The sequence below is a fragment of the Cetorhinus maximus genome, chromosome 1 (assembly GCF_964194155.1).
Source record: "Cetorhinus maximus chromosome 1, sCetMax3.hap1.1, whole genome shotgun sequence".
In the NCBI taxonomy this organism is placed as follows: Eukaryota; Metazoa; Chordata; class Chondrichthyes; order Lamniformes; family Cetorhinidae; genus Cetorhinus; species Cetorhinus maximus.
The window spans coordinates 53331190-53475368 of NC_135879.1; the positions used below are offsets into that span (position 1 = coordinate 53331190).

The 144179-nt window shown below is 44.4% G+C and overlaps 1 protein-coding gene across 1 annotated transcript; it reads left to right on the top strand.

Moving 5' to 3' along the window:
* The first annotated feature begins 57719 nt into the window (after positions 1-57719).
* tma16 (translation machinery associated 16 homolog) lies at positions 57720-106583 on the top strand. Its single transcript, XM_078540765.1, has 7 exons — positions 57720-58175; positions 64901-65010; positions 70403-70440; positions 73781-73865; positions 87788-87936; positions 103776-103818; positions 104844-106583. The coding sequence occupies exons 1-7, from the start codon at positions 58173-58175 to the stop codon at positions 104992-104994; spliced, it is 579 nt and encodes a 192-aa protein (XP_078396891.1). The 5' UTR covers positions 57720-58172; the 3' UTR covers positions 104995-106583.
* The last annotated feature ends 37596 nt before the right edge of the window (positions 106584-144179 follow it).

Genomic DNA, 144179 nt, shown 5'->3' on the forward strand with positions numbered 1-144179 from the left:
AGGACAAAGCAGCCCACTTGACTGGCACCCCCTCCAAAAATATTCATTCCCTCCACCGCTGACGCACAGTAGCAGCAGTGTGTACCATCTACAAGATGCACTGCAGCGACTCACCAAGCCTCCTTAGCCAGTACCTTTAAAACCCAGGAGCATTAGTATCTAGAAGGACAAGGGTAGTAGACAGATGGGAACACCACTGCCTGGAAGTTCCCCTCCAAGCTACTCACCACCCTGACTTGGAAATATATTGCTGTTCCTTCACCGTCACTGGGTCAAAATTCTGGAGCTCCCTTCCTAACAGCACTGTGGGTGTACCTAGACCACATGGGCTGCAGCAGTTCAAGAAGGCAGCTCACCACCACCTTCCCAAGAGAAATTAGGGATTGGCAATAAATGAACATATGACTATACGAATTAGGAGCAGGAGTAGACCACTTGGCCCCTCGAGCCTGCTTTGCCATTCAATAAAATCATGGCTGGTCTGAATGTAACCTCAACCCCACATTCCTGCCTATCCTCAATAACCTTTCACCCCCTTGTTAATCAAGAATCTATCTAGCTCTGCCTTAAAAATATTCAAAGACTCTCCTTACACCACCTTTTGAGGAAGACAATTTCTCCTCGTCTCCCTCATAAATGAGCGACCCCTTATTTTTAAACAGTGACCCCTGGTTCTAGGTGCTCCCACAACAGGAAACATAATCTCCACATCCACCCTGTCAACACCCCTCAAGATCTTAAAGGTTTCAATTAAGTCGCTTCTTACTCTTCTAAATTTAAATGGATACAAGCCTAACCTCTCCAGCCTTTCCTCATAAGACAGCCTGTCCACTCCTGGTTTTTTCATTCATGGGATGTGGGCTGCAATAGCCAGTGAAGCCCAACATCCCATGAACGAATTTTTAAAAAGGGGTCAAAGGTTATTGGAGGTAGGCCGGAATGTGGAGTTCAGATTACAATCAGGTTAGCACGATCTTATTCAATGGTGCCATAGGCTCCGAGGGCTGAGTAACCTACTCCTGCTCCTAATTCGTATGTTTGTATGACCCAACCTGACCGAACCCTCCCCCAAAGGCATGACCGGACCTGACTTGCCCCAATCCCCCACCCCACCAAAGGCCTGACCTGACCCGACCTGAGGCGACCAGACTCCTACCCCAACAAATGTCACACCAGACTCAACAGGACACACCCCAAAGGGGGGACATGACCCGACCCAACCAGACACCCCCACACCCACAAGACCTGACCTGACCTGACCACCCCCCACTCCAAATCCTACCCCCTTACCTTATACACATACTTTAAATCTGGCTGGGCCTTTAAACTTACCTGGTTTATGGCAGCTAGTGCTGTAAAAATGCAGGGGCTTACTTATCATCGACTCTACAGCCCTCGACGCTAGGCCTTGAGGAGTGGCTTGGAGGGGAACTTCCAGGCAGTGGTGTTCCCATGTGTCTGCTGCCCTTGTCCTCCTAGATAGTAGTGCTCATGGGTTTGGAAGGTACTGTCTAAGGAGGCTTGGTGAGTTGCTGCAGTGCATCTTGTAGATGGTACACACTGCTGCCACTGTGCATCGGTAGTGGAGGGAATGAATGTTTGTGGATGGTGTGCCAATCAAGCAGACTTCCCAGATCTCACCTGGCCTGAGCCGGAGCATCAGGTGAGATAGGATTGGCTGGATTTTCAGCTAAGTACTTTCGAGCAGAGTGGCAATCCACTCACTTGCCACTGCATTGGAAGTTACGGCCCATTAAGTCAAATGACCAAAAGCTTAGTCAAAGAGGTAGGCTGAAAGATATGTCTTAAAAGAGGAAAGTGAGGTAGAGAGGCAGAGAGGCTTAGGGAAAGTATTTCAGAACTTCGGGCACAGGCACCTGAAGGCATGGCCGCCAATGGTGGAGCAATTAAAATTGGGAATGCACACGAGGCCAGAATTAAAGGAGTGCAGATATCTTGGAGGGTTGTGGGGCTGGAGGAGATTACAGAGAGGCAAGGCCATAGAGAGATTTGAAAATGAGGATGAGAATTTGAAAATCCAGATGTTGCCTGAGTTCTATCCACTGGAGCTTAGAAGAGCAAGAGATGACTCGATCAAAACCTTTAAAATCCTGAGGGGTCTTGACAGAGTGGATGTGGAGAGGATGTTTCCTCTTGTGGGAATATCCAGAACTAGGGGTCACAGTTTAAAAATAAGGGGTCGCTCATTTACAATAGAGATGAAGAGAAACTTTTCCTTAAAGAGTGAGGTTTTGGAACTCTCTTCCTCAAAAGGCAGTGGAAGCAAGGTCTTGGAATAATTTTAAGGCAGAGCTAGATAGATTATTGATTAACAAGGAGGTGAAAGGTTATCGGGGTAGGTAACAATCAGTTCAGCCACAATCTTATTGAATGGCGGAGCAGGCTTGAGGGGCCAAGTGGCTTACTCCTGCTCCATACTCATATGTTCATATGTTCGCATGTAGAATAGGATGGGCAATTGGGACTGTTGCTCATCATAAACCAGTGCTGAGTGCCTTTGGAGGATGCCAAAAAGGCACAGGGGGAAGCTGTAGGCTTATCTAACAGGGAGTCAAGCCTGGAATGGTGGCAACAGAGCATGAAGGTCAAGCATTGCTGAGGGGTTGGAGTAGAGAATTGGGAGGGCAAAGTACCTGAGCGAGAATTAAAAGGAGGCATGACTATAGAAGAGAGCCTAGGAGGGGTAAAGAGAAAAATTAAAATAAAGAGCATAAGTGGAAATAAATTGATAGGCTTGGGTCCGCAGCGTCAGTCAAATTACACATGCAAATGGACATAGGGAGAGCGCAAGTTACATAGGTCTAGTTACATAGGAATTAGGATACCTAAAAAATGGTAGTAAATAGGCAATAGGAGATAGATGGTGATAATGGGAAGGAGTCCAGAGTTAAAGTTGGAGGTCCTGTGGTGGAATAATGATGACTTGGGGTGGAATCAGCCCAAAGCATCTACGAGCTGTCGTCCGAGTTTGGAGACAGGGGAGGTGAGTGAAGTCCAGGGAGAGTATCGTAGGAGTAGCACTTTTGACTGAACTGTTTGCTTTCGACTTTAATAGTCACATTCGGTAAACCTGACTCAAATGTGTCATTAACCTTTTCTTTATTAAAAGCTCAGTGAGTGAAGTGTGACGTTGTATATTTCAGCAGAAAATTAGCCAGCTGCTGAAATGTGAACACCTGTGCAGCACCTGTTTTTGAGTACTTCTTTAACTATCCTAACAGCTGCTCCATTTGGTGCCGGATGATATGGAGGCCGATGTTTGATACTGTTGTGCTTCACGAAATTTTACAATAGAGTACAACAAAATTGAGGGCCATTATCTGAGACAAGCTCCTTAGGTAATCCATGGTAAGTAAAAATGGACCATATCTTGTCTATTGCTCATTCAGCATTGGTGTTTTGACCCATGTGCTTTACTTTGATCCACTTTGAGTAGCTTATCGATGAGCACTAAGAAATTGTCATTTTCCTTTTCACAAAAGTCAACATGAAATTGATCAGGACCTTGGTTGCAAAGGAGTTTTTTTGTGGCTTATTTCTACAGTTTTGGCAGAAAGTACATTTGCATACCATTGGTTCTAGATCACTGTTTAGACAAGTATCTGCCAGAATCCTATCTCTCAGAGAATTACCACTACTCTGCGACCCCAATTGATGCATCCTGGTTCACATGGCAACTCAATGATGATTGTGGAACGGTTTCAGCTTCTTTTCTATACATTGGTCAAATTCTGTCCAGCCATTCAATATCAGATCATAGACTTTTTCCAACACAGGGTTCTTCTGAGTTCCAGTCGTAATTTCAATTGTTATGATCAGAAAGTCATCATCTGCTGCACCTACCATGAAGGTTGCACCTTCACAACCAACATCCGAGGCCTGATGCGACAAATGCAACAGTGCATCAGTGATAGCATTTTATTTCGAACTGCAGTATTTGACGTTGTGGTCATACTGCGAGAGAAGTACAGCCATTGCTGTATATTTGACACTAATGTCATCAGTATTGCAGACTTTGGTCCCAGAATAGCTACTAAAGGTTTATGATCTGTTATTAGCATGAAGATTCTACATAACAAAAGCTGGTAAAATCTTTTGATCAGAAAATAATTCCAAGTACTTCTTTTTGACCTGTGTGTAATTGCATTCATTCTTTCAGGGTATGTGATATGAATACTATGAGCTTCTCTTAACTATCATCCATTTTTAAAAATTCATTCACGGGATGTGGGCTTCGCTGGCTGGGACAGCATTTTATTGTGCATCCCTAGTCGCCCTTCAATTGGTGCAGTGATCAGTTATCCATGACATAGAACCATAGAAAAGTTACAGCACAGGAGGAGGCCATTTGGTCCATCTTGTCCATGCCAGCCCGAGGACACCCAGGTGCCCTTTCTAATCCCACCTTTCTGCACCCGGCCCATAGCCCTGCAGCTTACAGCACTTAAGGTGCAGATCCAGGTACTTTTTAAAAGAGCTTAGAGTGTCTGCCTCTACCACCGACTTGGGCAGCGAATTCCAGACACCCACTACCTTCTGCGTAAAAAAGTTCTTCCTCATGTCCCCCCTACACCTTCTGCCACTTATCTTGAATCTATGTCTCTTGGTTCTAGAATTCTCCACCAAGGGAAACAATTTTATCCTGTCCACTCTATCTATTCCCCTCATAATTTTGTACACATCAATCAAGTCACCTCTCAGCCTTCTTTCTTCCAGGGAAAATAACCCCAACCTATCCAATCTCTCCTCGTAGCTACACTTTTCTAACCCTGGCAACATTCTTGTAAACCTCCTCTGTACTCTCTCCAGAGCTATTACGTCCTTCCTGTAATGTGGTGACCAGAACTGCACACAATACTCCAGTTGTGGCCTCACCAGTGCTTTATACAATTCCAACATTATATCCTTACTTTTCTATTCTATACCTCTGCCAGTGAAGGAGAGCATTCCATATGCCTTCTTTATAACCTTGTCTACTTGAACTGCTACCTTCAGGAACCTGTGTACTTGTACACCAAGATCTCTCACTTCATCTACCCCTCTTAGTATATTCCCATTTATTGTGTAATCCCTGTAACTGTTTGACCTCCCTAAATGTATGACCTCACATTCTGTATGTTAAAATCCATCTGCCACTTTACCGCCCACTCCACCAACCCATCTATACCGTTTTGGAGATTATGGCTATCCTCTACACTATCCACTACTCGGCCAATCTTTGTTTCATCTGCAAATTTCCCAATTGTGCCCCCCACGTTCACGTCCAAATCGTTAATATATAACACAAACAGCAAGGGTCCCAACACCGAGCCCTGTGGAACACCACTTGAGACAATTTTCCATTCGGAAGGGCATCCATCGACCATTACCCTTTGTTTCCTGTTACAAAGCCAACCTTTTATCCAGTTTGCCACATTACCCTGAATCCCATGGGCTCTTACTTTCCTGACCAATCTGCCTTGTGGGACCTTGTCAAATGCCTTGCTAAAATCCATGCACACAACATCCACTGCACTACCTTCATTAACCCTTCTTGTCACTTCCTCAAAGAATTCAATCAAAGTTGTGAGGCAAGACCTTCCTTTAACAAATCCATGCTGACCATCCCTGACTAGTCCATGCCTTTCCACATGACAGTTAATCCTATCTCTCAGGATTGATTCTACTAATTTGCTCATCACCGATGTAAGACTAACTGGCCTATAATTGTTTGGCATTTCCTTTGATCCCTTCTTAAACAATGGAACTACATTTGCATTTCTCCAGTCCTCCGGTACTTTCCCTGTATCTAGTGAAGATTGGAAAATGGACATGACTGATCACTGCCCCAACTTCATAGTTTGAAGCATCATATGCTCGCATCAGGTGGTGATTCATGTTGTAATGAATGAGCAGCGCATCACTGGTCAAGCTTCTCTTACATGCATTTTGTTGTGCTTTACATCATTCCCATTTCACATCTTTTTTCAACAACTCATGTTGTGAAGCCAAGACAGTTGCAAGCTCAGGCAGAAATTGCAAGTAGTGTTGGATGATGCTTAAAAAATATCTAAGCTCAGACACATCTTTTGGCTTTGGGTCATAGACTATAGACACCATCCTCTCTTTCACTGGCTCTAGCCGCTTTTCATTTATTTTCAGGCAAAGATACACTACCTAGGATTATACAAAAGCACACTTGCTTCTTTTCAACCTCACATTGTGATCATTGAGCATTTTTAATACTTCATCCAACGCTTGAAGATTTTCCTCCTCTTTTCCAGTCAGGATTAACACATCCTTCTAATTGCACAAACAATGAGGTACTCCTTGCAAAATAGTATCCATTGTTGCTTGAAAGATTTTTGGAGAAGACATTGCAAAATAGGGCAGCTTTGTGCACGAGTATGCTCCAGGTGTGTGTGTGTTTGTTGTGAAATACTATTGACTCTCTCAATCCACATTGAGCTGTTGTATAAGTGTGAGGCAAATCCAATTTTGCGAATATCTTCACAAAATAACAACGCACTAACACCGCACACACATCTTGCAAGGCCAGTAATGGCTACTGCTCATCATCCACTGCCAGGTTAATTGTGACTTTGTACTTACCGCATAGACTCATGGTTTTGTCTGACTTGGAACTACTTCAAATAGCTGTAGTCGGTTTTTACTTGCACAACGTTTCTCTATAGATTCTTTAGTTCCTTTTCAATCTGAGTTTGAGAGCATAAGGAACCAGCCTAACCTTGCAACATACTAGTCTTGGATCAAGTTTGATTCAAATGCGCACTTCCACAACAATTATGCCTTCATAAATGTCCTCAAAAATGTTGCTGTATCTATCCCATAGCTGATCAAGCTTCTTGCTCATCTCAACTTAAAAAACAGACTTCTAGTCTAGCTTTTTCATGCAAAGTCAATTCTTACCATTAATGTTGGTTTGTTGACATACCTCATTACAACAACTGGGAACTTGAGGAACTTGCCCTTATACTGGATATTGCACTTCATTTGTCCACATGTTTCTAACACCTCACCTGAGTCAGTTTTCAATTAAACTGTGGTCTCAGTTAGAGGTACGGCACTGAATTTGCTCTTGTACATGTCTACTCATGAAGGAACAATCTGCATGTTGATTCCCCAAAACCTTTGTACAAAAGTCTCTGTCATTTGAGTGGTTGTTGGTAGCATGAATATAGCACAGCCCTTAGCTCCTGTTCGCTGAAGCAACCTGAATTCACTTCAAGATTATGAGCTCCATCCTTGTGACATCACTGTTTTCCATTACCCTCAGAATAAGTTCTAGTTCCTTTTGGCCTTTGCTTGGCAGGCAGTTACTATTTGGCCTATCTTTCGGCAATTAAAACATTTGACATTTCTGTATGAACTTACTTGTGTCATGTGGTTGCCTTCATAGTGATAACAAGTCATTAAATTGCTATCACCAGCATTCTTCTAATCAGGAATCCTCACTTTCGGCTTGGCGGAAGCTGTACGAGTCACTTGCACGGGACAAAATTTCTGAACATTCTTCGATGCCATCTCCATACCATATGGTAAAAGCAATCTTGCACTGTAAGCATAAAGATTTTGTGTATTTAGTAACTTTGATTGGATTCTTTCACTAACCATTGCATATACAAAGATAAAAACAAAAAACTACTGAGGATGCTGGAAATCCAAAACAAAAATCGAATTACCTGGAAAAACTCAGCAGGTCTGGCAGCATCGGTGGAGAAGAAAAGAGTCGACGTTTCGGGTCCACATGACCGTTCAACAGTTCTGTTGAAGGGTCGTGTGGACCCGAAACGTCGACTCTTTTCTTCTCCACCGATGCTGCCAGACCTGCTGAGTTTTTCCAGGTAATTCGATTTTTGTATTGCATATACAAATCTGTTTTGTAGTGTATAGTCTAAGAATGTGCCAAAGTTGCAATGTTACGATAAATTCTTCAGTGCCACAATATACTCACCAACTGTTTCGCCACTTTTCTGGTTTCTGATTCCAAATTTGTAGTTCTCCACTATCTCCAGTGGCTTTTGGTTGAAATGTTCCTCAAACTTGGTGATGATTCTTTTGAATGGCACGTCCTTTCCCTTGATGGGAGCAAGAAATTTGTTAGCTTGCCATACGCTTCAGGGCGCTCTCCATTAGCAAAATTGCTTTCTTGTGCTCAAGAACTCCCTCATTCCGAGTCTAGGCCTTTTCAATTTTACCTTTGGGTTCACAAATATTATCAGCTTTAAAAAAATGCCCATTCTTTGAATATTTGAACTGAATGGTTCTCAAGCTTTTTCAAGCTTGGCCTTCCAATGGATCCCATGGATGCAGCCGTATCATCCCATTTCAAAAGTAACAGTGACAGTAACACAGTAACCCTTCACTCTGGCTGTCTGTAATAGTGATACAGAGTCTAAGTCAGCCTAGGCATAACAAATTCACCCAGAGCCAGTCTACTTGGTAGTTGAATCAGATGGACACTAGGATACTGCAGCAGCCCATTTGACCGAGTGTGGTCACACAATGTCAGGGACAGTGAGGCTCAGCACAATCCAATTAAAATCTTCGCCATTTGTGCAGGTAGGTCACGGGTAGCCAACTGATCTTGTTCAGCATGGTCCCCACTGCTATTTGCTGCCAATAATTTTGTACTTACATTCCATCTTGACACCAAAACCTGTTACATACTGGGAAGCAGTTGCAAAGAAAACAGACACCAAGATGACTAGTTCACATGTTGTGCACTGCACATGCTCATAACATTTGAATGTATTACAATGACTTGGAGTTTGTTTGTTTGTAAGGTTAAGTTTATTGAAATAAAATGCGTGAAGAAGGAAAAAAAGTTTTAAAAAATTGATTGTGACATTATAAACATTCCCTTTGAAAGCCTTTGGATTATGTGGCAACGAGCAATACTTACAGACCCTCTATTCATCAAAGGATTGTAGTTTTATATCTGATGTGAAGCTGCCATAGTACAACAAACTAGAGAAGTAATTCAGTTTAAAACTGTTTAGAGGTCATTTTTAAATATTGTTTTTTTCTGCAAATAATATTGCTGAATACAATTTGGAAACAATTTAGGAGAATCAAGATATATTAACCACTCATCCTATTCAACTGGGAACAGGCTGACTGACCACATTGACTTGCCATCAAACATGAATTCTGCAAAGGCCAGAACAGCATTTATATTGATTTAAGTTAAAATGGACGGGCAGTACAATGTGATGAGACATCTGTTTCAAAATTCTCATAATGCCAGTCAATAGTTTCTGAGATACAGGTCTAAAACATGAAAGTCAAGGTTGACTCATTATGTACATGTCAATATTTGCCCAGCCTTTAGCCATTACAGCATTTTTCCCCAGTGGGTGCTTGAAAAAAATATTTTAAGCCTGTTTTATGAAATAATTATCCTTTCCATTTCAACATAATGAGGCTTTTACGATGTACTTAAAGTTTATCTGGATCTGTTTTTGTCAATGAGTACCTTAAAAATTATTTTCTTGTGGTTTCACATGAACTCATTGAAAATTTAAGGTCATTGTAATTACTAGAGAAGAAAAAATATCTTTAGTAAATAATGGCCCATAATGGAATGAGGCAAAAAAAAAAGCAGCATATTGCTTGGAGGAAGTGAATATCAATGATTTGGGCTGTTAAGAAAAATTTGAATCATTGAATCATAGAATGGTTACAGCATAGGAGGCCATTTAGCCTGTTGTGTTTGTGCTGACCCTCTAAAGGAGCAATTCATCTAGTGCCACTACCCTGCCTTCCCTGCAGTCCTGCAAATTTTTCCTTTTCAGATAATGATCCAATTCCCTTTTGAATGCCTCAATTGACTCTGCCTCCACCACACTCTCAGGTAGTGCTTTCCAGATCCTAACCACTCGCTGTGTGAAAATGTTTTTCCTCATGTCACCATTGCTTCTTTTGCCAATTACCTTATATCTGTGCCCTCCGGGTCTCAAACTTTCCACCAATGGGAACAGTTTCTCCCTATCTACTCTGTGCAGACTCCTCATGATCTTGAATACCTCTATCAAATCTCCTCTCAAACTTCGCTTCTCCAAGGAGAACAGTCACAACTTCTCCAATCTTTCCGCGTAATTGAAGTTCCACATTCTTGAAACCATATTGTATCTTTCCTGCGTCCTCAGAATGAATGATACCTTCACATCTGAAAGTCTGTTGCCAGAACTGGACACAATACTCCAGTTGAGGTCGAACCACTGTTTTATACAAGTTTACCATAAGTTCCTTGCTTTTGTATACTATGCCCCTAGTGATAAAGCTTAGGATGCCATATGCTTTATTAACGGTTCTCTCCCTCGGAACAGAGGGAATATATACATCCAGTTCACTCTGTTCCAAGGGAAAAAAGTGCTTCCCTACTGACATATGATGAACTTGGCCCACAGCACATATACACCCAGTTCCCTCTGAGCCTGCACCCCCTTTAGAATTATACCCTTTATTTTGTATTGCTTCTCTGTGTTTCTCCTAAATTAATTCCAAAATAGATCACTTCACACTTATCTGAATTAAATTTCATCTGCCACTTGTCTGCCCATTCCATCAACCTCTCAATGTCCTTTTGAAGTTCTACACTATCCTCCTCATTGTTCACAATACTTCCAAGTTTCATGTCATCCACAAATTTTGAAATTGTACTCTGTACACCAAGGCATAGGTCATTAATACATATCAGCAAAAACAGGAGTCCTAACACTGACCCCTGGGAAGCTCCACTATTAATCTTCCTCCAGTCTGAAAAACCACTATTCACCACGACTCTCTGTTTCCTATTACTCAGCCAATTATGTATCCATGCTCCTACTGTCCCATTTATCCCTTTAATTTTACTCACAAGTGTATTGTGTGGCACTTTATCAAATGCATTTTGGAAGTTCATGTACACCACATCAACAACATTGCACTCATCAACCCTCTCTGTTACTTCGTCAAAAAACTCAAGCAAGTTAGTTAAACATGATTTGCCCTTAATATATCCATGCTGGCTTTCCTTAACGAACCCACAGTTGCCCAAGTGACCATTAATTTTGTCCTGAATTATCACTTCTAAAAGCTCCCCCACCACTGAGATTAAACTGGCCTGTAGTTGCCAAGCTTATCTTTACCCCCTTTTTTGAACAAGTATGTGACATTTGTCATTATTGGTGTTTGTTGCAATTTTTCTGTTTTCCTGACTTACTGTGCTTGTATTGCTCAGAGAGGTTCCTTTTCATCCTTCTCTTAGAATACAATAGCTTGCTTTTCTTTTGATCTGAAAGAAGGTGATGTAGATGTATCATTCATATAAACATAAGAAGGATTCATCTTTGATCACTTATGATCACAAAGATGCCAATTAAACAATAATATTTTGAATTTTACAGCAAAGAAGAGGCTATTTGGCCCATTGCATCCATGGTAGGGGCATGCGGCGTTGAGCAGCGTGAGAGGTTGGTGTTGTGGTGGGTAGGAGATGTCTTGTGAAGATGCATTTATTGTTATTGACCATCCATGTAAGATCTCCTAGCACCACTGCCAGGTCCTCACAGCTAGAGTCATGAAGTTGATTTTCATGGCCACAAGCCACAGTTCCTTCTGAGGGTGCTTTTGAGGGTCTTCTATGCTCCCAATAGCAACCCCCAACCCACCATGGACCCATGATGTCTTTTCTCCTGCACATTTGCAGCATTATTTCACACTGTCTGCCTTGATATTCATTTTGCAACAATTTATATTGCAGCAATATTTTAATGAAGCTTTCCTTTAAGATAACAGTTGTCTTTAAGAGCATGTGGTCTGTGAGCAATGCTGCTGAGTCCTACTGCTATGACACAAGGCATTCGAGGAGAGCTACTTCGGGCAATACCATAATCTTTCAGATAAGGTGGATAAATGAAGTTTGCGTGTTGCCCACCTCAATCTGAACATGTGTAAGCAGGTCACGAACCATGACCCCTGCACCTAAAAAGCAGGGCTAACCAATTTCTAGCCCTAGGACTCAAGAGACATATTAAACTTTCGAGATTTATTAAACCCATACATGGTTACAAACAAGCAGGTAGTTACAAGTAGGATATCTATACAAGTAGGATATCTATCAGGCATCAAAAGCATCATCAGTCCAGGCAAATTCTTGATCAGAAATACCGCTGAAGATGTCAAAAGCAAAAAACTGCAGATGCTGAAAATTTGAACAACAAACAGAAAATGTTGAAAATACTCAGCAGGTCAGACAGCATCTGTGAAAGAAACAGAGCGGGGCTGAAACAGGCAGCGAGCCATTCAAATATCCATTGGCTTCATCAGGACTGAAAGATCTAGCTGGTGGGAGGGGCCGAAAAATTCTGGCCAATTTTTCAGGTTGATGATGGCCCTTCATCAGAACTGAGAAAATATAGAAATGTAATGAGCTTTGAGCAAGTGAAAACAGGCAGGGGAGTAGGAAGAACAAAAGGGAAGGAATGGAGAACGAAATTAGAAAAATCAAACCAACAAGAAACATGAAAGAAGATAGAGGCTGAGGTTATGACCTAATACTGTTAAACTCAATGTTGAGTCCAGAAGGCTGTAGAATGCCACGATGAAAGATGAGGTGCTGTTCCATGATCTTGTGTTAAGATTCACTGGAACACTGTAGCAGGTCAAGGGCAGATAGGTCAGAGTGAAAGCAAGGTGGAGAATTAAATCAACATGTGACAGGAAGCTGAGGGTCATGCTTGCAGATTGAATGGAGGTGCTCCACAAAGCAGTCACCCAGCCTGTGTTTGAGTCCTAGGTTGAGGGAAAAGGGAAAAGGAAGTCATATTGTAAGTGCTAACATAGAAGTTTGCATCTTCTGAACAGATGCGACGGAGGTAGAGAAACTGGGAAAATGCAATGGAGTTCTTACAGGAAGCGGGATGTGAGGAAATATCTTCAAGGTAATTGTCCTCCTGACACTCTCCTGCCATGTCCTAGTTCTGAGTGGAGCAGTTGCTTTGGGAGTCTGGTGTCAGGCATACAAATGACTTGTCCTGCCCAGCGGAGCTACCTTTGTGTGATTAATGCCTCGATATTGGGCATGTTGGCTTGGGAGAGGATGCTGCTGTTAGACCATCTTTAATTCCAAGCAATTTGGAAGATCTTGCAAAGGCACAATTCGTGGTAATTCTCCATTACTCTGAGGTGCCTGCTGTGGGTTGTCCAGGTCTCTGAAGCATATAGGAGTGCAGGGATCACTGCTGGCTGGTAAACCATGGCCTTAGCCTTGGGTTTCAGATCTTGATCCTCAAATCCTCTTTTCTTTAGTCGGCTGAAGGATGAGCTGGCACTTTGGAGGCAATGATGAATTTTGTTATCTATGTCTTCCTTCATCGAAAGGTATGTAAAATGGCCCACATTTTCCATGATCTCCCTTGCTGATCTGGATCGATGGGGGAATGTGTTGTGCTGTGGCAGCTGATTAGAAGAGGACCTTAGTTTTCCAGGTATTTAGTGAAAGGTAATTTTCTTATATGCTTTGGATAAGGGGTTAACAATGAATGGAGTTCAGTTTCTGACTGAGGGCACACACAAGAATCCTCTGCATACTGGAGGTCAAATCCCTCAAAGTTCCAGTGCAAAGATCCACTCTACAAGTGTTACCAATTCCCATTCATACAAGCAATCACTCCCATCATGTTCTTCCTCAGCCATACCTTCCTTAGGGTTTTTCTAACTACACAAATGAGGAAAATCAGTATAAGCAACAGGATTCCCTGCCCCATGATTAACAACATTGGCATAATAGGGATGAGTCTGTTGTATACGACTTCCCACTATTTATGATTTTCCTACATTCATACTTTTCTCTGCCCTGTCATTTTATTGCTGTATGTGTACCAAGTCTTTATAAAATGCACAGGACCTGTGCAAAATAGGCCCTAAATGTTAAGAGCAGGGTAGGAGTAGATGTCTAAACCTCATTGCTGATCAGAACATGGGAAGAAATATATGAATTATCCAAGAACTCTAGAGAGAGAAGAGGAATTCTGGAAATCTACAGATATCTCTTGTTGTTCCAGAAAAGGTGGAGCCTGGCTATTCCACTGTGATATGTTGCAAAACATATCTCAACATTCTGAGTGGGGGAGGGTCAACAGCCAGCAGTTGCGATCCATATAGATGCCAATGACATAGATAGAAAAGGGCTGAGATCCTGCTGGCAGATTTTAGGGATAGGAAAGAAATGAAAAAGTAGAACCTCAAAAGTAGTATAGCCTGGTACCACAAGCTCATGAGCACAGAAACAGGAGGACAATGCAGATGAATGATTAGCTGAGGAGACAGTGCAGGAGGGAGAGCTTTAGATTCTTGGGACATTGGACAAATTTTGAAGGAGGTGGGATGTCAAGCCAGGTGGCTTGCACCTCAAGGGCGTTTTTAAAAAATTATTTCATGGGATGTGAGCGTTGCTGGCAAATTCTGCATTTGTTGCCCATCCCTAATTGCCTTTGAACTGAGTGGCTTGTTAGGCCACTTCAGAGGACAGTTAAGAGTCAACAATGTTGCTGTGGGTCTGGAGTCATTTGTAGGCCAGACCAGGTAAGGATGGCAGATTTCCTTCTATATGGACATTTGCAAACTAGATGAGGTTTTACAACAATCGATGATAGCTTCATGGTAATCAATGACACTAATTTTCACTTCCCAGATTCTTTTTTATTAATTGGAATTTAAATTCCACCAACTGCCGTGGTGCAATTTTGAACCCATTTCCCCAAGGAAATTTTCTAGGCCTCTGGATTACTAGTCCAGTGAAATGACCGTTATGCCACCATCTACCACAATATCACTTGGACCAATATCATTGGTGGGGAAGTGCGTTCATGCTGTTAGAGAGGTGAAACCAGCTTGGTAGGGGGTTGGGAACCCGAATGTAGTTTCAGAAGGAAGTGAACCAAAGCTGGAAATCGACTGCAGAAAGTTAGCAAGTATGGATGAGAGGGGAAACAAAGACTAGAAATAGATAACAAAGAAGTTTTGTGGTGCTTAATGATATGTTCTTCAATGCAAAGAGTCTAGCGAATGATGCTGAACAGACTTCCAAGGGTATCCACTTGTAAGTTATTACTGAAAGATGACTTTAAGAAGGGCTCAATGTTCCTGGATGCAGGGATTTCAGATAAGGCGAAGAGCAAGATAAAAATCATAATATTGATTAAAGAAACAATTGCCGCTGTGAGGAGAGATGATATGCTAGGAGGATTATTAAACAAGTGATGTCATATAGATTGAAAAGAGAGAAAAAAAAGGGGTTAAAGGCTCCCAACAGGCAAAGGGAGTTATAAGAACAAATATGTCAGCAAATTGCTGAGATGTACAAACTAATAGGGCAGTAATAGGGGATTTTAGCTACCCTATTATTAACAAGATCAAATTAGTGTAAACGATACAGAGGCTGCAAAATTCTTTAAAAAGCATTCAGGAGAACGTTTATAGCTGATACATAGCAAGCCAACAAACAAAGGAATGATTCTGGACTTAGTTTTAGGAAATGATGCAGAGCTGCTAGAAGAGCTATCTGTGCAAGAGCATTTGGATGATAATGATCACAATTGAGTTAGATTTAACATTGCATTGAAAAAGGACAAAGATAAAAATAAAAAGATAACAGTTTTAAACTGGAGAAAGGCCAATTTAACTCAGCTGAAATGTGATTTAGCAAAGGAGAGTTTAGAACAAATACATTCCCACAAAGAAAAAGCAGGGAACCTACGGCAAGTAACTCACCTCTTGACTCTGCAAAGCCTGTCCACCTTTAAGGCACAAGTCAGGAGTGTGATGGAATGCTCTCCACTTGCCTGGATGAGCGCAGCTCCAACAATGATCAAGGAATTCAACAGCATTCAGGACAAAGAAGCCTGCTTGATCAGCACCCCATCGATCAGGTTAAACATTCATTTCCTTCACTACTGGTACACAGTGGTGGCAGTGCATGGCATATGCCCAATGCAATGCAGCAACTCACCAAGGCTCCATCGACAGCACCTTTCAAACCTGCAACCTTTACCGCCTAGAAAAACAAGGGTAGTAGGTGCATGGGAACACCATGACCTGCAAGTTCCCCTCCAAGCCACATACCATCCTGGCTTGGGACTATATCACCGCTCCTTCACCATTGCTGGGTCAAAATCCTGGAACTCCCTTCCTAACAGCACCTACACTACATGGTCTGTGACGGTTCAAGAGGGCGGCTCGCCACCACCTTCTCAAGGGCAATTAGTGATGGGCAATAAATGCTGGGCAAGCCAGCGATGTTCACTTTCCAGGAATGAATAAAAAAGGTCTCTGCCTTTTTTTAGTTTCGATTAAGTTAGATTCACCAGTCGATCATTTGGATTAGTTAAATTGGCAATTAGGGAATTCTTCATCCAGGGTGAAACCACAAGCTGGCAATATGTTTTGCAACACATCACAGTGGGGTAGCCAGGCTCCACCTTTTCTAGGTCAGCCAGAGATACCTGTGGCTTTCGAAGCTTCCTTTACTCCTCTTCTGAGTTCTTGCACAACTCATATGTTCAATATGTTCGATTGGTAACCAGACTCAATCACTTCCAGAGACTCAACATTGAAAACTTCCGTAGATCTAGGTTCCTCTAACCACAGTTTGGCCATCACAAACAGTATTACCACTCCACATCCCACCATCCTCCATGTATTTCAGGATTGGTTTCATGATTTACTGGTGCTTATTTTATACCAATCCTGAATATGACTGTCCTGATGCCAACTGACTGAATAGATTTTTTTTATACCAAATTTAGGTAAACTATTGCTTTCTAAATCACTTAACCCTTTTTTGATCTGATTCATAACACTCTTTATTGATGCGCATGTAATTGTCTTCGACATCTTCTGGTCCGGATACTCCGCACTAGTCAAATTGATAATATCATTGACTTTATTCTTTGGCTGGGACATAGCATTGATTAATTCCCTCACTGATGACACTGTTCTTAGTCCTTCACATAAGGTCACCAGTTTGAGTGTTCAGTCCCTGTGGCAGCCCTTTCTGCACGTTCCGCACTGCCTCATCAAGTTCCTATAATGATTCAATCTCTGCTAGGTTTCATGCTGCAGTTCATGCTACAGCTTCCATATCTCACTGCTTATCCTAATCTCTGTGGTTTTGCATTCAAAATCAGAGGTCATGAGTCAGCTAAATGGCTACCTGCGCTTCTCTGATTAAAATATGCACAATTTCCTGGATCATAACAAAATAACAGTGTTCATATACTGGGTTCCATAGGCCTCGGGCATAGATTTTAATCTATCAACTGTAACTATCAGTGCAATCTCCTAACAAGCATCATATACAAAGCTTGATGCGTTCTGATAACCGTCTTCTGCAGACAATTGGAGTGCTAGCATGGAGGATACAGCCAGAGGTAGTTCCATGGCACCACAAGTACCTCCAAGGTATAGAGAGGGAGAAGAGGAAAGCCAGATATGCAACAGGAAATTCAATAGTTATGGGCAACAGGCAGGTTTTTCACTAGCTGCAGACCTATTTCCAGGATAGGATGTTGCCTTCCTGGTGCCACAGTCAAGGATGTCACTGAGCAGCTGCAGTGTACTCTGAGGGGAAAGGGTGAACAGCCAGAGGTTTGATCCACACTGTTACCAATGACGTGTGGAAAAAGTGATGTGGTCCTACAGGCAGATTTTAGTGAGCTAAGAAATAAAAAGTAAGACCTCAAAGGTGGCATCCTTCCAGTTATGAGAGATAATGGGAATGCAGCCTCAGAACTCCAATGAGGTCATATATTGCACTTCTTTTGATGGCTGAACAAGTTGATTCTGGAAAGGCAAAGTCTGTCACAAGTGCCACAGATGAAGTTTTCCCTTGATGGTGGTGCAGGGTGATCTCTCCTGATCCCTGGTTTGCGGGGCTGGCATCTGCTTTGGAGCTTCTGAAACCACATGTTGCCCATGTGGCGAATTCCTGCCCACAATTTGCATCAATTGTCAGTTACAGCTTCCTACTTGTTGTGGTTGATGTTGAGGGCCTTTCACATCTCTTTTGACAGCATCCTTAAATCAGAGCTTTATGCACCTGCTGGTCTCTTGGCATGGGTTACTCCCCATATAGCATACCCTTGGGAATGTGGCCATCTTCTATCTTGTGCACATGCCCAAGCCAGCAAAGCCTTCTTTGCTTGATTAGCGTTAACATGCTTGGCATGTTTGTCCTAGAAGGAGTGCTTCATTGGTGACTTACTCTTTCCATCTGATGCCAAAGATGTTTCATAGATACCAGAGATGGAAGCTATTGAACCTTTTTTCTTGATGGGGTAAATTGCCCAGGCTTTGTTGTTGTACAGCAATGTACTGAGGATACAGGCCTTGTAGATAAAAGCATCTTGGTTCTGTGGATCAGTTTGTTGTTCTTCCATGCCCGTCTTGTTAGTTGGCCAAAGTTGTTAGCTACCTTTCCAATGTGTGTGTTGAGCCCTTCATCAACAGGCAGGTTGTCTGTCACCGTAGATCCAAGGTAGCAGAATTTTCTGACTGCTTCCAGTGGTGTGTTGTTGAGTCTGATCACAGGCAGAGACACTAAACCCTGTCCCATGCCTACAGTTTTCTTGACACCGATGATGAATGAGAACATGACACAGGCATGGGACAAATGATCCATGAGCCTTTAGAGCTGGCCTTCTGTCTGGGCAACTAACACAGCATCATCAGCATATAGGAATCCTCCGATCAGGGCATGCTGCACTTTTGTCTTGGCTTCAGCCTTAATAGATTGTTGAGCAGTTTCCTGTCTGACTGTGTGTGGACATACACTCCTTCCATGTTTGCTGGGAAGCATGGGTTTGGAGGATAGAGAAAAATGTACTAAAAAGAGTGGGGGCCAAGACACAGTGGTATTTCACCCCATTCTTGATCTCAAAACTAAAAGAGGTGGAGTTGTCGAACTGAATGGTGCTGTGCATGTTATCATGGAAGGATCGTATGAGACTGCAAAACTTGGGAAGACAGCCGATTTTCTCTGGAATCCGGTAAAGGCCTGTCCTGGTCCATGAGCTACAAAAGTTCAGCATTGATAGTGCTGCTTACCAAGAACCTAGATTTGCTGATACTGGATCAATACATGAGACCAATTATATCTTCTACTAGCACGGCAAAAGTGCAGATGACCACTATGAACATGGAGTAAGCTTCACTGTCAACAAAAGATTGGCACAGATAATTGAGATGCCTGTTGCGACAGCTGAACACTTCATATCTCTTTGTCTCCCGTCAGATAAAGGTTTTGTCACCATTATCTAAGCTTATGCACTAACCTTGCATGCCAATGCTGAAAAAAAAATCACTTCTGGAGCATTTGCCACATGGAGAAAAATTTCATAGCAAACGTGCCTCAATCATCATGGAGTTGGCAAGAGGAGTGAAAATGGACAGCTGCTACTAGAACTTTGTGCACAGCTTGGACTTTGCATTACCAACACCTTCTTCCAGGCCATACATCGGTGCAAGGTGAAATGTCATCATCTGGGAACTAGCATTGGCACCAACTTGACCGGTTAATCACCAGATCTGTCCACGGTATCACAGCATCTTTTCAGTGCAGAAGGAGGCCATTCGGCCCGTTGAGTCTGCACTGGCTCTCTGAAAGAGTATTCCACCTAGTCCTACTCCCCTGCCTTATCCCCATAACCTTGCACATTCTCTCTTTTCAAGTAGCAATCCAATTCCCTTTTGAATACCTCGATCCAGTGTTCTTCACATCAGCACCTATCAAAATGCAGATTGCAAAACTTATCACTTGCTTGGCAGTAGCAGGGTGAAGGTGCAATCACAGAAAATACACAAGTCTAAATACAATGGCATGTGCACATCAGCATTCCATGTACAAGGGATGAAGACAAATATCAGAAGCTCTCGGGAAATCCCTTCCAGCTGAGGGCTTACCAGATAACATTGATGAAGCACAGAAGACTCTGCACTCAATCATCCACAAAGCTGCAGTAATCACGTTTGGCAGAGGAAGAAACAGGAACAGAGATTGGTTTGAGATCCATCATGCAGAAATGACTCCTGTCTTTGAAGTGAAGAGCACAGCTCACCTGGCTTACAATCTGCCTACTAACCCTAAAGCACATGACAATCTCATGCTAGCCAAGGCAGTTGTGCAGAAGACAGCAAGGTACTGTGCAAACAAGCGTTGGATCAATATATATGAAGAAATGCAGGTCTAAATCTTCCGATATCCAGAGCAGCAAAATCTGGATTTAAATCTGCGTTGCTGTCAGGACCCTGCGAAAATTCAGGCATGCGCACTTGCACTGTAATCGCCTGGGGAGTTTAAACATACAATGGGCTGACTGAGCAACCCAGGACTCTCCGTGAATGTATCTGACACTCAGCTCAGGTTTGGCGACTTGGACCAGATGTGCATGACTTACCTGGATACTTACTGTGGAAACATAATGCTGGTTAATACCTGGTCTAACTCAGCGATTAGCCTGTGTAATTGAACTCAGCACCACAACCGACTTGTCCCCCACCCCCCACCCCCCCGCAATCACTCCCCCCTGATCTGACACAACTCTCTTTCCCACCACCACCCAGACCTAACTGCACATCCCGCTAATCTGACATAGCACCCCCACCAACCCGAACCAACCTGAATACACACCCAGACCCCACTACCCACCTGATCAGACTGCACCCCCCGACCTGATCCAATTAGCCACATGACCCGACCACTCCCTGGCCCATATACTCACCCCATCCGACCACCCCAACCCGACCTGACTGCCCATCCAACCCAACCACCCCAAGACACGACAGCCCACTCACCCACTCAACTTAGCCACTCACTCATCCATTCACTAGCCCATACCGATTCACTAAAAGACTTGAGACCTTTATAAACTTATCTGAATACAGCAGCTAGTGCTGTAAAGAAGGGGCGTATCTTCTCTTTCCCTCGACTCTCCAGCACTCGCTGGACTTACCTTGGAGGGGCTGTGTTGGCCCATTTATGATTCAGCCAGGTTTGGAAGTCCCAGCTGAAAATGGGCAGTTCCGTTGGGGCACAGAAAACTTCATGGGCAGCAGCAATGCACTCAGGTTGTTACTGACTGGAAGATCTTGGCCACAAACTGCTCATGACAATGATAACCTCTCTGCTATGTATGACAGTATCAAATGAACACTTGGGCCTACCATCACCAAATCTGCTCCTTTGAAATCCGCAGATGGGGAAGTACTCACTGAGGGGAACAAGCAAATAGCCCGCTGGATAGAGCACTACTCCGAATTATACTCACGTGAGGTGAACGTCTCTTTGCCTGTGCTTGACGATCTTCTACAGCTAGCTGTCATGTATGAGTTTAGTGCAGAACCCTCATTGCTTGAGTTTGAGAAGGTCATTGACTCCCAAGGAAAACACCTGGAAGAGACAAAATATCAGCTGAGCTACTCAAGTATGGAAAGCCATACCTGCTGCCATACCTCCACAATCTCATCCTCCTCTGCTTCACATTATACAAGAACAAAGGTGGCCAAGTGGATTGCCACAAATAGGAAGATGTGCTTGTGCTGTTGGAGAGGGCTTAAACTGGTTTGGAAGGGGGATGGGAACCTGAATATATATTCAGAAGGGAGAGAAGCAATGCTGGAAATCAAAGGCAGAAAATTAGTGAGTGAGGGTGACAGAGGAAACAAAGACTAGAAATAGACAACAAAGGATCTTGGCAGTGCTTCTTGGTAAATTCTTCAATGCAAGGAATTTAGTGAAAAAGGCAAACAAGCTGATTTCCAAGGGTAGTCACTGAAGGGTAGTCATTACTGAAACATGGCTGAAAGGGTAGCAATGGTAGCTCAACCTTTCTGGATGCAGGGTTTTCCGAAGGGATGGAGAGGGTGATAAAAAGGAATGGTGGTTGCAATATTGGTTAAAGAAACAATTGCAGCTGTGAGGAGGGAGGTGATATGCTTGAAGGATCACTAAATGAAGCTATGTGTGTTGAAATGAAGAGTAGACTGTAGAGTCAGAGAGAGATGGAAAAGCAAATATGTAGGCAAATTGCTGAAGGCAATAATAACAGGGGATTGAAACTACCATAATATTAACTGGAAAATTAATGTAAAGCGCATAGAGACTGAAACATTCTCAAAATGCACTCAATGCAATATTTTTAGCCAGTACATAACAAGCCCAAATAGAGAAGAAGCAGTTTGGGTCTTAGTTTTAGGGAATGACGCTGGGCCACTGGAAGGGCTATCTTTGGGGAATTAATTTGATGGTTTTGATCACAAATCAATTAGATTTAGTGTCATCATGGAAAGGGGCAAAGATAACCAAGAGTAAAAATTTTAAACTGGAGAAAAGCCAATTTTACTAAGCTGAAATGTGATTCAGCAAAAGTGGGCTGGAAAAAGCTACATGAGGTCAATCAGGAGACATCTGAGGAAGAGATAGTGATAGTTTAAAACAAATATGTTCCCACGAAGAAAAAGGGTAGGGCTCTGCGGCAAGTAACTCACCTCCTGACTTCCCAAAGTCGGTCCACCATCTATAAGGCACAAGTCAGGTTTGTGATGGAATACATTCAACTTGCCTGGATGAGAGCAACTCCAGAGACACTCAAGAAGCTTGACACCATTCAAGACAAAGCTGCCCACTTGATTCATGCCCCTTCTATCAAATTAAACATTTACCCCCTCCTCCATTGGTGCACAGTGACAGCAGTGTGTACCATCTACAAGTTGTACTGCAGCAACTCACCAAGGCTCCTTCGTCAGCACCTTTCAATGCTGTGACCTCTACTACCTAGGAAGACAAGGGCAGCAGGAGCATGGAAACAGTAGTACTTTGCTTTTATCTTAGTGAGAAAGTCTTCATCCAGGGTGAAACCACAAGCTAGTAATGTGTTTTGCAACACATCACAGTGGGATAGCCAGGCTCCACCTTTTCTAGGTCAGCCAGAGTTACCTGTGGCTTTCCAAACTTCCTTTACTCCTTTTCTGAGTTCTTGGATAACTCACATATTCCTTCAATATGTTGGATTGGTAACCGGACTCAATCACTTTCAGAGACTCAACATTGAAAACTTCCGTAGATCTAGGTTCCTCTAACCACAGTTTGGCCATCACAAACAGTATTACCACTCCACATCCCACCATCCTCCATGTATTTCAGGATTGGTTTCATGGTTTACTGGTGCTTATTTTATACCAATCCTGAATATGACTGTCCTGATGCCAACTGATTGAATGGCTTTCTTTCACAAAACTAGGCATCCTATTGCTTTGTAACTCACTTAACCCTTTATTGATCTGATTCATGACAGTCTCTATTGATGCGCACGTAATTGTCTTCGACATCTTCTGGTCCGGATACTCCGCACTAGTCAAATTGATAATATCATTGATTTTATTCTTTAGCTGGGACATAGCATTGATTAATTCCCTCACTGATGACATTGTTCTTAGTCCTTCACATAAGGTCACCAGTTTGAGTGTTCAGTCCCTGTGGCAGCCCTTTCTGCACGTTCCGCACTGCCTCATCAAGTTCCCATAATGATTCAATCTCTGCTCGGTTTCATGCTGCAGTTCCTGCTACAGCTTCCATATCTCACCGCTTATCCTAATCTCTGTGGTTTTGCATTCAAAATCAGAGGATGCGATTCAACTAAATGATTACTTGCACTTCTCTGATTAAAATATGCACAAATTTATGGATCATGACAGAATAACAATGTTTGTTGAATTCCATTGGCCTCGGGCAGTTACAACTGATGGGTTAAAATCTATCAGCGCAATCTCCCAATAAATGTCATTATACAAAGCTTGATGAATACTGATAACTGTCTTCTGCAGGAAATTGGTGTGCTAGCATGGCGAGTACAGCCAGAGCCAGGTCTATGGCACCATTGCTGCCTCCAATGTACAGAGCAGTAGAGGAGGAAGGTCAGATAAATAAGAGCGATAGAAGGTTCAACAATCTGGGGCTTCAGAGTGAATCCATAATGGTATGTTGCCTCCTTGGTGCCATGGTAAAGGATGTCACTAAATGACTGTCCATTTATATCCTTGGGGGGAAAGGGCAAATAGCCAGAGGTTGTGATTCATATCAATACCAGTGATATAGATAGAAAGAGAGAAGAAGTCCTGCGGGCAGATTTTACGGAGCTAGGAAAGAAAATAAAAATCAGGCCCTCAAAAGATTTCAGGATTACACTTAGTGCCATGCACAAGTGCAAGTACAGAAATAGGAGGATAGTGCAACTGAATGCATGGCTGGAGAGCTCGTTCATGAGAAAGGACTCTAGATTCCTGGTGCATTTGACAAGTTCTGGGGGAGGTGGGACATGAAGCTTTGCATCTCAACAAGTTTGTGATCCATATCATGGAGGTGGAGTGTGCTCATAAATTATGGAGGGTTTAAACCAAAATGGTAGGGGGATGGGAAACATAATGTAGATTCGAAGGGAGAGAAACAAAGCTAAAAACAGAAAGCAGAGAATTAGTAGGCAAAAGGTAGAGGAAACAAAGACTTAAAAATTAGACAACAATGATGGTTGGCAGTTCTTAATCATGTATTCTTCAATGCAAGGAGTCTAGTGACTAAGGCAGATGAGTTGACTTCCATGGGTAGTCACTTGGAAGCATGACATCATAATTGCTGAAACATGGCTTAAAGAAGGGCAGCAATGACAGCTCAATGTTCCTGGGCAGTAATTGCAGAGGATTTCAACTACCCTATTATTAATGGGGGTGGGGGGAGCTGTTGTAGTGCAGTGGGCAACATCCCTGTCTCTGAGTCAGAGCTCCGGGTTCGAGTCCCAATTCAGGACATAATGGCCATGGAAAGTACATTCGTAACGTAGCCGAGCAGGTTGATTATCAACCTGTAAATCCTTCCAATACGCTTATGGCAGGCGGTAAGAGGGTGAGAGTCTCCTGGTCAACCATGCTTGATGGGGAGTGGTGCGCCTCCATCTATACCCTCTGGTAACAGGCTGGCAACTTGTTCCAGGAAACACTAGCTACAGAAACACACATAAGCATGTGCTTCATCTGTCTCTCTAGGCGCAGGAAGAAAATCAGGAAGAAAACTATTAACTGGGGTAAAATCAGAGTAAATGATTTAGAGGACATAACATTCTTAAATAGCATGAACTTTTTTTTGCTAATACAGCAAGCCCAACAAATGAAAGGGCAGTTCTCCAGTCTGGCAGTTTAAGAATTGCTGCCAGACAAGTATCTGTGAGAGAGCATTTTGATGGTACAGTGCTGATCACAATTCAGTTAGATTTAACATTGTCATGGAAAAGGACGAAGGTAGTCTCAGAGTAAAAGTTCCAAACAAGAGAGAGGTTAATTTTACTAAACTGAGATACAATTTAGCAAGTGTGGACTGGAAAAAAAGCTACTTGAAGGCCAATCAGTATCAGAGCAGTGGGAGGCATTCAAGGAGGAGGATCATGAGAGTTTTGAACAAATATGTTCCTACAAAGAAGAAGGGTGGGACTTGCAAATTGCCAGCCCCTTGGGTATCACTGAACACACAGGGTAAAATAAGTAAAAAGAAAGGAAAGTTAATATTAGATATCGAGAGGCCAATATTGCAGAAAGTCTCAAGGAGTATAGAAAGTGCAGGAGTAAAATTTAAAAGGAAACATGGTAAACAAAGAGCTAGCATGAAAAAGATTTGGAAAATAAAAGCAAGGAATACCCAAAGATGTTTTATAAATATATTAAGGGCAAGAGGATAACTAAGGAAAGAGTAAGATCTATTAGAGACCAAAAAGATAACCTTTCTGGAGGCAGAAGGCATATGTATGGTTCTTAATGAACATTTTGTGCCTGTCTTCACAAAAGGAGTGGTACGATGCAGACTTTGCAACTAAACAGGAAGAGTGTGAAATATTGGATGGGATAAACATAGTGAGAGAGGAAATATTAAGGGATTTATCACCTTTCAAAGTCGATTAATTGCCAGGCCTGGATGAGATGTATGCTGGCTCTCTAAGAGAAACAGGAAGGGAAGAGTAGAGGCTCATTTTCCAATCCCCTCTGGCCACAGCTGGGTCAAGGAGAGAAATCATGTACCCTGGTGCTTCTCCTGTTTCCTGGCCCCTTATCCCGCTCTGCACCCCTACTGCCTTAACCCTCCTCCTCAATCATGCATGATATTTTTTCCCCTTTCAAGGTTCACCAATCAATTCACCAAAAAATCACAGAAAGATCTTAGTAAAATGATAATGCCCATTGTTGGCATCTGATTACAAATATTGTCCAATATTTATATATGACATAGGTCATTAATGTTAAGAGCAGCAAACAAATTAATGCAGTGTTAGTTTGCGTGCATCCTATAGGTGATCCCACTGCGACTATTAAATAAACCAGACAGTACAAATTTTACTTTTAACAACATCTTGAAATATAGTTAACTTGACAGGAAAATATCCCATTAGTTATTTATGCACACGATAATATTGATTTGGTGACTGCCTCAGCCCTCATTAATATGTTCTGCACATCACACCATATGGACACAGTGACAATAAATTCATATCTGGGGAAAGATTCAATTCTTGCAACCCAGATAAACTGCAAAAGATCTTTTCCATTCTGTAGAAGAATTAGCAGACTTTCTCCTGCCTGGGTACATGATATTATTCAATATAATTATTTCATACGAGGGTGTAATTGGATTCTATTTTATCAGTAATCTTACAGGGTAGAAAGATCAAATGACGGCTGAGCAACAAAGTGGAATGATTGGAAAACATAGGTATTCATGGTCAGTGAGAAGTATTGGAGCCCTCAAGTGTCTCTGTGTGATACAACTTTAAAGAGGTCAGAGGACAAAGACTGAATGGTTCACAATTGCCTCCGTTTTCTTGATCAGCAAGTCTGAAGATTCTGCTGATTGCTGCTTCTCATTACAATATAGTTTCAATATTTACTATGCAGCACAACTTTATCATGATATTTCATTCCTCAAAAACTCATTAAAGCACCAAGATAGAGTAGGATAATAGGTAAGTAGACAAAAGGACAAGATTGAAGTCAATGGGAAAGACTCCTGAGAATTGTGTGCAATGTCAAAAAGGTTACTGATTCACTATGACACTATCACACACTCCTCTCCTGGCAATTTCACCCCACAAAGCCTGCTCACAGTAAACTTCCATGAGCAACAAAATAAACAGAACTCCAGCCATGATTCCAGCCTCTGTTCATAAGATAATTATGGATGACAAAGGCCATCTAGCCCAGGTCATCTCACCCATTCAGAATGACATACAAGCATATGTATTAGGAGCAAGAATAAGCCATTCGGCCCCTCAAGCCTGCTCTTCCATTTGATAACTTTGCCTACATTATACCAGTGACTACAACTCAAACGTATTTAATTAGTTGTAGAGCAATTTGAGACATCGTGAAATGTGCTGTACGAATGTAGGTTTTGTCTTTCTTTCATTACACCTGCATGCAGTAGGTAGAGTGACTGTAGCAAAGGTGAATCTGGAGGGCTAATGCTGATTCTCTAAGGACAATTAATCACAGGGCAATCAACTGATGTTAGGAAAGTGGCTCAAAGAAATCACTACATTTACAAAACAACACAACCTTACCTTTCTGACTTCTTTGGCGCCGACCCATAATATAACATAAATGGTACCTGTCCCTTTTACGTTAATGACATTATCCCCCGGATTTATCAATCAGACATCTACCAGCAACTCAGGGAAAATGTAGATTGAATCGTTGATCCAAATTTTTCAGAGAAGAATGATACATGGTACAAAAATTCAGTACGGCCTTAACTCAAGAATTAGATTGTTTCCCCTTCCTCCAGAAGCTGTCATATAAATTGTGTTGTACACTGAATTTATAACCTATAAATTGAATTTATAACAGGTTCCCTATGATGTTGCATTATATTTGTACTAAATAAATATGCAAAAAGTGTTATCTTAAATTCTAATTGTTGTTTTTGGTATGAGAGAAACAGACAAATTAATTGAAAAAATGTAATTGATAAATAAGAACTCCAACAGCAAAAAAAGTGTCAGCAAAATCCCGAGAGAAATCATTTCAAGGAGCACTTAAGTCATAGGGTTAAGTTTCTATAAAAGCCCTTTAAGGTAAAAGCCCATTATGCTGTTTCTCGGGAATTTCAATGGGCTTTTTTGCCAAAATTACAAAGGGTGATTGGGAATCCTACCCCCAGAAAAATTGTATTCTCACAATGTGACCGCCCTCTGCTAGATTCTAAACAGGATGTTGCAGGGTGGTGTGAACCTAAGAGTCAAGATTTGTGAAACCTTTCTTTGAGCAACCTTTTAGTGACAAATAGGGATTTCATTCCCAGACTTTGCAAGAATAGTAAAATGGGTGATAGTGAGTCAAGACCCTGTTTTGCATCACTCTGGGTTTTTAGTTCCTTACATTTATTTTGATGAGGCGCAAGATTCTCAAGCTTCTGGTACATTGACAGAGAATGTCATTAGAATTGTGTCTAGGGCATAATGAAAATTTAGACTGCTATTTATATGCTGGTTTAAATTCAAAACAGAATTTTGAGAAGTGTACAGTATTTAATTCTGTGGAATTAAACCTAAAAAGTGACATCCCCACCACACCCTCCCCCCCCACCTAATGCCACAACCCCCTCACCACCCCAACCTCCCCCACCAATCCCCAAACTCCCTCAACAAGACCCCAAAAACCCCCCACCCCCAACCTCCCACCAGCCTTGCCCCACCCCACCCCCAAACTCCCCTGTATCCCCAACCTCCCCCTGACCCCACCCCCAACCTCGTCACCCCTACTCCAGCCCCAACCCCAACCCCCCCACCATGCCAACCTGATAGTGAGGAAGAAAGCTGTACACTGCAGGAAGATATCAAGAGATTGGCCAGATAACCATAAAAGTGTAAATGTAATTCAATCTGGAGAAGTGTGACGTAATGCATTTGAGGAGGGCAAACAAGGCAAGGGCATACACAATAAATGTTAGGGTACAGAGAAGTGTAGAAGAGCAGAGGGACCTTGGGGTTTGTGTGTACAGATCCCTGAAGGTAATAGGACAGGTAGGTAAGATGTTTAAAAAGGGATAGGGGATATCTTCTTTAATTAGCCGAGGCATAGTATATAGCAGCAAGGAACTTATGCAAAAGCTGTGCAACTAGTAGCAACACTAGTTGGGCCAAGCTAGGTTGCTGCATACAGTTCTGGTTACCACATTACAAGGAGGATGTGATCTGAAAAAGATAGGTACAAAGGAGATTTTCGAGTATGTTGTCAGAAATGAAGAATTTTAGCTAGGAGGAAAGTTTGGATAAGCTGGGATTGTTTTCTTTGGGACAGAGGAAGCTGAGGGGATATTTAATTGAAGTTTATAAAATTATGGGGAGGGGATGCCTCGTGGATAGGAAGGACCTACTTCCTTTAGCAGGAGAGATCAATGTCGAGGGGATAGATTTAAAGTAATTGATAGAAGGATTAGAGGCGAGTTATGGAGAAATCTTATCACCCTGAGGGTGTTGGGATTCTGGAACTCACTGTCTAAAAGGATGTTAGAGGCAGAAACCCTCATTGTATTTAAAAAAGTACTTGGACATGCACTTGAAGTGATGCAACTGCTAAGGTTATAAATGAAGAGCTCGAAAGTGGGATTAGGCTAGGTGGCTCTTTTTCGACCAGCACAGATAACAATGGACTGAATGGCTTCCTTCTGTGTTGTAAATTTCTATGATTCTATGGAAGAGGTTATTAACAGAACAAAAGCACAGGACTGGGGATAATTCGATAGCACACTTCTGCAATCATTTGGGAGATTAGACAGAGTAGGTATAAAGGCGATGCATTCTGGTTGGCAGAATGTGGCACGATGTTTCTCAGGGTTCTATACTGGCAGATAATATACATAATATATATATAATGTATCCAAAATAGTTGACCTCACACTTCTCCATATTCAAATCTGTCTGCCATGGTTTTGCCCGCTCAATTAATCTGCTAATATCTCTTTCTAACTTTCTGCTCCCATCCATTCAAATTCCAACTATTGTGTCTCCTAACTTAGTACGACCGGCAAACTTTGACAACTCTCTATTCTTTATCCAAGTCATTGATATGTATGGTGAAAAGCTGAGGGCCAGTACAGAGCCCTGGGACACATCTGCCTCCTTTTATTTAAACTGTCTCTCCATATTCTTCCTGCCAAAATGAATCACCTCACACTTCTCCGCATTGAATTCCATCTGCCGCCTGTCTGCCCAAACCATCAACATATCTATGTCCTTTTGAAGTTCAAGACTATCCTCATCACAGTTGACAACATTTCCAATCTTCCTATCATGTGCAATTTTGAAATCATGCCCAAAACACCACAGTCTAAGTCATTAATATGTATCAGGAAGAGCAAGGGTCCCAACACTGGTCCCTGAGGAGCTCTACTACAAACCTTCCTCCAATCTGAAAAAAACAACCATTTATTACTACTCTCTGTTTCCTGTCAAGCAGCTAATTTCTTATCTAAGTGCTTGCTTTCCCTATTATTCCATGAACTAGAATTTTGCTCACAAGTCTGTTGTGTGGCACTATATCAAATGCCTTTTAAAAATCCATATACACCACATCAACAATGTTGCCCTTATCAACCTTCTCTGTTACCTCCTCAAAAAAACTCCAAAAAGTTAGTTAAACATGATTTTCCCTTAATGAATCCATGCTGGCTTTCCTCAATTATCCCGCAATTGTCTGAGTGACTATTGATTTTGTCCCAAACTCTTGTTTGCAGAAGTTTCCCTAACACTGAAGACAAACTGACTGGTCTTTGGTTGCCCGCATTATCCTTGCATCCATTTTTGAACAAGGATGTAACATTCACAATTCTCCAGTCCTCTGGAACCTCCCCTGTGTCTAAGGAAGACTGAAATATTATCATGAGTGCCTTTGCAATTTCCACTCTCACTTCCCTCAGTGCCCTTAGATGCATCTTATCTGGTCCTGGTACCTTATCTATTTTAAGTAAAGATAGCTTTTCTAACACTTCCTCCTTCTCAATTGTTAATTATTTGAGTGTACAGTTACCTCCTCTCTCATGTCAGCCTCAGTAGCATCTTCTTCCTTTGTAAAGACAGATGCAAAGTACTTGTTTAATACCTCTGCTATTTCTCCTGCCTCCATGTGAAAGTCCCCTGTTTTTGTCCCTAATCGGCCCTACTCTTTCTTTTACCACCTTTTTATTATTTACATGCTTGTAGAAGACCTTGGAATTCCCTTTTAAGTTAGCTGCCAGCCTCTTTTCATGCTCTCGTCCTGCATTTCTTATTAGTTTTTCATTTCCCTTCTGGTCCTTCTATATTCAGCCTGATTCTCAATAGTATTTTCTACCTGACATCTGTCTTACCTGAACTTCTTCCTTTTCATCTTCACCTCTATCGCTCTTGTCACCCAGGGCACTCTGGATTTATTTGTCCTGCCTTTCCCCTTCAAGGGAATATACCTTGACACTGCCTGCAATACCTTTTCTTTGAAGGTGGCCCATTGTTCAGCCACCATCTTTTCTGCCAACATTTGACTCAGATGCGTTCTCATCCCCTTGAAATTGGCTTCCCGCCATTTAATTATCCCTGCTCTGGATTGTTCCTTGTCCTTTTCCATTGCCAACCTAAACCTTATGATGCAATGGTCACTGTCCCCTAAATGCTCTCCCACTGTTATTTGATCCACTTGGACCAACTCATTTCCCAGAACCAGGTCCAACTTTGCCTGCCTTCTCATTGGACCAGAAACATTGCTGCAAAAATTGATCTTGAACACATTCCAGGGACTCTCGCCCCTCTTGTCCCTTTGCATTATTCCTATCCCAGCCTATATTTCGATAATTGAAATCCCCCATTATAATTACGCTATGATTTTTGCACCTCTCTGTAATTTCTTTGCAAATTGTTTTTCTACATCCCTTCCACTGGGTGTTGGTCTATATACAACACCGATCAATGTTATTGCACCTTTTTCATTGCTTACCTCTAGCCAGAGAGATTCCGTCCTTGCACCCTCTGAAACATTCTCTCTCTCCAGTACTGTAATGCCATCTTTAATCAATATTGCCGCTCCACACCTCCATCCTCCCCCCACCCACACACTTTTCTTCCTTTCCGGTCTCTCCTAAACATCTTGTACCCAGGAATATTTAACACCCAGTCCTGCCCTTCTTTGAGCCAGGTCTATGTTAAAGCATTAATACCATAGTTCCATATGTCAACCAGTGCCTATAGTTCACTAATCCTATTACCTACATTCCGTGCATTCACATACATGCACATTAGCCCTGATTTAGGCTTTATTTACTTTTACCCTTACTCTGACCCCATCTACTACTGCCTACTCTAATTCTATCAAACTCTCCAAGTATTCTATCTACCTTGATGCTACTCTCTGATATATCCTTGTTATCAGATGATACTTCTCTACTTCCCACTGCCAGTTTTTCTCCTCTGCACTCTGAATTTCCCCTCAGATTCCCATCCCCCTGCCAATCTAGTTTAAATCCTCCCCAACAGCACAAGCAAACATTGCCGCAAGGACACCAGTCCCAGTCCTGTTAAGGTGTATTGGGTTCTTCTTATACAGGGCCCACTTGCCGTAGGACCAGTCCCAATGCCTCAGAAATCTGAAGCCCTCCCTCCTACTCCATTTCTCCAGGCATGTGTTGAACTGCTCAATCTTCCTATTCTTATGCTCACTAGCACGTGGCACTGGGAATAATCTTGACATTAGCGCTCTTGAGGTCCTGCTTTTTAATTATCTTCCTAACTCCCTAAAATCTGCTTCCAGGACCTCATCCCTTTTCCTACTTATGTCATTGGTCCCAATGTAGGCCACGACCTCTGGCTCATCCTCCCCCTGCCCACCCAAAGAATGTCCTGCAGCCACTCTGTGACATCCTTGACCCTGGCACCAGGGAGGCAACATGCCATCCTGGGGTCATGTCTATGGCCGCAGAAATGCCTGTCTGCTCCCTTAACTATGGAATCCCCTACCACTGTAGCACTTCCACTCTTCCACCTCCCTTCCTGTGCAGCTGAGCCACCTGTGGTGCCACAAACTTGGATCTTGCTACAGCCATCTGATGAACCATCTTGCTCACCAGTATCCAAAATGGAAAAGCGGTTAGAAAGCCTTGGGGGGATTTCTGCACTACCTGCCTGTTTCTCTTAGATACTTTGGTGGTCACCCATTCCCTGTCTGCCTGTGTACTTCTTTTCTGTGGTGTGACCACCTCTCTAGATGTGCTATTCACATAATCCTTAGCCTCGTGGATGCATCACAGTGATTCCAGCCATCACTTGAGCTCCATAACCCGGAACTCAAGTTTCTGCAGCTGGTGACACTTCCTGCAGATGTAGTCATCGAGGGCACGTGGTGCCTTCACAACTTCTCACATTGTGCAGGATGCACATTCCACATTGCTGAGCTGCACTGACATACCTTAAATTTTATATAAAATGTTTACTACAGTATGATATAATTTCATAACTGACCTGTCACTCACCAATAATCTCTTCTGTGCCGAGTCCAGAAAGCCCTATACTTACCAAGCAATCAACTTTCAGGACTCCTGTGATGTCACTTTTAGATTTTATCTGTAAACTCCTTTCTCTCTCTCTCTTTGCTGCTTTATGGGCTTTCTCTCTTCAAACTCCCACTGCTTCATAGACTTCTGCTGTAGCAAAGTAAAAGCCAGCTACTGGAGGCTGAAGGAAGTTGGAAATGAAAAGATCACCTCCTTCCCTCTTCACTGAACTCCCTCACTCACCAGCTCCAACTTAAGCACTCTAATGCACACAAAGCAGCACTCCAGTGCAGACCAAGATAATTAGCTATAGTCCACAAAGGACCATAGGCATCTCTCTCCATTAGAAAGAGGCGATTGGTTTTATATATAGCCTTAAGGGATGCCATGCTGCGATCATGTAGTAGGCCTTCATGAGCTACCATAGCCAGAGTGGGGATTGAATCCCCGCCATTGGCGTCATTCTGCATCACACACTAGCCAACTGAGCTAACCAAGCCCGATGTTGTGGAGGTAAAAGAAGGCTATTTTTAATTCATATCATATGATATTTATTGCAATAATAAATTCTTGGCACTGAAAATCCTAGTCTCTTGCTTTGATGGTGGGAGTGCTACGAGCTGGTGCTTCCGCCCACCAGTGCAGATAGACAATGACTCCATCTAAAATCACTGGGTCAGCTCATTTATTTTGTGTGGAAAATAAGCAAGATTTTCAGCAGGAGTATGGAAATTCTTTAGCCTAGCAGGGTGGAGATTCTGGAAGATGGAAAGAAGAGCAATGCAAGCAGTAGCTTAGTCTTCACTGAAGGTGTCATGAATAAGTCTCAATCACAGTCCCTGTGCTGCTGCAGGAATATAGAACATTTTGAAACATGAGCAGGTCTGTTCCTCTGTTCAATTAACTCGTGGTTGATCTATTCCATTTACCCACTTTTGAGCCATATCACTTGATACCCTGCCCTAACAAAAATCTATGAATCTCAGTCTCAATGAGCATATGGAAAATCACATTACAATTTGGCAGAGTCAACATGGTTTTATGGAAGGGACATCATATTTGACAAATCTATTATAGTTATTTGAGGGTGTAATGAGCAGGGTAGATGAGGGGACTGAGGGATGTAGTATATTTGGGTTTTCAGAAGCCCTTCAATAAGGTGCCACACAAAAGGTTGTTGAACAAGAGTAGCACTCATGAGATTGGGAGTAATTTGTTCACATGGATTGACTGTTGGTTAATGGGGGGAAGAGGAAGATTAAACAGGTAATTTTCAGGATGACAGGTTGTAACTTGTGGAGTGCTGCTGTTGGAAATTAATCACACCAAGGCATCACTTAGTACTTAGAAACCCCATTTATTACTTGTGCACAAGGGAGACAATACAACGAGAGCTACTGTACCATCTCGTAGCAGAATACATGCAGACCTGTTAAAAGCATTTTTACAGCCAATCAGTAAATTTTGCACAAACCTATCCGCTTATTTGCATAAGTTAACTGACCAATCCATATTTCAGTAAATTTTCATTCCCAGCACAACAAATGCTGTGCTTACGCAAATGCTTATCACAATCCTGATTACATTCAGCCTGAGAAAGAACAAAATGGAATGTCTCAGGGCTCATCCTACAACTGTGGTCAGACAAGATGGTATTGTTTCTCAAGGTTGCAGTATTTTTCTCTTAGGCCTAGGCATATAATCCAACTTCCCCATTAACCCTTTTAGCACTAAATGGGTTCCCTGTAGTTGGCTGGGCCACCACACTGCAAGGATCAGTGCTTGGGCCTCAGCTATTTAAAATCAACTATAACATATCCAAGTTTGTTGACAATACAAAGCAAGGTGGGAAAGTAACTGTTAGGAGGATGCAAGTAAACTGCAGAGGGATATTGATTGGTTCTGTGACTGAACAATTAGGTGGCAGATGGAGTATAATATGGAGAAGTGTGAAATTATCCACTTTGGTAGGAAGACTAGAAAGCAGAATATTTTTGAAAGATGAGAGCTAGTAAATATAGGTATGGAGAGGGAATTGGGAGTCATTTTACATAAATTACAGAAAGCTAAAATTGTTGTACAGAAGGAAATTAAGATGGCAAATGGCACATTAGCCTTTATTGTAAGAGGATTAGAGTATAAGAGTAAGGAAGTCTTGGTGCAGTTATCTGGACTTTGGTTAGACCATATCTGAAGTACAGAACAAAAACAGAATGACCTGGAAAAACTCAGCAGGTCTGGCAGCATCAGTGGAGAAGAAAACAGTTGACGTTTCGAGTCCTCATGACTCTTCGGCAGAACTGAAGTATAGTTAGGAGAGAGGTGAAATATAAGCTGGTCTAAGGTGGGGGGGGCGGGGGGAGAGAGAAGTTGAGGGTGGGGTGGTTGTAGGGATAAGCAAGCAGTGATAGGAGCAGATAATCAAAAGATGTCACAGACAAAAGGATCAAAGAGGTGTTGAAGGTGGTGATATTTTCTAAGAAAAGTGCTAATTAAGAATGGATGGCAGGATACTCAAGGTACAGCTCTAGTGGGGGGGGGGGGGGTGGAAAGACTAACAAAGTATTAGTTGTAGATTTAAAAATAGTGGAAATAGGTGGGAAAAGAAGAATCTATATAAATTATTGAAAAAAAAGGGAGGGGGAAGAAACGGGGTGGGGATGGGGGGAGGGGGAGTTTAAGATCTAAAGTTGTTGAATTCAATATTCAGCCCAGAAGGCTGTAAAGTGCCTAGTCGGAAGATGAGGTGCTGTTCCTCCAGTTTGCGTTGGGCTTCACTGGAACAATGCAGCAAGCCAAGGACAGACATGTGGGCAAGAGAACAGGGTGGAGTGTTAAAATGGCAAGCGACAGGGAGGTTTGGGTCTTTCTTGCAGACAGACCGCAGGTGTTCTGCAAAGCGGTCGCCCAGTTTGCGTTTGGTCTCTCCAATGTAGAGGAGACCGCATTGGGAGCAATGAATGCAGTAGATTAAGTTAGGGGAAATGCAAGTGAAATGCTGCTTCACTTGAAAGCAGTGTTTGGGCCCTTGGGACGGTGAGGAAAGAGGAAGTGAAGGGGCAGGTGTTGCATTTTCTGCGTGGGCATGGGGAGGTGCCATAGGTGGGGGTTGAGGAGTAGGGGGTGATGGAGGGGTGGACCAGGGTGTCCCAGAGGGAACGATCTCAACGGAATGCCACCAGGGTGGGTGAAGGGAAGATGTGTTTGGTGGTGGCATCATGCTGGAGTTGGCGGAAATGGCGGAGGATGATCCTTTGAATGCGGAGGCTGGTGGGGTGATAAGTGAGGTCAAGGGGGACCCTATCATGTTTCTGGGAGGGAGGAGAAGGCGTGAGGGCGGATGCGCGGGATATGGGCCGGACACGGTTGAGGGCCCTGTCAACGACCGTGGGTGGAAAACCTCGGTTAAGGAAGAAGGAGGACATGTCAGAGGAACTATTTTTGAAGGTAGCATCATCAGAACAGATGCGACGGCGGCGAAGGAACTGAGAGAATGGGATGGAGTCCTTACAGGAAGCGGGTTGTGAGGAGCTGTAGTCGAGGTAGCTGTGGGAGTCGGTAGGCTTGTAATGGATATTGGTGGACAGTCTATCATCAGAAATTGAGACAGAGAGGTCAAGGAAGGGAAGAGAAGTGTCAGAGATGGACCATGTGAAGATGATGGAGGGGTGGAGATTGGAAGCAAAATTAATAAATTTTTCCAGATCCCGACGAGAGCATGAAGCAGCACCGAAGTAATCATCGATGTACCGGAGAAAGAGTTGTGGGAGGGGGCCGGAGTAGGACTGGAACAAGGAATGTTCCACATACCCCATAAAGAGACAGGCATAGCTGGGGCCCATGCAGGTACCCATAGCCACACCCTTTATTTGGAGGAAGTGAGAGGAGTTAAAGGAGAAATTGTTCAGTGTGAGAACAAGTTCAGCCAGACGGAGGAGAGTAGTGGTGGATGGGGATTGTTCGGGCCTCTGTTCAAGGAAGAAGCTAAGGGCCCTCAGACCATCCTGGTGGGGGATGGAGGTGTAGAGGGATTGGACATCCATGGTGAAGAGGAAGCAGTTGGGGCCAGGGAACTGGAAATTGTTGATGTGACATAAGGTGTCAGAGGAATCACGGATGTAGGTGGGAAGGGACTGGACAAGGGGAGAGAGAAGGGAGTCAAGATAACGAGAAATGAGTTCCGTGGGGCAGGAACAGGCTGACACGATCGGTCTGCCAGGACAGTTCTGTTTGTGGATTTTGGGTAGGAGGTAGAAGCGGGCCGTCCAAGGTTGGGCGACTATCAGGTTGGAAGCTGTGGGAGGAAGATCTCCAGAGGAGATGAGGTCAGTGACAGTCCTGGAAACAATGGCTTGATGTTCTGTGGTGGGGTCATGGTCCAGGGAGAGGTAGGAGGAAGTGTCTACGAGTTGACGCTCAGCCTCCGCGAGGTAGAGGTCAGTGCGCCAGACAACAACAGCAACCCCCTTGTCAGCGGGTTTGATGACAATGTTGGGGTTGGACCTGAGAGAACGGAGTGCAGTAAGTTCAGAGAGAGACAGATTAGAATGGGTGAGAGGAGCAGAGAAATTGAGACAGCTAATGTCACGCCAACAGTTCTCAATGAAAAGATCAAGAGAAGGTAAGAATCCAGAGGGAGGGGTCCAGGTGGAGGGAGAATATTGAAGGTGGGTAAAAGGATCCGTTGAACGGGGAGAGGACTCCTGCCCAAAGAAGTGAGCACGGAGACGAAGACGGCGGAAGAAGAGTTCAGCATCATGCCGAGCCCGAAATTCATTGAGATGAGGGCGTAAGGGTATGAAACTAAGTACAGTTCAGTTCTGAACTTCAGTGAAGTACAGTTCTGGTTCTTTAACTAAGGAAGGAAATATTTGCCTTGGATGGATTGCAACAAAGGTTCACTGGAATCATTCCTGTGATGAGAGGTTGTCCTGAGGAGAATTGAGTAGAATTGGCCTATAGTCTCTGGAGTTGAAAAGATTGAGAAGTAATTTCATTGAAAAAGAGAGAAAGAACTGCATTAATTAAGTGACTTTCATGACCACCTTACACCTCAAAATACTTGAAATGTTTAAAAATCTTAGAGGGCTTGACAGGGTAGATGCTGAGAGCCTGTTTCTATTAGATGGAGAGTTTAAGAAAGGGGTCTCAGGATAAGGGGTCAGGAAAAAAGACTGAGGTGAGGACAGCTTTCTTCACTCAGATAGACAGAGACATAGAAAATAGGAGCAGGAGTAGGTCATTTGGCCCTTCATGCCTGCTTTACCATTCAATACGATCATGGCTGATCCTGTATCTCAACACCATACTCCCGCTCTCTCCCCTAACCCTTAATGCCTTTAGAGTCTAGAAATCTATCTATTTCCTTTCTAAATATATTCAGTGACTTGGCCTCCACAGCTTGCTGTGGTAGGGAATCCACAGGTTCACCACCCTCCTCATCTCAGTCCTAAATGTCTGCCCCATGTCCTGAGACTGTGACCCCCCAGCCAGACCCTCCCTACATTCGGTCTGTCCAGCCCTGTCAGAATTTTATATGTTTCAATGAGATCCCTTCTCATTCTTCTAAACTCCAGTGAATACAGGCCTTGTTGACCCAATCTCTCCTCATACGACATTACTGCCATCCCAGGAATCAGTCTGATGAACCTTCACTGCACTCCCTCTATGGCAAGTATATCCTTTCTTAGGTAAGGAGACCAAAACTGCACACAATACTTCAGGTGTGGTCTCACCAAAGCCCTGTACTGCTGCAGTAAGACATCCTTGCTCCTGTACTCGAGTCCTCTCGCAATGAAGGCCAACATACCATTTACCTTCTTAACTGCTTGCTACACCTACATGCTTGCTTTCAGTGATTGGTATACAAGGACACCCAGGTCCCTTTGTACATCAACATTTCCCAATCTATCAACATTTAAATAATACTCTTCCATTTTGTTTATCCTATCAAAGTGGATAACTTCACACTTATCCACATTACACTGCATCTGCCCACTCACTCACCCTGTCTAAATTACCTTGAAACCGCTTAACATCCTCCTCACCACTCGCATTTCCACCAAGGTTTATGTTGTCAACAAACTTGGAAATATTACATTTGGTTCCCTCATCCAAATCATTAATATATATTCTGAATAGCTGGGGCCCAAACATTGATCCCTGTGGTACCCCACTAGTCACCGCCTGCCACTCCGAAAAATACCCAATTATTCCTGACCTCTGTTTCCCGTCTGTTAACCAATTCTCAATCCATGCCAATATATTATCCCCAATCCCATGTGCTTTAATTTTGCACACTAACTTCTTATGTAGGACTTTATCAATAGCTTTCTGAAAATCCAAATACACCACATGCACTGGTTCTCCCTTATCTATTCTGCTAGTTACGTCCTCAGAAAACTCCAAACATAAGTTTGTCAAACATGATTTCCCTTTCATAAATCCATGTTCTCTTTGTCAAATCCTGTTGTTATTTTCTAAGTGTCCTGTTATCATGTCCATTATAATTGACTCTAGCATTTTCCCTGCTACTGATGTTAGGCTAACCAATCCGTAATTCCCTGTTTTCTCCCTACCTCCTCTTTTAAATAGTGGGGTTACATTTTCCACCCTTCAATCTGCCAGGACTGTTCCAGAATCTGGAGAATTTTGGAAGATGACAACCAACACATCCACTATTTCCATGGCCGCCACCTTTAGTACCCTGGGTTGTCAGGCCCTGGGGATTTATTGGCTTTCAGTCCCATTAATTTCTCCAGCAGCTTGTGAATATTTGGAATTCTCTACCACAGAGGTCTGTGGATGTTCAACTGTTGAGTATCTTCAAGGCTAAGACTAATATATTTTTGGGCTCAAAGGGAATCCAAAGGATATCAGGATAGGGTAGGAAAGTGGGTTTGACTAAGGAGATCAGCTATACTAGACGGGATTTTCCAATCCCGTCTGCCACGGGAATCATTGCGGGCAGGATGGGAAATTTGATGAACCAGCAAAAGATTCATTGACTTCGGGTAGGAATTTCCAGTCCTGTGGCGAGTGTGACTGGAAAATCCCACTCACTTTTACTGAATGGCGCAGCAAGCTCTCTACTGCGCTGCTATTTATGTTATTACATTATTAAACTGGGAGACAGTGGATGGATAACTAGAAAACTCAGATTTAAGATCATTAGTGAAACAATCGAGATGGTGTTTTGATGGTTAGATGGGGAGAACTTTTTTTTAACTCAGCAAGTGATTATGATCTGGGATGCATTGCCTGTAAGGATGGCAGATGTAGATACAATGATAACATTAGAATATATACTTAAAAAGGAGAAATTTGGCAAGTTATGGGGAAACAGCTGGTGTGTGTGACTAATTGGATAGCTCTTTCAGAGAGCAGGCACAGGCTCAATGGGTGAAATGTACGATTTTTGAAAATATCAACTGACCCAGTATTCACAGGTTTTAGAGGAAAAGTGTCTAATGCCCTTGTGTGAAAAGTGCTTCCTGATTTCACTCTGGAAAGTCTATTTCCTGTACCATTACAGGCCATGTTCACCCATTATCCCTGTGCTCGCTGACCTACATTGGCTCCTGATCTAACAACAACTTCTTGTTGTTGAAAGAAATCTCATCCTTCTTTTCAAATCCATGCATAGTTTCACCCCTCCCTATCACTGTAACCTCCTTTAGTCCAACTAGTCCTAAAAAAGCAGGTCAGAGACTGGGAATTCTGCAGCAAGTAACTCACCTCCTGACTCCCCAAAGCCTGTCCACCATCTACAAGGCACAAGTCAGGTGTGTGATGGAATACTCCCCACTTGCCTGGATGAGTGCAGCTCCAGCAGCACTCAAGAAGCTTGACACCATCCAGGGAAAAACAGCCCTCTTTATCAGCACCCCCTCCGCCACCTTAAACATTCACTCCCTCCAACATTGATGCATAGTGGCAGCAGTGTATACAATCTACAAGATGCACCGGAGGAACTCACCAAGGCTCCTTTACCAGCACCTTCCAAACCAGCGGCTTCCATTGCCCAGAAGGATAAAGGCAGCAGATGCATTGGAATACCTGCAAGTTTCCCTACAAGTCACACACCATCCTGACTTGGAAATATGTTGCTGTTGTTTCACTGTTACTGGGTCAAAATCCTAGAACTCCCTTCCTAACAGCACTGTGTGTGTACCTACACCACATGGACTGCAGTGGTTAAAGAAGGCGGCTCACCACCACCTTCCCAAGGGCAATTAGGGATGAGCAATAAATGTTGGCTTGGCCAGTAGTGTCCACATCCTGTGAAAGAATTTTTAAAAACTCTCTAAGATCTCTGCATTCTCCAATTCTGGTGTCTTGAGCATCCCAAATTTTAATTGCTGTACCACAGGTGATTGTGCTACTCAGCTACCTTGATACCAAGCTCTGGAATTCGCTCCTTAAATCTTCCCCATTTTTCTCTACTTCCCTCTCCTGCTTTAAGATGCTCCTTAAAACCTAGCTCCAAGTTTTTGAGCACCTGCCTTAATATCTCAATTGGCTTGGTGTCAAATTTTTTTGATAATGAATCGACGTGGGATGTTTTGATACTATATAAATGCCAGTTGCTTTTGTTTATTGTGCTCACCTTACTTATGCGGTTAAAGAAGGATATGCTACGCGTGTAACACCGAAGAAAATGAGTAAGTAAACAAAGCCCTGTTCACTAACTTTATCCTGGGGAACATTGGCTTGGAATACTTATGGTGGCAGCTGCAATGTGATTCCCGCTTCCCCCTGGTGGCCTACCTAGTTTGGCTAAGAATTGGATTTGGACAATAGTGATGAGGTCAGGGAAGTATAATGACTTAGGCCTCATATCGGTGAGTCAGATCAAGCCTCCTCCTTGTCCCCACACTGAACTCTCACCTTGAGTTACAATCAAGCTGAAGGGATGACTTACTTTTGATTTTTAGAAATATTTTCTGTTTAATAACTTAGGGCAGTCACATCCAGACCAAATAAAAAAGGATTAAGTTCAGTTAGACTAGATAAGATGGATAGAGATAGCATTAAATTGGATAGTGACTGATGGACATACATAGAGAGGAATTACTGTGATCGATATAAGAGCCCATGAAGAGCCAGAAAGCTTTAATCCGTTCTATCAATCACTCTTTCTCAGGAGAGCAATGTCTAATGGAATTAGTGTTTTGCACCTTACACTGTTAAATAATGCAGTCTCTCTCTTGGTGTACAAATGTAGTTTGGCAACTAACTGTTCAGAGCTTTACTTTAATAGGACAGTTGATTTTAGATAGTAAATCACTAATTCCTTCAACTAAATTATTGTAGCCAAAATAGAAGGAGGCACAAGTTGATTAACATCAAAATTAATTATACAAGTCGGACTTATCACCAGCTACTCTGGAAAGTATAATTGGTGGGGCTTTTCCTCACAATTAATTTCACCTTCCAGCAAGTTGCATGCGCAATTCAATACTTCATCTTAGAATGCCCTTACAGTGAGGCAACTCAAGCTCAGAGCTTAGCAGTTTGAAGAGAGTGGTGATAAATCTAAAGTATGAATTAATATCTCACTACACTATGGCGCAATATGCTGGTGTTAAGCAATATTGCTTCTCTTCTATTTACTTTTTCGAGGATATTTTCTTTTCAGGCTTCATGGAGTGTTCTGTCAATATTCATCAAACAAGTATGTTTTTTATTTATTCTTGGGATGTGGGTGTCGCTGACTAGGCCAGCATTTATTGCACTTGAAAAGGTGGTAGTGAGCTGCTTTCTTGAACTGTTTCAGTCCATGTGGTGTGGGTACACCCACAGTGCTGTTAGGGAGGGAGTTCCAGAATTTTGACTCAGCGACAGTGAGGAAACAGCAATACAGTTCTAAGTCAGGATGGTGAATGATTTAGATAGGAACTTGCAGGTGGTGGTTTTCCCTTTGCATCTATTAGCCTTGTCACTCTAGGTGATAGGAGTCACTGGGCTGGAAGGCGCTGGTAAAGGAGCCTTGACAAGTTGCTGTAGTGAATCTTGTAGATTATACATATTGCTCCTACAGCGCACCATTGGTGGAGGGAATGTGTAAGGTTATGGATGTGGATCAAGTGGCTGCTTTGTCCTGGACGATGTTAAGTTTCTTGAGCACTGTTGGAGCTGTACTCATCCAGGCAAGTGGAAAGTATTCCACCAGACTCCTCACATGTGCTTTGTAGATGGTGGGCAGTCCTCAGTGAGTGAAAAGGTAGGTTACTCACTGCAGAATTCCCTGCTTCTGACCTGCTTTTGTAGCCAGTCATTTATATGTTACATCCAGTCAAGTTTCTGGTCAATGGTGATCTCCAGAATGTTGATACTGGGGGATTCAGCGATGGTAATACCATTGAATGTCAAGGGGCAATGGTTATTGCCTGGTGCTTGTATAGCGCAAATATTACTTGGCACTTATTAGCTCAAGTCTGAATACTGTCTAGGTCCTGCTGCATGCAGGCAGGGGCTGCTTCAGTATATGAGGAATTGTGAATGGTACTGAACACTGTGCAATCATCAACGAACATCCCCTCTTCTGACCTTTGCATCTACTGTCCTTCATTGATGAAGCAACTGAAGATGGTTGGGCCTAGGACACCACACTGAGGAGCTCCTGCAGTGATATTCTGTGGCGGAGCTGATTCACTTCCAAAAAAATACAACCACTTTCCTTTGAGCAAGGTATGACTCCAACCAGTTGAGAGTTTTCCCTGATTCCCATTGACTTCAATTTTGCAAGAAGTCTCTGATGTCACACTCAGTCAAATACTTCGTTGATGTTAAGGGAAATCATTCACCTCTGGAATTCAGCTCTTTTGTCCATGTTTGGACCAAGGCTGTATAAGGAGCTGAGTGGGGCTAGTGGAACCCAAACTAAGCATCGGTGGGTGAGCAGGTCATTGCTGTGTAAGCGCCACTTGGTAGCACTATCAACAACACCTGCCATCACTTTACTGATCACTGAGAACAGACTAATGGGGCAACAACTGGCTGGGTTGGATTTGTCATGCTTTTTGTGGACAGAGCATATCTGGACAATTTTCCACATTGTTGTAGCTGTACTGGAACAGCTTGCCTGGGGGCACAACTAGTTTTGGAGCGCAAGTTTTCAGTACGACAGCCGGGATGTTGTTAGGGCCCATAGCCTTTGATGTATCCAGTGCCTTAAACTGTTTCTTGATATCATGTGCGGTGAATCGAATTGTCTGAAGGCTGTCATGATGGTGGGGACCTCAGGAGGGGGCCAAGATGGATTACCCACTTAGCACTTCTGACTGAAGATGGTTTCAAATGCTTCAATCTTGTCTTTTGTACTGACATGCTGGATTCCCCATCACTGAGGATCGGCATGTTTTTGGAGCTTGATCCTCTGGTTGTTTAATTGTCCACCACTGTTCACAACTGGATGTAGCAGGACTGCAGAACTTAGATTTGATCCATTGATTGTAAGATTGTACAGGTGTTTCCTAACTGCATTCCTGAAATGTCTGCCTTTTAGATTTCGCCCACTCGTTCTATGCTCCCCAACCAGTGGAAATAGTTTCTCTCTACCTACCTTATCTATTTCCCTTAGCTCTTGAAAACTTTGATCAACTCTTCTAAATTCCCCAGAATACAACCCTAGTTTATTTAATTTCTCATTATAATTTAACCCTTGGAATCCAGGTATCATTCTGGTAAACCTACACTGCACTCCCCCACAAGGCCAATATATCTTTCCTAAGGTATGGTGCCCAGAACTGCTCACAGTACTCTACATGTGGTCCAAGCAATACTTTGTATAGCTGAAGCATAACTTCTACTCCCTTGTATTTTAGATATAAAACCAGCATTTAATTAATCTTTTTGATTTTTTTGCACCAATCCATGATTTTTTAATGATCCATGTACGCGGATTCCAAATCTCTTTGGAACTTCACAGTTTCTAGCATTAGACCATTGAGAAAGTACCCTGTTCCATCTGTCTTGGGTCCAAAATGGATGACCTCACATTTGCCTGCCTTGAAATCCATTTGCTGCAGTTTGGCCCATTCACTTAATCCATCACTATCTCTTTGTAATTTTACACTGTTTACAATGCCACCTATCTTTGTGACATTGACAAATTTGGATATGTTGTTAGGAAATAGAGACAGTTTAAGTAAGCTATATTTGAATTTGTGGGCATGAGGAATGAGTTTTAGCTTTAAAGTTTAAGTTTGATTTGTATTTCTGTATTTGTGTGCTAAGAAAAGGTCAAGTTGAATTTTAGTTTCACTTTAAAAGGTACCTGCATTTCTAATGAGTTTTTTTTACAGCTCTAAGAAAGTAAACACAAGAGTTGAAAAAAACTTTGCTGTTGCCAAGCAACAGGGGTCCAAAGAGGTAGGCCCCACCCACTCACACAGGAAAAGCTAAAAGAAACAGGTTTGAGTTCAGTTTGAAGACAGCTGCCAGGAGAGGCTGGACACTGGGAGAGGGAACTACAGAGAGAGTGGATTTCCTAAAAGAACCAAAAGGTCCCAAGGCCAAAGGAGTCAGACAGAAACAGGAGAAAGTCCCAAGCAGACTTTCTTGTCAAAGGACAGACAGGAACCTGGGGAAAGGTCCTGTTAAGTGAAGTTCAGAGTGAGAGGAAGGCTCCAAGCTTCAAGTTAAAGAGACAAAAGCTGCAGGAAGCAGATTCGAAGTGATATAAATGCTGGTGAGAAGTCAGAAGGTCCAAAGAGATAACTGAAGGTCTGTAATTCTTTGCTATGGGCATGTGAAGCAGTGGTGTACTGTTGACGGCTGAGTTGGTGAGGGATATTGTGTGGAAGACAGCTTGAATGCATGTGGTGACCCAGGGAAGAGGAACATTGGAAGGAGAATTTGAAACCCTGGAAGTGAACTTTTACGGAAGGTGCCTGGGAGAAAGTGTCAGTTTGGGAGAAGATTCCAAAGTGAGTTTTTGGAGAGTGGAGATTGGAAACCCTCATGTGAAAGACGGAGTTCAGTGAGACCGGTGTGACAAGCATCTGGGGGGAGTTGAGGAGAGATCCATAACATCTGGTTGAGGTGGCATCGATCACTTGGTTTCAGAGTGTGCTGTGTCTGACCACAGGTCACCTATTGCTTTACATGGACTGTACTTACTGTGAACATTAGAGTATGAGACAGCTTTTGTAACTTGTGTTATCCTCTCTGTATATATCTGTAAAGGTGTAGTTATGAAGGATAATGTAATATAATTCATCTTATCTTGTTTAATAAAAGTTCATCAGCTGACTCCTGTGACTCTGTTCAGTAGCTACTCTCCACATATCTAAACAAACAAATAAAAGTTAGGATCTATCAAGCTGGGTTCCACCTTGGGATCAGGCTTGTCCAGTTGTACATCAGCTGGGATCATAACAATATGACTTTTTCTCCCATTATCTAAGCCATTAGCAAATGCAGTGAATGTTTGAGGCCTATCACAGATCTTTCTGGAATAACATTAACCATATCCTGCCAATTACAGGGCCCACCCATTTTGAATCTCTCTCTACTATCACTCAGCCAATTTCATGGTGAGGTCAATAATTTCTCTTCAATTCTGTGGGTTTCGACTATAGTTACCAATCTCTTATCAAGCGCGTTCTGGAAGTTCATATTAACCAAATTCATAGATATTCACCTGTCCACTACTTGTAACACCTCTGTAAAAAATTCAATCAGGTTCATCCGGCAGCATCTATATTTTAATAATCCATGCTGGCTCTCTCCAATCAGTTTCCACACAGCTCTTATCAAAATCACCAATGACAACTTGTGTGACTGTGACAAAGGTAAACTGTCCCTCCTCATCCTTCTCGACCAGTTTGCAGCCTTTGACATGGTTGACCACATCAACTTTCTCCAATGCCTTTCTACTGTTGAACTGCTCTCATCTGGTTCTATTCTTATCTATCCAGTTGTAGCCAGAGAATCACTTGCAATGGGTTCTTTTCCTGCTCCAGCACTGTTACCTCTGGACTCCCCCAAGGATTTATCCTTGGCCCCCTCGATAGATCTGCATCCTATCCCTTGGCAACACCATCCAAACCATCCTTTTATTCCATGAGCTATAACTTTTCTCACAAGTCTGTTGTATGGCAATGTATCAAATGCCTTTTGAAAGTCCACGTACACCACATCAGCAGCATTACCCTCATCAACCCTCTCTGTTACATCTTTAAAATTCTCCAGCAAGTTAGCTGAACATGATTCCCCCTTTAGAAATCCATGCTGGCTCTTCTTAATCAACCCACATTTTTCCATGGCTGGTCTCCCATATTGTACTCTCTGCAAACTTGAGGTCATCTGAAACTCTGCTTCCTGTGTCTTACCTCGCAGCAAGTCCTGTTTCCCTATTGCCCTTGTGCTCACTGATCTACATTGGCTTCTGTCAAGCAACGTCTTCATTTTAAACTTCTCATCCTTGTTTTTGAATCCCCCCCCTCCAAGGCTTTGCCCCTCCCTATCTCTGAAAACTCCTCCAGCACCTTAACGCTCTGAGACAGCTGTTCTCGTCTGATTCTGGCCTTTTATGTATCCACAGTTTTAATTGCTGCATCACTGTTGGCTGTGTCTTCAGTTGCCTAGGGCTCCAAGCTCTGGAATTCCATCCCTACACCTCTCCGTCTCTCTACCTCACTTTCTTCCTTCAAGACACTCCTTAAAACCAACTTAAAGCCTTCTTTAACCAAGCGTTTGGCTACCTGACCAAATATCTCCTTATGGTGTCATAATGCTTTTGTGAAACGCCTTAAGGATGTTTCATTTCTTTAAAGGTGCTATATAAATATGTTATTGTTGTTGTTGGAAATGGTAGTTTTCCAAAGCTGGAGTTCCCTGAATGATTAAAGCTATAGAGGTTAATATAAACAAAAAAAGGGGACTTACTAGAAATCTCAGGTTCATAATACAGTAGAGAGCCCAGCTAATTACAGAGAGTGCAGAGAACTGATAAAGAAAGAGAGAGGGACAAAAAGAGTGTATAAGAATATTAGTGGGCAACATAAAAAGAAATACTAAACTTTTTCATAAACATTTAAATAATAAAAGAATGGTCAAGTAAAGGGTGGGCAGATTTCAGACCAAAAAGGCAATCCTCTTTGGAAGCAGAGGGCCGAACTGAGGTACTAAATGATCATTTTGTATCTGTCTTCACAGAAGACAATGCTGCTAATGTCACGGTAAAGGAGGAAGTAGTAGAGAAATTGGATAAAATAAAAATAAAGAGGATATCCTTAAAATGCAGGGAACGTTCAAATTAAAAATGTCACTTGGACTAGTTGGGATGCATCCTATGTTGCTGAGGGAAGTAATAGTGGAAGTAGCACAAGGCCTCGGCTTCTAATCTGATGCATACAAATGTTATACCAAGAAGGGAGAGGGAGAAACCAGCTAACTACAGGACAGTCAGGCCCAGAATTTTGTGGGGACAAACAGGTCTCCAACTTAGACAAAGTGGCATAGCATTCCCGAATCTATGAGTCCAGCCACCAAACCTGGCAACCACCATTTTCACCAAGGACAGGGGAATGGAGGGGTGAGGGGGAAGGGGAAGGGGATGGGGGATATATTTTGCTCATCTGTGGTTCATGCAAGCAGCTGCACGTGTAAAAGTGCAGCTGCCTTCAAACAGATCCAATTTTTGTTAGTGGGATGTCCAAAACTGGAATAATGGGAATCGGGGGTAAAACTCTCCACTGGTTGGAGTCATACCTAGCACAAAGGAAGATTGGTTGTTAAAGGTCAGTCATCTCAGTCCCAGGGCATCACTGCAGGAGATCCTCAGGATAGTGTCCTTGGCCCACCCATCTTCAATTACTTCATCAATGACCTTCCTTCCATCATAACATTGGAAGCGGGGATGTTCGCTAATGGTTGCACAATGTTCAGCACCATTCATGACTCCTCAGATACTGAAGCAGCTCATGTCTAAATGCAACAAGACATGGACAATATTCAGGCTTGGGCTGATAAGTGGCAAGTAACATTTGCACAGCACAAGTGTCAGGTAATGACCATCTCCAATAAGAGAGAATCCAACCATCTCCCCTTGACATTCAAAGGTATTACCATCGCTGAATCACCCACTATCAACATCCTGGGGATTACCATTGGCCAGAAACTGAACTGGACTAGCCATATAAATACTGTGGCTACAAGAGCAGATTGAAGGCTGGGAATTCTGCAGGGAGTAACTCACCTCCTGAATCCCCAAAGCCTGTCCACCATCTACAAGGCACAAGTCGGGATTGTGATGGAATACGCCCCACTTGCCTGGATGAGTGCAGCTCCAACAACACTGAAGAAGCTTGACACTGTCCAGGACAAAGCAGCCCACTTGACTGGCACCACATCCGCAAACATTCACTCTCACCACCACCGACACACAGTTGCAGCAGTGTGTACCATCTACAAGATGCATTGCAGCAATTCACCAAAGCTCCTTCAACAGCACCTTCAAAACCCACAGCCTCTAGCACCTTGAAGGACAAGGGCAGCAAATGCATGAAACATCATCTGCAAGATCCCCTCCATGCCACACACCATCCTGACTTGGTACTATATTGCCATTATTCACTGTCACTGGATCAAGATCCTGAAACTCCCTCCCTAACAGCACTGTGGGTGTACCTAAACCACATGGACTGGAGTAGTTCAAGAAGGTGGCTCACCACCACCATCTCAAGTGCAATTAGGGATAGGCAATAAAAATGCTGGCCTAGCCAGCAGCGCCCATGTCCTGTGAAATTTTTTTTTTAAATCACTTCTTGTTTGCTTTTAGACATCTGAGCAATCATTTTAAAGCTGCCAGAGTTATCTGGAGAGATAGGGTACCCTTTTGGAGAGGTCCAGGAAGCCCTTTGGGAGAGAGAAAGTGCAATTTAAGAGGTGTCAGGTGCCCTTAGACATGAATGTGCATAAAAATGGGTTCAGTGGAACTGTCAAGGCATTTATATATCCAATTTCTTTAAGTTTCTGAAAAGAAAATCACATGCACTTTGACTAGCTATCTGTAGACATAAGGCTGAAGGTTATCATTATAGGATTAGTACTACATGACTGATTCCACAACCTTTAGTATCACAATGGTCGGGCGAGGAGGGGGGGTGGGGGGGTGGTGGGGGGCGGGTTGCTGTAAGGTTACATTTTCATTGACAGCTCCAAGTCTTTGATGTGGGGCTATGAAGACAAATGCATGTTTTCAAACAGGATTAGGTGCTTGAATAAAATGTTTGTTTTCATAAGGGAGTAAGTATTTAAAGGAGTTTACATGCTTTGAATGGATTTTTTATCAATGAGAGTGCCTTTTTAAAAATAAAGTCTGCAATCAACTCTTAGAACTTTATTTTATTTCATCTCAGAATGAGTCCTGAGATCTACCCATGATGGATACTAGGTGAGTTAGCATGGAGGGTGTAAGAACAAAGGGTGGTAGGTTGGAGGTGGAATGCATTGGCACAAAGTTGGTATCGGGGCTATAAAGGGCCAGGAGGATGAGTTTGATGTCATGGGTTGGCATGAATTGGCACTAAGTTGCCATAGGGGTTATAAAGGGCCTTGGGGGCATATAGTGGCATGGAGCATATGGGGGGCCATGGGGATGGGTGGGGTGGCATGAGTTGGCATGGATGGTTCATGGGGGCCTGTGGGCTGTGAGGGGTTGTGTGTGGTGAGGACTAGAGGGCAGTTTTTGGTTTTATTGTTTTTCTTTATAGAGCACCAAGGCTGGGCTTTTAACCAGTCTGCCTCGGCACCTGGCAGCCCTTCTGGCTGCCTCTGTACTCTTTTCGGTGGGCTCAGCAACTGTTAACACCACCACCCCCACCCCACCCCTCCCTCACTCCCACCCCAGGATGAAAATCCGAATGTTCAGGGCACTTTCCTGAGTCGGGTTTGCGAATTCGGGCGTTTTCCTGATCCAGTGCTCCTGACACAGGAGTGAAAATTCTGCCCAGTGTCTATATTGGTGGTGGGGAAACTTTTAAAAACAACAATCTGGGGGAAAACTAATTGGCATTTCAATAATTATAATAGATGAGTGCTTAATGATTAAAACAGAAAGTTTGGGAAAATAAGAAATGGAACAAACTTCACATCCCTTTTCCAAATCCTTTATAAAGGTACTTTATCACTCGATTCAAGAATAGAATATTATTAATCTTTCTGACTGGATCGGGTCACGGACAGATATAAAAAGCCACAACCTTGACTATCGTATCCTGTTGTAATAAAAGTAAAATACTGCAGAAGCTGGAAATCTGAAATAAAAACAGTGGGTGCTGGAAATACTGAGCAGGTCTGACCACACCTGTGGAGAGAGAAACAGAGTTAATGGCCTGAATTTTCCCGTCGGCGATTTGGGGGCGGGGCCTGCTCACCGACGGGAAAATGACGCGGGATGACATCGGGAGGAACCTCCAACGTCATCCCGGTCCCTTTAAATTTTTAGGAAGGCGGGCGGACAGCGAAATCAGCTATCCGCTCGCTGACCTGTCAATGGCCAATTGAGGCCATTGACAGAGTAATTAAGATAACTAAAGACCTGCCCGTCCAATCTTAAGGCTGGCGGGCAGGCCAGGAGCCCCAGCGGGCTTCTGATTATTCATGAAATTTCATCCACTGGCGGGATGAGGTTTCATGTCCGTTTTTAAAAAGTTTAATACATTTTATGTGATATTTATTAACATGTCCCATCTTGTGTGACATTGTCACATGAAGGGGACATGTTAATAAATTTTTAATTTTTCTATTTTTAAAGTTTTTTGGACTGTCAGTAATCTCCTTGAGACAGCACTTAGTCTCAGGGAGCAGTGCGCTCTTTCACACACATGAGCGAAATTGCGCACTTTGACAGCTGGGGATTCCCTCCCCCAACCCCCCCGTACAGGCAGCGCATAGCGCTTCCTGTCAGGCAGGCCGCTGGGCAGGCCTTAATTGGCCCGCCCACTCAAAATGGCAGAAGGCCTCGTTTCTGTGGCGGGGGTTGGCTGTCCGCCCGCCGCCGAGCCGGTGGGGCCCGCCCGCCCACCAAGGGCAAAATTCTGCCCAATGTTTCAGGTCAATAATCTTTCATCAGAATTGGGAAAAATTAGAGATGTAATAGGTTTTAAGCAAATTAAATGGGGGAAGGTGGGAAAAAGAGCAAAAGGGAAGATCTGTGATAGGGTAGAAGGCAGGAGAGATTAAATGACAAAAGGGTATCTGGTACAAGGCCAAAAGTTGTCATAATGGGACAAGTAAAGAAACAAAACATGTATTTAGAGGTGTTAATGGCAGAATCATGAATGACAGGGTATAAGGATAAATACGGCTACCGGCCAGTCAGTTTAACTTCTTTCGTGAGAAAGCTTCTAGAAATGGTAATATGGGATAAAATTAACAGTCACTTGGACAAGTGTGGAATTATTAAGGAAAGCCAGCATGAATTTGTTAAAATCAAAATGTATTTATGTAATTTGATTAAGTTTTTTGATGAGGTAACAGAGAGGCTTGTTGAGAGTAATGTGGTTGATGTGGTGTACATGGACTTCCAAAAAGCATTTTTATAAAATGTCACATGATAGGCTTGTCAGCAAAGTTGAAACCCGTGGAATAAAGGGAACAGTGGCAGCATGGATACAAAGTTGGCTATGTGTCAGGAAAGACAGAATAGTGGTGAATGGCTGTTTTTTGGATTGCAGAAATGTACACAGTGGGGTTCTTCAGGAGTCAGTACGATGAACAAATGCTTTTCTTGATATTTGTCAATGACCTAGATTTGGGAATTAATGGTATGTTAATTATATTATCAAGGTTAAGGATTATAAGACCATAAGACATAGGAGCAGAAATTAGGCCATTCGGCCCATCGAGTCTGCTCCGCCATTCAATCATGGCTGATAAGTTTCTCAACCCCATTCTCCCACCTTCTCCCCATAACCTTTGATCCCCTTACCAATCAAGAACCTATCTATCTCGGTTTTAAATACACTCAATGACCTGGCCTCCACAGCCTTCTGTGGCAACGAATTCCATAGATTCACCACTCTCTGGCTAAAGAGGTTTCTCCTCATCTCTGTTCTAAAAGGTCTTCCCTTTACTCTGAAGCTGTGCCCGCGGGTCCTAGTCTCTCCTACTAATGGAAACATCTTCCCCACGTCCACTCTATCCAGGCCTTTCAGTATTCTGTAAGTTTCAATCAGATCCCCCCTCATCCTTCTAAACTCCATCGAGTATAGACCCAGAGTCCTCAAATGTTCCTCACATGTTAAGCCTTTCATTCCTGGGATCGTTCTCATAAACCTCCTCTGGACCCTCTCCAGGGCCAGAACATCCTTCCTGAGACACGGGGCCCAAAATTGCTCACAATATTCTAAATGTGGTCTGACCAGAGCCTTATAAAGCCTCAGCAGCACATCCCTGCTTTTATATTCTAGTCCTCTCAAAATAAATGCTAACATTGCATTTGCCTTCCTAACTACCGACTCAACCTGCAAGTTAACCTTAAGAGAATCCTGGACTAGGACTCCCAAGTCCCTTTGCACTCCAGATTTCTGAATTCTCTCCCCATTTAGAAAATAGTCTATGCCTCTATTCTTCCTACCAAAGTGCATGACCTCAGACTTGCCCACATTGTATTCCATCTGCCACTTCTTTGCCCATTCTCCTAACCTGTCCAAATCCTTCTACAGCCTCCCACCTCCTCAATACTAACTCTCCCTCCACCTATCTTTGTATCATCTGCAAACTTAGCCAGGATGCCCTCAGTTCCTTCATCTAGATCATTAATGTATAAAGTGAAAAGTTGTGGTCCCAACACTGACCCCTGCGGAACTCCACTAGTCACCGGCCGCCATCCTGAGAAGGACCCCCTTATCCCCACTCTCTGCCTCCTGCCAGACAGCCAATCTTCTATCCATGCTAGTACCTTGCCTCTAACACCATGGGCTCTTATCTTACTAAGCAGCCTCCTGTGCTGCACCTTGTCAAAGGCCTTCTGGAAGTCCAAGTAGATAACATCCATTGGCTCTCCTTTGTCTAACCTACTCGTTACCTCCTCAAAGAATTCTAACAGATTTGTCAGGCATGACCTCCCCTTGATGAAACCATGCTGACTTTGCCCTATTTTACCATGCACTTCCAAGTATTCTGAAATCTCATCCTTAATAATGGACTCTAAAATCTTACCAATGACCGAGGTCAGGCTAATCGGCCTGTAATTTCCCGTCTTTTGCCTCACTCCCTTCTTAAACAGGGGGGTTACATTAGCGATTTTCCAGTCCTCTGGGACACTGCCTGACTCCAGTGATTCCTGAAAGATCACCACTAACGCCTCCACTATCTCTTCAGCTATCTCCTTCAGAACTCTGGGGTGTGATCCATCTGGTCCAGCTGATTTATCCACCTTCAGACCTTTCAGTTTTCCTAGCACCTTCTCCTTGGTAATGGCCACCATACTCACCTCTGCCCCCCCGACTCTCTTGAACTTTGGGGATGTTACTCATGTCTTCCACCGTGAAGACTGACGCAAAGTACCTATTCAGTTCCTCCGCCATTTCTTTGTTCCCCACTACTACTTCTCCAGCTTCATTTTCCAGCGGCCCAACGTCCACTTTTGCCTCTCTCTTACCCTATATATATCTGAAAAAACTCTTGCAATCTTCTTTTATATTACTGGCTAGTTTACCCTCATATTTAATCTTCTCCCTCCTTATTTCTTTTTTAGTTGTCCTCTGTTGGTCTTTGTAGGCTTCCCAATCCCCTGGTTTCCCACTGCTCTTCGCCACATTGTATGCTTTCTCTTTAGCTTTTATGCTGTCCCTGACTTCCCTTGTCAGCCATGGTTGCCTCGTCCTCCCTTTAGTATGCTTCTTCTTCCTAGGGATGAATTTTTGCTGTGTCTCCCAAATTACTCCCAGAAACTCCTGCCATTACTGTTCCACTGTCTTTCCTGCTAGGCTCATCTCCCAGTCAATTCTGGCCAGCTCCTCCCTCATGCCTCTGTAGTTGCCTTTATTCAACTGTAATACCGTTACATCTGATTCCAGCTTTTTCCTCTCAAATTGCAGGGTAAATTCTATCATATTATGGTCACTTCCTCCTAAGGGTTCCTTAACCTTAAGCTCCCTTATCAAATCTACCTCATTACACATCACTAAATCTAGAATTGCCTGTTCCCTAGTGGACTCCACCACAAGCTGCTCCAAAAAACCATCTCGTAGACATTCCACAAATTCCTTTTCTTGGGATCCACTACCAACCTGATTTTCCCAGTTTACCTGCATATTGAAATCCCCCAAGATCACTGAAACCTTGCCTTTCTTACACACCTTTTCTATCTCCTGGTATATCTTGTGCCCCACATCCTGACCACTGTTCAGAGGCCTGTACATAACTCCCATTATGGTTTTTTTACCTTTGCGGTTCCTCAACTCTACCCACACAGATTCTACATCATCTGACCCTACGTCATTTCTTGCTATCGATTTAATTTCATTTCTTACTAACAAAGCAACTCCACCCCCTCTGCCAACCTGCCTATCTTTTCGATAGGATGTATATCCTTGGATATTTTGCTCCCAGTCCTGATCCCCTTGCAGCTATGTCTCCGTGATGCCCACCACATCATACCTGCCAATTGCAATCTGCGCCACAAGCTCATTTACCTTATTTCGTATACTGCGTGCATTCAGATACAACACCTTCAGTCCTGTATTTCCCGTCCCCTTTCTCATTGTCGTCCCTTTATCTGATGTGCTTGAAGTTAGATTCCTAGCCCTTTCCAAACACTCTGTCCTATTTTGTGTTCTGGAGACTTTAATAGCCTCTCCGGGGCTCTCCTTTCTTTTCAGTTTCTTCATAATTTTCCATGAAGTTGAATCCACCCCCACCACACGCTAACCTGCTGCTTTGTTTCCCATTAGTCATACACAGGTGAATGACATTAAGTCCCTTGAGCACATATAACGAAAGACTGTTGGGACACTGGGAGTTGTTGAGGGAGTGGGCAGACATATTTAATGTTGCAGTTTGTAAATACATCTAGTATTAAATAAAAGAGATTTGCATGTGGTCTCCTACTTCACCATCTGGATTTGGATTAATTTAACATTGGGTGTACTTGTTGAGAGTTTCTAATATTTTCTATTTTATTTCAGGTTTTCAACATCTACACTATTCAGCTTTATCCTTTTGAAAATTACTATTAAATCTGTTTCCACTGTTTCAATCAGCGCATTCCAGGTCACAACAGCTAACTGCATGAAATAACTTCTCATCTCTGCATGGAGATACCAGTTAGTTAAATCTATGAACTCTGGTTGCAAAGCCTTCTGGTGATCGAAGTTGTTTCTATCTATTATATTCTTTCTCATCTATTCTTTTGAAACCCTTCATGATTTTGAATATCTCTATTAAATCTTCCTTTAACTTTCTCTGCTTTAAGGAGAACAATGGAGTTTTCCTAGTCTCTTCGCATCACTGGAATATCTTAATCATTGCTGGTACCAGTCTAATAAATCTCCTCTACACTCTTTCCAAAGCCCTGACATCCCACCTACGTTATTGACCGTTGACAAGGCAGTCAACCCAGTGTTACTGATGGGTGCATGATCTACAGTTTAGGGTTAGGCTGATGGAATTTATTTTGGATATTAGCATGTGAAGGTAGAAACAGCTATTAACAATAGCAGTGCTGAAACACAGCCTTATATTACCAGTGATATGTCAAAACTGAGGCTAATTTGCCCACCAGCACTCACCATCACCATGCTCCCATAATAATTATGAACTGTGAAGCCAGTGATTGACATGCAGCAGACAGCAGCCCCTCCCCACAGAGCAGAGCACACTGCCAGCCCCACCCCCTCTCCCCCCACCCCCATCCCCTCCCCCCACCCTCATCCCCATCCCCCCACCCTCATCCACATCCCTACCCCCATCCCCACAAGTTCAGAGTGGCTCTCCCTCCCCAGTACAGAGAAAGGCTCCCCCAGCCGCCCAGTGTAGAGAGCAGTCCCTAGCTCCTCAGTGCAGAGCAGTTGTACCCTCCCCAGTGCAAAGTGCCCCATCTCCCAGGGCACAGCACCCACCCCACCCAGTGGAGAATAGCTCCTCCCACCAGTGCAGAGAGAGAGAGAGAGAACCCTTCTCCAATGCAGAGTACAGCTTCTCTCCTTGGGACCGAGCAGCCTTTCCACCCAGGGCAGAGATTAGCTGCTCACTCAAGAGCAGAAAGACCCCCTGGGTAGAGAGCAGCCCCTCCCCCACTGCAGAGTGAAAGCCCTCCCCTTGTGCAAAGAACACCCCCCTCCCCGTTGCAGAAACCACCCCCTGGGCAGCGAGACCCCGCCCCCTGGGCAGCGAGACCCCGCCCCCTGGGCAGCGAGACCCCGCCCCCTGGGCAGCGAGACCCCGCCCCCTGGGCAGCGAGACCCCGCCCCTTGGGCAGAGAGCAGCCCCTTGCCCCTCCCCCACCCCGTCTCTCGGAAAGCCCGAATCCGGAGGCTGTTGCCTTGCGCCCGGAAGGAGAGTGACGCAGCGTCATCGTTCCGGCGGATGTTGAACGGAAAGCTTCAGAATGGTGAGAGAAACTGAGGGTCAGGGTGGCGAAGGGGACGGAGGGATTGGGAGAGAAGGGGTTACGAGTGGGGGAGGGGTGTTTGCGAGGGGGGGGAGGGGTGTTTGCGAGGGGGGGAGGGGTGTTTGCGAGGGGGGAGGGGGGGAGGGGTGTTTGCGAGGGGGGGAGGGGTGTTTGCGAGGGGGGGAGGGGTGTTTGCGAGGGGGGGAGGGGTGTTTGCGAGGGGGGGAGGGGTGTTTGCGAGGGGGGGAGGGGTGTTTGCGAGGGGGGGGAGGGGTGTTTGCGAGGGGGGGAGGGGTGTTTGCGAGGGGGGGGAGGGGGGGAGGGGTGTTTGCGAGGGGGGGGAGGGGGGGAGGGGTGTTTGCGAGGGGGGAGGGGTGTTTGCGAGGGGGGGGGAGGGGTGTTTGCGAGGGGGGGGGGGAGGGGTGTTTGCGAGGGGGGGAGGGGGGAGGGGTGTTTGCGAGGGGGGGAGGGGTGTTTGCGAGGGGGGGAGGGGGGAGGGGTGTTTGGGAGGGGGGAGGGGTGTTTGCGAGGGGGGGAGGGGTGTTTGCGAGGGGGGAGGGGGGAGGGGTGTTTGCGAGGGGGGGAGGGGGGAGGGGTGTTTGCGAGGGGGGAGGGGGGGAGGGGTGTTTGCGAGGGGGGAGGGGGGAGGGGTGTTTGGGAGGGGGGAGGGGGGAGGGGTGTTTGCGAGGGGGGAGGGGTGTTTGCGAGGGGGGAGGGGTGTTTGCGAGGGGGGGAGGGGGGAGGGGTGTTTGCGAGGGGGGGAGGGGGGAGGGGTGTTTGCGAGGGGGGGAGGGGGGAGGGGTGTTTGCGAGGGGGGGAGGGGGGAGGGGGGAGGGGTGTTTGGGAGGGGGGAGGGGTGTTTGCGAGGGGGGAGGGGGGAGGGGTGTTTGCGAGGGGGGAGGGGGTGGGGTGTTTGCGAGGGGGGGAGGGGGGAGGGGTGTTTGCGCGGGGGGGAGGGGTGTTTGCGAGGGGGGGAGGGGGAGGGGTGTTTGCGAGGGGGGGGAGGGGGGGGAGAGGGGTGTTTGCGGGGGGGGGAGGGGTGTTTGCGAGGGGGGGGGAGGGGTGTTTGCGAGGGGGGGAGGGGTGTTTGCGAGGGGGGGGAGGGGTGTTTGCGAGGGGGGGGAGGGGTGTTTGCGAGGGGGGGGAGGGGTGTTTGCGAGGGGGGGGAGGGGTGTGGGGGTTGGAGGGGGAGGGGGTGTGGGGGTTGCGAGGGGGAGGGGGTGTGGGGGTTGCGAGGGGGAGGGGGTGTGGGGGTTGCGAGGGGGAGGGGGTGTGGGGGTTGCGAGGGGGAGGGGGTGTGGGGGTTGCGAGGGGGAGGGGGTGTGGGGGTTGCGAGGGGGAGGGGGTGTGGGGGTTGCGAGGGGGAGGGGGTGTGGGGGTTGCGAGGGGGAGGGGGTGTGGGGGTTGCGAGGGGGAGGGGGTGTGGGGGTTGCGAGGGGGAGGGGGTGTGGGGGTTGCGAGGGGGAGGGGGTGTGGGGGTTGCGAGGGGGAGGGGGTGTGGGGGTTGCGAGGGGGAGGGGGTGTGGGGGTTGCGAGGGGGAGGGGGTGTGGGGGTTGCGAGGGGGAGGGGGTGTGGGGGTTGCGAGGGGGAGGGGGTGTGGGGGTTGCGAGGGGGAGGGGAGGGGGTGTGGGGGTTGCGAGGGGGAGGGGAGGGGGTGTGGGGGTAGCGAGGGGGAGGGGAGGGGGTGTGGGGGTAGCGAGGGGAAGGGGAGGGGGTGTGGGGGTAGCGAGGGGGAGGGGTGGGGGTGTGGGGGTAGCGAGGGGGAGGGGAGGGTGTGGGGGTTGCGAGGGGGAGGGGAGGGGAGGGGAGGGGGTGTGGGGGTAGCGAGGGGGAGGGGAGGGGGTGTGGGGGTTGCGAGGGGGAGGGGAGGGGGTGTGGGGGTAGCGAGGGGGAGGGGAGGGGGTGTGGGGGTAGCGAGGGGGAGGGGAGGGGGTGTGGGGGTAGCGAGGGGGAGGGGAGGGGGTGTGGGGGTAGCGAGGGGGAGGGGGTGTGGGGGTTGCGAGGGGGAGGGGGTGTGGGGGTAGCGAGGGGGAGGGGGTGTGGGGGTTGCGAGGGGGAGGGGAGGGGGTGTGGGGGTTGCGAGGGGAGGGGTTGCGGGGGGAGGGTGTGTGGGGGTTGCGAGGGGAGGGGTTGCGGGGGAGGGGGGTTTGGGAGGGGGGGGGATTTGGGAGGGGGGGAGGGTGGTTTGGGAGGGGGGAGGGGGGTTTGGGAGGGGGGAGGGGGGTTTGGGAGGGGGGAGGGGGGTTTGGGAGGGGGGTTTGGGAGGGGGGAGGGGGGTTTGGGAGGGGGGTTTGGGAGGGGGGAGGGGGGTTTGGGAGGGGGGAGGGGGGTTTGGGAGGGGGAGGGGATGAGGGGGTTGCAAGGGGGTGGGGGGTTTGGGAGGGGAGGTGGGGGGTTTGGGAGGGGGGGAGGGGTGTTTGGGAGGGGGGAGGGGGATTTGGGGGGGTTTGGGAGGGGGGGAGGGGGGTTTGGGAGGGGGGGAGGGGTGTTTGGGAGGGGTAGGGGGATTTGGGGGGGTTTGGGAGGGGGGGAGGGGGGTTTGGGAGGGGGGGAGGGAGGTTTGGGAGGGGGGGAGGGAGGTTTGGGAGGGGGGAGGGGGAGGGGGGAGTGGGGGAGGGGGGCTTGGGAGTGGGGGAGGGGGGCTTGGGAGTGGGGGAGGGGGGCTTGGGAGTGGGGGAGGGGGGTTTGGGAGGGGGGGAGGGGGGTTTGGGAGGGGGAGGGGGTGAGGGGGTTGCGAGGGGGTGAGGGGGTTGCGAGGGGGTGGGGGTTGCGAGGGGGTGGGGGTGTGGGGGTTGCGAGGGGGAGGGGGTGTGGGGTTGCGAGGGGGAGGGGGTGTGGGGGTTGCGAGGGGGAGGGGAGGGGGTGTGGGGGTAGCGAGGGGGAGGGGAGGGGGTGTGGGGGTAGCGGGGGGGAGGGGGTGTGGGGGTAGTGAGGGGGAGGGGAGGGGGTGTGGGGGTAGCGAGGGGGAGGGGAGGGGGTGTGGGGGTAGCGAGGGGGAGGGGAGGGGGTGTGGGGGTTGCGAGGGGGAGTGGGTGTGGGGGTTGCGAGGGGGAGGGGAGGGGGTGTGGGGGTAGTGAGGGGGAGGGGAGGGGGTGTGGGGGTTGCGAGGGGGAGGGGAGGGGGTGTGGGGGTTGCGAGGGGGAGGGGAGGGGGTGTGGGGGTAGCGAGGGGGAGGGGAGGGGGTGTGGGGGTAGCGAGGGGGAGGGGAGGGGGTGTGGGGGTAGCGGGGGGGAGGGGAGTGGGGGTTGCGAGGGGAGGGGTTGCGGGGGGGAGGGGGTGTGGGGGTTGCGAGGGGAGGGTTTGCGAGGGGGGAGGGGTTGCGGGGGGGAGGGGTTGCGGGGGAGGGGGGTTTGTGAGGGGGGAGGGGGGTTTGGGAGGGGGGGGAGGGGGATTTGGGGGGTTTGGGAGGGAGGGAGGGGGGTTTGTGAGGGGGGGAGGGGGGTTTGGGAGGGGGAGGGGATGAGGGGGTTGCAAGGGGGTGGGGGGTTTGGGAGGGGGGGAGGGGGATTTGGGGGGGTGTTTGGGAGGGGGTGAGGGGGGTTTGGGAGGGGGGAGGGGGGTTTGGGAGGGGGAGGGGGTGAGGGGGTTGCGAGGGGGTGGGGGTTGCGAGGGGGTGGGGGTGTGGGGGTTGCGAGGGGGAGGGGGTGTGGGGTTGCGAGGGGGAGGGGGTGTGGGGGTTGCGAGGGGGAGGGGATGTGGGGGTTGCGAGGGGGAGGGGGTGTGGGGGTTGCGAGGGGGAGGGGGTGTGGGGTTTGCGAGGGGGAGGGGTTGTGGGGTTTGCGAGGGGGAGGGGGTGTGGGGGTTGCGAGGGGGTTGGGAGGGGAGGGGGTTGGGAGGGGGAGGGCTGTGGGGGTTGGGAGGGGGAGGGGCTGTGGGGGTTGGGAGGGGGAGGGGCTGTGGGGGCTGGGAGGGGGAGGGGCTGTGGGGGTTGGGAGGAGAGGGGGTGTGGGGGTTGGGAGGGGAGGGGCTGTGGGGGTTGCGAGGGGGGGAGGGGTTGTGGGGGAGGGGGTTGCGAGGGGGGAGGGGGTTGCGAGGGGGGAGGGGTTGCGAGGTGGAGGGGTTGCGCGGGAGGGGAGGGGTTGCGGGGGAGGGGAGGGGGTGTGGGGGTTGCGAGGGGGAGGGGAGGGGGTGTGGGGGTAGTGAGGGGGGAGGGGAGGGGGTGTGGGGGTTGCAAGGGGGGGAGGGGGTTGCGAGGGGGGGGAGGGGGTTGCGAGGGGGGGAGGGGGTTGCGAGGGGAGGGGTTGCGGGGGAGGGGGTTGCGAGGGGGTGTGGGGATTGCGAGGGAGGGGAGGGGGTGTGGGGATTGCGAGGGTGGGATGCGAGGGGAGGGGGTGTGGGGGTGGCGAGGGTGGGAGGGGAGGGGTGTGGGGGTGGCGAGGGGGAGGGGAGGGGGTGTGGGGGTTGCGAGGGGGAGGGGAGGGGGTGTGGGGGTAGTGAGGGGGGAGGGGGTGTGGGGGTTGCGAGGGGGGGAGGGGGTTGCGAGGGGGGGAGGGGTTGCGGGAAAGGAGGTAGCGGGGGAGGGGGTTGTGGGGGAGGGGAGGGGTTGCGGGGGAGCGGAGGGGAGGGGGTGTGGGGGTTGCGACGGGGGGAGGGGAGGGGGTGTGGGGGTTGCGAGGGTGGGAGGTGTGGGGGTTGCGAGGGGGTGGGGGTTGGGGGTTGCAAGGGGGTAGGGGGGTGGCTGATTTCCTTCCCTAAAGGACATTAGTGAACCAAATGGGTTTTTACAACAATTGATAATTTCATGGTCACCATTACTGAGATTAGTTTTTAAGTTCCAGATATTTTATTAATTGAATTTGAATTCCAGTGGATGCCATGCTGGGATATGAAACCATGTCCCCAGAGCATTAGCCTGGATTACTAGTCCAGTGATATTACTGCTATGCTGCTGTCTCCCCCTATTAGTGCTGTTTGCAGCTGCTTCTTTTTAATTTGTCATTTTGAATGCCTCTTGACTTTAGATATCATGAGTGAGGCTTAATTTTACTTAGAACTCGCCTCTCATAAATTTGCCAGAGCTCCAGACAGGACATAAGGGAAGAAAAAACAGGAGGGTGGTTTAAAGTGTGAGAGATTTAAAGGGAGACTGCCCTGTGCCCCTGGAGCCCAGGCTTCTTCCTGCCACTGCTACTATTTTCACCATGGCCCAGAGACTCAAAAAGTGGGAGGAACCTCTAGCACACAGCCACAGACAGTGCTAATTGAGGCTCACTGTGAATAGGGTCTGCCGGTCAGCCTCTTTGGTATTACAGCAAATATCCAGAAATTTCAGAATCCTCTCATGAGATTGCAAGTGAGACTAATTTAGTTGGCTTGTCTGGCTTGGCCCTATTAGGGTTTGATCATGCGACAGCTAAAGTAGCTGGGCACTGCAATTGCTGTAGGCTCACGAATGGAGGACATGAGTTCATTGGACTCAGCACATTTACAATAGTGGAATGGGTCTGAAAAATTCCACTCCCAGGGAACTTAATTTTTTATTGTTTCAGGGTGCCTAAGACTGCTGGGCAGAATTCCTTTGCTTGTTTGAGCCCAGGTGACCTTTGAGGACCAACATGCAGTGTATACTGACTCATTAGATATTTTGTGACTGGTCAGCATCACTTTTTTTTATTTCATGGGATGTGGGCATCACTGATGAGGCATTTGTTGCGCATCCCTAATTGCCCATGAACTGAGTGGCATGCTGGGCTATTTCAGAGGGCAGTTAAGAGCCAACCACACTGCTGTGGGTTTGGAGTTACATGTAGGCCAGACCAGGTAAGGACAGCAGATTTCCTTCCCTGAAGGACACTAGTGAACCAGATGAGTTTTTACAACAATGGCAGCATTACTGAAACTAGTTTTCAATTCCAGATTTTTTATTAATTAATAGAATTTATTAATTGAATTTAAATTTCACCAGCTGTCGCGTGGGATTTGAAACTATGTCTCCGGTGCATTAGTCTGGCCCTCTGGATTATTAATGCAGTGCGTTACCACTATGTCTCCAATAAAATCATGGCAAATTAAAATATCTATCATTCAGATTTGATCAAAGCATTATATCAATGTATGTGGAGTAACTGCTGCATGAAATGCTTATTGTCATATTGTGCAACCAGCTCGATAATTTATGTACTCTGAATGTTGATTGGATACTCATCTCTTATTATTCTGATGGAACATGGATGAGAAGTAACTGCTAGCAGTTGCTGATGGAAAAGAGCTACATCTACTTTCAGTAGTCAAATATTGCATTGGCTAAAAGGTCAATTAATTGGAATTTCATTAGTGTTTTAAACTAAATGGCTGACCGATAACCTGTCTGTATTTGGCCTTTGGCTAATCTTGCCATTTTGTTCCTTCTAACTAAACAATGAGAGGCAGGCGGATCTGCTTTAGGTATAATGAATCTTTTGCAGCAAATTGTTTGTGTTTTACATTTGGTCTTGCATTGTTCATTATGGTAAATGGAGCTGGCCAGCCAGCTTGCACGGTGTTATTAATACATTGTCCAAACTGCTGGAATAATAAGTGCCCTCTATTCTGACTGACATACTGTAAAGAGAAGTGCAAAATCAATAATCATCAAGTTCTTTATTAAGAGTAAAGGAGGTCTAACCTGGTTATAAGCCATTTAGGCCATTCATCTCGTAAGTTGAGGATTTAAAACTAAATGCACAGCTCTTGAAAAAGACAAAAGGTCAATGCCTGTTTTAAAATTTATTTTTATTTTTAATAGCCGAAAGCACCGAAGGCTAAGAAAGGGCCAGAGCCCAAGGTTATCCATCCATATAGCAGAAAGGCTGCCCAGATGGTTCGGGAGACACATAAGCAGGAAAAGAAGGATAAGTATGTGATTGTACTGTTTAACAAAGTCACTAAGACATTGCTGTGTGAAACACCAGTGAGCATTTTTTCAGTCAAAGCTGTTTTTCTTGATTTCGTCCCACTATGAGGGACTGTTCACCAGTCACCGTTGTTTTCCTGTTGGGAATTGGGTGCCTTGTCTTCTCAGATTTACCAAAGCTGCTGTTGATGCTGGGTATGTTAGATTTTTTTCATATGAAATATTATACCCAATTATTGATGGAAAATATCTTGTGTTTAGTTACATCCAAAGAATATTACCAGTTAAAAGATCAATTCTTTTCACTTTCATTAATCTTTTGAAAAACTCGGTTAATGACAGGACCAATAATTTGTTTGCATTAAGCCTTGACCCAATCTTAGTCCTTTTTCTATTCTTTGTAAATGAACTGAGAGAGATTTTTCTGTTTTTGAACTATCAGCATCACTCAGTTGGTAACATTCTCACCACTGTCAGAAAATTGTATTTTGCAGCTCCGCTATGGACTTTAAGCACATAAATATAAGGATAGATTCAGGGCAATCAGAGATGCCATCTTTTCCCTTGCTATCCAAGTAGGCATAAAAGATAAGATTGTTATTCATTTGCTATTATTGGACCTTGCTGTGTGCAAATTCTCTGCTACATTATCTCACATAACAACAGGGGCATAACTTTGTTTCATTCTTTCATGGGATGTAAGCATCGCTGGCAAGGCCGCAATTTGTTGCCCATTCCTAATTGCCCTAAGGTGGTTATGAGCCATCTATTGAACTGCTGCAGATCATCAGGTATGGGTACACCCAGAGTGCAATTCAGAAGAGAGTACCTACTTTTTGGCCCAGTGACAGTGACGGAATGGTGATATAGTTCCAAGTCCGGATGGTGTGTGGCTTGGAGAGGAACTTGCAGGTGGTGGTGTTCCTACGGGTGTGCTGCCCTTGCCCTGTTAGATGGTAGAGGTTGCGGGTTTGGAACATGCATGCGAACAAAGAGCAGGAGTAGGCCATTCAGCCCCTCAAGCCTGCTCCGCCGTTTAATAAGATCATAGTTGATCTAATAGTAACCTGAAATCTGCATTCCACCTACCTCCAATAACCTATCAGCCCTTGTTTAGCAAGAATCTATCCACCTCTGCCTTAAAGTATTCAAAGACTCTGCTTCCGTCACCTTTTCAGGAGGGAGTTCCAAAGTCTCATGACCCTCTGAGTGAAAAAATTTTGCTTAATCTCTGTTTTAAATGGGCGACCCCTTATTTTTAAACAGTGAGTCCTAGTTCTAGATTCTCCCACAAGAGGAAACATCCCCTCCACGTCCACCCTGTCAAGACCCCTCAGGTTCTTATATGTTTTAATCAGTTCACCTCTTACTGTTCTAAACTCCAGCGAATATAAGCCTAATCTGTCCAACCTTTCCTCATAAAATAACCCATCCATTCCAGGTCTTAATCTGGTAAACCTTCTCTGACCTGCTTCCAACACATTTACATCCTTCCTTAAATAAGGTGACCGATATGGTACACAGTACTCCAAATGTGGTATCACTCGTGCCCTGTACAACTGAAGCATAACCTCCCTACCTTTGTATTCAATTTCCCTCGCAATAAATGATAACATTCTATTAACTTTCCTAATTACTTGCTGCATCTGCACAATAGCCTTTTATGCACTAGGACACCCAGATTCCTCTGCACCTCAGAGCTCTGCAATCTCTCACCATTTAGATAATATGCTTCTCTTTTATTCTTCCTGCCAAAATGGACAATTTCACATTTTCCCACATTATACTCTATTTGCCAGATCTTTGTCCACTCACTTAACCTATCTATATCTTTTTGTAGCCTCATGTCCTCTTCACAACTTAATTTCCTATCTATCTTTGTGTAATGGAAGATGCTGTTGAATGAGCCTTGGCAAGCTGCTGCATTGCATCTTGTACATGGTGCACACTGTATATCTCACAATGTGGAGGTGGAGGGAGTGAATGTTAAGGTGGTGGATGGGGCACTGATCAAGCGGGCTGCTTTGTCCTGGAAGATGTCAAGCTTCTTGACTGTTGTTGGCGCCGCACTCATCCAGGCAAGTGGAGAGTATTCCATCACACTCCTGACTTGTGCCTTGTAGATGATGGATAGATTTTGGGGAGTCAGGAGATGTGTTACTCGCCACAGAATTCCCAGCCTCTGACCTGCACTTGTAACCACTGTATGACTAGTTCAGTTAAGTTCTTTGGCAATGGTAACCCTGCCCCCGGGATGTTGATGATAGGGGATTCAGTGTTAGTAATTCTGTTGAATGTCAAGGGGGGATGGTTAGATTCTCTTTTGTTGGAGATGGTCATTGCCTAGCACTTGTTTGGCGTGAATGTTACTTGTCACTTATCAGCCCAAACCTGGATGTTGTCTAGTCTTGCTGCTTATGGACACGGACTGCTTCAATATCTGAGGAATTGTGAATGGCTCTGAATACAATCTGCAGAAAATATGCCCATTTCTGACCTTTTGATAGAGGGAAGGTCATTGATGAAGTAGCTGAAGATAGTTGGGTCTTTGACACTACCCTGAGGAACTCCTATACTGATGTCCTGGGGCTGAGATCTTCTGTCCACGTTTGGATCAAGGCTGTAATGAAATCAGGAGCTGAGTGGCCCTGGCGGAGTCCAAATTGAGCAAAGTAATCCATTGGTTGTGAAATGTTTGAAGCATCCTGACAATCTGATTAGGTGCTATAAAAACATGAATTTATTCTTTTTTCTTATGTTGGATGGTTTTTGTGGAACTATCTTCATTTTGTTTATGTTCCTTTTTCACACTTTTGATACTTTACTTTCACCATAACAATTCATTGAGAAGCCTTGATGGAGAATACCACTGTAAAGAGAATAAATCCTTGGGCTTGACATTTCGAATCATCGATTTATTTTTTTTTTAAACATTTAGATCAGTGTAAAAAAACTGTTGTCTTTTTTTGTATAATGCGAAACTGCTATTCACTAACCATTTGCCAACAATAGAATCCCTAGTAACATCTTGCTCAAAAATCCTGATTTCAGTTATACTGTTATGTTTGTTGTTGGCCTTGTTCCTGAGGGAAATAAGGGATGGTAGAAATGGAATCTAAGAAACTATCATTCCACTCGAGCACTCCCTTTTTCTGTTCATGCTGTGATAGATTAATTCCTGATAGCATTCCCATAATATGCATTCTCATCAGCACCCCATTCTGAGCAAGATGTGAATGGAATGGAGGTCAAGAAAGAAATGGAACAATATAGCTGCCAAAGACTATAGGCCTCCAGGCCATGTTATATATACTGCTGTCTTGCACAACACTGTCAGAGGACCATAAAAAGCATTGGGTAATTGGCATATCTTATATTTTTCCCCTCTCTTCCCAAATGGAAGCAGCACTCTTGCTGTGATATGGTTCTGTGAGCAACAGCTGAACTCTGACACCTCACCAATCTGTTTATTCTTCAAGGGTTGGCCTGGACAGAAAGTTTTACCAGATTATTGGGCACTGTGGCTAAGCCTGCTCCCATCACCCACTGTTCACACATGTCATCATTGGATATCAGTATGAATTGAGTGGGAACTCTGGATAATTTTTTTTCCTCCCAGTCTGTCATGCTGTTGTTGAAACCTACTATCATCTGGGTAAAATTAATGAAGTTAGCATAGAATGTGATGAAACCTAGGACCATTCCAATCTACTTAGCTCACTTCCACACTAGACAGTGTGCCTACCAATTGTGTTATTGTCAGGAGAGTTTTAATTCTTTCTTGATAGCCAAAATCCTGGAACTCCCTCCCTAACAGCACTGTGGGTGTACCTACACCACATGGACTGCAGGGATTCAAGAAGGCAGCTCACCACCACCTTCTCAAGGGCAGTTAGGGATGGGCAATAAATGCTGGACTCGCCAGTGACTCCCACAGCCTGTAAATTAATTAAAAAAATGAATCAAATGGTGTTAGGAAACATTTTTTTTTAGCATAATTGAGGCATTTTAGTTATACACTTAAATGGCAGAATCTTGGATTATTAACATTACAACATGCTTAACTAATTGTAAATGTTGCTTGATGTAACTAGTAGCTATGGTTTTTCATTGTTTGATGGATTTAGTGTTCACAAGTTTGATCAATTTGACTGTTAGTGAATAGAGCACTGCCCTCCTATGACCATCTCCAAGCTTTTAGCTTTGTGTATTTGAAATTGTGGATAGTGCAGCCTCATGCAGTATTACCATTTTTTGCCATATGAACATACAGACATACGAACATATGAATTAGGAGTAGGCCCCTCAGCCCCTCAAGCCTGCTCCGAGATGGTTGTTCTGAATATAATCTCAACCCCGTATTCCTGCTTACCCCTCATAACCTTTCAGCCCCTTGTTAATTCAGAATCTATCTGGCTCTGCCTTAAAAAATATTCGAAGACTCTGCTTCCACTGCCTTTTGAGGAAGAGAGTTCCAAAGTCTCTCAAACATCTAAAAGAAAAAATTTCTCCTCATCTCTGTCTTAAATGGGTGACCCTTTATTTTTAAACAGAGACCCCTAGTTCTAGATTCTCCACAAGAGGAAACATCCTCTCCACACCCACCCTGTCAAGGACCCTCAGGATCTTGAAGGTTTCAATTAAGTCGCCTCTTACTCATTTAAATTCCAGAGGATACAAGCCTAACCTGTCCAGCCTTTCCTCATAAGACAACCCACCCATTCCTGGTGTTAGTCTAGTAAACTTTCTCTGAATTGCTTCTAAAGCATTTACATCTTTCTTTAAATAAGGAGACCAGTACTGTACACAATACACCAGATGTGGTCTCACCAATTCCCCATACAACTGAAGTATAACCTCTGTACTTTTGTAATCAATTCCCCTCACAGTACTGATAACATTCTATTAGCTTTCCTAATACTGTACCTGCATGCTAACCTTCTGTGATTCATGCACTAGGACACCCAGATCCCTTTGAATTTCAGAGCTCTGCGATCTCTCACCATTTAGACAATAAGTTTTTTTATTTTTCCTGCCAAAATAAACTCTTTCTCACTTGCCCACATTGTACTCCATTCACCAGATCTTTACCCACTCACTTAACCTATCTCTGCCACTTTGTAGCCTCCTTACGTTCCTCTTCACAATTTACTTTGATACCTATCTATGTGTCGTTAGCAATTTTAGCAACCATTTCTTTGGTCCCTTCATCCAAGTCATTTATATAAATTGTAAATTCCCCATAAATTGCCCATACTCACTGCTAACTTGGCCCCAGTGGACCGGCTGCCACAAAAGATTTATAATGCTGTCAATTATATTGTTACAAAATGTCTTAAGCAACCACTGTAATTTTTCAATGTAATATCTTGTTTTTGTTTCTCCTCTAACCAGGATAAAGAGTGGAAAGGCCATCCGTCTAAACACAATTGGTGAGTTATAAAATTGTAATTACCACTTGGGGTTGAAAGTGGGATATAATTGTAATATCTGAAGTCGAGGAACCTTTGGGACTTCATCCTTATTGTTGCAGTAAATACTTTATTTGTGTTCAGAGAGATCTGTGTTATGTAATGGCAAGAATGCTCATTTTGGCAGAAACCAGATTTTCAAAGAACAAAGAAAAGTACAGCACAGGAACAGGCCCTTCGGCCTTCCAAGCCTGCGCTGATCATATTGCCTGTCAACTAAAACATTTTGCACTTCCGGGGTCCGTATCCCTCTATTCCCATCCTATTCATGTATTTGTCAAGCTGCCTCTTAAACACCACTATCGTACCTGCTTCCACCACCTCCTCTGGCAGCGAATTCCAGACACTCACTACCCTCTGCATAAAAAACTTGCCCCTGCACATCTCCTCTATAGTTTTCTCCTCTCACCTTAAATCTATGTCCCCTAGTAATTGATTCTTCCACCCTAGGAAAAAGCTTCTGACTATCTACTCTGTCCATGCCACTCATAATTTTGTAAACATCTATCAAGTCGCCCCTCAATCTCTGTCGCTCTAGTGAGAACAATCCGAGTTTCTCCAACCTCTCCTCGTAGCTAATAACCTCCAGACCAGGCAGCATCCTGGGAAACCTCCTCTGCACTCTATCCAATGCCTCCATATCCTTCTGGTAATGCGGTGACCAGAATTGCACGCAATATTTCAAGTGTGGCCTAACCAAGGTTCTATACAGCTGCAGCATGACTTCCCAGCTTTTATACTCAATACCCCAGCCAATGAAGACAACCATGCCATATGCCTTCCTGACTACCTTATCCATCTTATACATTGCCACTTTCAGTGACCTGTGGACCTGTACACCCAGATCCCTCTGCCCGTCAATGCACTTAAGGGTTCTGCCATTTACTGTATAATTCCTGCCTGTATTAGATCTTCCAAAATGCATTAACTCGCATTTATCCGGATTAAACTCCATCTGCCATTTCTCCGCCCAAGTCTCCAACCGATCTATATCCCATTGTATCCTTTGACAATCCTCTTCACTATCTGCAACACCTCCAACCTTAGTGTCGTCTGCAAACTTACGAATTAGCCCAGTTACATTTTCTTCCAAATCATTTATGTATACTACAAACAACAAAGGTCCCAGCACTGATCCCTGCGGAACTCCACTAGTCACAGCTCTCCATTCAGAAAAGCACCCTTCCACTGCTACCCTCTGTCTTCTATGACCAAGCCAATTCTGTATCCATTTTGCCAACTCACCTCTGATCCCGTGCGACTTTACCTTCTGTACCAGTCTGCCATGAGGGACCTTGTCAAAGGCCTAACTGAAATCCATGTATATAACATCCACTGCCCTTCCATCTTCGATCATCTTTGTCACTTCCTCGAAAAACTTGATCAAGTTAGTGAGTCACGACCCCCCCTTCACAAAACCATGCTGCCTCTCACTAATACGTCCATTTGCTTCCAAATGGTAGTAAATCCTTTCACGAAGAATCTTCTCCAATAATTTCCCTACCACTGACGTAAGGCTCACCGGCCTGTAATTTCCTGGATTATCTCTGCTACCCTTCTTAAACAATGGAACAACATTGGCCATTCTCCAGTCGTCTGGGACCTCACCTGTAGCCAGTGAGGATACAAAGATTTCTGTCAAGGCCCCAGCAATCTCCTCCCTTGCCTCCCTCAGTACTCAGGGGTAGATCCCATCTGGCCCTGGGGACTTATTCGCCTTAATATTCTTCAAGACGCCTAACACCTCTTTTTTGATCTCAACATGATCCAGGCTATCTACACACTCTTCCCTAGACAAATCGACCGCTAAGTCCTTCTCTTTGATGAATACTGATGAGAAGTATTCATTTAGTATCTCTCCCATTTCTTCTGGCTCCAGACACAGATTCCCACCTCTGTCCCTGAGTGGGCCTACACTTTCCCTGGCTACCCTCTTGCTTTTTACATATGTATAAAAGGTCTTGGGATTTTCCTTAATCCTGGTTGCTCGTGACTTTTCATGACCCCTTTTAGCCCTCCTGACTCCTTGCTTAAGTTTCTTTCTACTTTCTTTATATTCTCCACGGGCTTCATCTGTTCCTAGTCTTTTAGCCATTACGAATGCTTCCCTTTTCTTTTTGACTAATCTCACAATATCCTTCATTATCCAAGGTTCCTGAAACTTGCCATGCTTATCCTTCATCCTAGCAGGAACATGCTGGTCCTGAATTCTTATCAACTGACGTTTGAAAGCCCCCCACATGTCAGTTGTTGATTTGCCCTCAAACATCCGCTTGTGCAGTACAATACTAAGCAGACCTGTACATTTTTATTTGCAGTGTGAGTGTTTAGCTACTCCAAATATTAGGTGGTACAAATTTTCAAATCCTGTTTTCTAGATTCTGATCTAGCATTGTGGTAACAGCATAAATATTACTCTTGCCATTGTGCCCTGCAGTGCTGATTTCTGATTCTACTCAAAATGAACACATTAACTTAACTTATACAGATGTCCACATGTTTTTCATAATTGATTATCCAGTTTTCAAAGGTACAGTGCTAAATTAAATCTTACAGAAAGGAGTTGGGTGATTATCCGGTTAGAAATATGATTGTGGTAATAAGGCTATAATTAGGCAGATAGATAATTAAATAGCATATGAAAGGTTGAGATGCATGTTGTTGAGGGTATAGAGTTATTATCCAGAGGAAGTTCACATCTTTTGGCAAGGTTCCCCCAGCAGCAGAAATCAGAATCAATTCTGTGCAGTACTCAGGTCTGTGCATTTTGTGACTAAGGAAATTTCAACACTGTTGAGACTGACCCAAATTATATAGTCCTCTTGTCCCCAACTTCCTCCTTTGTAAAATTTTAAATAAGTTGCAAAGCAGCCATAAAGACATAGCAAATTATTCATGGTCCAGTGGCATTAATGTTTTTTACAAACCAAATGGTAATTCCCCTTTTGAATTTTTCTTGTGTTCTCAATTAGTCCACTGGTGCTGATGCTGAAACATATGTTTCCTTATTCTGTGAATAGGTTCTTGAAACAGTTCAAGAGCTGAGCGTACTGCCTAACTTTCAAAACACATGATGCTTAATTTTTAACCACTGATACCAATTAGTACTTGTTCCTGCTAAAACATTCCTGGATGGTGGGGTGTAATGCTAGCATATTCTATGATATTCGTTGCCAAGCTTTTTTTATGTGTTTTAAAAATTTGATGGAGATGGTGAACTATATTCAAATGAATGCAGAAAAATATTGACATTTTGCAAGTTGATCTGCTTTCATAATAGGAAAAACATTTTTTCATACAGGAGAAAAACTGCAGTGGTTTCAAAGCCAGCTAGAGCCTAACAAGACTGAGTACAGTAAGCAGGAAGCCTGTGAGATAATAGAAAGGTAAGAGGAAATTTTGGAAAAAATTTGTAATGTTATTTCTTCTGCAGGAAAAGTTGATGGAGCTGGTTGGTGCAAAGCATTAGCACACTGTTCCAGGGGCTTTAATTTGTCAAAAAAAAGCCACAAATGGAAAACCAGAATAGCAGTGATTGACATATCTTGCTCTGTCTTTCATTCTTTCATGATGAATTGCATTTTAAACTTGCTTCTTAGATTAATTAATTGATTGCTTGCATACAGCAGTAAGGGAAAATACTCAGTGCCCAAAGACATAAGCTCAAAACTTACTGTCGGATTGCCACTTTGCTTCTTTTACTTACCCAGGTCGGGAGCTGCACATTTCTCGCCCGATCTCCTGAGATAGAGCTGGTAAGAAATGTGCAGCCTAGCAGCTCCTGAGCCCCTCCAGTGCAGGGCAGCAACATCAAAGGAAGTGAGGCACTAGCTGCCATAAAGCAGTAAGTTTAAAGGCCCCAGCCACTTTGACAGGAGAGAAGGTAAGTGGGTGAGAGATTAGGGCGGTCGGCATTAGGGTAGGGGAGGGTACTTGAGGGATTTGGAGGATAGTTGGGGGTGGCCTGAGGGGTGGAGGTTGGGTGGCAGTTGGGGAGGTGGGGGATAGACGGGGAGGGTTTGGGTGGTAGTTGGGGAGGTGAGGGGATAGTTGACGGGGGGGGTTGGATGGTAGTTGGAGAGGGGTTGGACGGTAGTCCGGGCGGGGTTGGGCGGTAGTCCGGGCGGGGTTGGGCGGTAGTCCGGGCGGGGTTGGGCGGTAGTCCGGGAGGGGTTGGGCGGTAGTCCGGGAGGGGTTGGGCGGTAGTCCGGGAGGGGTTGGGCGGCAGTCCGGGAGGGGTTGGGCGGCAGTCCGGGAGGGGTTGGCCGGCAGTCCGGGAGGGGTTGGCCGGCAGTCCGGGAGGGGTTGGCCGGCAGTCCGGGAGGGGTTGGCCGGCAGTCCGGGAGGGGTTGGCCGGCAGTCCGGGAGGGGTTGGCCGGCAGTCCGGGAGGGGTTGGCCGGCAGTCCGGGAGGGGTTGGCCGGCAGTCCGGGAGGGGTTGGCCGGCAGTCCGGGAGGGGTTGGCCGGCAGTCCGGGAGGGGTTGGCCGGCAGTCCGGGAGGGGTTGGCCGGCAGTCCGGGAGGGGTTGGCCGGCAGTCCGGGAGGGGTTGGCCGGCAGTCCGGGAGGGGTTGGCCGGCAGTCCGGGAGGGGTTGGCCGGCAGTCCGGGAGGGGTTGGCCGGCAGTCCGGGAGGGGTTGGCCGGCAGTCCGGGAGGGGTTGGCCGGCAGTCCGGGAGGGGTTGGCCGGCAGTCCGGGAGGGGTTGGCCGGCAGTCCGGGAGGGGTTGGCCGGCAGTCCGGGAGGGGTTGGCCGGCAGTCCGGGAGGGGTTGGCCGGCAGTCCGGGAGGGGTTGGCCGGCAGTCCGGGAGGGGTTGGCCGGCAGTCCGGGAGGGGTTGGCCGGCAGTCCGGGAGGGGTTGGCCGGCAGTCCGGGAGGGGTTGGCCGGCAGTCCGGGAGGGGTTGGCCGGCAGTCCGGGAGGGGTTGGCCGGCAGTCCGGGAGGGGTTGGCCGGCAGTCCGGGAGGGGTTGGCCGGCAGTCCGGGAGGGGTTGGCCGGCAGTCCGGGAGGGGTTGGCCGGCAGTCCGGGAGGGGTTGGCCGGCAGTCCGGGAGGGGTTGGCCGGCAGGCCGGGAGGGGTTGGCCGGCAGGCCGGGAGGGGTTGGCCGGCAGGCCGGGAGGGGTTGGGCGGCAGTCCGGGCGGGGTTGGCCGGCAGTCCGGGAGGGGTTGGCCGGCAGTCCGGGAGGGGTTGGGCGGCAGTCGGGGAGGGGTTGGGCGGCAGTCGGGGAGGGGTTGGGCGGCAGTCGGGGCGGGGTTGGGCGGCAGTCGGGGCGGGGTTGGGCGGCAGTCGGGGCGGGGTTGGGCGGCAGTCGGGGCGGGGTTGGGCGGCAGTCGGGGCGGGGTTGGGCGGCAGTCGGGGCGGGGTTGGGCGGCAGTCGGGGCGGGGTTGGGCGGCAGTCGGGGCGGGGTTGGGCGGCAGTCGGGGCGGGGTTGTGCGGCAGTCGGGGCGGGGTTGTGCGGCAGTCGGGGCGGGGTTGGGCGGCTGTCGGGGCGGGGTTGTGCGGCAGTCGGGGCGGGGTTGTGCGGCAGTCGGGGCGGGGTTGTGCGGCAGTCGGGGCGGGGTTGTGCGGCAGTCGGGGCGGGGTTGTGCGGCAGTCGGGGCGGGGTTGTGCGGCAGTCGGGGCGGGGTTGGGCGGCAGTCGGGGCGGGGTTGGGCGGCAGTCGGGGAGGGGTTGGGTGGCAGTCGGGCGCGGTTGAATGGGAGTGTAGTCGGGGAGTGGAGAGTAGTCGGGGGATGGTATGGGGTGTAAGGAATGTTCAGAAGGGGTGGGGGTTGTTGGCGGGGGGGGTTGCTGCTGGAGGGTGTCGGACAAGTATTCAGTGGATGGGAGGGTAGTTGGGCGATGGGGATAGTTGGGAGGGTTGGGGTGGGATGTTGCAGTAGTTAGGCAGTGGCGGTGTAGTTTTGGGGGTTAGGGGATCGGGAGGGTAGTTAGGGGGTAGCTGGGGGTGGTGATGGGTTAGTCGGGGGGAGTATTGAGTCATTGGGAGGATAGTGGAGGGTTGGGGTGTGGTTGGAGGTGTGGGGGAATGTAGTTCTGGGGGTGGCAGTATTTCGGGGGCTTGAGAGGGTAGGCGGTGGGGGCGAGAGATAGTCGGTTGTTGGGGACAGGGTAGACCGGTGTTTGGGGGTCAGGTAGTCGGGGAGATGGGGGGTAGTTAGGGTGTCCAGTGGGCAGGAGTGGGCGGTCAGTACCATAATTACCCAGGAGTTAGAATTAGTTTTTATCCTTCTAACCTTTCCTGGGTAACTATTCTGCTAAGAGAGCCGGAACCATCTAAAGTCTCCGATTGTGCAGGGTAATTGCCCATTGAAAGTTTAAACTCCCATGCACTCCTTGCCTGGGGATTTCGGGGATCTCCCAGTGCATCTTCAGGGATACCACCGGGGAATGACCCTCCCGAAGTGGGATGTTCTGGGTCATATTGTATCTTTGTTGTTAGAATTAGAAAGCTAGATTAAATTTCTATTCTCTAATGCTTCATGAGCTTTAGTATGAAATGTTTTAAGGAAGGAATTTTGGACTGTAGAATGCAAATATTAGATCCCACAAAATATGTAAAGAATATTTTATTCGTTTGGTAGTACAGAACTTGAGCATTGCTGAAAAAAGAGACATGTCTAAGCTTTTCGTCTTGCACTCAACTGGACACCTCACAAGAATACCAATATAAGGGGAAAACAATAATTGATACTATATGTGAAAAGAGTGCTGATTGGTTGGCAAGTGACGTGGCTATGGCGAATGCACCAGTGATGGTGACTGACAGTTAACTGTCGAGCATTGTTTGAAATTTCAACCAGGCAGCTTGACCTTGATTGGTCAAGGCATTGCCCTGAGGAATGAGTCAGTGAATGGCTGTCACTTATTTTGTTTAGCTGAAACAGGTGCAATATGTGTACACGTTCTTTCTGTCTGCAAAGAACAGGGTCCTGTGTATTAATATATGTAGCTTCCAGTACATGCAAATGCACCACACTGTGAGCCCAACTGACAATCTTAAATTGGTTGTCAGCATAATTCTTAGCACACTGAGGATTATTTAGCAAATGTTGTCTATTCATGGAATCACATCTAACATTGGATACTGTTTTGAGTTTTGCAAGCACAGGCTGGTTGGGTATGGTCTGTCCCTTGCCCATTGCGAACAGTGACTGGGACGTGTTCTTTCGGACGTATGGCCTACATACCTAGCATCACATTCGCACTGAAATTCATATACCACATTATTCATTTGTATGATAGGCGGAACATCTTTTTGACTTGACTGCAGCATCTTGTTAGTGGTGAATACCACTCATGTTGCTGCTGCATAGTAGTAGCGTGAAACAGCTTCACCTGTTACTCAAATTTTTGAGATACCTAGAAGCATTTGAATTAGTGTCAATTTTTAAACCTCTTAAAATAAAAAAAATCCTTTTCCTTTTTGAGAACTTTATCGGGAACCAAACCTCAAACCTTTAAACTTTGTAATAATTGTAATTTACACTATCAAAATTAAAACCACCTCTTTCTCAAGTGTATGAATTTGTATCCAGATTAAAAGCCCCACATGTTTATCAACACATATTCTTTATTTTAGATAGCATCATAGTTTTTCAAAAGTAACTTGCTAAAAGGTCTGATACTCATTGGTCAATGTGTTTGTATCAGATCTCCTGGCCTGAATGGGTGGAGTCGAATTTTTTTTTTATAAAGTAAAGCCTCTAAACCATGACTATACTGTGGCATTAAAAATCTGCATATAAATTCTTAGATTTTTAAAGCTGCTAGAAATCTTGTTACATTTGCATTTATCTCTAAATAGAAGTACAAGAGTCCATAATGCTCAAGGGGGATGGGTTAATTTAGCAACCTGAAAGCTGGTGGAAAGAGTTAAATCCCTGGTAGTCTGCATGAGGGTGGTGCAAAGGCTGGTTCATTTCAAACAAAGGAAAACCCTGTTGTATCTTTAGAATACCTTCAAATTGTGATTTTTGACCAGAAAACTGAACTTGAACCTTATAACTTAAAACACTGGTTTGTTTGATTATACTTTAATCCGAGGCTTTTAACTTAAAAGTGCTGAACTCCACACACAAATGACTATTAAGGAAAGAAAACACATTAAAGTTTGCACACAAATTCTATATTGCACGCAAACACACAATATAAAGATATGTACCTTTCCATTCTTATAACATTTATCTTAACACCTTAAAACTTACATATTCTAAATAAAACTTCGAGTAGCAGTGGGGGAAAAGGGATCTTTAGAGACTCACACCTACAGGAACAACAAAAATGACCGAAGTTCACATTTCCTCTGACCCTGCCTGTCACTGCTTATTAACCCCCCTAAGAGGTAGCCCCCTCTCCCGCCCCCAAATCAAAATCTGTTAATGCTCATAACTACATTTGTCTACTTTTAAATTTGTTGATGCACATCTTAATATCAGCTTTAATATCAAATTATTTCAATTACCCCACTTAGGTTGGTCAAGTACATTCTCTCTGTTCAGCTATTAAATTAACTGCCTTTACACACTTTGCAATCTTTATTTCTATTTGGAATAAACATGTTCCTCAATCTTCCAAATTTTCTCTGTTAAAACATCCTGCTTCCGAAAACTGCTCCAAAACCTACCTTGTTTTCTGAAAATATTCCCGGACCTTTACCCTTTTGACAAATCATGTCAAAAATATTTTAACCTGCTGGAAAGGGAACCCGACACCAGAGGAACTAACAACTTAAGCCCCTTTTGGTTGTGTAAGTGAATTTCTAAGATGCTACCTGACTATGCACACACAATTAAAAATTTACAGAATGCTAGCCTGTGGGAAGTTCAGCAAGAAACAATGATATGCTGATAACTGAGTGGAGAAAATTTATTACAAGATGCCTGCATTAGTGAGATTTTTTGGTCAACACCACCTGTTTTTATTTGTGAACGACTGTTTTGTCACATTGACAGATTACAGTCTAATCTTAACTCAGTGATTTAATTTGAGTTATCTAAATTTTTAAAAATGAATTACACCGAATTTTTGTTTGTTTTGCGTAAAACAAACAACTGTTTTATCAAAAGTAGATTGTTATCCCTTTATTTAAACTGTAGCTCAGTGGCAAAATGAAACATTTATCACCAATTACTTAGTGTCACTTAGCAATTATAAATTATGAGTTGGCATAAAGCACTGTCTGAGAAGAGGAAAATTTAAGACTGGAGTATTTAAGTGGGAAAGGGCAAACCTTTTGCAATATAGTGCTGGATTTTCATGAGTCTGGGAGACTCTGTGGACCTTTAAAAATGGCACTTAAGGGTCGATTCCAGGATTCCCAGCCCCATTCCTGGCACCCCCCCAATTTCTTTCAAGGCAGGATATGGGTGCGGGATGATGCGGATCGCGAACCGGCACCTTGCACTCCTGACCAGGCTGCCTTCACCGTGGGCGTAGGCATCTCCTAGCCCTCCACAATTTACGTGGAGTCAGGCCAGCTTTTCAAGGAGCTGTGCTTCATGGCCTCTCAGAGGTGTTGTGGACCATAGTCTGGATAAGGGAGCCTTTTGAAGGTAAGTTCAAAAGGTCTTACCCATGCCCCCCATACCAACCTGTGCCCCTCAACCCAACCTCCGTGGCCCCTTATACCTCCATGCCTACCTATGCCCCCCCCCCCCCCCCCCCCCGGCAGCAAAAATCCTGGGTACTTTGTCCTGAGGCGGGCGGGCTGAGCCGGGAAATTTCCTGACTCCTGCTACCCACCTCCAGGATGAAAATCCAGCCCGTAATGTCAAGAAGCGCAATTCACATATGTGACAATCTTTGATCTGGAAACAGTACAGTAAGTAAAAGTTGTAATTTCTTAAAAATGTCTATGCAATCTGCAATTGGTTTTAAGGCTTAAGCGTTTGTATCAATTGTAAAGAAATCTATTGTAATTTCCTTGGCTAATAAATACTGGCCCGTGTGACTTGGCAACCCTCAGACACAAAGGTGAACTGCAGCAGAGGGGAGAGCAGAGAAGGCACATTTACGTGTGTGTGTGGAAAGCAGAAGAGAGGGTTACAGTAGAGATTGTGACAATTTTACTGCTACGTTTTCCCAGAGCTGACCAGGCTGTTTAACGGGGTTCATTAAAGAGGTCAGATTAAAGATTCTCTGGCACAATGTGTGCCATTAAGACTGACATCAGCCTAGCTAAGGAGTTTCTGTGGGAGTGTGCCATTTGGGTAAGACAGTCACTGGGATCCTTGGGTAGAATATGGCTGCCAGTGAGAATGACTCGAGGGCTGAATTGATTGAGTGGGAAGGTGAGAGATCTTATGCACCAGAGGCTGAGATAAAGAACTTTGGAACTGCACGTGGTGCCACATGAATGCAGGAAGTGATGCAGGTGCTTCTGGTTATGTAAGAGTACCTTTGTTGTATCAATTATTTAAAAGTGAAATTTACCTTTTTATTTGAAGTATCATTTGCCTGTTAATTCATGTTTAATTTGCATTGGTTCTGATGCACATTGAAATAAAAGCTAGCAAAAGTGGAATCTTGTTGGTAATTTCTTCATTTGGAGGTCATTCAGTAAAGTTATTATTTTGGTTTACAGTTCCCATAGGGGGATCCTAACAAAACTGGGGACTTGAGTCCTGGATCGAACCCAAAGACTGTAAAACGGGTTCATTGGAACTCTCCATTTAAATCAACAAGATTTAATTTTCACTTTTGCTATATTTTATTATGAAATTGAGGTGTGTACCTTTTGAGTTTCAAGCCTTTTTTGAAAGGGAGGATCTGACTCTCAGAGAAATAAAACGGTTGTGAAAAGATTACTTACAGGCTGTGGCAGAGCACTTGGAGATTGCCATAAGATCAGGAGCTAAGAAGGATGGGATCCTTGAAGAATTGGCAAGGCATCTGGAGCTCAGGGAAGAAAGGACTAGAGATCGAATACATCCAGAATTGAAGAAGAAATAGCATTAAAAAAGATTGACTCAGAAAAAGAGAAATTAGCAAGAGGGGAAAGACCTAGAGAAAGAGAGATGAAAACTTGAAATGGAACATGAGTTCCGATTGCATGAATGTGAGTTGATGAGAAGTGAAGCCGACTTGGAGAGACCTCCTCTTAATTTTGATTTGGTGAGGAATTCTCATTTAGTATCTAAATTTAGTGAGGAGGGAATGGAGATGTAAGTTGAGTCCTTTGAGAAAATTGCCATGAATCTGATTTGGCTAAGAGAGCAGTAGACTATGCTCCTACAAAGTGTTTTGGTAGAGGACGTTTTGGAGGTGTACTTAACTCTTTCAGAAGAGCACTCATGTGATTATGAGGAAGTAAAATCTGATATATTCAATGCTTATGAGCTGGCTTCAGTGACCTACAGGCAGGATTTTAGAAATTTGATAAAGTGAACAGGCCAGACCTAGGTAGAATTTGCCAGGGAAAGGGAAATGGCACTCAATGGATGGTGTAGGTTGATGATAAACTTCAATAAAGTTATGGAGATGTTGTAGGTGGAGGAATTTAAAAATAGTGAGCCTTTGAGGTTAAGGACTTGCCTGGAAGACCATCAAGGCAATAAAATAAGGGAACCCTTGGTAATGGCAGATGATCTTGAGTTACCTCATAACAGGTTCCACTTTGGAACCTTTCAGAGAAACTGGAATGAGAGGAAGGTGATGATTAGAGGTCAGGCCCTGCTGAGGAAGGTGAAAAAGGTAAAGAATCCAGGCCCCCCTCGGATTAGTAAAAGTGAAGGTTCGGAGGACAGGTTCAGTTCAAGGGGGCCGATCTACTTTTGCCACAAGAAAGGGCATGTGAAGGCTGAATTTTGGAAATTAAGAAGCAACTCTGATGCATGAGTTCAGTTGCACAGTGCTCCTTCAGAAAAGATTGTCTTAGTGGGTAAAGCTTATGACGAACAGTTAATTTCTCCTATGCTTACTGATAGAATGAATCGGGGTGCAGGGAATTATAGGAGCTTACTGTTTGAGGGTAAAGCGTCACTACTTTTGTCCGCTGAGATATTCAAGTCAGTTGTTATTCTTAGGAATACGGGGTTGGGCTGGGTGGAGGGCAAGGGAGGGGGGGAGAGGGAAGATGCAGTCCCTGATGTTGGCCAATATCTTGACTCTCCCCAGATAGTTCGATGAATGCCACGGCATTAATCGATGGAACCTATTTACTTATGCCTTTGTATAGAGTTAATTTAAAATGTTCCTTAGTGGTCCTGTAATTCTTGACTGTACAATGTCCAATAATTTGCTTATTGACAGTGTAGATTTCTTATTAGGAAATGACCTATCTGGGGATAAGATATTGCTGTCTCCAGTGGTTTCGGGAATGCCCATTGAGGCTGTTGAAACTGAAATTGAACAGGAAAAGCCAGGTGACTTAAAAGAACTTGTGACTTTCTGTAAACCTGTGAGAATTAATATTTCGACTAAAGATGCTAGGCACTCAAGTCTACTAATTTTAAAAGGGCATTGGAGCATCCAGTTGAAAAGGAAAAGTTAATGCCAGCTGGAGACGAATTAAAGTCATCTGAATTAAAAATGCAGACAAAGTATGAGCTTGAAGAGGCAAAGCAGATGGCAGCAGAGGGAAGACATGCTTTGAAGGAGAGTGGAGAAGCTGAGTCTAATGCTGACACTATAGAGCTTTGTGGAAAGATGCTTGTTTTTGAAAGTAAATTAAAACTTCAAAATGAAAGGATTTAAACAAAGCTTGAACACTGGGATGACGAGAAGCAAAAAGAATTTAAGAAAGTTTGTGCAGTAAATAAAAAGGAGTATCAAGCTTTCTTTGCTGATCATCAACATAACCTGAATGAAGTTCTCATAGAAGCTGAAGAGAATTTTACTCAACAGGTAAATGAACTACTTGCACAAAAGGAGGCAGTATTAAACCTGCATCTCCTGGAGAAGAAAACAGAAGGGTTAGATCATGAAGAAGAACTTGGAGTTAAGTGATCCTGAATTTAAACAGCACTGGATGCAGGAAGAATATTTCCTCTGGCTTGTGGCGTTGGAGGGGGGGTTCCAGAACAAGGTGTCATGGTCTCAGGATACACGGTAGACCATTTAGGACTGAGATGAGGAGAAACTTCTTCACTCAGAGATGGTGAACCTTTGGAATTCTCTACCACAGAAGGCTGTGGAGGCCAAGTCACTTGAATATATTTAAGAAGGAAATAGATTTCTGGACTCTAAAGGCACCAAGGAGTATGGGGAGAGCGCAGGAGTATGGCGTTGAGATAGAGGATCAGCTATGATCATATTGAATGGCAGAGTGTGCTCGAAGGGCCTAATGACCTATTCGGGCTCTTCTATGTTTCTGTGGGGCGAATCCAATTGTTATGAAGGATGCTTCAGATGTTTGGTTGAAACTTTTTTCCAAAAAATTGGGCATGGAAAACCATGTAGCCATGGAAGAAAATAGACCAGGAGTTAAAAACAAGTGATTCAGAGTCTATTTCAAATAGTGGAAGCCCAGCTTTAAAGGAAAACAAAGGAAATTGCCAATTCCATAGGCTAAAACGCGACATAACAGGAATTCCAATACCTTGGATTCCAGTTTATAACCGCCTGTACCCCGAAGCCAGATGGTTTGCCAGCAATGGACAGTGTTGTTCTTGATAAAGTTAACCAGACCGAACAAATTTAAAAATCTTTGGACCCCTATGAATACTAAACCAGGGTCCTGACTGTACAAAGTCCAATACAGATCTTTAAAAAAAACACGAGTGCAAAACCAAGGCTCTAGTCTATACAGGCCACAACCCTGGTGTTCCTAGAAAAGTTGGAAACCAAAAACCATAGGCTATTTCAGTATAGTTTGATGCTAAAGCCATTTATACCAAAAATTATGCATGTTTCAGAGTGAACCAATGTGATTGCAGATGCCCTGTCGAGAGTTTAGAGCACAAGAGATGGTAACAATGTCATAAAGCCAGGTGAATGTATTGGGTTCTGTAGGACGATAAAATGACACTATGCAATGAAGCTTGTTTTGTAAATAAGATGCGTTTTAAGAATGTTCAAAAAGGACTTTTAATAGTTAGAATCAATTATAAAGAGATCAATTGCAATAAAAAGAGATCAATTGTAATATCCTTGGGTAATAAGAAATACTGGCCCATGTGATCTGGCGACCCTTGACTTGGAAACAGTAGCAACAGGCAAAAAGTTAAGAAACAAAGAGGCCTTGTGACTGGCAGACACAAAGGAGAGCTACGGCAGAGGGGAGAACAGAAGGCACATTTACAAGGAGCTCTGTGTTTGTCATACAGTCAAACAGGACAGAAAACTGAAGACAGAGTTAGAGCATGGATTGTGAATTGGATAATTTTACTGCTGCTGAGTGTTGCCATGGTAGACCAATTCATTTAATGGGATTTATTTAAAAGGGTGATAAAAAGGAGTCTCTTGTGGAATATATGCCATCAAGACTGTCATGAATCTCACAAAGGAGGTTCTGCAGGAGTAACACCTATCACTGATTCCATTGGTAGAATAAGGCTGCTGGTGACCGTGACTCGAGGGGTGAATCGATTGAGTGGGATAGTAAGAGATCTTATGTACCAGAGGCTGAGTTAGAGAACTTTGAGACCACACATGCTATTTCATGTCCCTGGAGAATGATGCCGGTGCTTGTTGTCGTGTAAGATGCATCTTGTTGCATCAATTATTTGAAGTGAAATTTATGTTTTTTTATTTGAAGTATCATTTGCCTGTTAATTCATGTTTAGTTTTTATTGGTTCCAATTCATGTCAAAGTAAAAGCTACAAAAAGTAGAATCCTTTTGGTAATTTCTTCATTTGGGGGTCAGTCAGTAAATTTGGCTGTTGATGAAAAGGGAGCCATCTTACTGAAGCTTATCGTTTTGCACTTATCAGGTCAAATGCAAGAATGCCAAATTTCAAACAATCACAACAATTTACAGTACAGGAGAAAAGGATGCTGGTTGGTTGGCAAGTTGACTCAGGCCATGGAGTTGCCATGAAGAAAGCAATGGGTAACGATAGACTCCTGGGTAATTCAAAAAAGGTGCAAGGCCTGAACATTTCCTTTTGTTTGCGGAGGACTGGTCCCTGTGTATGAATGTATGCCGCTTTGGAAAGAGCAAATGTACTACGAGCTCAATTGATTGGATAAATTCGTTGTTAGTGTAGCTTTTACCACATTCCGGATTGCTCATGGGGTCAGCCAGAAATAGGGGAGGGACTTCTGGATCCAGGTACCCCTATCATTTTTAAAGATGCTGGAGCCTCCATGACTCCACAAAAATCCGGTCCTGAGTCTTGACAAGCTATGTCAAGTTGGTGGTGTTTGCTTTGTTTATTTTTTATATTTTTGCAGTAAAGTTCATTTTTCTTAAAAACTTAAAATCTTGTGTAATTTCTTTCAGTTAATCACTGGGTGTTCAAATTTCTGTTTAAACATTAATGGTCTTCACGGAGATTGTAACAATATTCAGCGTGACTTTGGGAATAGTAATTTTTTTTTTCATTTTAAAGTGCAGACCATTATGCATGCAATGTAAACATTGGCTCAGGTTTTGTAATCAGAAGTAAAGGAATGGTACTTGCTGGTCATTGCATTTACAGATGCCCACAGTATTTTAGTGGGCTTTTGAGCGACAATTTACAGTTACTAGAGATAATAAAGGGAAAATACTGCAGATGCTGCAAACCTGAAGCAAAAACAGAAAATTCTGGAAATCTCAGCAGATCTCGCAGCATTGTGGAGAGCGAGAAACAGTGTTAACATTTCAGTTCAATGACTTCTTCTGCAAATAGGGAGATGCTCTTGTCCATTGACTCTTTTATTTACCATTCACAAGCATGTCTCTAGGAGTCACTGCAAGAGGTGGTGTAAGTTAAAATATTGGCCTGAATTTTGTGTTAATGGTAATAGGCTAACAATGCTCACCGTTATTGTGGAGTAAGTCAGACAACAACTTTTGGTATCCGAACGTGCAAAAATGCAGAAGTTGCAGCTAGATATAATCACTCCTTCACAGACTGCTATAACAGTCCTTGTCAACAGACTCGCTGTTTAAAGGCATGCAATAGTGTGAACTGGGGGTACTTGCTCACTAATTCCCCACTAAAGAGGCCGTAAAAAGGTAGGCCTGATGCATTCAGGAATGAGCGAATTTTTAACCCCATGATAAATCATAATTATTGAAAATCACCTCTGTGGCCCTGAAAATATAATTTTACATTGTGGATGTCATTCCTTCAGAAGTTAGTTAATGTTGGAGATTTAAACAATTTATTTTTACTTCACCTGTCTCTTTTATCCCTCCTCATCTTTTTCTCTCTCAATCTTCCGCTTTCTATACATGATTTAAATCAAATTTATACATCCTGCTTGATACTTCTGGGTTTAAACTCACCAGGTTAGGTATTGGCTCGGAGACGGGGAGGCAGACTGGGGCTTGTTTTGATATTGGGAAATGTGTTTCCCCAAATCACTTTTAACTTTTTCTGTAGTTTCCCTGCCCTCTTTGACAGGCTAGCTGCTTATTGGGCAGGACGTCCTGCAGCACAAGGCCACTGGAGAGCTGGATTGAAAGCAGGTGGATCTAGTGGGGGTGGAGGCGTTTGGAGGCTCCAATCATGGTCAGGGGGTGGGTGGTGGGGTAATAGATGGCAGTCGAGAAGAGCAGATGGCAGTCATGGCCATTTGTTTGTGGATTTGGGGGAAGCAGACAAATCATGGTGGGATAGGCGTTTATTGGGTAATTTATTGAGTTTGGAGGAAACATTCATGCTCCCCTGGCCCAAAACATTGCTGTAGAAGTACTTGCCATTTGGATTTAGTCATTATCATCTACCACCCCAAGACCAGGGAAACCTGAAATCTGCACCTAAGCATCGAATCCCCATGAAGAAACTTAGTCTCATTAAAATATGTAAACGACCAACTCACCTCCATGTCCACTTCCATTGAAACCGGAGTTTTAGATTCCCATTTCAGATTTCTGGCCTTTTAACTTCCCAGCTGAACTGAGCCCAACCACCTTTTGAGGGTTAAAATTGCCCCCCTTATGACTCGGCGGGGATTCTTCCAGCTGGTTGAAGTGCCTCAATGCCGCTTGTTCTGCTCTCAGATTCCCTCTTGAGGGCTCCATGCTGGATCAGGCACCAGATTACAACAAGTCGCTGTTCAAAAACCTGCTAACACTTTCTGGGCAGCTGTCAGAGTAGTGAATGGTGAGCGCTGCTCCTCCACCGCTGACCCAAAATCCAGACCAATGACTTGCAACTTTATTGGGTCTTATGTATTAATCACTTAGGGAAATCTGATTTCTGCCTCACTCCAGGTATTTGCACAGGTTCGATACTGAGTTGGAGCAAATTGAATTGACAAATAGCATCAAAGGCAGGCAAGGAAGACAGCACGAGGCTCGGGAAGCCGTTCTCAAACACAGCATTGAACGTGAGAGGAGTCTGTATGAAGAAAATGGAATAGGTATGAGTACTTTATTTGTTACCTTACCAGTCCCCTCCTATAAATATTCTTAAAGTATTGATATTTGATAAGTGTATAATTAAAAGTTGGTTGCGCTCTAAATTTATTCTTATAATTTGGACTCACCCCAATTAACCAATTTCAAATGTGCTCTTTCAAATTCTTGATATCAGTTTGTTGGAGCGTGGGTTTCTAATGGTACTTGGAAGGGCAAGAGTAATTTTCAATTTTGTTTACCTCTAATTAAAATACAATATAATGCGCCCTGGTTTCACAAACAAAGGAACAGGGGAGGCCACTCAGCTCCTTCAGCATGTTCTATCATTTTGTTAGATCATGGCTGATCTATATCTCAACTTCATTTACTTTTCTCCATGTTCTTGTTACTAATAACTAACAAAAAAATAATAATTTCAATCTTGCAAAAGCCAGGGAACTGGTATGTTCTGCAGGGTCTTCAGTACATAGGCAATATGTTATCAGAGTCTTTAGCCTTTGCCATATGTTAACTGTGCACATCTGCTTCAGGATGTCACATGAATGAATCAAATTTGCTGGATAATGCATCCACGATGATGGGGATCTTGGAATGAGGCCAAGTAGCTGCATCCATTTGGCATTTTTGGCTGCAGATGTTTACAACCATTTCAGCCTCATCTCTTGCATTTGCTTGCATACAGCTGACGAGTGACGTGTTCTTTACCTCTCTTGAATGTAAATACTGGAAATCCCATAGTAAATATTGAAGTTCATAACCCAGAAGACATTTTGTGCACTTAGTGCCCTCAGTGCTTTATCTAGTTGGTGGCCAACATTGAGGAGTACTGATTTGTCAGTCAGCCAGTGTTGTCGGTAGCGATCAGTAGAACGATTCACTAGCCTAGATTGACCTGTAGGCATGAGACTTCAAGAAAACAATACCCATAGCTATAACTGTGTAAACTACTGGTGCTGATACATCCTGGAAAATTAGGTACACTACACATGCTCAGACAGCACAATCCAAATTCATCTTTCAATCATATAGGACGTAGGAACATAGGACTTAGGAGTGGGAGTAGGCCATTCGGCCCTCCAAGCCTACTCCACTATTCGATAAGATCATGGCTGGTCTGATTATGACCTGAACTCCATTTTCCTGTCTGCCCCTGCATAAACCTAGACTCCCTTGTCTATCAAAAATTAATCTAACTCAGCTTTGAATAAATTCAATAACCTAGCCCCCACTGTTTTCTGGGGAAGAGAATTCCACAGACTAACGACCCTCCGAGAGGAAAAAAAAAATTCTCTTCATCTCTGCCTTAAAAGGGAAGCCTCTTATTTTTAAACTGTGTCCTTTAGTTCTAGTCTCTCCCACAAGAGGAAACATCTTCCTGGTATCCACCCTTTCAAGTCCCCTCAGGATCATATATGTTTCAATAAGATCAGCTCTCGTTCTTCTAAACTCCAACGGGTAAAGGCCCAACCTGTTCAACCTTTCTTCATGAAATAAGCCCTCCATCCCAGGAATGAGTTGTGTGAATCTTCTCTGAATTGTTTCTAACGCAATTATATCTTTTTTCAAATACGGAGACCAAGACTACACAATATTTCAGATGTGGTCTTACCAATTTTACTAATAAAATTGGTACTATGAAAGGGGTTTTATTTTTAGAGAGCTGGAGGTCAAAGTGGCTGGTGATACAATGAGACTTTACATTCAATGGGCTGCGCTAGGTATAACAAGTCAACCGTTTTGTGTGTGTAGAGCAGAGGCAATGTGAGATCGAAAGCAGCTATAAGCCTCCAACTGTCTCCACAGCAATCAAAGTGAACAGAATCTCATTTTGAATTTGTAAGGTGAAAATGCTTTGCCTGGTGTCTGGTTAAGTCTATGGGTTGCTGTTGCTTTAACAGAGACTAGTTTGGGAATTTATTATAAATTATGATTGTAGTAATTTGTAGCCACGTGTACATATTTAACTTGTTTAAATTAATAAAATGTTTAATTTAGCTTAATATAAAACCCCTCGAGAACTGGTGGTATGATTTCTGAATGTAGAGTTGCATCTCAAACAAAACACTTAAAATTATAGGTTATGACAGTTGTTTAAAGTTTCCCTCTGGGGTTTTTAAAAAATAACTCGACTTTACCAGCTGCTTGGTCATAACAGCCTTTTCCGTGGTGACGACTGTTTTCAAGTTCCTCCCTCCCTTTCGCCTCTTGATTTTCAAGTATCTTTGGGATGTTTTCTAAGTCTTCTACAGTGAAGAAAGACACAAGATACATATTCAACGCTTCTGTCATTTCCTTATTTTCCATTATTAATTCCCCAGACTTTCTAGAGGATCAACACTGTCTTTAGTTACTCTTTGCCTTTTTAAATACTTGTAGAAACTCTTACTATATGTTTTTATATTTTTAGCTGGCTTTCTCTCATACTCTAATTTCTCGCTCTATTATTCTTTTAGTCATTCTTTGCTGGTTCATAAATCTGTCCATTCTTCTGACCTACCATTAATCTTTGCCAATTAGCCCAGTGTTTCTCTCAATTTGATACTATCCATAATTCCCTTATTTAGCCATGGATGATGCATCCTTCTCCTAGAGTCTTTTTTCTCGCTGGGATAGATCTTTGCTGAGAATTATTAAATAGCTCCTTAAAAGTCTGCCACTGCACCTTTACCGTCTTAGCTTTTAACCTAGTTTCCCAGTTCAGTTTAGCTAACTCTGCCTTCACACCCTTATAATTACCTTTATTTAGCTTTAAAACACTAGTCTTAGACCCAGACTCCTAACCTTCAAACTGAATGTGAAATTCTATTATGTTATGATCGCTGTCGCTTAGAGGCTCCTTTACTACGAGGTTATTGATTAATCCTGTTTCATTGCACATTAACAGATCTAGAATAGCCTGTTTCCTGGTTGGCACTAGAATGTATTGCTCTAAGAAGTTGTCCCAAATGCACTCTATGAACTCATACTCTATACACTCATTTTCCAGGCTACCTTTGCCAATCCGATTCACTCATTCTGCATGTAAATTAAACTCACCCATGATTATTATAGGACCTTACTCCACCGTTTCTCCCCTTTATTTTTTCCTGTATGCTCTATCCTACAGTGTAGCTACTGTTAGGGGGCCTATAAACTACTCCCCGCAACTGACCTCTTACCTTTCCCATTTCTTATCTCTACCCAAACTGATTCTACATCTTGTTCTTTCGAGCTAAGGTCATCTCTTACTACTGTCCAAATATCATCCTTAATTAACAGAGCTACCCCATCACTTTTTCCTAGTTTCCTGTCTTTCTAAAATGTCAAACACCCTTCAGTATTCAGGTTCCAGCCTTGGTCTCTCTGTAATGGCTATCAGGCCATATATATATTTATTTCTATCTGCACCAACAATTTATCCATTTTGTTGCAAATGCTGAGTACGTACAGATACAAAGCGTTTAATTCTGTCTTTTTACCATTTTTGCAATTTCTGGCCTTATCTGCTGGTGCACACTTAAGTTTGTACTCTCTGGTTATCGTTACACAAATTGCTACCCTACTCACATGATCACTGCACCACACTATTCAGTTTAAAGCCCTCTCTACCGTCCTAGTTATACAACTTGTCAGATCACTACTCCCAGCATGGTTCAGGTGAAGACTGTCCCAATGGTACAGCTCCCACTTTCCCCAGTATTGGTGCCAATGTCCCATGAATTGAAACATTTCTCCCAGACCAATCTTTGAGCTGTGCATACATCTCTAGTCTTATTTACCTTATGCCACTTTTCTCATGGCTCAGATAGTAAGTCAGATTATTACCTTTGAGGTTCTGCATTTTAATTTAGCCCCTAGGTGCTCATAATCCCAGAGCAGAATTGCCCTCTGGTTTGAGTATTAAATACCACTTAGATGAAAAGCTTCAGTCGCCTCTGTGCCAAAGCTAAACTGACCACCATAGACATCCTTGACCTACAGTTTGCAGTGTTGTTGACCACTCTGCACCAGATTTGCAAGCCACTCTCAATCTCTTTAATCCTGCATACAAGAGACTTGACCTGATCTCGAATGTTGCCAAAATAAAAATAATAAGTCAACCCATACCTGATCAACCAAATATTCTACCTCCCATATATGTTGAAGGAGAGACTCTGGAATATGTTGAGCACTGGGCAGCTATACCTTGGCTGCCACCTCTCTCAAACAGCCATCATTGACGAGGAGATCCAGCACCAGATCAGCAGAACCAGACCAGCTGCACCAGCTCAGCTTTCTACAAACTACAGCAGCAAGTGTTTGACAACAAAGAGCTCCACAAATCAACAAAAATCCTAGTGTAGAGAGCAGTTGTCGTCACCACATTCCTGTACTGCAGTGAGACCGGGACATTCATTTGTGTAGTTGTTTGAAACAAATTGTTTGTGCAGGTATTGCAGGCTAGAAACTGGTCTAGGCGTGCTTTTGGGTCTGAAACAGACAAAGCATCTGGTAGAAGCTGAGGCTCAGCCAGAATTGAACCTTGAACCTCATTTTAATAACTGCTACACTTGTTGCACGCCTAAAGGTAGCTTGCTTGGTGCAGCAGGACCCATTTGGGAGGCCAATTGAAAGATTGTTATAAAAGTCAAGTTGTTAGGCAAGAAAGGCATAGACAAGGGTTCTAATGTTGGTGAGGAAGAGGTAGCGTCCTGATCTAAATCACCATCCAGTAACTCTTGCTGGAAATCACTTGTGTGCATGTGATCAGAAGACACTTTAACCTTATAATGTACTTGTCCCTTCTCTCCCCCTGCCCATTATTGGATTCATTCTGCTGGCAGAAGAAATTTCCAGAGGATTTCCACGGCTTTTGGAGTCTTTCCTCTGTCATATGTCAGTGCATTCGAAAGATGAGAGACAGAGGAAGATAATCGGCCGAGGAAAATCAAAAACTTACAAAAAGACACGAAGTTGCTGCTAAAAGGTTAGGGCTGTATGATATGTAATAATGGGCCTGTAGTGACACTTTGGGCAAATCTGCCCAAATTTAATCTTTCAATGCATTTATTTATATATCTTCCATTTAGTGGCAGTTCTAATTTTAAACAGGTTAATGACTGCTAAGTTAGTGGAAGTGAAATTTTAAAGCAAAGCATTAAACTTCAAAGCCAGTATTCCACAGCTTGTTTTCAGGCTACTGGTTATCTTTCACTGTTACTTCAGTATTTTCAGACTCAGGGTTCTTGATTTTGAATGGAGACCATTATCCTCTTGTTTTTTCACTTTGCTCTACTATAAAAGAGATCGGAAGAAAACTCATTAAAACAAAACCTTTCTCCCTCTTTGGTTCTATATGATAATCACTCCCAAACTGGGAGGAAATGGTGATAAGTTGGTGAGCTTGACCAAACCAAGCACAAGTTCTGAAACAGAAGATTCCTTCCAGAATCTTTTGTTAAAAAACTGTTTAACTTCATGAATGAATCCTTTTCATAGGTTGCCAAGTTAAGTGCGTGATTAGGAACTTTTATATTGATGCTGTGACTTCAGAGAGTGGCATTTGATTGTAATGTACTCTCCCCCTCCACCCACCACCAATTTTCTTGTACCTAAATGCAGATTCAGCATGTAGCTTCAGTTTAAAAAAAAAAGCACCATGTTTCACGCCTCAGACCTTTATTCTCAGGACCTTGTTCATTATTTTAAACTTTTATTGACAGCAGAAGTAGTGCATCTGCATTGAGTAGCTGACTGTCAATATAAAAGTGCCTTTGGGTGTGGTGCATCCATTTAAATAAATGTGAGAAATGACTGCAAATGTTAGTTTGTTATATTCAAAAATATAGTGCAGCTTTATGCATATGCAACTTTTATCATTTAAAACTTGCTGACCTTCATTGGAGAATTTTATAAGAGTGGGGGAATGGGACTGACTGGATTGCTCCATGTAGACACTTGATGGACCAAATGATTTTATTTCTTCTTTCACGGGATGTGGTCATTGTTGGCTAGGCCAGCATTTATTGCCCATTCCGAATTGCCCTTGAATCGCTGCCTTGAACCGCTGCAGTCCATGTGGCGTAGGTACGCCCACAGTGCTGTTAGGAAGGGAGCTCCAGGATTTTGACCCAGCAACAGTGAAGGAATGGTGATATATTTCCAAATCAGGATGGTGAGTGGCTTGGAGGGGGATTTGCAGGTTGTCCTTCCAGGTGGTAGAGGTTGTGGGTTTGGAAGGTGCTGGCAAAGGAGCCTTGTTGAGTTCCTGCAGTGCATCTTCTAGATGGTACACAGTGCTGCCACTGTGCATTGGTGGTAGAGGGAGTGAGGGTTGAAGGTGATGGGTGGAGTGCTAACCAGCACTCCAGTTTTGTCTTGGATGGTGTCACGCGTCTTGAGTGTTGTTGGAACTGCATTCATCCAGGAAAGTGGAGAGTATTCCATCACACTGCTGACTTGTGCCTGGTCGATGGTGGGCAGGCTTTGAGGAGTCAGGAGGTGAGTTACTTGTCACAGAATTCCTATATGCTAACCTGCTCTTGCAACCACAGTATTTATATGGCTGGTTCAGTTCAGTTTCTAGTCAGTGGTAACCCCCAGGATATTTATACTGGGGGGTTCAGCATTGGTAATGCCACTGAATGTTAAGGGGAGTTGGTTAGATTCTCTCTTGTTGAAGATGGTCATTGTCTGGCACTTGTGTGGTGCAAATGTTATTTACTACTTATCAGTTCAGGCCTGAATGTTATCCAGGTCTTGCTGCATATTGGCATGGACTGCTATAGTATCTGAGGAGGCATGAATGGTGCTGATCATTGTGCAATCATCAGCAAACATCCCCACTTCTAACCTTATGATGGAAAGAAGGTCACTGATGAAGCAGCTGGAGATAGTTAGGCCCAGGACACTACCCTGAAGAACTCCTGCAATGATGCCTTGAGCCTGAGATGACTGACCTCCAACAACCACAACTATCTTCCTTTGTGCTAGGAGGAGAGCTTTCCCCCTGATTCCCATTTACTCCAGTTTTGCTAGGGTCCTTGATGCAATACTCAGTCAAATACTGCCTTGATGTCAAGGGCAGTCACTCTCACTTCAACTCTTGAGTTCAGCTCTTTTGTCCATGTTTGGACCAAGGCTGTAATGAGGCCAAGAGCTGAGTGGTCCTGACAGAACCCAAACATAGCGTCAGTTAGCAGGTTATTGCCGCTTGATCGCACTGTTGACGACACTTTCCAACACTTTGCTGATGGTGGAGAGTAGACTGATGGGGTGGTAATTGGCCGGGTTGGATTTGTCTTGCAGGACATACCTGGGCAATTTTCCATATTGCAGGGTAGATGCTAGTGTAGCTATACTGGAACAGTTTGGCTAGGGGAATGTCTAGTTCTGGAGCACAAACCTTCTGTACTATTGCTGGAATGTTTCAAAGCGCTTAGCCTTTGCAGTATCCATTGCCTTCAGCCATTTCTTGATATCGTGTAGAGTGAATAGAATTGGCTGAAGACCAGCATCTGTGATGCTGGGGACCTCAGGAGGATGCCAAGGTGGATCATCCACTGGGCACTTCTGGCTGAAGATGGTTACAAATGCTTGAGCCGCCACCTTTTGCACTGATGTGCTGGGCTCCCCCATCATTGAGGATGGGGATATTTGTAGTTTCTGCTCCTCTTGTTTAATTGACCCTCACCATTCAAGACTGGATGTGGCAGAACTGCAGAGCTTAGACCTGATCCATTGGTTGTGGGATCGCTTAGCTCTGTATCGCATGTTGCTTTCGCTGTTTGTCATGCAAGTTGTCCTGTGTTGTAGCTTCACCAGGTTGACACCCCGTTTTTAGGTATGCCTGATTCTGCTCCTGGCATGCCCTCCTGCACTCTTCATTGAACGAGGGTTGATCCCCGGCTTGATGGCAATGATAGATTGGGGGATGTACCAGGCCATGAGGTTGCAGATTGCGGCTGTGTACAGTTCTGCTGCTGCTGATGGTCACAGTGCCTCATGGATGGCCAGTTTTCAGTTGCTAGATCTGTTCGAAATCTATCCCATTTAGCACGGTGGTCATGCCAAACAACACAATGGAGACTATCGTCAATGTGAAGACAGGACTTCTTCTCCGCAAGGACTGTGCGGTGGTCACTCCTAGCAATACTGTCATAGACAGATGCACCTATGACAGGTAAGTTGGTGAGGATGAGGTCGTGTAGGTTTTTCCCTCTTGTTGATTCCGTCACTACTTGCCGCGGACCCAGTCTAGCACCTATTTCCTTTAGGACTCAGCTGGCTCGGTCAGTAGTGGTGCTATTGACCTACTCCTGCTAATGGACATTGAAGTTCCCCACACAGAATACATTCTATGCCCTTCTATGCCATTCTATGCTCAATGCTTCTTCCAGGCAGTGTTCAAAATCAGCTGAGGGAGGGCAGTAGGTAGTAACATGGTAGGTGCCCATGTTTGACCTGAGGCCATGAGATTTCATGGAGTCCAGAGTTGATGTTGAGGATTATACCACTGTTCTGCCACCTCTGATGGTGATGCCTGGGACATTGTAAGGTATGATTCCATGAGTATGACTATGTTAAGCTGTTGCTTGACTAATCTGTAGTACAGCGCTCCCAGTTTTGGCACAAGTCCCCGGAATATTAGTAATCCTAAATAGACTTCGCAGGTTCGATGAGGCCAGAAGTGCCATTGTTGTTTCAGGTGCCTAGGTCGATGCCGGATGGTCTGTCCAGTTTCATTCCATTTGGAATTTTAGTGGTTTGATACAACTGAGTGGCTTGCTAGGACATTTCAGAGGGCATTTGCAAGTGGGTCTGGAGTCACATGTAGGTCAAACCAGGTAGGGATGGTAGATATCCTTCCCTAAAAGGCATTAGTGAAGCAGATAGGTTTTGACGACAATGGACGATAGTTTCATGGCCACCATTAGGCCAGATTTATTAATTGAATTTAAATTCCATCAGCTGCCTAGGCCTCTGGATTGGTAGTCCAGTGGCATTACTGCTATGCCACCATCTCCTGTGCCGTAAATGACTCAATGACCAAATGATTGCATTGTTCTTCAACCCCATTTTAGATTAGGAGATGATTTTTTTTCATTTCATGTTTCTTTCATGGGAACCTCTTTGAAATAAGTGGTTATTGGCAGTGCCAGGGTTGAATCATTCACTTTTTTTTGTATGCTATCAGTTGGATGATAATTTTTTTTCTGCCTCTTCATGTTCAGATAAGTGTTCATATTTATTATACCCTTTCGTTCTCACACTTCTTGCCCTACTATTCACTGTGGTAATTTTGCACATGTGGTTGGCAGCTGATGCAATTCTAAATTGTCTATTTAAGAAAAAAATATAGTTTAGAATTTAGTGCCTGGCTAAATCAAAACATGTTAATTAACAATTTTTAGCTGAAAGTTTTCACTAATATAAGGCAATAGCTGGAATTTTATTCCCGGCATTCCTGGTTTTTGCCAGAAAGTACGTTTTAGAAAATTCTGCAAATCCAAAGCTTGTAGAAAGCCCACTATAGAAAAAAATTAATCTCACCTTGAAAAATATGGATTAACCAAAGACACCCAGCATGAATATGTAAAGGCAACTTGTTTCTGACAAATTTGTCAGATTCCTTGAGGAGGTAATGGAGTTTGTTGATAACTTTGCAGTCTACATTATTATATATAGGAAGTTTTGAAAGATATTTGAAAAGGTTCCCCATAGGAGACTTACTAATTAAAATTAAGACACATGGGGCCGAATATTGCACTCTTCAGACGGGTGCGTGCCCGACCCAAACGAGCGTAAAAAGACGCGCGATGACATCGGGCGAGCGTCACACGAGGAGATATGTTATTAACATTTTTAAATTCTTTACTTTGTATTTTTAAAATTCTTCAGCTCCCTGAGGTACAGAGATGCCTCAGGGAGCTTTAACTGCGCGCGTGCACACTTGCGCGCTTATGCTCCTCCTGCCCCCACCCCGCCAGCACTGTTAATTGGCCAGCCAGCGTGAAACCCATGTCGGGGCTCGATCGCAGGTGGCAGTCGGCTTCACGACTGCTCCCAGGCGCGGCTGCCACACCTGCCCAACGAAGGCAAAATTCTGTCCTTGGTGACTCGGATTTGAGAATGATTAAAGGATGCTAATTGAACTGGAGGGATATATCATAGGGCTGATTCAAATTGATGCTCAGCTTATGGCAGAGCTGCTGAACGACTGTTTTGTTTCAGTCTCTACTCCAGTAGATGCTTGTGCCCCAGATTGAGGTGTGGTGGTGTGTTCTGTATTGAATAGCATTCTTAATATAGCGCAAAAATGGTAGGGTGCCATATCTGGATAATATTCAACCATTGATGATGAAAAGATTTGGGGCAGGTGCTCTATGACTGCCCAACCCCTCCCTTCTCCCTCTCTGTAGCTTCAATAGTTCAGTTGAGTCAGGGAAGGTTCCCTTAAAGTGGAAACTGTTCTCGGGTAATTTCTGTTTCAGAAAAAGGACAAATCAGAGCTGACAAACCTTCTAGCATCTTCCCAGTAATGCATTGATGATGAGAAAGGAAAAGGCACCTCATGACTTTCAAAGTAACAGATGGTGCACGAACATATGAGTCTTTTTTTTGAGGAAGCCACTAGGGTGGTGGATGAGGAAAATCCAGTAGACGTTGTTTATCTGGGGCTTCAGAAGGTCTATGATATGGTACATCACATTAGATTACTTCACAGGATAGAATCTTGTTCTATCAGTAAATAATCAGTAAAAAATTTGAAAAGCTGGATTTGGAATTGACTCCACAGCCAAAAATATACTTTAATAGAAGAGCTACAAGAATGATTCCTATCTTAAAAAACCTCAACTACTTAGATAACTCAAGCACCTTAGTCTATTTACTTTAAAGCAGTGTGACTTAGAGGTGACCTGATGGATGTCTGTAAGATAATTAAAGGGCTAGAAACATAGAAACTAGGAGCAGGAATAGGCCATTCGGCTCTTTGAGCCTGCTCCGCCATTCATTATGATCATGGCTGATCATCCAACTCAATAGCCTGCTCCCACTTTCTCCCCATAACCTTTGATCCCTTTCGCCCCAAGAGCTACATCTAATTCCTTCTTGAAAACATACAATGTTTTGGTCTCAACTACTTTCTGTGGTAACGAATTCCACAGGCTCACCACTCTCTGGGTGAAGAAATTTCTCCTCATCTCAGCCCTAAATGGTCTACCCCATATCTTCAGACTGTGACCCCTGGTTCTGGACTCCCCCACCATCGGGAACATCCTCCTGCATCTACCCTGTCTGGTCCTGTTCAGACTTTATAGGTTTCTATGAGATCCCCCCCTCATTCTCCTGAACTCCAGCGAATATAATCCTAATCGACTCAATCTCTCCTCATATGTCAGTCCCGCCATCCCAGGAATCAGTGGGGTAAACCTTCACTGCATTCTCTCTATAGCAAGTACATCCTTCCTCAGATAAGGAGACCAAAACTGCACACAATATTCCAGGTTTGGTCTCACCAAGGCCCTGTACAATCGCAAGACATCCCTGTTCCTGTACTTGAATCCTCTGGCTATGAAGGCCAACATACCATTTGCCTTCTGTACCTTGCGTGTCCTGCTATCCATTCTTAATTAGCACATTCTTTTAGATAATATCACCACCTCTTTGTTCTTTTGTCTGTGACATCTTTTGGTTATCTGCTCCTATCACTGCTTGCTTGTCCCTACAACCACCCCCCCACCACCACCCCCACTTCTCTCCCCCCACTCCCCCACCGTAAACCAGCTTATATTTCACCCCTCTCCTATTTTTACTTAGTTCTGTTGAAGGGTCATGAGGACTCGAAACGTCAACTTTGTTCTTCTCCGCCGATGCTGCCAGACCTGCTGAGTTTTTCCTGGTATTTCTGTTTTTGTTTTACCATTTGCCTTCTTTACCGCCTGCTGCACCTGCATGCTTACATTCAGCGACTGGTGTACAAGGACACCCAGGTCTTGTTGCACATTCCCCTCTCTCAATTTATAGCCATTCAGATAATAATCTGCCTTCCTGTTTTTGCTACCAAAATGGATAACCTCACATTTATCCACATTATACTGCATCTGCCATGCATTTGCCCACTCAATCAGCTTGTCCAAATCACACTGAAGCATCTCTGCATCCTCCTCACAGCTCACCCTCCCACCCAGATTTGTGTCACCTGCAAATTTGGAGATATTACATTTAATTCCCTCATCTAAATCATTAATATATATTGTGAATAACTGGGGTCACAGCACCAATCCCTGCGGTACCCCACTAGACACTGCCTGCCATTCGGAAAAAGGACCTGTTTATTCCTACTCTTTGTTTCCTGTCTGCCAACCAGTTTTCTATCCATCTCAATACACCACCCCTAATCCCATGCGCTTTAATTTTACACGCCAATCTCTTATGTGGGACTTCGTCGAAAGTCCAAATAAACCACATCCACTGGCTCCCGCTCATCAACTCTACTAGTTACATCCTCGAAAAATTCCAGTAGATTTGTCAAGCATGATTTCCCTTCCATAAATCCATGCTTACTCTGTCCGATTCTGCCACTGTTTTCCACGTGCTCAGCTATTAAATCTTTTATAATGGACTCTAGAATTTTCCCCACTACCGACGTCAGGCTGACTGGTCTATAATTCCCTGTTTTCTCTCTGCCTCCCTTTTTAAGTGGATTGCATCTCTATTGACAAGTTATCCCAGTTTAGCAGATTGGGGAGGACCACAAGGCACAAGTTTGCATTTTGTAAGAGTAGAAATGGTTGTTAGGTGGTTCTACTTTTCCCAAACCTCTAGATTCCCTGCTGATGTGGTGGATCTCTTACGCTCTGCATGCCTTGAAAAGGGAGCTGAACAAGTTCTTGATTGGGACAGAAATGACCCCATATGGAAGATAACTGTCTTTATTGACAACAGTTGGTCTACATGATCTCCTGGACTGGCTTTGATTTCCAGCAGGGGCTGGAGAGTACTATTTCAGAGTATTTTTCCCTATTGGCCCTTGGTCATTTCTTTCCTGCATTGCTGAAGGTTACATGGCTGGGGTTTGGGGAGGAAGGAAGAATCATTTAGTCATACTAGTCCAAACATTGTGGTATGGGGCAGGTTTGGTGGACAAGCTGGTCTTTTCCTACCTGTCAATTTTGTTGATTTGTATACTGTAGTATTCCCTAGGGGTCAGTGATACAGCCTTTGCTCTTTTCAATCTATATAAACAGACTAAACTTGGTTATAAAGGGCTCACTTCCTAGGGTTTGGAGCCATACTTTGTTGAATTATGTCTTCATGTTGGAGGGAAACTACTGTTATCTTCTAATGTTCACTTCGTGCGTCCATGTCCGGATCGAGCCTGTGATGAGGTCTGAAGCAGAACAGTTCCCAAACTAAGCATAGCTGAGCAGGTTATTGATGAGCAATATAGGTCATTTGTCAGCACTGTTGATGACACTTTCCATCAGTTTACGATGATTGGAAGGAGGCTGACAGGAAACTAATTGGCCAGTTTAGATTTATCCTATTTTTTTGTGAATAAGATGCACCAATTTTTCACATTGTAAGTAAATCCTAGGGTCATAGCAGCACTGGAACAGCCTGACTACTGGAGTGGCTAGTTCTGGTGTGCAGGTATTCATCTGGTGTATTGTCTGCAATGAAAACTTTCACTGCGCCCAATCAGAACTTCAACTATTTACGATCTATATTAATGACTCAGCTGAAGGGACGAACGTATTGTAGCCAAATTTGCTGAATTAGGAAATTCCTTGAAGAAAAGGATTAAAGTTTGGTTAGTGAAGTTTAGAGTCCGATTGGACTAGGTGGCTCATTTAGAGAAAATCACCAGCATAGAATTGGTGGATCAAATTGCCTGTTGTTTTTTTTACAAAGGTAAGTATAGCTTTCCTTTTTGTAGTAGATATACTGTTTCCTTGAATTACTTGATGTTTGAAATATATTTGGATTCTGTCTGAAAGTTTGGCTTAAGTTTGTAGCAACCTTTTATTTGTCCCCAAAAATTGTGATGCCAAAGCTGCTGTCACACCTCAGAATTTTCACGAAAACAACATAATGGAAGCATTTTCATGCTGTTTATATTTTATGTTCATAGAAGTGAAGATCTAGCTGAAAGTCTTATTCTGGTAACTTTTATAGCTAATATTTCAAAATAATATATTGCTGAATAATTCCTCAGAATGCACTTATTGGTAAATAAAAACCAGCAGGAAAAGCAGAAGCTCGTTGCATTACAACTCTGAGGTTCATGGCCTAAAGTCTCAAAATGTCAATCTCTAAGGCCAGTCCTTAAAATGTAATGATAAATAGTTGATCTCAATGCTCTTGATATTTCTGTGATACCTTGTGTAATGAATGTCAACAAAATTCTTTTTTCCTTTCACTCCATCCCTGTTACAATAAACCTGATATCCACAAAACCAAATGCCAGCCAGGAGCAAGAGATTTTGCTTTAGCTATGCTTTATTTTGTACTATTAGTCTTCCAAAGTGGCAAGCATGAACTTCAAACTTGAAGGGTTTGGAGGAGTGGTGAGTAGCAGGAGAGAAGATTGATGTTGCTCACTAATAATCTCTTTGCAGTGCTTTTAGCTTATACTATGTTATTCCTCATTAGCAAGTTAACTTGTGTTCATACTAGTTTTTTATCCTATCTTGTATATGGAATTTAAGTGAAGTTTATAGCTCTTTTTTAACTCAAATGGTTTAAGCTTTGAAAACCACTAAACAATGATTGAATGCCTTTTGCTCTGAAAAAAATGCAAAGGAAATATTCTTCACTAAAAGCAGCACAGAATTGTATCCATCAAATATTAATGGAAAATCTCTTTCTGAGACACCATCATTCATTTGAATTACTGGAAAGTGGTGCCCATGAGCAATCATCTCTTGAAATGTTACCTGACTAATGCACTTATATTTTCATTTAGTAGCATAAAGAATTTATAGTTCCCTTGTTTTTATTAAGAAAGAATGCTTGAGTTAACTCTGATGCTTTTTTTAAGTGTACAACTGTTAACTCAGGAGTCAAAAGGCTTTCCAGAATTAGACTTCTGCTGTAACTGGTAAAAGCCAAAAGTAGCAGCAAAACTGTTGGATATTTATCTTTATCTTTATATTTGTATTCTTTCTGTGCTAAAAGAGTGGGAGGTTGAATTAATTCTGAACTTCTCTAAATGTTGCCCTCTAGTTGTAGCTGTGGTTAGCTTCTGTGAAGCTGTCAAAGTTGTTTTTTTTCCTTTCTCTACTTCCTTGGAGAAGTAGTTCACTTTATGTAGAGTAATAGAAGTGTCACAATGTTATACTTTATTAACAAACCTAAAAATAGGTTTTTTAACACTCAGAAATAATTATTTAATTTTGCTATAAAATTTTCAACACTGTACCCTTTGGCAGTCCAATCGTCCTATTCACTACCCTGTACGTAACATAATTAAATCTAAATCAATTATGAACCTTCTTTCCTCTAAGCTTGACTATGTGTCCCCTGGTTCTAACGTTTGTCATGGCCTTGAAAACCTTATTGTGTTCAATTTATTTATTCTATAAGGATCTTCAATACTTGAATAATATTCTCCTGAATTTTCTGTTCTCCAAAGTTATTAACCCTGGGCTCTTCATCCTTTCCTCATAGCTCAAATGCCTCAAAGGTATCAGTTTAGTCTCCATTTTCTGCACTGTTGGAATGCCTAGATATCCTGACTGCAGATTTATGACCAGAATTTCATTTGGTACATCAAGTATAGAGTTTGGAGAGGCATAATTGGGTAAATTTATTTATAGCTTTGATTAGTTTAAGAAAAACGTTTTATTTTATTCAACTCATTGCTTTCTTTCTGCAGAGATACCAGATATTATCAATGCAAAGCATCTGAAAATCTTCAGGTATGTTTGCTCTGTATTTAGTTTTGTTTCTCCAATTTCCATCCAACAAATTTAGAAGTAGCGCATACGCATTGCACAACAGGGTAATACGCCTGTGTATGGCTTCTCATAAGTAGTTTTGAAACACTTAGCTACGGGTTAAAAATTACTGAACTAATATTTGTTTATTGTATTTGATGTAGTCTTTTGAGATCTCAGTTGACATAGATTTGATCCTCTAAATTGGCCATTTTCTAATTAGGTTAAATGGCCTGTCTTTGTAATGGCAGCAAATATGAAAAGAGTGAGGGGTAAAGTGCTTTATTGGGTATCTAATTGGATCCACATAATTGAAAATTTGGTCAAATGCATGAATACTTTGTCCCCCGCTTATCCAGTTTTGATTTCTACAATACATGCTGCCCCTTCAGCCAAAATAATTAAATGACAATCTTTTTCTTTCTGTAAATGAATAATTGTATGATTGGCTGAATTAATTATTGGATTGACATTGTATAGTAGTGGAAAGAAAATCAAGTGTTGATACAGAGTCTTATCATGCTTCTTGGAAACTACCCAGAGCACTACACATGCAATTAACTACTTTGATGTGTAGGCTGTAGACAAACATTGCAGCCATTTGGAGCACAGTAAGATCCCCAAACAGAGATGTGATGAATGTTAAATTAAATCATTATATTTGAAGGAACAATGTTGGTTGAGACGCCAGGAGAAGTCACTTCTCTTTGAAACATTGCTGTTGGATCTTTAGCGTGCACCTGTACAGATTGACAGGTCCCTTACGATTTAATGTCTCATCTGAAGAACCAGTTTTCCAACATGGAACATTCCTTCAGTCCTGAAGTATCAAACTAGATTATGCTCAGGTCCTGCAGTGCAACTTGAGCATGCACCTTTGATTTTCTGACAAGCCTGCCACCAGCTGAGCCAAATTGGTGCTTAATGAATAGAGCAGACAGTAGAAAGCTGGCTGTATTTTTATTTTCTTTTAATTTTTCTGATTCATGTTTCTTTTTACTCTCAAGAGAATGGGATGGAGACCTAAAAAAGCTTCCAAATGTGAAAATGAAAAAACTCTCAGTAAAAGATTCCATTTCTAACCAGAGAAAATGTAAAGAAGAAAATGGAGTAGGCTTGCAGAACGAGATGGATCAAGAGCATGTGTCAGAACATTAAAGAAAGAGAAACAAGAAAATGTCAAACTCTCATTGGGGGAAAAGTCGCTAGATCAACTATTGAGCAATATGATCCATGTGTTAGACGCTTGAGATATTCCTACTCAGGATATATATTCTCAAAGAAATGCACAGCAAGCCTAAGTATTGTATTACCTATGAAGTGGTTTCCTTCAGAATCTCAGACTAAGACTGTAATTTATTTTAATTTAGCAATTATCAAAAACTTTTTTATATTTATAAAAGAAAGCTGGTCTAGAAAGTAATACCTATTAAAACATGATAGTGCTAGCAAAACAGATGTTTCAAATGATCCTTTACCTCCAATCTGCTATCGTTGAGAATTTTTTAATCATTTCTTCCCATGTGATGTATTATGAAGAAATTTATTTTTCCGAGTTATGATTTTTAAACTTAAAAGTGAAGCTGCTCCTTCTCATCTCTACCACAATTTATTAAATGCTGGGATTTGTTTTTGCGTTTATACATGGCTTATTGTTAATTTAATAAAGCATAGATGAGATTATTAGTTTGCTCAATAGGAAGTGGAGAAAACCAGATAAAATTTGTCAATCTATCCAATAGCCTGGATTTACTGATTGGCATTACTGCGACAATGGAAACTTATTTATTGCTACCAGCATTCAAATATTGCTGATAGACCCAGGAGTAGGGGCGGGGCTGTTGTAGTGGTGGTGTGGGGGAGTGAGGAGAGAAAGACTAGACTTAAATCCAGTGGCTAAAAGAATTCTAGCATCATATCACCAGCCTTTTATGGGCTAAAGAAGAATAAGAAAGGGGAAGGATTTTCAGATGAATAAGAAATTGTCTTACGAGAACAGATTTTCTTGCAACATAATTTTTGAGCCACTGTATCCTGTATTTGAATTGTTGACTTGGTTTTGGCAGAAATATTTCAGCTGATTTTGGATCATGCACTTCTGTTGCAGTAAGATGAGAAAAATAAATTGAGCTCTTTCCTTTTTTTGTTTTGTCTGATAATGCTCCTGTGAAGTGCCTTGGGGTGTCTACTTTTTTAAAGCGCTATATAAATGCAAATTGTTAAAGGAAAATAAACCTAAAAAATTGCTTCTTTGAAAGGAAGTAAAGCTGGACTGATAAGATTCTTGTGAAATGGATGCATAAACAAACAAAAAAAAATGTACAATTTCTTCAGACCTTCTCACATGCAGCTTTCTTTCCAAAGAAGTTCAGTGACCAGTCTGCTTATAATAGAAAAAAGTTGAGCCATGATTGAAGTAAAAAGAGGGTGTAGGTGAGGGACATGTATTCAAACTGTTAAGGAGTAAGTGCAGGGCTGATGCCAGGAATCACTTATTCATGGGAAGAGTGATTAATATTTGAACTGGTATTAAAAAGTTGTGACCAGAGCTGTTACCATCTCCTCCAAATTCTTTCATCAACCTAGGACACATGCCATCAGGGCCCAATGTATTATCCATCCAATTTCTACATCAAATATATTCCTTTTCCATAGTTGGTACTCACAAATGCTCCATATCCTTCTGTAGTGCATCTGTATTCTCACTTTTTGTCACGTTTGTAAACAAAAGTATAAAGATAATGTAATATTTGCCATTCCTTGATTAATATCCACACCCTCCCCCCACCAGTTAGACTCCCTCCTTTATATTTGAATATGCTGTCTTTAAATATTTCACACTTTATCCTAATTTAATTTTGTAGTATCGGCTAACCTTTTATCTTATTACCTGGCAGCCTATCTTACCCTCCCATTTCACCTCCATGCTATACCATTATTCATTATTATCTTTTAGCATTGTTAGTCCTAATTATCACATGCAGCCCTTTTAAATTTAATCTCAACCTCTGTATTCTCCTCCGGCCCCATAGTCTTCTGAGATATCTGCACTTCTCTAATTCTGGCATCCCGAACATCCTAGATTTTAATTGCTCCACTATTGGCCAGTTCTTAAATTGCCAAGTCGTTTAGCTCTGGAATTTTCCCCAAACCTTTCCACCTCTCTTCCTCTCTTTCATCCTTTAAGACACTCCTTAAAAACACCTCTTTGACTGAGCTTTTAATCATCTGACCAAATAATTCCTTTAGAAGCTTGATGCCAAGTTTTGCATTATAATGCCCCTGTGAAATACTTTGGTAGGTTTAATTACATTGCAGGTGCTATATAAATACAATGTTTATCCAAAGCATTCTATTTAATGCAACCTCTTCAGCTTATAGGAATTTATTTTTGAATTTTCCCACTCCTACTGCTGAGTTATTTACTGACCTTTCTGCCTAATTGATTTGGGCCTCATCTTGGTGAATTTTCCCTGTTTTCTGCCATCCTTTAATTCTTCATTATCCTTTAAGACTGTTGCGTTGAAACTAGCTACACTCACAACATCTACTTAACCGATTTTATTTCTGAAAACTAAATCACAGAATTGCTTTTCTCTTAGGACAAGAAGAAGCCTGATCTAAGAAACAGTTCTGGATCCATTCTAGAAAATATCCCCACTTTGAACATGTACGTTCCCTTCACTCAAGTTAATCTTGGCAAAGTTGCTGATGTTCTTTTATATCACTAAACTATAAATCTCCACTTCTATTCCATCTGTTGTTGGGTGGGCTATAATGCACTAGATTGAATAGTTACATATTTTAAACACCTTAGTTATATCAGCCTCAAAGGAATATAAACTAAGTTTATGCTCTCTGTGCTCATAATTTAATCTTCCAAGGCCTGGTATAATTCTGGTGAATCTGCACTGGACACCCTCTAAGGACAAAGGCCTGGATTTTCCGTGCATGCTGATGTCGGGCATGTTCAGTGGCGTGAACGGATAATATGGCACCACAGGTTTCACAATGGTGTGAAAGCAGTTCGTGATTGTCCGCTCAGCCCGTTGATTGCAGGATCAACACCCTCACCAGTCAGCACGATGGCACACTCCTCAAAGTGAGTGAGGGGCCCAATGGGGCCGCTCCACCCCCAGTCTGGGATCTCTCCCTGCTGATGTGAGCAGGTTTATCCTGCATGTAAACACATGGAGAGAGCGTGAGCAGGGCACATGGCATTGCGTGGAATGTTTGTGTTGTGAGTGGCGCCGTGGACAAGAATGAGGATGTGAGCTCCAGAGGATATGAGCCTGATGCAGATGTGAGGCTGTGTGTGAGAACTAGTGGCGTTGTCCCTTGAGATGTGCGGTCCCTGTGGATGTGTGATGTGTTGTGAGTGAGAGTGTTGAAGAGCGAGTTACCCTGGTGGAACAGATGAGACCATTTATCCTGTTGTGGCACAGGGTGGCTGTCCTCTTGTAGAGAATTGGCGCTAACCACCGCTGCCACCTCCTCCAAAACCTGGTTGGTAACGCCGCTGCCCATCCTGCAGCCAGAGGGTGGTAGAGATTATTGGGGCGGGCCTCCACAGCATCCAAAAGGCGTTCCAGTGACACATCACTAAACCTGGGGCCTGTAGTCTTCTTGCCTTTCGTGGACATTTTCCCTGCAGCAGTCGTGGTCTGGAAGAATGAGATGTGTGCGCACGGCTGGACTTTAAATATGGCGCCCGGTGTGATGAGGTGATGACGAAGAGAGCCCGCCAGCCATCGAAATGACATGTTTCCCGGGAATGCATAAATAATGTGGCGGGTTTGAGACAATACAGTATGAAAACCCTCCATCACAGCCAGCGGGCAAAACGTCATTTTACCTACCCACTACCACACTTAGTGCAAATCTGGGATGATTTCGCCCAATGTGTCCTTCGAGATTCAGTGCCCCAAACTGGTGATCTGACCAAGGCTTTGTACAACTAAAAGAAAACTTCTTTCTCTTTGTGTTCCAGCACCCCAGCCCCTCCACCCTTAAGGCTACTATTCAAGCACTTTGGGGATTGGAGTGAAGCCCTGAGGCAGCCTGGACTGGCAGAGGATGAAGAAGTCATGGTATTGCCAGGAGAGCAAGCGCACACATGGAAGAAGCTCTTGTGTGGTCACAGATCAGTTAGACATTAAGCCCTTCCTGTTGATAGTTCCCTCTGGCCAGTTGCTGGTTGCCTTTTTGGCCACATGGGTGCAGTCAATGATGTCTGTACCTGGGGGAATCCAGCAATAGAGTTGAAACCCAAGGTCTTCTGTCCCTAGGAGGCCATGTCTGTTGTTAAATGAATGTGCTGTGCAGCTCTGGCAATAAGGGCAACAGTGGCCAGCGAGATGCAGTCATGTGCAGCTGCTTTTGAGATGACACTAAGATCCACAGCTGACCCTTGGAAGGAGACAGAAGCTAAGAAATTCAAGGTCATAGTGACTTTGGTCACTTGTGATCAGAGGTGTGAGGTCTTGGGTGATGAGAGCACAACTGTCTGTGGTCATCTGGCTGGAGAGCCACAGTCTCCTGCGGCACTGGCTCTCGGTTATATCAGGTAGCTACAACTTTGGTAGATCCTGTGTTGAGGGTTTTGCTTGTGTTGCCTCCCTGCCCCGCTTTCCTCTGCTTGTTCCCTCCTGCCCTTCCTGCACAAGGTAATGTCCCTCATTGCATTGGGCACAGAATTTGACAGTCGTGCCCCCATTGCAGCCTGTAGTCTTCCCTCTGGACAAGTGGCCACCCAATTGTCCTTGGAAACCTTGCCCCCTGTTCTTCTGTGACCCCATTAAAGGCCCGGCACTGGGTGGCCAATCTCCATCACCTGTGCTAACACCGAGGGCATCCCCTTAGCAATTGTCCAGGGCAGTTGGAGTGTAGCCGACTAACTGAGTGAAGACTTGGGGTTTGGTGATAGGGGAGTTTTAAGTGTTAATTTTCTTCTTAAATTTTGCTCTTAAAAATCTAATCTAGTCTGTAATTAGCAGTAACTGGAAAGTACTGTGTAAGCAGGCTAAGTTCGTTCTTTCTTGCAGTTTGGACGGGGTAAACTCACTCCCAGTTGTAGGAGCTGAGTAGTTAATTGTTTCCAGGACTGTCACTGACCTCATCTCCTCTGAAGATCTTCCCTCCACAGCTTCCAACCTCATAGTCTCCCAACCTCGGACGGCCTGCTTTTACCTCCTACCCAAAATCCACAAACAGGACTGTCACGGCAGACTGATCGTGTCAGCCTGTTCCTGCCCCACGGAACTCATTTCTTGCTATCTTGACTCCATTCTCTCTCCCCTTGTCCAGTCTCTTGCCACCTACATCTGCGATTCCTCTGACGCCCTACATCATATCAACAATTTCCAGTTCCCAGGCCCCAACCACCTCCTCTTCACCATGGACGTCCAATCCCTTTACACCTCCATCCCCCACCGGGATGGTCTGAGGGCTCTCAGCTTCTTCCTTGAACAGTGGCCCGAATAATCCCCATCCACCACCACTCTCCTCCGTCTGGCTGAACTTGTTCTCTCACGGAACAATTTCTCCTTAAACTCGTCTCACTTCCTCCAAATAAAAGGTGTGGTTATAGGTACCTGCATGGGCCCCAGTTATGTCTCTTTATGTGGAACATTCCTTGTTCCAGTCCTACTCAGGCCCTCTCCTACAACTCTTTTTCCGGTACATCGATGACTGTATTGCTGCCGCTTCATGTTCTCGTCTGGACCTGGAAAAGTTTATTAATTTTGCTTCCAATTTCTACCCCTCCATCATTTTCACATGGTCCATCACTGACACTTCCCTTCCCTTCCTTGACCTCTCTGTCTCAATTTCTGGTGATAGACTGTCCACCAATATTCATTACAAGCCTACCGACTCCCACAGCCACCTCCACTACAGCTCCTCACACCCTGCTTCCTGTAAGGACTCCATCCCATTCTCTCAGTTCCTTCGCCTCCGTCGCATCTGTTCTGATGATGCCACTTTCCAAAACAGTTCCTCTGACATGTCTTCCTTCTTCCTTAACCGAGGTTTTCCACCCACAGTGGTTGACAGGGCCCTCAACCGTGTCTGGCCCATCTCCCGCGCATCCGCCCTCAACCTTCCTTTCCCTCCAAGAAACATGATAGGGTCCCCCTTGTCCTCACATATTACCCCACCAGCCTCCGCATTCAAAAGATCATCCTCCGCCATTTCCGCCAGTTCCAGCATGATGCCACCACCAAACACATCTTCCCTTCACCCCTCTTGTCGGCTTTCCGTAGGGACCGTTCCCTCTGGGACACCCTGGTCCACTCCTCCATCACCCCCTACACCATCAACCCCCTCCCACGGCACCTTCCCATGCAACCGCAGAAGATGCAACACCTGCCCCTTTACTTCCCCTCTCCTCACCGTCCAAGGGCCCAAAAACTCCTTTCAATTGAAGCAGCACTTCCCTTGCACTTACCTCAATTTAGTCTACTGTATTCACTGTTCCCAATGTGATCTCCTCTACACTGGAGAGACCAAACGCAGACTGGGTGACCACTTTGCGGAACACCTTCGGTCCATCCGCAAGCATGACCCAGACCTCTTTGTCACTTGCCACTTCAATACATCATCCTGCTCTCATGCCCACATGTCCGTTCTTGGCCTGCTGCAATGTTCCAGTGAAGCTCCACGCAAACTGGAGGAACAGCACCTCATCTTCCAATCGGAAGGCACTTTACAGCCTTCCGGACTTAACATTGAGTTCAACAACTTCAGATCATGAACTCTCTCCTTCATCCCCAACCCCTTTCTGATCCCCCTTCTCCCAATAATTTATAATTTAAAACATTTTTTTAAATATATTTTTCTTTTCCCACCTATTTGTTATTTTAAAATTTATTTCCATCCATTGTTTTATCTCCATCTTTTAGCCCATTTTGATCCCTTCCCCCCACCCAACCAGGGCTATCTATCACTTGCTCGTCCTGCTTTCTACCCTAAATGTCACCATTAGCACATTAAATAGCTAATACCGCCACCGTCAACACCCCTTTGTCCTTTTGTCTAGCACACCTTTGACAATCTCTTCTTTGCCTCCACCTATCACTGGCCCTCTCTCCATCTCTACCTGTCCCACCCCCCTCAACCAACTTATATTGCACCTCATTTCTATTTTTCCTTAGTTCTGATAAAGAGCCATATGGACTCAAAACGTTAAATGTATTCCTCTCTACAGATGCTGTCAGACCTGCTGAGTTTTTCCAGCTATTTTTGTTTTTGTTGTAATTAATTAGCTAACTGGTTGAATCTGGTTACTGTAGCCCCAGTTCAGTTTATGATAAACTCAGGGTTCTTCTGTGCAGCACTGGCTAACTGAGTGAAGGCTTGGAGTTTGGTGTGAGGGGAGTTGGTTTGTTTCCTCTTTCTATCTTTCTCACCCCATAGAAATTGGTTCTTGCTCTACCACAGGGAAAGGAGCTAGCTATTTGGTGAGTTTCTGGTAAGTTCTATTCTATACCCAAGGTTTAAAATAGTACATAATTTGGTGGTAAAATTAATAAAATATATAAGAAAGCAACATAAATAAGTGATTAGTATAATTGAGTAATTATTTAAAACACATAAAGGATGGCAGGACAGGTGATGTGTCAAAGGCTGCAGCTTGTGGGAGCTCCTGGATAACATTGTGATCCAGGGCAAACACATCTGCAGTGTTTGTGGCTTCAGGAACTTTAGCTCTGAGTCATTGAGCTGCAGACTCTGCGACACATCAGGGACGGGGAAAGTTACCTGGGTGTTTTATACCAAGAAGCAGTCACGCCACTTAGGATAGGGTCTTCTGATTTAGTTAGTGGTCAGGGGTAGGGGAGGGTGTGACTATGAGTGAGGCAGGTAAGGGGACTCAGAGGGCAGGAGTGTGAGCCTCTGTAATTGTCCAACAGGTTTGAGGTTCTCTCAGCTTGTTTGGATGAGAGCATCAGGAGCTGCAGGGTGGATGAGCAAACTGACCATGGCACCGGGGTACAGGAAGCCATCCAGTTGGGGGGGCAAAAAGGAACGTAGTGAGAGTAGGGGACAGTATAATGAGGGGGATTGACACTGTTCTCTGTAGCAAAGAGCGAGAGTCCAGTCAGCTTTGTTGTCTGCCTGGTGCCAGGGTTCAGGACATCTGCTCAGGGCTGGAGAGGAACTTGCAGTGGGAGGGGAGCATCCAGTAATGCTCGTCCATGTAGGCACCAATGACATAAGCAGGATGATGAAGGAGGCTCTGCATAGTCAGTATGACAGGTTAGGCACCAAATTAAGAAGCAGAACCTCAAAGGTAATAATTTCTGGATTATTACCTGAGCCACGTGCAAATTGGCAAAGGACAAATAAGATTAGAGAAATGAATGTGTGGCTCAAAGACTGGTGTGGGAGAAGTGGGTTCCAGTTTACGGGGCACTGGCACCAGTATTGGGGAAAGTGCGATCTGTAGCATTGGGATGGTCTACACCTGAACTGTGCTGGGGCTGATGTCCTCGTGAGCTGCATAACTAGAGAAGTAGGGAGGATTTTCAACTGAATAGTGGGGGCAAAGGATCAAATTTGGGAAGATGTGGTAAACCAAACTGGAGACAAGGCAAGAAGGACAGGTATTAAGATAAAGGCAAAATACTGCGGATGATGGAAATCTGAAACAAAAACAAAAAATGCTGGAAAAACTCAGCAGGCCTGACAGCATCCGTGGAGAGAAAGACAGAGTTAACGTTTCGAGTCCGTATGGCTCTCAGCATGTTTTGTTCTTGTTTGAGACAGGTTTAATATGGGAAATGATAAACAGACTGTGACAGGAAGGGACAGAGAGTACACATCTATGAGTAAATCAGCAGATCAGGCTAGACGCTACAAAAATAGTAAAAGGATAAGACTAAAGGCTCTGTATCTAAATGCACATAGCATTTGAAACAAAACAGGTGAACTGATCGCACAAATAGAAATAAATAAGTATGATTTGATAGCCATTACAGAGACATGGCTACAGGATAACATAGATTGGGAACTGAATATTGAGGGGTACATGATATTTAGGAAAAGCAGGAAGTTAGGAAAAGGTGGAGGGGTGGCTCTGTTAATTAATGATAGTATTAGCACATTAGATTGGGATGATCTAAGTTCAGGAAACCAGGATGTAGAAGCAGTTTGAGTTGAGATGAGGAACGATAAAGGCAAGAAGTCACTTTAGAGTGGTGTACAGGCCCCCTTACATTCACTTTGAGGGAGAAACAAGTGTGTCCAAGACTAGTATTTTAAACTTAAATAAGGGCAATTCTGAGGGCATGAAAGCGGAGCTAGCTAAAGTGAACTGGCAAATGAGGTTAAGGGATATGTCAATAGAAGTTCAGTGGCAGATATTTGAAGGGATATTTCAGAATACACAATATATATATTCCAATGAGAAAGAAAAATCCCAAGGGGAGGGCCCACCATCCATGGTTAACTAAAAATTTTAAAGACAGTATCAAACTTAAAAGAAAAATATACAATTATGCAAAGACAGGTATCGGTCAGAAGATTGGAAAGAATATAAAGATCAGTAAAGAATGACAAAAAGATTAATAAGGAGGGAAAAATTAGAGTATGAGAGAAAGCTGGCTAGAAATGCAAAGACAGTATGAGTTTCTATAGATATTTAAATAAGAGTTAACAAAGTGAGTGTTGGTCTAAAAGAGAGTGCATATGGGGAATTGATAATGGAAAGTAGGGAGATGGCAGATGAATTAAACAGGTATTTAGCTTCTGTCTTCACTATGAAGGACACAAGTAACACCCCAGAAATAGCTGTAAATCAGGAAACGGAAGGGAAAGAGGAACTCCGGAAAATTACAATCACCAGGGAATTGTTGGGGCTGTGGGCTGACAAATCCCTAGGTCTGGATGGACTTCACCCTAAGGCCTTGAAAGAAGTGGCTAGTGAGATATTTGATACACTGGTTTTAATTTTCCAAAATTCCCTAGATTTGGGGAAGGTTCCATTAGATTGGAAAATAGCAAATAAAGCTCCTTTATTCAAAAAGGGAGGGATACAGAAAGCAGGAAACTATAGGCCACTTAACCAAACACCTGTCATTGGGAAAATGTTAGAAGATATTATTAAAGATGTTATAGCAGAGCACTTAGAAAAAAATCAAGGCAATCAGGCAGAATCAACATGGTTTTGTAAAAAAGGAAATCGCAATTTATTGGAGTTCTTTGAAAGAGTCACGGAAATTTGGAGTCAATTGTCCACATTATACTCCATTAATGGGCTTAATTGCTGTCTTAATTGTTGGCGGGCGCGCTTCCGACTTTTGCGCATGCCTGTCGAATGAAATATCGCGCGAATGCACGATGACATTGGGACACTTGCCTGACGTCTTGCGTGATTTTACGCCTGATTGGGTCTACTGCATACCTGCCTACGTGATATAAAATTGTGCCCCTGGAGTACTGTGTACATTACTGGTCTCCTTATTTAAAGAAAGATCTAAATGTGTTAGAAGCAGTTCAGAGACGGTTTACTAGGTGTATACCAGGAATGGGTGGGTTGCCTTATGAGGAAAGGATGGACAGTTAGGCTTGTATCCACTGGAATTTCGAAGTGTAAGAGGCGACATAATTGAAATATTTAGGATCCTGAGGGGTCTTGACAGGGCGGATGTGGAGAGGATGTCTCCTCTTGTGGCAGAATCTAGAACTAGAGGTCACTGTTTAAAAATAATGGGTTGCTCATTTAAGACAGAGATGAGAAATTTTTTTCTCTCAGATGGTTGTGAGCCTCTGGAACTGTCTTCCTCAAAAGGCAGTGGAAGCAGAGTTTTTGAATATTTTTAAGGCAAAGCTAGATAGATTCTTGGTTAACAAGGGAACGAGGAATGTAGGGCTGGGGTTACATTCAGATCACCCATGATCTTATTGAATGGCAGAGCAGGCTCGAGAGGCCAAGTGACCTACTCCTGCTCCTAATTTATATGTTCATATGTCTCCCTTTGCCCTGCTGATTTTGGGACAACCATGACTGGCTCCCCACTCTATACCCACCCCCCTTCAACTGCTCATCTCCCTTCAACTGTTCAGCTCCAACCAATGCGCCCCATTAAAAATTTAAATTTCATCCCTTGAGAAGTGCTTAATGAGCTTTTTAAAAAGTTTTAATTGACCTCAATAGGGAGGAGAACAGATTCCTGTCCTCCCTGTGCTCTGGTAATTATTGCCAGTGCCTGGAATGGTATCTTGCAGTTGGCATGGTGCCTTGTGCTGGTATTTTCAGGTGCACCCCACCTCTGTTCCTGACTTTCAGGGGCCTCGAAAATTCAACCCCTGCACTTGCTTCTAACTACTTCTGACAAGGATAGACGACCAATAGATTTTCATCTCCCACTCCATAGTGAGGGCTTTTCAGGAGCAGCTATGATATTAATTTTAGACATATTCTTATACTCAATTATCCTGCAAGAGGAGTTGTAGCAGCACCGAATGCAGGAAAGGTGGGTCAAACAACATTGAAAGAGGAATCAACCTATTAGGCATTAGTGCCATAAAATGTTTTCACATGAAGGGCTTCCATTTTTTCAAGATGAAGTTTGTAGGTGACAACATTCAAAAGGTCCTCCATGTCAACACAATGCTTTTATACTATAAAATCCAGCCTTTCCTGAACTCTTTATAGAATAAAATTGCCTAATGGATGGTTTGTGGATGTCAGAACATACCCCTGCTCCAAAATAAACACAAGAAATCCATTCTTTCTTAGGAGTATGCTTCCCGCTTCCCTTTCATCAGATCTAGTGTTTCTCCCAGGTGTCATCATAGGACTCGGGTAGCCCTCAATGCATAGCAACTTGCTCTTGGCAGGGAATTGAAGCTGGCTGGTTCTAACATAAAAATTTATGGCACAGAAAGAGGCCATTCAACCTACCTTGGCTGTGCTGGCCAAAAAAGAGTGATCCACCCTAAAACCTCCCCTTCAACTCTTGTCTTTGGAGCTTGTTCCTGGACGGTAGAATTGGCTCTCATACTCCACTTTGCGATGCTTTGATTATGAAGGCCAAAAGCCTCAGCCTGTGCTGAGAGATTGCAGTATTTGGTAGGTGGGCTCTAAGCATCACCATTCCAGTAGGCCCTGGGTCTATGATCTCACTAATAATCTGGTGACTAGCCTGCTTCTGTTCCCAACATTCAGGGTCCCAGACATGCCTTCCAGGTGAGACAGCTATTTACATGTGCCTCATCTTACAGATTCTGTATTCACAAGTTCTCGTCCACATTGGGGAAATCAAATAAGATTAGACGATCATTTGTCTGAACACTTCTATTCTGTCCTCCACTTGGACCCGAATTCCCTGCGGCTTGGTTTATATCTGAAATCTTCCACAGAAGCTACTTGACATACTGTGTGTTTTCAGCATTTCTGTTTTTGTTTCAGGTTTTCAATGTCTATAATTTTTTTGAATGCATATTAAGACCTTGTCCTGAGATGTTTTTGTGACCTTATGCTGAACTCTGTGTGAGTCCTTGCCCTGAGGAGGATGGGAGAATAGCTAATGTAAGAAGAACCCGATTCCCTAGTATAACTAGCATCCCTGTCCCCTGCCTGCTATAAGGTACCACCCTCCAGAGCCCAGGAACTTCAAGGTTCAGGGCATTTGGGTGTTCAAAGAGCCTTAGGCCTGGAATCTCCTTGAAGCTTCCCCTGCTGTTGTAACACTACCAGAAATATGGCATAACTGGGGTAGGCACCACACTTCCAGCAAGGCTGTAACATGAGATTGGGAACAACTTGATGGAACTTATAGGCCTTTTGTATACATAATATAAATATTTTATATGTTTGATCAATGCACAAAACATTTATCAGCCTTTAAGTAGTTATTTCCAGATGTCAAATTACAATTTATTTTTTTGCTAAGGTAAATAAATCTATGTCTTCTGGTCTTACTTATCTTGAAGTTTTTTTTAATTTGTTCATGGGATGGGGGTGTCACTGGCTTGGCCAGCATTTATTACTCATCTCTAACTGCTCTTGAGAAGTTGGTGGTGAGCCTCTCTTGAAGGCTTTTTGAACAGCTGCAGTCCATGTGGTGTAGATACACCTACAGTGCTGATGGGAAGGGAGCTCCATGATTTTGCAACAGTGACAATAAAGGACAATAAAGGAACAATGATTGAGTTCCAAGTCAGGATGGTGTGTGGCTTGGAGGGGAATTTGCAGGTGGTGGTGAGAGGTTGTAGGTTTGGAAGGTGCAGTCGAAGGAGACTTGGTGAGTTACTGCAGTGCATCTTGTAGATTGACGCACAGTGGCAACAGAGTGTACAGTGTTGGAGGGAGTGAATGTTTAAGGTGATGGTTGGGGTGCCAATCTAGTGGGCTGCTTTGTCCTAAATGGTGTCGAGCTTCTTGAGTGTTGTTGGAGCTGCACTCATCCAGTCAAGTGGTGAGTTTTCTGTCACACTTGTGACTTATTCCTTATAGATGGTAGACAAGCTTTGGGGAGTGAAGAGGTGAGTTACTCTCCTCAGAATTCCAGCCTCTGACCTGTTCTTGTAGCCACAGTATTTATATGACTGGTCCAGTTCAGTTTCTGGTCAATGGTAACCCCCAAGATGTTGATAGTGGGAGATTCAGCGAGGGCAATGCCATTAAATGTCAAGGGGAGATGGGGGCTAGATTCTCTCTTGTTGGAGATGGTCATTGCCTGGCACTCGTGTGGTGAGAATGTTACTTGCCACTTGTCAGCCCAAACCTGAACATTGTCCAGGTCTTGCTGCATATGGACATGGACTATTTCAATCCTATTGATTATTCATAGCCTTTGCCATTTACTAATACTTCATATGTGCCAAGGACAATATTCTCCCATTCCCTTCTCTGTGGACTGCAAGAGTTTAAACTAATTCTTCCTCTTAACTCATCTCTTTTACGCTTGAAATCAATCCTTTTCCTTTTCTGTCCTTTTGGTGATAAAAACAAATGCTCCAATACACAGTAGGTTCATCAGAAATTTAAAACACAGATAGGTTAATGTTTGAGATGTGGACCTGCCATCGCTAGTTAACCTTTTTTTTAAACAGATTTTTATTGACCTACTGTGCATATACTGAAAATAATTGAAAATAATTTAATGGGTGTGAAAGTCTTTGAAATTTCCCAAGGATGAGATCAGGCCAGGTATTTTTTTCTCTCTGCCTGTGAAGAAGACAGTAGCAGGTTAAAAATCATCCCTACAGAAGCAAAGTACTGATGGGAATCTGATGTAAAAATCGAAAATGCTGGAAATACTCAATAGGTCTGGTAACACCTGTGGAGAAACAGTGTTGACCTTTCGTGTTGATGACCCCTCATCTGAACCAACTAAATAAAGGCGATTATTCTGAACCGTTAACTTTGTCTCTCTTTCTCCACAGATGCTGCCAGGCCTGCTGAGTTTTCTGTTTTTGTAGAAAGCCATTTCTCCTGTTCTAATTGTTTACTGAGAACCTGTCACAACCTCATTATCCTTTTTTCTGAAGGAGTTTCATCCCTACTGAGTGACTTCCCCCTTTTTGTAGATTAGAATTGATTGATGAGTTCCTCACAGAGCTTTGTTGTGATTGTAAATTGTTCCTCAATAAATACTGAAGGCCAAAGACACATGGCAGGAATCTCTTCTATTTGGCAGTTATACTGATCATTTAGAAAGTATTTATGTTGCATCAGGATCAGATTATTCAGACCACATTCTTTTTACTATCTAATTGTATGTTCTCCTGTGGGAGTGAAAAAGTCAGTGTAAGTGTAAACTGGGAAACAGGATTTATATTTACACTGACATTTTTGCTTGCATTAGTGACCTGGAGAAAGATATTCATACTTACATTGTAGGCAAATCTCATCAAACCAGAAGCTTTAAATGCTACCAATTTGGAGCATTAGTTGCTGGATTGAAAACTAAGTGCAAAAAGCAAGCAAAAATCTTGCATTGTTCACACTAGCACACCTCACCACATGAAACTTAAAACTCATTCTGCCTCATCAGAAAATAACAGTCAAATGATGTATATGAGCATTTTGCAACATGACATGCTAATTGTAGCATGCTAGGGATGGACAAGTGACTGTGGACCATGGTTCCCAAAGCTCTCTCCACTGTTTGAATTCTTCTTACACCATGCCTGGGTCAGTTGTAGATTAATTGATTGCTATGATTAGTCAAGAATTCCATCATTGTTGTATCATGCGAAAACCACTATGGTAGATTTAGAGGCTTTCCATTATCTAGACTACACTTGAGGCAGACAAAGCACTTGTTTATGTTTGTTTCCATGACTAGTTTTTTTTCCCGGAACGAGTCACCAGCCTGGCACCAGCTTGAGGGGCAGCACTCTGCATCAAGCATGGCTGACCAGGAGACTCTCCTGCTCTTACTTCCTGCCAAGGGCATATTTGGAAGGATTTACAGTTGATAATCAGCCTGTTTGGCTGTATTATGAAAGCACTTTCCCTGGCCATCAAGTCCTGGAGTAGGATTCCAACCCAGAGCTTCCAGCCCAGAGGCAGGGATGCTACCACGGCAGCATAAGACCTCTGCCCACTATGGTAAAAGGCAAACTAAATGGACCTTGGTAATTCCTATGTTTATATCATGTCCTTCACCGCCTCCCCCCCGACCACCCCTAAAAAGCTTTGTCAGAGGGAAAAAGTCTACTATGCAGAATTTTGTGCTTTCACTATGTCAAGTACAAGCTGCAGCTACCTTGACAGCAAAGCTTTTACTGAATCCCATTAGCTATATTTGACATGCTACATGCATACTGATCTTTCTCTTCTCACCCCCATACAGGGAAGAGTTGAAATGTAGTAATGCAGACAATAGGCCAGCTTCAAAATTACTTTCTGACAGTATGCCTGCACAACTTGTTAATCATTCTTGGGGCTCCCATTAAAATGTATTTTATTTCCACTGATAGAAATACTTTGTAAATGAATTGCAGCAAGTTTATCTTTCTTTCTGCATTTATCCTGTCTTTTTTTGTATGATCTAGTATTTATATATTTTGTTTCACAAAGTTTATGTAAATCATACATGCGATCTGATTTGAAGACAAGGCAGTAAACCTTCCAGACTAAATTCAGAGATGCCTAAAAGCACTTATGATCTGTAAGCAAGACCAGCTCTCTTTCCCTCTAATCTTATGTCCCTCTCTTCAGGAATGCTCTTGTCTATTTTTATTTTTAATAGAATTTATTTGAGGATGTAGACAAATAATTACAGGTGGTCATCCATGGATAACTTAGCATTTTAAGAAACCTTCAGTGTCATTCCCATGTTACTTTTTGCCGACATCAACATTTGCTTTAGCTGTGCCCCGAACTTTCTTCATTCTATTTTTGTGTTCCTTTCACTGTTTCCTGGAAACCTTCTTTCTCTCCAACAGACCATGCCTTGCCAGCCTGTGTTTAGGTTCATTCTTCTTATCATTCTTGGCGCTTGAATATAGTGTATGTGCTCAACATTGAGATTCTTAAAAATGTGGATCAGAGATTCCGTGTGTAATCCCTTATTTCCTGCTATAACTTCAGTGAGAGATTGGTGGAATCTGAAGACAAATGGTGTAATCAATTGAAAATGGTTCTGCTGGTTGTGGCCGGAGATTGGAAGACTCTCCATGGAATTTATGTACCTACCTATTTGGTGGCATAAAAATAAATGCAACCAGACACGTCCCAAGTAGTGAAGCCTACTTGTTTATGACCTGATATTTGTCTTTCCCTTTCTGTTACTTCCTGCACATGCACTTTCAATATTGAAATGAGGTCCAGTTTCAGGAGAGCCCTTAGGCCTCCAGTTCTGTCACATATTGGAAGGGATTAATCTGCATCTGAAAATGAACCTAAACAAGTTTTTAAACCTGTTAATGTTTATCTTAGTAACACAGTGACAGCATGCACACTTACATTTCCTTGGACCTATTATCAATTAAAAGATTAATGAATAATGACAAAATTGGTCATGAAAAGATTTTATTGACAGCATCCTGCCCTTTAATTTTTAAAAATTAAAATAGGAACAAAAGGGTCGCACATGCTGCAGAAGTTAGTATCGAATCACCTATTCTAGTACAAAATTACCTTGGGAGCCAACAAGGATTTATAGCTGTGTTTGCAGAAGGTTTTTCAAACAGTTCTTAGAAGAAAGTGCCTAATATGGAAATCTATGTAGAATTTCTTTTCTAAATCTATTGTCATGACTTATTATTGAACTCTTGTTTTGGCTAGGCAAAAGTTTTACTGACTTGTTTTAGTGTTTTCTAAAGATTTACTACTTGTCAGTCTATTCTGTACAACAGAAGGAAAATGTGATGTAGTGGTATTAGACTGTAGATATATATTAGCATAATTTTATTTAGGTGAGTACAGTGCATGGTCGAATTTTAATGACAGTCACATCTAGTTTACGATCATACATATTTATATTATATTTTGTTCTGGTACACATAACTGGGGGTAAAATAGAATGTTGTGAGACAGCCTGGCAGTGACAGAGCTTGGCACTCTCAGTTCGGATCAAATCAATTCTAACTCCCTTCTGAACTGGGGCTGCATCTTCTGGTTAGCGAGTGAGAGAGGGACAGGGCCCACTCGCCGACGAATAAAATGATGCGCGGTGACGTTGGGCAGGCGTCCTGATGTCACACCGCGTCATTTAGATTTTCAGTTCGGCGGGCGCGGAGCTGGCTCGGCTGCGTGCCCACCATACTGTCAATGGCCACTTAAGGCCTTTGAAAAACGAATTAAGCCAATTAACGGACCTGCCCGTCTAACCTCCAGGTGGGCTTCTGAAAAAACATGAAACCTCATCCACGGGCAGGATGAGGTTTCATGAGGGATGTAAAAATTTCAGAATATTTTATAATAAAAGTTATGGGCATGTCCAAACTCATGTGATGGTGTCTATTATTTCTATTCTTTCTATTCTTTATTTCACATTTGAGCAGCGCTTTGCCTCAGGGAGATCTGTGCCCTTTTTAGTGCGCATGTGCGAAAGAGCGCACTTCCGGCTCAGGGAATTTCTCCCCCCCCTCCCCGACACCCCCTGCCTGCATAGTGAGTGCACAGTGCTTCCGAGCAGACGTCACGCTGGGCGGGCCTTAAATGGCCCACCCACGTAAAATGGTGGTGCGCCCCCAGCCGGGGGCGTCGATCAGGAACCCGCCCACCCGCTCCCGCACATCCCCCCCAACGGGGGGAAAATGTTGCCATCCAGATGCTGTCTGCCCTATCTAATGTTTGTCCAACCTTAAAAATATCGGGTGTAGAAATTGTAGGAAAGCATGTCAACCTTGTGAGTCATTAAATGAGAGACATTTAAGTTTATTTATATTTTTAAGGCAGAAGTACACAGATTCTTGACTAACAAGGGAGCCAAAGGTTGTCAGGGGTAGGCAGAATGTGGAGTTGGGGCCACAATCAGATCAGCCATGAACTTATCAAATGGCAGAGCAGCCTCGAGGGGCCGAATGATCTACTCCTGCTCCTAATTCTTATGCTTGTATGTAAATGACACAGATATCTGATTGCCAATGGTCATTGATTTTACTCTTCCCTGGTCTGTATAAGTGTCCCACCCAAAATGGTAATTGATTGCAGATAATTCTATTGAACCTTGAGCCATCTGCTGCAAATTTTCCTCCAATTATATATACAAAGACATTGACATTGGCTAATTAAGTGGAAAAAACAAGTAACAAGATATTTTTATTTCCAAGAGTAGTACTACAAAGAATCAAATCAGTATTTTTATTGACTACAGTAGTGTTATTATATTTTTATTTAATTTTATTCCTATTACAATTTATACTAAATAAAATGCAATATTTTTGGAGCTAATTTTCAAATGAGCCTTTGTTTTGAGCATCGAAATAACAGAATTTACTGAAACTGGTGAACCTTTCTATTTGTATATGAGACCTTGTCCATTTAACTTCTGTGAAAGTTACTGTGCATTAGGGTGGAATCTTCCTGGTCCCGCAGGGACATGCTTCCTGGTGGGACCAGGAGGAATTTTTGAAATAGAAGCGTTGGGGCAGTGACCCATGCCTTCCTGTCTCGGCAATCTTCCTGGGGGCAGGTCAGCACTCGCAGAGGCTACCCGCCTGGCAGTGGCAGTTAACCAATCTGCATAATTAAATGTTCAGTTGTGGGCTGATTTGAGGCTGCTGCTAGGATCTTCCCATTGTCAGGTAGGAACCCCCCCAACCCCCAAAACCCCTCCCCCCCCCCCTCCCTTCATGCTTTCTTCAAAGCCTGTGAGTGAGCCTGACTTTTGACAAGTGATGGGCAATTTCATCATCCAACATGGTGTTGTTGAAGAGGATGCACCCAAGATCACAGAGCTGAGTCACCAATGGCACCAAGCAAGGCTTGGCCATGCTGGGTATGGAGTAAAAGTTCTCAACATAGGAGTATACGTTCAGTTCAGGACAGATGGCAACCTCTTCAATCTGCAAAGGCTCGAGGCTTGCACAAAGATCACACAACAGTTGCTAGGTGAGCTCTTGCTTGCCGATGACTGTGCCCTTAGCACATACACGGCAGGACACCCAGCTGCTTGTTGACCTCTTTGCCCAAGAACACTTTGACCTTACAGGCAGCATTGAAAACGCTCAGGACCAGTGAGATGAGTGTGATGGATGAAGGCTCTGCTTGCATGGGAGAATGCTTGCATGAGGCTCCAATAGGACCTGCCACAGATACACTTCTCCTTCCAGAATCACTCGTGGACCGGCTGTGTGCAGCTGAACTCCTAGTGGGGTGGGTGGGGGGAAGGCCTTGCAAAGCCTACATAATGACGCTGAAAGAAAACAGTAGACATTATGCAATTAAAGTGAATATATTTGCAGATTAATCAGTGACAATATTATGTTCACCCATACAACCACTTGTGATCAAAATTTTGTGAATTTTCTTGGGCCACCACTTCTTCTAGGTGCTGCCTTGACATCTGCAGTGGTGATGGAGACAGCCTGATGAGCTGTTTGCTCTGTTGCCTTTGATGACTTCATTGGTTATCCTCTGGAGATCTGAGGCCTTGAGGGCCTTGGCTTCCTTTGGGTGTCCTCCTGTGGGCCAGCTGCTCCCTCTGCGGTGACAGAGGACGAGGTTGAAGGGGTCACAGGCAAAGGGGACTCAGAGGGAGAGGACAGCCTCTGAGATTCCTGAGTGGATGACCCAAGGGTATCCAGCTGCCGTTCCTCCTCCCTTCGGATGCCCAAGGGCCCTGGCCTGACTCCTTGAGGGGAAGGAGCACCAGGACAGAGGTCGAGGTGCCCCTTTTCCCTCTTGCATTGCCACTACAGGAATTCACCCACAGCTACCATGATGGAGTACAGGTCTACGCGCATCTCTGGCAGAAAACGAGCGTTCTGCTGAACCAGGGTCTCCATGGTGTCCGCCATCCTCCCCATGGCACCCTCCATGCATGCACACATTGGCACCACTTCATCAGAGAGCAGGCAGAGTCACTCCTTCAACTCTTGTGCCACTCTGTTGAGGGCTTCCAACAGCTCTGCGTGATGTTCCCCTGCCTTCTGCTGATTCTCCACCATGAGTTGGAAGGCCAATTCCAGAGGCTAGTCATCTGGCTTGGACCTCACAAATGCCTCTTCCCCAGCAGTCCTCCAAGTGCTGGGGTGCTCGGCTGAACCTGCCTTCTGCTGCTGTGTCTATGGGGTGACCACCAGATTGTGAGACCCTTTCTAAACTAGCACTAATATCCACCAATGTATGTGTTCCTGAGCTTGTGGAGGATGTAAGTGACCACTGTGATGCCTCAACAGATGTGGACCTCCCCTCTTCCACTCCCTCTTGGCATATCTCTGAGCTGGGGCTGGGGCCTGATAGGGAGTCCTTCTCCTCCTCCTTAGGCCTTGGTTTCTTCCTGGAGGCATCTGTAAGTGAGAGAGGAGGATGCAAGTGACAACATCGGCTGCCTCCAACATGGGGGCACAATCGATACTCGGGTTTGCATTGAATGGTTGAATCCTTACTTGGTGGACGCCCAAGTCTGAGCTCCCCATCACCAATGGCTCTGTCCCGCTCCATTCCTGCGAGCTCAGATTCCCATCTCCTCAAGCTCTGTAAGAGACCTGAGAAACGGGCGTCCCCCAGCCCAAACCCGCCTTCTCATGCTTTCTTCGGTTGTGTCAGATATTTTCCTGCTCAAAGAGAACAGCCTGTTTGAGAGGAGTTGCATGTTGCATGGGTTGGAGCAGTGGAAATTGGTTCATTTATCAAACCTCCCTTTGTAAGATAGCCCACTTTTATGGCAAGTCATCACTGGTGTGAATTGGGCAGAAGGGTTGTGGACCAGCTCCCTCCAGAGTGCTGAACAAATCCACATGTAAGGAGAAGGCTCAGAAAGGCATGTGATTTGCAAAGGTTGCTGGTTCCCTCTGCACCTAAGCCGGTGCCACCCCACCCCCCTTCCATGCAGTGTTCCATGTCTGCTGAAGGGTGAAAGAGGCACAATGGTCACTCCACCACAGAGAGGATGCACTGTGGTGTGGCTGTGAGGCAGGGCTATGCCATTGCCACTGAGGCCCTTGTACCCTGACATATTGCTCTCATTATAGTTTATACGACCATCTGATGAGATTTATCTGGGCGGAGCGAATAAGGTCTTTCATCCTTCTCTGGTGCTGAGTTGCTGACCTCTTGTGCACCCTCTGGGCTCTGACTGCATCGGCCACCTGCGCCCATGCAGCATTGGTACCCCTGCTTGGCCTCCTCCTCCCATCCGGCGGGTAGAGTATATTCTTGTGCACCTCGGCATGGTCCCGGAAGGCCTGCAGGGAGGAGTCACTAACTTTTGGAGCTGGGTCGGTGGATGACCTTGCAGGCATCTCTGCTTTTGGTTTGACATTGTGGATGGCCAGGCGACTTTTAAATAAGGCGCCTGGATATAATGGCAGGACACATGCCATCAAGCCCACTACGCCACGGAAGATGATGTGAAACCCACAGATGCATAATTAGTTATGTTGGGATTGCAACATACCTTGGCATTTCCTGCCATCCTCTGCAGTGGGAAACACTCCCTGTCCCCACCATGGTATGTAGTCCCGGATCAGAGACCTCCACTCCATATGTAAAAGATCATTCTCAATGCCAGAGAGATTTGTTAGGTGTAATTAAGCTTTACTAGGCCTTACTAAGCCTTATGAAAAAGGGTACTTAAACTGAAACAGACAAGTTCTAACTTTGTGTGGCAAGGTTAGGCTCCATCTATCATGAACGTCATGACGTTCAGTACATTTGAATGGTGAACCAGTTGGCAAGATGCTATTTTTGAGCAGATTGTGAAGGAATGTCTCATGTTGGACATCAACTTCTGGAAAGTTGCATTGATCAACTTAGTAAAATATCCCAAGGCACTTCACAGGGGTATTTTCAAACAAAATCTAACACCTACCCACATAAGGAGGTATCAGGAGAGTTGACTAAAAGCTTGGTGAAAGAGACAGGTTTTAAATGAGAAGAGGCAGAGGGTAGGTGGGGAAATCCAGAGCTGGGCATAGGCAGCAGAAGGCATGGCCACCAATGATGGTGAACTGAAATTAGGGAATATGCAGAATAGACTGTGTGCAGAGATCTCGGAGGATTGTAGGGCTGGAGGAGGTTACAGAGATAAGGAGGGGTGAGGCCCTGGAAGGATTTAAAAAAAGAATGACAATTTTAACATCGAGACTTTGCCTGCCTGGGAATCAATGTCGGTCAGGGAGTACAGGGATGATAGATATACAGGATTTGTTGTGGGGCAGTAGGCTTTGAATGAGCTCGAGCTTGTGAAGGGTGGAAGATAGAAGATTAGCCAGGAGAGCATCAAAATAATTGAGTCCAGAAGTAACAAAGGAACATAGAAATAAAGACTATTTATGGCACAGAAGGAGGCCGTTTGGCCCATTCGGTCTGTGCCAGCTGAAAACGAGCTACCCAGCCTAATCCCACTTCCCACTCCTGGCATATAGCCCTGTAGATGACAGTACTTCAGTGCATATCCAAGTATTTTTTTTAAATAAGATGAGGGTTTCTGACTCAACCACCCTTATGTATATTGAGTTCCAGGCCCTCACCTCCCTTTAGGTGAAAAGATTCTCCTCAACTCCCCTATAATCTTTCTGCCAATTACATTAACTATATGCCCCTGGTTATTGATCTCTGCCAATAGCCTTGCACCAGAAACTTTTTATCATTTAAGCCCTTCTGGCCTTCATCCAATCACAGGCTTTCCCTTTTCTTCTGCTTTCCGTCAGTCTTTTCATTTAGTCAGAACCTATTATGTCTTTACCTTTTTCTAGTTCTGGTGAAAGGTCACAGACCTGAAACTTTAACTCTGTTTCTCTCTCCACAGATGCTGCCAGACCTGCTGAGTTTTTCCAGCATTTCCTGTTTTTATTTCAGATTTCCAACATCCGCAGCATTTTGCTTTTGCCCCTACTAATGGAAATAGGTCATTTCTATTCACTCTATCTGGATGCCTCATAATTATATCCACCTCAATTAAATCTCCCCTTAACATCTTCTATTCCAAAGAAAACATCTACAGCTTTTCCAATATTTTTAATAGCTAAAATTCTCCACTCCAGGCAACATTTTCTTAAACCTTGGACTCTATTTTCAATCCAGAGTCCAGGAGCCAACACCCAGATGATTTTCAGGTCCCGGCCCAGCATCATGTCAGTATCAGTGATGTGACACGATTTTCAAAGGATCTAATTGGCTTGGGAGCGAGTTCAGTGCCCCATTAGTGGCTTTGAGAATGGCCTGGAGGTGGATATAGATATATAGATATGGAGGGTCCTTTGAAATAATGAGCAGCAGCCATTACTGGGCTTGCTGTTCCCTGAGGAGAGAGTGCAGGGGGGTTCCTAGAGGGCAGAGGCAGGCATCCATGGACTGCCCTAAGGTTCTCTGGTGCCTCTCCTGAGGTGCTGACCAAGGTAGTCACTGAGAGGCAAGAAATATTGTTGCCGGCTCCGGCAGGAGAAACCCGGCCAAGAGACACCAGAAAGGCCTGGCTGGAGGTGGCTACAGAGGTCAGTCATCGAGAAATGACCAAGAGGGCGTTGGTTCAGTTGTGTAAAAGAATCAATGACCTGATGGCAAGTGACACCTGGGTAACAGGCCTCTAGCTCTGGACACAGCAGCATGCACACAAGCGGAGCAGAATGAATGCCCATAGTGCTCCCTAACATAAACAGAAATACCTGGAAAAACTCAGCAGGTCTGGCAGCATCGGCGGAGAAGAACAAAGTTGACGTTTCGAGTCCTCATGACCTTTCAACAGAGGGTCATGAGGACTCGAAACGTCAACTTTGTTCTTCTCCGCCGATGCTGCCAGACCTGCTGAGTTTTTCCAGGTAATTCTGTTTTTGTTTTGGATTTCCAGCATCTGCAGTTTTTTGTTTTTATCTCTGTGCTCCCTAACATTGTCAGTGCGAGTGCCCAGTCATATCACTGAGGCGTCAGTCACCCTCACATATGGGGCAAAGTTGAGCAAGGAGCGTCACTAAGGAACGCATGTCATTAGGTGAGGGAGGCCAGGATACTCATACATCATTGTCTCTTCATCCTGCAGGAAAAGAGAGCTCACAAAACTTGTGAGATTCCCGAACGGGTGATGGTGTGATGGACCAGCACAACCTTACACCAATGGAGGAGGCGACACCATTGGCGCCATTGCAGCAGGCCATTGGCGATGGTGAGGCTTGGAGGCCTTGAAGAGTAGAGTCACTTGGTTGCTCTATCCTCAGGTGAAGGGCATTGGAGGAAACTCCTGCTGTGTTGCCCGAGTTCTCATCACTACCTCCTTGTGTTTCCCACAGGGCCTGCAGCGGAAGGTGAGCAGAGTGGTCCTGCACAGTCATCATGGCCTCCCCAGTGTGGGAGGCTCCACACAGCCTTCACCATCACGTCATACCTCTTCACCATTCACCAATGTAGACACACTCATCTTGGTTGGGCCTAAATCAAGATTAGAATGGGGAATACTGGGTGAGCAGCACCTCACAAGTGAGCAGGAGGGGAAGAGCGAGGCAGAGTCAGCTGAGGGCAGAGCCCCTCAGAGGAGGAGGGACCATCGGGTGAAGATGCTGGGCCCCAGGTGGAGGGCTTTTCTGGAGCATCAGATGAGTTTCGATGAGTTCCTGATTCCCAGAGGTCCCTGGAGGTATTCCAGAGCCATGGACTAACAATGGAGGAGTCCATACAGCACATGTGTTTCATGATAATTCAGGATAACTCAGCATGAGCTCCTCCATTGAGAGAGTGACCATCCTCTTGGAGAACCTTACATAGCACTGCTCTGAATGTTTGCAGGAGTAGCGCACTGACATGCACGGAAAGAAAGAGATTCTCCACAGCTTTGACTGTTAAGTGTGGCTGATGGCACAGAGATGCTGAGTGTGGATGCCAGCTTCATCCCAGCTGGTGGCTTCAACCAGCAATCCACAGCACCATGAAAGGGCTAGGGCAGCTGATGAGGGACCACCCCTCAGGCAGAAGTGGCACCAACCCTATCCTCTTGGACCTCTGTCTCGGGACCCGTCCATGCTGCAAGGCCCTGTGAAAGAGGCTGCACCTGCAATGACACGGGCACATTGCTGTTAGAGAGGGAGTTCCAGGATGTTGATCCAGTGACAGTGAAGGAACGGTGATATATTTCCAAGTCAGGATGGCGAGTAGCTTGGAGGGGAACTTCCAGGTGGTGATGTTCCCATGTGCCACGTGACACAGGCACAGCAATCAATGAAGTAGCCCCCCTGCCCCGGGCACCTTCATGACCAGGACGGAAGACAGGGGCAACTCAGCTCAGTGCAGATACAATGGAGCAGGCTGCATCCACCTCATCGACAGCCACAGGGAGAGCAGCAAGTAGGAATGGACAAGAGTGCAAAGAGCCATAGCTGCGCTTTATGGGCCACCTGGGTGAAGTTTTCTCTGTTTGTTATGTCATTGATATTTCCTGTAATAACTGATTATGATTTTGATGAGACTTGTGTGTTACTAAAATGTGTCAAAGCTGAAATGAAGGCCTGGGCTTGGTTCAGTTCCATGATCTGTGCTGTGGGGCAATAGTGGTGACAGAAACCCCATTCTCAATGTTTTTGGGTGTCAATGGGGTCATTCATATGTGTGCTTGCTGGATCATTTCTCTTTCTGGTGAAAGGTGAGTTGCAGAATCACCTTTCTAAGGTTGAGAGATGCTCAAGTGAAGCATTGCTGAATCAGTGTTGACAATGTTAGAAATGCAGGTCCCTTTAAGAGTAAACCAGGACAAGCTTCAGAATGAATTGAGAGCAGGTGATGCTCATTGAAGCCTATACTTAAGAGCTGGGTTTTCCCCCTGTAGCTAGTTAGCTTCTGGACAGGGAGAGGATCCAGAAGGGAAGAGTAGAAATTAGTATTTGTTCTGAAGTATAGTTTAACAATAAAATAGTTGCGATTCACAGAATGACTTCAAATGCTTGATTTGGTAAATGGATATCCTCCTATTAAACAAGTGCGGCCCTTGTGACTGTGCCAGCCGACTGAGCGCAGTGAGGTCTGGGACGACCGTGGTGATCTTCTTCCAATGCCTGGGCTCTGTGTTCCTCTGTCCTCCTCTTCCTCCTCTGAGGAAGATTGGTATTCCAGGACCTCCTCTTCATCCAGCTCCAGTCCTCTTTTGTTTAGCCATGTTGTGCAGTGCGCAGCAAATGATCATAATACAGGACACCCTGCCAGGCTCAAACTGGAGGGCACCACTGACCAATGAAGGCAACAGGCATGTGGGAACACCACCACCTGGAAGCTCCCCTCCAAGCCAATCACCATCCTGACTTGGAAATATATCGCCGTTCCTTCACTGTTGCTGGATCAACATCCTGGAGCTTCCTTCCTAACAGCACTGTGGATGTACCTACACCACATGGGCTTCAGCGGTTCAAGAAGGCAGCTCACCACCACCTTCTCAAGGGCAGCAATGAATGGGCAATAAATGCTGGCCCAGCCAGCGACGCTCATGTCCCATGAATGAATTTTTAAAAAATACCTGAAGCGCATCTTCAAGACACTAATGATTTGTTCGCTGCAGGTTTGTGTTAGTAGATGGCTTTGGTTGTAACGGCTCTCCACTTCCATGTCTGGGTACTGGACAGGCATCAGGAGCCACCTCTACAGGGGATTATCCCTATGCCCCAGCAGCCACCCATGGAGTCTGGATGTTGGCCTGAAGAGGTGTGACACCTGAGACTCTTGCAGAATGAAGGAATCGTGACAGCTGCCCCCGAACTGAGAGCAGAGCTGCAAGATGCACTTTCTGTGCTCACAGAGGAGTTGCACGCTTAATGAGTGGAATATTTTTCTATTTGGGAATCTGGTTGGCTGCTCTCACTGTGCCTGTGTGGTGATGACTGTGTGGATGCAATGGATGACCTCCACTGGACCTGAGGGAATCCATTGATGGTGACCTCTGCACCTGTGGCGGCCTCTCTATGTCGAAATGGTTGCAATCCCCCACCCTCTGGAATAGGGCATGTGTGAGCTGCCTGATGAGCTGACAATTGCGAGATGGCACCCAGATTCACGGCTGATCCCTGAATGACCCAGAAGCAAAAAAATTCATCACATGGTGACCTTGACAGTGGCAGGTAGGGAACTGTCATGGGGGCCCTGAGGCCTCATGTTATTGTGGGCCAGAGCACAGATGTCCGAGACCAAATGTCTGGGTAGGTGCAGTCTCCTGTGGCACTGGCTGTCTGTCATTTGCAGGTAGCTAACTCTTGGGTGGTACACCTGATGTTTTGGGTAGTGCCTTCTTCCCCTGGCCACCCACTGTGCTCCTCTGGCTACTCACAACCAGGAGGATGCAATTGCTGAAGCTCCTCCTCACTATTCTTTCCAATGTCAGAGTAACCTGTTCCAATTTGAACTCATCAACTGTTGGTTGTCATTCACCAGGGTTTCATCTGCCAACCTCTGCTGCCCAAGTGATGCCAACAGTTTCACACCCCTTTCAGGAGTCTCATCACTCACTGTTCACAAATAGAAGACTCTCAGCACCCGCAACAGGAACTCTGTGCCATGTTTGATTATTCTCTGCTTGTTAAGTATGTTGACCAGCGTAACTCTTTTCGAGTACATTCACAGTTCTTGGTTTCCAGGAGTGGGACATGAACCCACAACCCTCTGATTCAAAGGCGAGGGTGCTATGAACTGAGCCACAGCTGACACCTCTATTCATTAGGCCTGGTGGCTGCCCTCTGTATTCACAACAGCTGCACCTTGATGTGTCCCAGATACTAAGTGTTCCCCTTGCCTCCTGATTGAAAAATTCATCTGCTTCTCTGAGGCCTGTTAATGAGCTCATCAACGAGCTCAACAAGCAATTAATTGGGGGTGAGGGTTCCCGGCTCACCACTCCCTTTGAAAATTGCATCATGTTCCAAAGGTTTCGGGATCCGATAATACGACTTTCAAAATGCACCCCCACCCTAACATAGCCCCAACAGCAATTGATAATCCAGCCCCTCCTCTCTTCCATTTCTTGTGCAATTGCACCCTTCCTGTAACACAGTGACCAGAACTGTATGCAGTGCTTTAGCTGTGGCCAAACTAACATTTTTAATACACTTGTAGCATAACCTCCCTCCTCATATTCTGTGCTTTAGCTAATAAAGTATCCAATTTGTCTTCTTAATCATCTTATCTACCTGTCCAGCCACCTTCAGGGATCAGTGGACATGCACTGTAAGATCCCTTTGTTCCTCTACACTTCCGAGTATCCTACCATTTTTTATGTATTCTCTTGCCTTGTTTGCTGTCCCCAAATGTAGTAACTCACACTTCTCTGGGTTGAATTTCATTTGCTGTTTTTCTGATGACCTGATCAGTCCATTGATATTTTCCTGAGTCTACAACTTTTTTCCTCGCTATTTTTCATAATTTATAATGAGGCCAACTGGAAAATCAGATGCCCGGCCATCTGTTCAAACTGCTTCTGTGGATCCAGTTGCCAGATAGCCTCATTATGAATGCTTGGCTGAGCTCCAATAATGGATGATGAACTCACCCTATAGGCAATATTGATACGGCTTGCAGGGGAGCTCTAGGTTTGTTTGAGTTGACGTCTTTATTACGTTGTAGTAGCTTAATCTTTGAAGATTTTTGTTGTTGCCTGTGTGTTTATTTGGACAAGATTAAGAGGTGTGAAGTGGATTGAAGGTTTCCTCAATGGAACTTTCACTATCTGTGATTAATTGACAGCTTTATGAGCAGGTAAGAGGGGCAATGTATTTCAAATGGTACATTGATGGCTATTTTCTTTTGGCTTCCATCTCAATACTAGTGTTCTCCTGTGGTCCACGATTCCTCTGAGGTTCCATGAACCATGTCTACTAACAAATGGAGTTCCATGGTTCCATGAATCATGTCTACTAACTATGGAGGTTTAGATATAGCTCTTGGGGCGAAAGGGATCAAAGGATATGGGGAGAAAGCAGGAGCAGGCTATTGAGTTGGATGATCAGCCATGATCATAATGAATGGCGGAACAGGCTCAAAGGGCCGAATGGCCTACTCCTGCTCCTAGTTTCTATGTTTCTATGTAAAGCAGGCTGGGTTCCATCAAAATGGCGAGTGGTTTGAAATGCCTACCCTGGCAATGGAGCTATCAAGAGCGGGAAGGTTCGTTGCCTGCACTCTTATCCCACGCCAGCAAAAGAGTAGCAGAAATGGGAATGGGGTGGGAATTCTGGAATCTGGTTCTGCCCGCCATTTTTAAAGGCCTCTGGACCCCACCCAACTCCATGAATATCGTTGCCAAAGTATTAATTAAGAATTATGCTCGTGTCTTCTGCCTCCACAGACAAGTTACCTTTTAGTTTTCTAATAGGCTGTATCCTTTCCTTAGTCACCCATAGAGTCATTTACGGCGCATAAGGAGGCCATTTGGCCCATTGAGTGCATTCCGGTTCTCCACAGAGCAAAACAGTCAGTCCCACTCCCCCACTCGATCCCCATAGCCACACAAGTCTATTGCCTTTAAGTGCCCATCCAATTTTCTTTTGCAGTCATTGATTTCTCATCTACCACCCTCGAGGGCAGCGAGTTACAGGTCATTACCACTCGCTGTGTAATTACATTCTTCCTCTGCATCGTTTGACCAAAATCTTAAATCCGTGTCCTCTTGTCCTTAAACAATCAGGGAATGGGAAGATTTTTTCCTTGTCTATCTTATCTACATCTGGTATAACTTTGTATACCTTGAACAAATCTCCCCTCATTCAGCTTTGCTCCAAGGAGAACAGCCCAGCTTTTCCACCCTAACCTTGTAACTAAAACCCCTCATCCCTGGAGCCATTCTGGTAAATCACCTCTGCACCCTTTCGAGGAGCCTGACATCTTTCCTAAAGTGTGGTGACCAGAACTGGATGCAATAATCTAACAGGGGCCTAACCAGAGCTCTATAAAGGTTCAGCATAACTTCCCTGCTTTTGCATTCATTGCACCTATTTACGGAGCCCAAGATCCACATGCCTTGCTAACCACTGACCTACCAACTTCAAAAATCGATGTACGTGTATCCCCAGGTCCCTCTGTTCCTGCATGCTCTTTGGAATTAAGCCTATACTGCAATTCTCCCTTTTGCCAAAATAACACTTCTCTATATTAAATCCCATCTGCCACTTGCCTAAGAAAAGCCAGCATGAATTTGTTAAAGAGCAATCATGTTTAACTAACTTGCTTAAGTTTTTTGAGGGTAATGTAGTTGATGTTGTATACATGGACTTACAAAAGACATGTGATAAAGTGCCATTCAATAGATGTGTGAACAAAGTTACAACTCATGGAGATAAAAGGGACAGCAGCAACATGGATACAAAATTGGCTGAGTGTCAAGAACCAAAGAATAGTTGTGAATGGTTGTTTTTCGGACTGGAGGAAGGTGGAGTTCTCCAGGTGGGTCTTAGGACTTCTGCTTTTCCTGAGACCTAGATCTTGATGTACAGGACACAATTTCAAAATTTGCAGGTGATGGCTGAGACCAAGACCTCCATTAGACTGTTGCAACAGCTGTGCCCCAGGGAAAACATTGCTTAATTGACAGCTCTCTGATCTATTCTGTCAATTGCATAATGTTTATTTACACAAGATAAAGAGGTTTCAAGTGCTTGCAGCTATTGATACTTTAAAGGGTCTGGATGATTGATAGTTTATAGGGCTGTAGTGAAAGGGGTATTCTTTAAAGAAAGTAGAAAGGTATGAATGAATGGCTGATTTTTAAAAAAAGTTTTTTCACACATACTATTGTTACTATAGGGTTCACTGGTTCTGTACAGACTGTATGGTGGTGAATGGGCATGGGAGTGCCATAAAAACAGAAAATGCTGGAAAATCTCAGCAGGCCTGACAGCATCTGTGGAGAGAAACAGAGTTAATGTTTCGAGTCTGTATGACCCTTCTTCAGAACTCTCACAGACTTGAAACATTAACTCTGTTTCCCTCTGCAGATGTTGTCAGGCCTGCTGAGATTTTCCAGCATTTTCTGTTTTTATTTCAGGTTTCCAGCATCCGCAGTATTTTGCTTTTATGAAAGTGCCATAGCTGGGCATGGAGTGTATGAGGGGCTGTGGAGGATGGATGGGGGCATAGCTGGGCATGAATGGTATGAGAGGCCATGAGGAATGGATGGGGGGTATAGCTGGGCATGAAGGGTATGAGGGGCCATGGCATGAGGTGGCGTGAATTCTATGGATGGGGCATGGGAAATGTGTGGGGTTTGCGGGATGAGGGCTAGAGGGCTGTTCTTCGTTTTCCTGTCATTAAGGCAAAGTCCCAGAGCACGGAGGTGGGCCTTTCAAACAGCCTGCCTCGCCACCGAGCAGCTCCTGTGGCTGCCTCTGAAATCTTTCTGGGGCAGAGCCTGACTCCGGTTAGCATTGACCCCCTGGAACAAAAGTCCTGTCTTTGCTGGCGCTTTCTCCCGAGGCGAGCAGGCGGAGCCGAGAAACTTCCCAACTCCTGCTCCCATCTCTAGGATGAAAATCTAGCCCTATATGCCTGTAGAAGACTTTTGGATTCCCTTTTCTGCTAGTTGTCAGTTTATTCTTCTATTGTCTCTTTGCTTCTCTTATTTTCACTTCCCCTCTAAAACTATCTTGAATCTCAGTTATCTTGTCCAGCTGTCATCTGTCATTTGCACCCTTTTTCTGCTTCATTTTATTTCCTATCCCTTTCATCATTCAGGGAGCTCTGGATTTGTTTGCCCTGATTTTCCCCTGCCCCTCCCGCCCTCCCCATGGGAATGTACCTCAACTGCACCTGAATTCTCTCCTCTTTAAATGCTGTCACTTGACCCATCTCATTCCTAAGAACCAGATCCAGCCATGCCCCCTTTCCCGTTGGACTTGAAACACATTGATTTAGAAAATTCTCCTGGACACCCTAGAAATTCTTGCCCTGCACTGGCTTTCACCCTATTATTATCCGAGTCTAAATTAGGCTAAATCTCCCATTGTAACTATAATTCTTGCATGCCACTGTAATTTCCTTGCAAAATCTTCACCTATATCTTTCCCATGAGTTGGTGGTCTATAGAACAGACAGACAAATACAACAGTTCCCTTAATTGCTTCTTAGCTCTAACCCCCAAGTGGTTTCTGCACTTGATTCCTCTAAGACCTCCTCTCTCTCCAGCACTTAATGTTCTCCTCAATCAATACTGCTACCATTCCTCCTTTCTTTCACTATCTTTCCTGAACACCTTGTACCCATGAATATTTAGTACTCAGCCTTATCCTTTTTTGAGCTAGGTCCCTGTTATCACCACATCATGTTTCCATATGGCTATCTGTGCCTGCAGCTCACCAACTATATTTGCCATACTTTGTACATTCACATAGACGCAAAGTAAATCTATGTTAGACCTTATTACATTCCCTCTCTCTCTGACCCCACCTAATACCACACTATTTTCTATTCTAATGCTATCTGTCTCTCTCAATTCTCTGTGCACTTTGGCATTCCTCTCTAATATTGCCTCCTGATTCCCACACCCCTGCAATTTGTTTAAACCAGGCTTGTGTGCCAGAGACCACATTTCAAATTCTTTCTCACTCAAGGGGTTAATGAGCAAATTAAGGAAAGATAAGGTTTGGCACAACATTAAACATAAATTTCGTTAAAAAGTTGGGGTATGCAGAAATGAAAGAGCTTGCTGAGCAAAAATAAATAGCAATAAATTGATCTTTTTAAAAATTGGATAATAAATAAAGATGGCCAATAGGGTGTGAGAGGGTGAGAGTGTTTGTGCCCAGCTCACTCCGAGTTTCAGGATGTTTACTCCCTCACCCACTGTGTGTGTGTGGTAATCTGAGGTGCAATACACCTTTAAGAGAATGTGAACAGATTGACCATGTGACTGTGTTACCCAATTGCCGTGTAGCACGGGCTACAATTTTAATTGGTAGTTTAGAATGGGTTCTGGTTCAAGAAGCACGCACGTGTTTGTGCTCTGTTATCTGTAGAATAAACAGCCTGAGTTTTACCTCACAACTGTCTCTTTGGCCACATTGTTTAAGTTTACCAACCAGCATCTTGGTAGATGGGTGTGTAACAGTGTTCGCTGAGCAGAGCGAACTCGTAGTAAGAACCTAACAACTGGCGGCGAGGCAAAACGCAACCAGTCGATGATGTCACAGCAAGCCGCCGAAATCAAACTGAAGCAAATCAGCCATACTTTTCAGATGCTTGTAAGTACATCCTTCATCATAGTCACCTCCACAGTATGCCACAGTTTGGCCATGTCGAACCATTTGATCAGGTCACCGATTGACGTTATATTGCATGCCTCACATTCTTCTTCATGGTCAACGACATATCGGGGGAGGAGAAGCGGCGTCTTATTGACATGTGGCAGTAAAACATGCGGCCTAATTTGTAGTCTAATGGCACCCAACACCCCTGATTCCAAGAGCTTTGGCGAGTTGGTAAATCTAGTGAAAAGTCACTTTCAGCCAAAATCCTTGGTAACAACGCAACGTTTTAAATTCAATTTGAGGTGTCGCGCCCCTGGAGAGACAGTCGTTTGCTATGTAGCAGCCTTAAAACAATTGAAAGAGCATTGTGAATTCGGGATGTTGATGTTAAGAGACCAATTAGTCTGGGATTAATGAAGACACCATTCAAAAACCTATGTTGTTAGAAACATATTTAACTTCAGCAAGGTGCTGGAGTTGGTGCTCGCAATGGAGAACGCAGTCAGGTGTTCAGAAGCTATCAAGGGAGCACAAACAGCTATTAAGGAAGCCTTCACGTCGGGAGGGAAGCCCTGATTAGAAGTGCCGTGAAAGCGCAGGGCTCCGCGGAAAGGCAGGAAACAGCCACCATCAACAGACCAGCGAAAAGCAGAGGTTTAACTGACAAAGCCTATAACAGTAAGAGCAAAAATGGAACCAGTCTACAAACAAACCACAAATTAAAACAATTGAATGTTTCTTCTGCCATCATAAAACACACATTATGCGACATTTTAAAGACAGATTAAGACAAGTCTTCAAACAGAAATATAGAAATCATGAAATTCACATAATTGAGGAACCAGAAGAAATAGTCAGATATTTAACCACTATACAATTTAAAAATGGGTAAAACTGAGCTAATCAATGTGACAGTGAGAGTCAATGAGAAACCCATTCGAATGGAGGTGGATACAGCGGCATCCACGACAGTTACAGGAGAGCATACGTTCAAACATCTAAATGAAGGAGACCAACCATTAAATCTGAAATTCAGATGCTAAATTAAAGACGTGTACTGGGGAAGACATACAAGTAAGAGGTATATGCAAGGTCCCAGTACAGTATGGAAACTAGTCTGTTAATCTACCCCTAATAGTGGTAGCAGGGGAAGGTCCAAGTCTACTTGGTTGGAACTGGCTTAAGGCAATAAAGTTGGAGTGGGCCGAAATTTTTCAACTCAGAATGAAAGGTCTGCAAGAATTACTGCAGAAATATGCCTCTGTTTTTAGGGAGGAGCTTGGAAAGATTCAGGGGCTGCAAGCTAAAATCCACATGGACCCTGAGGCAACCCCCAAATTCATGAAGGTGAGGTCCGTACCCTTTGCATTGTGAGAAAAAGTTGATATCGAATTAGACAGACTGGAAAGGTTGGGAGTCTTACAACCTGTACAATTTTCCGAATGGGTAGCACCCATAGCTCCAGTACTAAACCCTGACCAGAGTGCGCAAATATGCAGGGACTACAAGTTGATGGTTAACAAGGTGGCCAGGCTAGACAGACATCCTACACCAAAAATTGATGAATTGCACTCCAAGCTGGTAGGGGGCTTCCGTATATACGAAGCTCGACATGAGCCACACTTACCAGCAAGTTGAACTGAAAGATACTTCTCAGGACTTGGTGACTATCAACAAACACACAGGGGTTTATACCAATACACTCGGTTACCTTTCGGAGTCTCATTGGCTTGTGCCATTTTCCAGCAGACCATGGAAAACTTACTCCAATGTCTACCCCATGTTTATCTCGATGATGTCCTAGTAACAGGACTAACTGATGAAGAACACCTGGCTAACTCGGAAGAGGTATTGAAGCATTTCTCACAAGCCGGAGTACGTTTGAAAAGAGAAAAATGTATCTTCCAAGCAAAAGAAGTGATTTACCTGGGCCATAGGGTCGACTCGCTGGGCCTTCACTAAGTAGAAGACAAAGTGAGAGCTATTCGTGAGGCGCCAGCACCGAAAAATGCCACAGAACTCATATCATTGTTGGGAATGGTTAACTATTATGGTCGTTTTCTCCCAAATTTGTCAACAGTACTGGCTCCATTATATGGATTGCTCAAGAAAAAGCAAGTTCCATAACAAGAGGCTTTTACAACAGTAAAGCAGTTACTATACTCTACATTTCGACCCCAAAAAAGAATTAATTTTGACCTGTGTTGCGTCTCCTTATGGATTAGGGGCAGTACTCTCCCACTGGATGGCAGATGGCTCCGAGCGGCCCATTGGTTACGTCTCAAGAACACTCACCGTGGCTGAGCGAAAATACTCTCAAATCGAGAAGGAAGAACTATCCACCATATCTGGCATTAAGAAGTTCTGCCAATACATCCCTGGCCACCGCTTTACCATTGTATCCGACCACAAGCCCCTACTAGGCTTATTTGGGGAAGATAAGGCGATACCCCCAACAGCCTCTGCACATATCCAAAGGTGGGCACTGATTCTCGCTGCTTACGCCGATTACCTCTAAAAGACAGCAATGTGAATGTCCCAATTCCTCAAGAACTGGCCTTGTTATTAAACTTTCTGAATTCATCACCAGTACATGCCAAACAAATAAGAGAGCGGTTAGACCGTGATCCAGTTTTGTCTCACAGGGATGGTCTAACAAGCCAAAGTCGGACGAAATGAAGCCCTAGGAGATACAAGCTCACTTGCCAAGATGTTATCTTGCAGTGGGGAGTGAGAGTCATTGTGCCTCCAAGACGAAGAAAGCCATTATTGACCAAGATGCATGGTGCTCACCCTGGCACCTCTATAATGAAAATGTTGGCACTCAGCTACTCATGGTGGCCTGGAATGGAGACAGAAATCAAAAACTTAGTCAAGAGCAGCATATAGTGTCAACAGGTACTGAAATTGCCCCCTTCTGCTCCATTGCATCCCTGGGAATGGCCAGGAAGGTCATGGGTCCACATCCACGTAGACTACGTGGAACCTTTTTTAGGCACAATGTTCCCCTTGATTATAGACACTCACTCAAAGTGAATGGATGTATACGAAGTAAAATCACCCACATCTGCTGCCAGGCAGATTGTGTCAGAGTTTTGCAATACACAGGTTACCAGAAATGATAGTGTCTGATAATGGACCGGCATTCACCGGCGAGGAATTCATAAGATTTACAAGTCTCAATGGAATAACAGATGTTAAGACCTCGCCATACCACCCTACATCCAATGGGTTGGCTGGGAGAGCAGCCCAGACCTTCAAGTTTGGAACGAAAAAACTCAATGGTGACTCTATTACAATTAGATTGTCATGCTTTCTGTTCACTTGTTCAACTATAGGACTACACCACACATGACCACTGGTATTGCTCCCGCAGAGCTATTGATGAAGAGACATCTCAGGACATGCTTGAGTCTCATAAGGCCGAATTTAGGAGGGAGGGTAGAGAGACATCGGGAGGCCCAGAAAAATGGACACAATTATCACAGTCGTGAAAGAAACTTCACTGTTGGAGACACAGCTTTTGCGAAGAACATCGGAGATGGGCCCAAATGGCTATCAGTTGAGGTTAGTGCAGTGACAGGACCCCTTTCCTATCACACATCGGTCGAAGGTCGGATAACCAGGAGACACGTGGATCACCTCAGAGAAAGGGAAACAGATCTACAAGAGAGGATGCACCAAACATTCCCCTTGGAGTCTACACCATGTGTGGAAGGAATTCCTTTTGGTTTGGAAGTACTTGTAGGATCTGTGGAGCCTGAGAGGGTCAAAGAAACAAACTTACACGTTCCTACTGGAGAGCCTAGTGGACAGATAACTCCTGAGAGGGAGGCCTTGGATAAACCATCCGAAGTTGTAGTAGTTCGACATGTTTGAAGAAGCCTTCAGAGAGACTGAATTTGTAAATAGTTTATTTATGTAAATAGTTAATATATTTGTAAAGATTGTAATTTGTACCTTCAAGTAAAGGGGGAGGGATGTGGTAATCTGAGGTGCAATACACCTTTAAGAGAATGTGAGCAGATTGACCATGTGACTGTGTTACCCAATTGCTTTGTAGCGTGGCCTACATTGGTAATCGGTAGTTTAGTATGGGTCCTGGTTCAAGAAGCATGCATGTGTTTGTGCTCTGTTATCTGTATGAATTAACAGTATGTGTTATACCTCACAACAGTCTCTTTGGCCATATCGCCTAGTTTACCAACCAGCACCTCGGTTGATAGGCGGGCAACCGTGTTCTCTGAGTGGGGCGAACTCATAGCAACAACGCAACAGTGAGGTGTGAGTATGTGTTGGTGTGTGAGGGTGAGTGAGAACCCTGAGACTGGGAGTCAGACTCTCTCTCTCTGATGCACACTCGCTCAATCTCTCTCTCTCTTGAAGACATTTCACTCACTATCTATCACGCGCACTCACTCATTCTCTTACACATACACATTCACTCTAACACACATACTAACTCACTATCTCTCAAACACACTCACTGTCTCAGACACACATTCACACAAATTCTCTCTCACACACATACACACACACAGAGTCTCTCTCGCTCTCACTCACTCACACGCTATCTCACACACACACACACTCTCTCACACACACTCTCTCACAAACACGCATTCTATCTGTCACACACACATTCCCTCACGCTCTGTCTCACACAAGCTGACTCTCCCTCACACACACTCCCTCACCCTCTCTCTCACACACACACTATCTCTCACACACACTCACTCTCTCTCTCTCACACACACTCACTCACTCTCTCACACACCCACACCCACACACAGACACACACACTAACTCTCTCTCACACACACGCTCATTCACTCTCTCTCTGACACACACCTCTCTCACACACACATAGTCACTCTCTCTCTCTCACATACACACTCACTCTCTCACACACCCAGACCCACACACAGACACACACACTAACTCTCTCTCATACACACACTCACTCACTCTCTCTCTCACATAGACACACCCACTAACTCTCTCTCACACACACACTCACTCACTCTCTCTCACACACTCACACTCACACACAGACACACCCACTAACTCTCTCTCACACACACACACTCACTCTCACACACATACACTCACTCACACACACACACTCTCTCACACACTCATGCATTTTCTTTCACACACACTCACCCTCTCTCTGTCACATGCTCAGTTACTCACTCTTTCTCTCACACGCTCATTCATTTACTCTCTCACACACTCAGCTACTCTCTGTCTCTCACACACTCTTTCTCACACCCACTCACTCACACTCTCTCACACACACACACACAAACACACACTCTCTCTCTCACACACACATACACTCACTCTCTCATGCACACTATCCCTCTCTCTCTCACACGCACACTCACTCACTCTCACACATACATTCACTCACTCTCTCTCTCACACATGCTCACTCACTCTCTGACTCACACAGACACACACACTCTATCTCACACACTCACTGACTCTCTCACACACAGATTCACTGACTCTCACATGCATACTCAATCACTCACTCTCTCTCACACGCTCAATCACTCATTCTCTCTCACACA

What these genes read in the sequence shown, in the direction of transcription:
- tma16 (XM_078540765.1), top strand. An exon ending in CATCCGTCTAAACACAATTG is followed by an intron (nt 70,441 to 73,780) that starts GTGAGTTATAAA and finishes TTTTTCATACAG; the next exon opens with GAGAAAAACTGCAGTGGTTT. An exon ending in GTATGAAGAAAATGGAATAG is followed by an intron (nt 87,937 to 103,775) that starts GTATGAGTACTT and finishes TTCTTTCTGCAG; the next exon opens with AGATACCAGATATTATCAAT.